The 118,084-nt window shown below is 46.9% G+C and overlaps 1 protein-coding gene across 1 annotated transcript; it reads right to left on the minus strand.

Annotated features, from left to right (window-relative positions):
• Positions 1-3,388: 3,388 nt before the first annotated feature.
• On the minus strand, positions 3,389-79,590 carry LOC119174161 (glutamate receptor ionotropic, kainate 2). Its single transcript, XM_037424983.2, has 15 exons — positions 79,435-79,590; positions 74,344-74,505; positions 40,297-40,545; positions 36,412-36,578; positions 29,618-29,671; positions 28,618-28,782; positions 26,986-27,141; positions 26,350-26,454; positions 23,757-23,900; positions 17,600-17,803; positions 15,942-16,282; positions 13,231-13,429; positions 10,321-10,546; positions 7,462-7,736; positions 3,389-6,299 (listed from the first exon to the last, which is right to left on the minus strand). Exons 1-15 carry the CDS (start codon positions 79,526-79,528, stop codon positions 6,135-6,137), a joined length of 2,706 nt encoding a protein of 901 aa, XP_037280880.2. The 5' UTR covers positions 79,529-79,590; the 3' UTR covers positions 3,389-6,134.
• Between the last annotated feature and the right edge of the window lie 38,494 nt (positions 79,591-118,084).

The raw sequence follows: 118,084 nt of genomic DNA on the forward strand, positions 1-118,084 counted from the left end.
CGCATATCATGATTATCATGTTTTGACATGTCATATACCTTCATAATCCATCGCCGTCACGTAACACCAAATTTGGTATATGTGGAGCTAGGGAAACGGTTGCGAACTCATCATGAAGGGCCCAATATACTCCAACAAACGTTGATGCGCGCGCGCGCTGAGCGCAGTGACATTACGCTAGCAAAACGCGAGCACTCTATCGTTTTATGCAAGGCGTGACCAGCGCGTCCAGCGTCTCTCGGCGCGGCCCGGCGGCAACTGGCACGAAATATGAAATGCTGCATTTCGCACCGATGACGTTACCCAGACAGCACTTCGAGGTGGCATTGGTCTGCCTCGCTTCGTGATGGATGGACGCTGGGAGCCCTGAAAAGCACGTGCGTCAAAGCGTGTCATCGGCTTGACGCGACGAAACGATTGCCAGTGTCATGTCGAAGTGTATTGGCGCCTTGAGTGGCGCCTTGAGTGAGGCTAATGTCATACATGTTCACCATCGTTTTTATTATCACAAACGTTTGTAATTTATTAACACCACACACCTTACACAGCATGGTCATAATATTATTACTTCTATGTTTTTACCCGCCTTAATGCGCGCAATTTTATGGCCCTTATACAGTCGCTTATCACAATCATTGTTCATATCTTTAGTAAGATGAACTGGCACTCTTTGGCCATGAAATGGCCCTTGCGCCACAAAACATCAAACATCATCATTATTTCTTTTTACACATTTATTAGATGAGTGAAGCCCCTTATGGTTGAGCTGAATCCGGTGTGCGTCGTCACCACTTTTACTGTGCATGCGCGACCTTCCCTCTCTCTCCTCCACTACGCTCCTCTTCTCTCACCTCGAAACGCTGACGCAGCTAGCGTCTGCTAGCCTACGTCATCTATGCTCGCTCCCCTCTCTCTCTCCTCCAGGCATCTCTCCCAGTGGCGTCTACACCACCGTTGAGCATGCGCCTTCTGATTAGTCCTCTGTGCCCCATGTGTCGGCGGAAAAATTGTTCTCGATGCATCCCAACATAGGCCTCCAGAGGGTCCCTCCCGTTTTGTCGAGTCCAAAGGATTTGCTTCACCATGGACAAATAAATGATAATGTAGTGTTAACATGCCTCTCGCGTGGCATGTTTTTTGTAAAGACTTTCCTCGAGTATAAATAGGATTGTTATCACGATGATAAATAAGGCTTTTTGGTGGTTGTTCGTGATTTCTTTTAGCTCTTCGTACTACGACGCAGGGGTGATACAGGGACTATGCAGCACAGGTGGTTCGCGAACACACAACTGGCTTATTTACCTCTTGTCGAGTGTCAAAGAAAAGAAAAGGAGGTGGAAAAGAAGAATAAAAGGGCGTTGAAGATCGCCAGTTCCCAGGTCGGCTGGCCACCCTGAGCTGTGAAGAGGGTAAGGAGAATAAGATCAATAAAAATGAGATGGGGCAAAAAGTAGAAAGAAAGACGAAGAAAAAAGCGCGCTTAATCTCCCCGTCATAAGAATCGGCATAGCACGAAAGTAAAACGTGTCCTCAGAAGTAGTTAAATTTTCGGTTCAAGCATTAAAGCTTTCAGTTGTGAATATGCACTTGCGGTGTACACTATATTGTCCGTGTCTTTTTTTGCGCTACATTTACGCCATAATAGTTGAATGTTTACTGTACTTTGATATAAAAAGCTTGCACAATTTGCATTTGGCAGCTATAGCACCATCAACATGAGCCCCTTGTCGCACATCTTCATCCCGACAGCAAACGCCCATAGTCAATGGTTAAAAAACTCTTGATATATTAATATTAGTGGTTTGGCCTTAACGTCCCAAAACTTCCGATAGTTATAGCGCGAGAGCAGATCGACGACAAACGGACAAGAAGGAGACGAGCACCTTTTGTCGTCGTTCTGCTCTCGCGCTATAACTACCGTAATGTCATACCAACTAGCCCAAACTGCCACACTTCCAAAACTGCCATATGATTATTAGAGACGCTGTAGTGGAAGGCTTCGCAGATTTCGACCATCTGATGCTCTTTAGCGTGCACTGACAGCACACAGTACACGGGCCTCCACCATTTCTCCCCCATTGAAATGCGACCACCGTGGCCTGGATCAAACGCAGGAGGATAACCACACTGAAGAGCCAGAAAACATACCTCCTGTTCCGCACGTCATCTGCATGTTCACGAAGAGGGATTTTGTAAACCACCCCACAAACACAATCCGCAAACCGCTTGCGAAGCTTCACCTTACATCGGAAGTTTCCTCTCGCCAAAGGGTGGCTGCCCTTCTGCGAAATTGAGATGAGCTGTGCGGCGCCGAAAGAAACAACATGTACACCCACATTCTGGCCGATCTTCTTTAATACCTTGCTAGAAAAGGAACAGGACATGGAACTTCTTCCAGTTGGTAAAAGAAGAACTCTGCCTGTTATTAGTCTCCCAATGAAAGTTAACAGTTCGTACCTTCCACTCTATGCACCTAGTGTCCATTTAGAGTTGGTGTGGACGATTGAACGGGTGAGGAAAATCGTCTGATGACAGCTTTGAGAGTGAAACGGTTACTTAAAAGGGCACTAAAGTGAACCAATTCCTTGGTTCACTCGTGTCCTCATCAATTGCGTCATGACATGTCGCTGATTATCATTTGTTGGTCGTGTGTGCATGCATGTACGTTCAGGTATATGCTAAGCTATATACTGAACTTAAATATGTCATGCATGTTCTGCCATTTATATTTGTCATTATTATGACATGACTGTTTAGAGAAACACAAAAAATTGGAAAAAATAGATGAGGACTACGCTTATTTAGTTGCACGTGTCAACAGGTGCACAAGCTGTGGGGCCCAGGATAAAACGGTGATGATTCTAAGATGTAGCGAACACAAGATTGCGTGTATCAGCTTAGAAGCCTGTCATATTAAGAAACTTGATAGCTAGTGTGCTAGCGCCCTGTCTCATGCACCCTTTTGGCCTAAATTTTATCTTCTAGATGCAACTGCATGTCGGGTCTTAGATCTCTTACAAAAACTTAGCGTTCACGTTTCGTTGCTGACTTTCCTTGGTTGACGTTTTTGCATTTTTAGCTTTGTGCGTCAAATCATGTTTATAATTCCTTCCTCTTTTGCCAATGACTTACCGCGACATATATAGAATGTGTAATTTTGCCATTAACTGCAGTTGTCAGTCAACGCCCGTGTATTCGGGTCATCTTAAGGGTGGTGTGGGAGTTGGCATTGTTACTCGCTTGCTGTGCAGATAGACGCAGTTTTCTGTCTTCATTTGAGTCCGAGTATGCAACAACTCACCCAAGTCAACGTAATATCAAAACAAAATTTCCTTCTGTGTCCCCTTGGGTTGGACATTTATAAAACTGCAGGAAAAAACAGCGGACAGCATTTTTTAACATTTTTATTGACAAACTAACTTTACACAACTCGCATTGAGTCATTCGAACACGAAGCATAATGCAAATAATAAAAACCATGTCATCGCCAAGATGCCGTGAGAAATTTTCATTCATTCTGTGGCTTGCATGTTGTGGTGTTCCTAGCGGCGATTCGGTGCAGTCTTGTACATGATAAGTTTTATATCCTCAAAAGTAGTCTAATTTCTCATGTACGCAGATGCCTAAGTCTGCCTATATATAGGGTTTGCAATAAAATGCTTGTAAAAAATAGACAACAATGAATGCCAAGATACCGACTATATTTGAACAAATAGAACTTTCTTATGTTGTTTGGTAGTCAACCTACCCCTTTAAATTGAAAGCATAAATTAGGATCTATGTCTGAGCATTTACGCTATTATGCATTAACAAAGCTGCACTAAACCCAGCAGGATTTACGAATAATTATCAAGATATTCAAAGAACCGAATAATCGTTATATTACAGGTTACGAGAACTGCATAGCTTGGTGTTTAAAATCCTACTAACATTTTTTCCCTTTTTTATACCACAAGAAAAGCAGCCGTTGGCAGTGTTATAAAATATGCAAATACTATTTGAAGCACACACACTGAATATTTTGTATATGCTTGAAGAACAGACTTGACCGCAAACTTCGTTTTTTTTTTCTTTGCAACATCGCACACTAAGAACGAAACAAAGAAAAACGAGATCCATCTTGTAACTATCTGTCCTCAAAAGCTTCCGGCACTGAAAAACATAACCAGGTTTTGTTGCGAATCAGCGGCTAACAAAAACGTTCTCTCGAACGAGGGTTGTGTCCCACTTTTCGTGCAATGGTACAGTCGCTAAGCTCGTTTTACGTTGACCATTTTACATTGACAGATTACCGAAGACATAATGTCACGAGTTCTGTAATACATTATAATTGTTAGTTGTAATGTCCCAAGACCACCATATGATTTATGAGAGGCTCCGGAATTTTCGACCACCTGGAGTTCTTTAGCGACGAACCAAATATGAGCGCACGGTCCTACAACATTTCTCCTTCATCGAAAATGTGGCCGTCGCAGCCGGGATTCGATCCCGCGACATGCGGGTCAGCAGCTAAGTGCCTTGGCCACTAGGCTACCGCAGTGGGTGTCATGAGATCTGCTTCAGCAGAGTATGTATCACAACGCTGCACGAGTTAACGAAGTTAATTTCAACGCGTTTATTAGTTGAAGGTACCATGTTTTCGATATGAATTAGCTTCAGGACACTTCGAATGACACCGCTAAAATACTTCCGCACAAATTGTACATTCTGTTTCTGCCCCTACTCACATCGTGACATCATTACAATCATTAATATTTTGTTTTGTTTCGAACGATAGCAAGTTGATTGATTGACTTTGCCAAGAGGAGGGGTTACCTCACCTCCCCAATTTCTTAAATTTTGTTTGCGCGATTATATAAACGCCCACATACAAACGCACATGAACATACATAATGGGTGGTGGAACTCCACCCTTTAAAAAAAGAACTCCAGCAATGTTTTTGGCAAGGCTAGAACATATCTGCCCAAGTAAATTGCACCGTAAGTGTTGTTACACCATATATATACATCTCAGGTTTCAATAATGGCCTGTAGAGCCACGAGAAACTGCAAAACAATATTTAAATTTCAAGCCACTTGCTACACATTTGTCTGTTACTGTCTCTCGAAAGTTCATCATTTTATAGTTTATGTCCCGATGTTGGCATCTGTCCTTTTTTCTTCCTGCTTTGCAGCAATAACGTATATTCATACATCGCCTGTGACATAATGAGCACTCTTTATTCAGCAGCGTGGACGCCGCATTCCTTTAGGAAAGTTGAAAACCTCATTATCCTCACGAATGTCCTCGTCCCCTCTTTATTCAGTGTTTGCTATTTTCCCGTAGTCTAAGTCGTTTCCGCTTTATACCCATGTTTATATGGCCTCAGAACCTATGTTTCTGAAGTCTGCTACCTGCTCACCGTATAGAGTGCCTATCCTATCACCACATACACCTATGAACTTGTCCATAACAAAAGAATCACATAAGCACTGCTCCACATCGCCTCTCTTCTCTTTCCGCAGACGTTAAATAAATCCTAACGCTCCATTGAACCATTCTTCATAGCCATAACAAGTTTACTTTCAAAAAAGCCAATTGAACTCATTTTCACGTAACTACAGTATTTTGTAAGTGTTTAATGGCCCACATTTTCTAAGAGAGTATGATAAGCACAAGCCAACGTAGCGATGCATTGAAGCGGGCTGCATAACTTCTCCATGTCTCGGTGTCGATACATGGCGCAGCCTACGCAGTGTTTTGTTTTCTTCTCCACACTGTCACGTCACTATTTACGATGGCGATGCGCACGCATATTCATCTGAAATTTTCATTTCACTCTACTGATACTTAAAGTCGCGTTCGTCTCATAACCAAAGAAACTTAACGCAACTGTTTCTCGTCAGCGTACAGGGCTGAATTGAAGACAGGATTGTGACACCTGCAGGCACCAGCAGTTGCAGAAATATAAACTCTGTCAAGCAGTGACCTCGATTTCGCGATTTGAGAAAAGGGCTGTTATGCGACAACGAATTTGGGTTCTGCGACGTGGGTGCGAAGGAGGCCGGCGAAAGTCTTAGGGGCGACCATCGATTCGCTGCGCCGCGCCGTGCGCCTGGAAGGCGCGAGCCCAGTGTCCGGCTGCTCGGAGGAATCACGGAGCGGTGTCGTTCGAAGTGGTGATGGTGGGCAGCTCCGTGGCGGCTGTCGCCGCTGCCTGGTCCTTGGCCTCGTCTTCTTCCTCCTTGGAGGGCTTCTTCTCCTTGCGGCACAGCATTGCTGCACGCAGCTCGTCCACCAGTGTGGTCCACACGGCACTCTGCGATGTGGGAAGAAAATTAGTTCAGCGTTGAATTTCCATTCAAACGGCCATAATTTTAGGCAACTTTCCCCGTACAAACGTGCAGTGATGCCAAAGGATGATCGGAAGAATATTAATTGAGTTAATTGAACTGAAACCAAACAAGGAAGATTGATGCGTCGATCTAGCATCAATGACCATTTCCAACATCACTGATCCAGTACCAGTGACAAATGGGCTTCATTTCACCAGTACCTCGATGATAACATTAATAGAAAACAGATTCTCCTTCGTAAGGAACACGGGAACTATACACCGCAGCGTTCGCTCATTAAGTGCACTGAGGTCACCTGATGACATTTGTGTACATCACCGATTTCCGACTTTGAAACCACTTTTGGATCGGGAAGCAACGTCTTAGAGCTGAAAAGCTCAAGAATTCTTGTTTTGGGGCACGTAAAAGAATCGCACAGAAGGAAATAGGCTGCCTGTATTTCCATTGAAAGCATCCCTCGTAGCGAATATCAACAGATCTGAAGTCTTCCGAGCACCGTATGAACAGTTCACGGAAATACTTTACCCTTTATCTTTTAACCTGGAAGGAAATATGGCCTATATATACTCTCATGACTGAATTGGTGCGCTGTTTGCACACTGACGTGCCTGAGCTTAGAATACTAATGTAAAACAGCGTATAACCCCTGCTGCACGCGCGGAATTCAAGTGTCCAGTTCTACGGAAAATGTGCCTGTTACTTTAACGTGCACCTGCTTTCTACTAGTGCACGAGCACACTTGCGCTAGATTCCTTCGCGCTTAAAGCGCATATGTGGCTTTATATCTATAAATATGCTTTTACTGCGGTTGGAAGTTTTGATGCAGACATACTACGGCAATACCAACAGTACGTACATGGTATCCTTGTGGTTTCCTACGTAACTCTATTTTAAGGTATTATCACTTTAAAGTAATATACGGCATTCTTTCATATAATAAGGCTTACCTCATATATATATATATATATATATATATATATATATATATATATATATATATATATATATATATATATATATATATGTATTTAGACTGTATTATGCCCACAAACCATCGTAGTAGTGCATGATTTCCATTTAGCCTTTGCGTTTACGCTACACGAGCAGAGAGTGTCCGTCACTGACCATGGACTCGGCGCTGAGGTTCTTCCTCGCGTGTCCTCGCACGAAGATGAAGAGCATGACGAGCATGGTGATGACGAGACCGAGGAGGAGGAACACGAAGACCAGGCTGAGGCGACCGAAGCGCACCGTGAACGGGGTGGGCCGGTACACGGGCTGCTCGCGCGGACAATTGACGGCGCCGTGCTCGTGCCACCAGTGCTGGCGCAGCAGCTGCAGGGTGCCCTCGCTCTTCAGCCGGATGATGGCCGCCGACAGCTCGGACCGGAAGGCGCTGCCTGCGCGACAGGCGGGGAAGTGATTTTAAATGAGGAATAAAATTAAAAGTGAACCTCACAACTGTCTGCAGCAAAGTGGGACACCTGAGCAGTGGTTCACGCCCCGCCGCGGTGGTCTAGTGGCTAAGGTACTGGGCTGCTGACCCGCAGGTCGCGGGTTCGCATCCCGGATGCGGCGGCTGCATTTCCGAATGAGGCGGAAATGTTGTAGGCCCGTGTGCTCAGATTTGGGTGCACGTTAAAGAATCCGAGGTGGTCAAAATTTCCAAAGCCCTCCTCTACAGCGTCTCTCATAATCATATGGTGGTTTAGGGACGTTAAACCCCACAAATCAATCAATCGAGCAGTGGTTCACAAAAGAAGGGATAAGGAGGGATTGAAAAAAGATAAAAAAGTAAAAGATTGGGAGATGGCTAGAGAAGGCCGCGGATGGGAGCCCAGTCGGCGAGCGATCGTCGAAGAGAGAACATTGTGGACGGTACAATGGTCCGCCACGAAATCCACCGAGCGTCTCACCGCCTGTGCGACACGCCGACTCACTCTCATTATTTGCTAGTAGGGTCAAATGGCACGACTGTTTTCAATCGAATCACATGCAAATATATGCGCAATGTGAATTGCGAACATTGGTCAAATGCGGAATTTTTCTACTTTATTCAAACCGATATATAAGCCTTCCGCTTGACGAAATCACCGGAATGAGTAAATATTTCGAGAAGAGTATAGTTATGGGCTTGTTAGTGCGAAACGCGAGTGCTATAGCGCACACTTTCACAGGGAGGGAGTTAGGCCAGTAGCAAAGGAGGAGGAATGTTGCCCTCGACCCTCTTCCTTGAAATTCGGATGGAGGGGCTGTTTACTGAGAATATGTAATGCAAATATGAGATTTTTATGACTCCCCCCTCACTCTCCACCACCGGAAAATTTTCTCACTTTGGGCATGGACAGAGGAAGCAAGAATTTGGCGCATCTGTTGTCTTGCTCTCTCCGTACCAGTCTAGCGTGCACTACTCCCCTCGCCGAGTAGTCATTTAGCCATTTCTAGAAAACATTAGTGAGCGATAGTCAACATATATCATAATTCAAATAAAACCAACCAATACCACTCGGTGTGGACAGGTGTTTGTGGTGTGCGAAGTAAATACAGTATCTGAAATCTCACATATTTTGTGAGATGCTGTATATTCGATTGCACAGCCTCAAACATGGCCGATATCTTCGCTCGAACTCCTACCCATTACAGAACGAAGGCGCTACGGGCAAGGGAGGTCATTGTATGAATAATTTGCATTATTATTTTGTACACATAGTTGCCACGAAAGCAATGAAGGCTCTGCATGAGAAGTAAATATGGATGTCTTATGTCATGGCACACCAAATTTTTAAACGAGAAAAAAAAAAAGGAAATCAGTAGGGTTATAGTGCATTCTCGTCCCGATACTCGTGGTCGAAAATGCAGTGCTTGGCGAATAAGCTGAGGGCAATGTGTCAGGGCCTTATAGCTTTAAAGAACCTCATGACTGATGGGCCAATTGTTTTACATATGCTGAAACGTAAGCTATAGAGGCCTATAAAGACATCCATGTTCATATAGCCTACGTTTCAGCAAGTGTGTTTGTCTTCGCTCTATTTACGAACGCAAGTTTTTTGGTGAAACGTTGGCTGCCGACACATTACTTCTTGAAATCATACTAGAACGTGTTGTTGGGCTAGTTGGTCTATTCTAATGAAAGATTAAGGACCCAACCTACGTAGACAAAAAACAAAGGGACAAGATAGAGCGGCGACTTGCAACTGACTGCATTGTAAATGCGCCTCTTTTCATAAGTATGCCGACATGTGCGCAATTGCACTTGCATAGGACATCTGTGAACAATCTCACGCTTATTACATCCCAATCGCAACTAATAGAAAAATTGCGCTTCTGCTTTATGCAGGGTGACAGAGTTGTCACTAATGCAGACATCTAGTTTAACATTGATAAAACACGCCTCCAATAATTCACGTGCCACAGTGTTCTTGCTGCTTCAAATTTGTGAGGTACGAACCTCACATGCACGACGCTCTATCCATTCGCCTTTCTTTTTTATGGTTTATGTGGGTTGCGTACTTCACCTTCCGTCAGAATCTCCTTTAGATAACTCCTGACGAGATGAACTTTTCATTTCTCTTCTCCCATCGCAGTAGCTTAGTGGCTAGGCTGTTGCGCAGTTGAGCCCGACGCGAACGTTCAATTCACGTCTATGTCTGACGCACATATAGGTGGCAAAAAAAAACAACAACAAACAAACGCAGAAACGCCCGTAGATCTAGAGTGAGGTCGCCGTTAACGACTCTAAAGCTGCGCAAATTCTTTCAAGATGCTTACTACAGTGTGCGTCTACATAAATATTGCGACACTAGTTCGCGAAATCGCAAACTTTAATTCCATCTTCCTTTCAACCCCTTTCTCATTATTACTTCTATGTATAGTGGAAGTTGGATGGTATAGACACTAGAATTCGAAAGTTGACAAAAGGGTTTTTTTATGCACATACGCTGGAATGATCGCTTGTCTAGCACATTCGAAGGCGTGCACACGCACCCTTGGGCAATGCGATGGCGTATCCCGAGGAGCCGATAACCTCGCCCACTTGCTCCACTTCGCAGTAGCGGCTCTCCAAATACTCGAGGGCGGGCGAGTCCATGAACAGGGCGTACGAGCCGCCCATGACGCGCTCCAGGCCCTCGGCGTAGCTGTCGACGAACGCCTCGTCGCCCTGGCTCTGGATGCCCTGCCAAAGCTTCATGTATTGCGGGAACGTCGAGCGCTGCGCAGTCAAGCAGAGGCACATCAATGCACCAAATCACATTGGGCCAAGTTCCCACCACCACTAAACAAGTTCGCTGACCAGCCTAGAGACTGAGCCGGCAAACACGGAGAAAAATATTGAAGACATCTTAAACGCCACTAAACAATCTAAAAAGGCCTACTGTGGCGGAAAAACAAAAACGTTCTGCGTTGTGCGTCTTTTTCAGTTAGCGGGCGTTGGTAGTGCCTCGACTTCTCTCGGTGTTTGCCAGATTTTTCAACATCAACCCCCACCAACTTGCTTGGCTCTCAACCATTCTAAGTACCGTATTACTTGTCCGTCGGACAGGCAGCAGAGGGAGCAAAAATACGACCATAGACACGTTCTGGATCCATGCGAAAGCAGCTCCACTGCATTGCACACCTCGAAAGCACTACCGACTTTCTTGCGGGTCAGAAGCCTCAATGAAGCTTAGTAAATAGAGTAGTCTACGTGTGTGACTCTATCGGTCACGTGTTTTTTGGCGTTTGTATCGTAATGATCACCCACCACCTGAAGCGGCATGTCAGACGAAAAGCCAAACAAAAACCTCCAGATTTTCATTAAATATTTCTCTATGTTTCTTTTTGAAATATTACTGTCAAGAATAATTTCAAAATCTGCGCGAAGTAGCAGTCAATAACCTCATAAGAAAGAAGGACACATACAGTTCATTGCTTCTTGGGCATTGATAGCGAAAAAGAATAGAAAACCCAAAAGAACAGGACTACGTGCGTTTACTTGCCCAAATAAATTTGATATTTAGGTTAAAACAGCTTTAGTGCACCATTCCCGTGTTTCCCCCTAAGGTCCGCAATAATATTGGAAGGCATAAAGCCCTGATCAGAATATTAGAGGAAGCCAATGAAACCGACCTTTTTTTAGTACCAAGACCAATAAAACGAGCAATTTTATTACCTCTTTATCCAGTTTTAGTATTAACACGGAAAAATTGTTACTGACAGCGAGCATTTCCAGGTTTGCAGTAATTCAGATTATTGAATATTTTTTAGCTCTATAGAAACTATTTTCAACTATCGCGGTGCCAGACGGACGCAAGGGCGAAACTTTTCTTTTTCAAACCAAACGTGCGGAATCGTCCAAATTGCTAACTCGCAGCTATGCTGCGCGCTCTCGCGATCACTGACAACAGGGCTTGATCGCTTGAGCGAGTGCAAACTCCGCTCGCGTTGGCTTCGAGAGGCGCGGCTTGGCGTAGTAAGACCACGAGCCAACACACCGCACTGCTCTTCAGCCTAGCATTGGGAAGGGGCAACGAAAGGTAAGCAATCGCCGCGGGCGCAAGACACCGTTGGTGAGTCTGAGCGAGCTCCAAGAACAAAGGGAGCCGATGGACCGAAAGAAAAGGCATGCTCACTCTTCGATGTCCACAGAGGACCTCTTCTACTCCCACCGACCACACGCGAAAACAACTCGGGAGACTACGGGAGACTCGAGCACAGCGCAGCCGTCGACATCCGGTACGATCCGGTGTTGAGGGAGAGGGGTCAACGTCACTCCTGCTCTCGCAGGACAGACGGACCGCGGAGAAGGGGAGTGTCATGTTAGGACATGAGAACTGTGGAAATAGGCGAAGAAGCCCACGCAATGGCGACCGGCTGGATTCATTCTCCTCAAGTCGTGCAGGACAACAACGACCACAGCTCATTTCTTGTCACCACAGTGTCACCTGATATCGAAGCTAATTGGTGCAGTGGTTCTGGTTGACATTGTTCTTGACAGAAGTGATGTGGTCGGACAGGAAAAGCATCATTCTCCGCGCATTTGCACCTGTCGAAGTCTGGCTGTAAAGTGATGCATGATCATACATCATTATGAATTTCGCGCGGTTGCAGAAAAAAAAAGGAATTTGATACAAACCTGTAATTACGAACTGCTCGCCCAAACAACGTCTATTGCCCTAAGCCTTTCTCTCCTCAGCTTACCTTTTCGTTATGCGTTGTATTTTCCTACTTTTATAGCACCATTCACATTTATGGAATATCTCATTTTCACTTGGCTTCTTTCTTTCTTCTTATGTGGTTCTTAAAGGAAAAGAAGTGAAAAGTGAGCCCCGTCACTGTATGCATCACAGTGCGACAGCTCAACATTAGCTCACAAGGGATGGGGGTAAGGAGGGATTAAGAGGATAGGATTAAAAGGTATATGTAGAGAGATGAAGGAGAGAGCGAGGCACAGGGAGAGCAAGCGACGGAAGAGAAGATAGAAAAGATGGACATGGTTGCAGGAATCCGAGGGTGGGGCACCACTCGACGAGAGTTCTTGTCAGCGACAGGAGATGGCGGAGGGCGAGTCCAGTCAGCCAGAGCTGCGCTGTCGTCGGAGATCGGCGTCACGAGATGGCGTAGGGCGAGCCCAGGCGGCCAGAGCTGCGCTGTCGTCGCAGATCACGAGGGCACAACCGGTCGGCACGAAATCCAGCGAGCATGCTCCCTTAGCAGTCGCTGCCTCAGTCTAATAGGCCGGCGGCTATCTCACATACCCCATTCCTAGTTTTATTAAAAAACTATGATTTCTTGGTCACATTCGCTTCAATTTGTCCTCTGCGCCTTTGTATCACTAGAGGAAGGTCTCAATGCCGTAATATATAAACGCCTTCAGGTATATGTATTCCTTTGTACAGAAGACCTCAAATTACGCACCTTGAAGAAGTCGTGCGTTGAGCCCTGACGCAGCGTTCCGTACTTGATCTCCTTCTGGCGCAGCAGGTCGTCGAGGCTGTCGAGCGTGGGCCGGTCCCGGTAGCGGATGATGAACTCCCCCAGCACCGACGCGTACGCCACCATCACGACCAGGGAGAAGAGCCACCAAGATACCATCGCCACAACGGTGGATGGCGCCCTGCACGCGTTGGTTTACAAACCACCATTGGCCCCAACACATCAGACGAAGCTTTGATTTCAGCTTTCATTTATTATAATTATTGTGGTTTTCGCGCCCACCAGCCTATTGCCAAATTGTGCTGAAACGCGTAAAATTAGGTGAGAACGCCGATGTTCGAAAGCTTGCTCAAAAAAAGGCTATGTTGAAGTTTCCGTAAATATCTCCAATTGAAGTCAGCGACGTTGTCTACCTTGCCGGGAAAAAAAATGAAGAAGACGTTGCTTTATTTGCATTGCTAACAAGGTATAGTGCATCAATGGTCATCAATTCAGTCTAGTGGCCGAGTCATTACTAATGTGCTGCAAATGTTTATATGTAATTGTACCCGACATAGACATGAAGCTGTTAAAAGATAACATATGCGCTTAATTTGCATGACGCGCTGTAAGTTTCACCAATTAGGACTGAAAAAAAAATTCGGCAGATTCCACGTACCTGGGAATCGACGTTATGCAAAACACGCAGAGGGAAGGTGACCGTATTTAAATCTTTTTATTGAGCGACACGTCATGAAATGATGCTAAACATATGTAGGAATGTTGCATTCTCACACATATGTTGAAGAGTTACAGATGTTCATAAAACCTGTCGTTGGCACTTGCGCAACGATGCTAACTAGAACATGCGCATTAGAAACACCAAAAGTTGATATGAAGCGCTCGTGCTCGCTAGTATGCTGGCCATGGGCACTGTTAAATTATTCAACTTCAGCGCGTGGCACATAACCACAATTGACGTTAACCTGACGTGGCGGCTGTATCAATGAATTGCATATGTAATGTTTTTAAAATTGGGTAGGCAGCACTGCATCCACTCTCGACGTTTCACGAAGATTAGTGTCTACTTAAAAAGTAGTTCCGAGACCTGGCGTAGCTTTGTGGTAAAATGCTTCATTGCCACGCAGAATGCTTGGGTTTGATTCCAACTGGGACCATGACTTTATTCTTTGAGTTGTCGGGTCGACGCTACCGAAGTCGGGTATTCCTTAACGCTCGCGCGTTAAATTGTCCATGTGTGTTCTCGTCGTTCCTGGGTAGATAATAAGTGTCAATCACCTGCGGCACATAACCGCATACCAGCGGGACGTACCTGCCCCTGGGTATGTGCCACTGTCTGGCGGGAAGTGTTTGATGACGTACGCGATGAGATTGTGACATTATTCATGTCTAGACCAGCGCGTCATATTCGTCAAATCTTGTTACTCTCCCATGCTAATTTTGGTTCACGCCAAGTTAAGGGGGCGACCACGAGAGCACCCAAATGTAAGCGGCTAGATAGATAGATAGATAGATAGATAGATAGATAGATAGATAGATAGATAGATAGATAGATCGATAGATACGCTTGAAGTCGCCGAAGCTCGCTAGAAAATGCTTCGCGTTTAAAAGTTCATAAAGAGGGGTTGTGTGCTCGAGCCCATGTTTCATCGAGTGGGCTTGTCTTCTTCGAGGCTAAAAATTATTTCCTTAGGGCTGGCATGTATACGGTTCCTACCCTCTCCTCCATCTTAACAAAGGATTGGGAGAGAGCAACTGTGGATACGTGTCTGCGAGAGAGGGGGTAGCGGGTGCATGAACTGTGTGAGCGAAAAGGAAAGAGATATGCCGGTATTAAAAAGAAATGAAAGAAGGAAGGGGAGGGTTTGGTAGAAGTTTATCCAGATCATGGTTGCCAGAACAGCTCTTCTGACAACCTTGATTCAGCAAAACAGCCCCGTCCCACATTCCCGCATCAACTATTGCTCTCTTCCCTTCCTGTGTTCCGACTGGAGGAGAGGATACGAAGCATATACACGCTAACGCTAAGAAAATCAGTTCCAGCCTTGATGAAAACAAGTGTCTTGTCGGAAAGTCAGCCCGAGCTTACAACCCTTGTCTAGTTTACAGATTTCTTCATCGTGAGCTTCCGTCAACCCTTTCCAGCCGTTTTCAGGACCTTGCGATTCGCCTCTTAGCAAACTTAGCAATCTGTAGTGGCGGGCGCTAGCGGCGATGGGCGCTCATGTTGCATCAAATCTGTTCCGATTGAGCCCCAGCTCAGCTTATACGCGTGAAAACAAAGTTCAGAGGGGGTGTGAAAGATGCAATGTATCACTGTGATAAATACAGGTGTTAATCATCAGCAAAGTCCACATCATGCAACGTATACTCAGCCAGAACTTTCGCAATGGGTACCTCCGTTGCCATTCAGATATTGTGATTACTTGTACACGATCAACTTGCTCCAACTAGACCAGCCATCTACTTTTTGCAAACGGTAAATCTATAGACTGTCTCACGAATACTTACACGTGTGACGCACCTGTGCGTTGAGAGATAATGCAAGACGAAAAGTGGAGTGTTTTAAAAAAACAAGAGCCGGGCTTCCCACCCAGAACCAGTACGTTGAAAAGTGCGTTAAGTTAGGGGATAGCTATCGAATTAAAAAAGAAAGAATTTGTCCGAACAAACGCAATAACGCGAATACGTACTTCGGCGTGAGCGTGACGCGTTGCAAGGTGAGGCCACTGAAGAGCATCCAGAAGCAGTTGCCCAGCGTGTAGTCCGTGTCGAGGCGGGAGTCACTGATGCGACGCCACTCGAGCGGAGACATGCGGCCCACCAGGCTGAGGAGCAGCATCGAGGCGAGCACTGTGGCCACCACGGCGCACCACAGCGCCGCGCTGAAGGGACTGAGGAAAGTGTGCGCCACGGTCTCGTCCGCGCGCGCGTTCAGCAGCCCGATGCCCAGCGTCATGAAGGGCGCCGTGAAGTCCACAGCGTTGCTTCGCCGGGAGGTCATGGTGAGCGGGGCCAGTGCCATGTCTGCTCTCTGCCAACAGGGAGCGGCAGCGATTCAAACTCGAGAAAATCGTACGTGATCGATCGTTTTCCTATATACACCGAAGCAATGTAGCTGTACCATCCACCTGTTAGGTCGTTTTCATTGTCAAACAGAGGAAGCGCTAGCAGGTACGCACCGCCTGCGCCTCCTGGCGCAAAAAAAAAAGATCAACAATAATCTCCTTTGCGCATAGCCTTTGCCAGGAGCGTCACCGCAGGTAAAGGCTCTAAAGTTTAATCAACTGTACTTTTTGGTGGTTGTCCTCTGTAGAATACGAAGTGTTGAGTTAAATAGGTACAATTTCGTAGAAAGCAAACATTTGTAAGAACCTGCTTAGGAAGTCAATATTGCTGCTGTCACAATGGCATGCTAGGGCCACGTGTAAGGAGGACTCCTGAACAGAGCCACAAAGATCTCTTCGTGCATATGGTGTTCGCCATAAGCGTTTGGCGAAAGTGGACTTAGGTGCATTTTATTTGTCTTGGAGTAATCTTGGTGTGTGTATGAAGTAGAGCCAGAATCAGTTGCCTTTGGCTAACAATTAGCTACAGGTTATGTGAATGCTGTCAAGTGATCACGTTAAAGCTACGTCAGCGTCGGTAGCCACTTCATAGGCGTTGGTCAAAGCTTCTCTGTTCCACCACTTTGACAGCGTAAGTTGGATATTTACGTGGTTTGCTGTTATCATTGGTGGTACCGTGATGTCCCGCTTAGAGCACAAATTGATAACGTGCACGCACGAGTCATGTGTTCCTTGCGTGAACGAAAGCAAGGGACAGCAGCCGAAAATCACGGTTCAAATGAAGAGAAAACATGCTAGCCTTCTTGTGCGAGTGAATATGCGTGTTATATTCACGTTTATAGTATCACTGCATCTGCTACAGTTAACATCCGACACCTAGAGAAGAAAGACTGGCGATTAACCAGGCTAACCTTCCCGGAGTGATCATTTGAAAATTGTTGTTTATCTTATCGCTTAGATTTCTGTCTATCAGAATGGCGTCTTTTCTGCTATGATAACTAACGGTATAAGAAGGTTAGAGTATGGACTTCAAAAGGTAAAAGATGTAGCGCTGTGCTTTAAGCGGCACAGGTCAACAGTACGGTATGTGCAGAAAGCGGCAACAATCATGTCACCACCTTACCGCACGCGTCGAGTAGCGCGCGAAGCTGAACTGTTTTCGGATCGCGGTACATTAAGACGGAACAGTTACACCGAAGCGCAAAAGGTGTACGGTCTTTTCGGCACAGCTAAAACGTTCCGATGAATGACGGTGAAAGACGACGGAAGTTAGGAAAAATCACCCCGGATTGTAGCTCTCCGATCATGCCGTTCCAACGGCCGGGCTCCTGCTCGACTCCGAAGCGGCCGTCCGCCACGATGTTCAGCCAGTAGTGGAAGCCCAGTAGGCGCGCCACCTTTTCGATCATCGTCACGCAGAAGCCCTCGAAGCGATCGTTGCCCTCCAGATTCTCGGCGCCTTCCTTGAGCATCACGAACGGCGGCGACTGCGAACAGTTGAGTGATGCATAACAGAAAGTTATGCTTAAAAGAAACGAAATAGGTGTTCAGAATGGTTTCATAAGAAGTGTGATACAAAGTGCTTGAGACAACCATTTTATTTTGAATAAACCATAGCACTGAAAAGGCAAGGATCAAAAAACAAATTCGGATTTACGGTTTTTCGTTCAAGGTGTAGCAAAAGGGCAAGCCTGAACCGTTCAGACACACGATTTTCTTCGTGCCCAATGCAAACGAGGAGAGCGCTGACACAGTCAGCAGTTTTTGTAGTAACCACACTGGCCTCGACAGTCTCTTGCGTATGTTTATCAAAGTCGGTATTCAAAACTACGCCCTAAATAAATACTATAGTGTGACGCTAGATGCGGGAGACGTGGCCTGGCTCATACCCCATGTTTATTCCGTTCTGACTTCTTCTTTCTCGGCTTTTATCTACCATCACTTCATACGTCACACGATTCCCCCTCCCCCCGAAAGAAGGCATGGATTACGAGCAAGAAAAAGTAATCAAAGGAAGGTTAAAAAGTCACAAATTTCGAAATTCACAATTGGTTCTCTGCTCCAGGGGAGTTCCGTAAACTTTCCGAGACTTCGGGGGAGAGTGCAGCAGTCCGGTTAACGCAGGAGTTCTGGTGGGCGAGGCTGGTGGTTGCGTCCAGGATAACACAAAAATGCTTTGGACGTGGAGATAGGGGTAATCACAGCTGGCATTATTGTGAAGAATGAACGAGGTTCGAACATCTTGCAGAATCGACAGTTCCGATATTGTAGGCATCGAATGCCTCGTCGTGGGTGATACACAGGCCGTGCAGGCAGCTCGCGTGCGCGTTGATCGAGGTTGATTGGGCGCTGCCTGTGTTCCTGCCGAGTACAAGGAATGCTTTTGAGGCTTTTGGAGATTTTTCTACAGCAATGTCGCAGATGTTCTGATCGAAGGCGCAATCTTGAACGCTGGTGCAGAAAAATGCCTTGACTTTTCTTTCTGTGAAGATGGCTGAAATGCGGAATCAGTCTTTTCTGTAGTGGTCGTTGTGGTGGTGATTGGGGTGGCCGTTGTTCACGACATTCTTTAAGCCGCAAGTACGCTTGCCATGTCGCTTTAGTTCTTCGTTGACCTTGTTTGTGTGGCCGTTTTAGCTGCTGGGCCTCTCCTTGTTGCTTTTGTTGGCATTGCTTATGTTGCACTATCTGACGAGGTGAACTTCTTTTAGAAACATGAGCCCGCTTTTCCTTATAGGTTGATGTGATCAGCAAATAGTCGATACTTGTTAGGGTGTCGCGATTCGTGTCAGGCAATGGAGATAGTGTGCCAGAATTGACAGAAAAATCTGCTGAGGCTTTTGCAACGACATTCTTAATGGACGTTCCTGGCTCAGGGAAGTGCTTGAAAGCTGATCCTTCCGAGCCTCCTGTGTTTATTGGGCTCTCATGTGGCTGGGAACTCGACGGCGACACTGCGAAAGGATTGGTTTGGTCAGATTTTACTTGAGGCTGTTTCTCTGTGTCCGCACCTTGGGAGATAAGCTGTTCTGATGCATGAATGAGGAGGGTTGGCCCTGGGCTTGGTTGAGTATATTCGGAGTTCCGCAGCTCTATCCCAACCGTAGTGGGCGAGTGAGGCGTGAGGTGAGCGTTGTGAGCGATGAAAGAGCGAAGTGATCTAAAACCAGGATTTTCACTCTTCGAGTAGTCATGGCGTTGCTCGGTATTTTCTCCATGCGTCAGCTGGTCTACCATGATCAAGGCGTCCTTATAAGGCAAGTGGAGAGCGTTAGGAGCGCTTGAAGAACCGCGTGACGAAAACCCAGGTGGTGGACTACGTATGCGAGACGAAGAGTGAAGGGCATCAGGTGGTTGAGCAACGTCTCGCGTCATATGCTGAAGCGATGACTTCGGAAATGCCGTCTTTCGCGCAGAAGGGAGGCGCGCTTGGTGGTTGGGTTTTTCCCAATATACGCATGGCCTTCTGTAAGTAAACTCATGTGCCACTTCGTCTTGAGGCAGTTGTAGATGCGCGCTGGGCTTTCGAATGGTTGAGGACTGCTTAGGAAATTGACGATAGTGTGCGGTTGTCTCTAGATGGTTGGCAGTGAGTAGGTCTTGGTCATAGTCGTTAAAACGAGTGATCATTTCTTCTTTTATCTTTCGCCATGACTCGTCGTTCTCGAATATTTGAATTAGGTAAAATTTAAATGCCTCACCGGTGACGTAGTCACTGAAGTTCGTAACCATCTCCCATTCCGACCACGATGCAGCGGTAGCGTGGAGCTCGAACAGGTCGAATCAGTCCTGTACAGGTCCATCGTCCGCTGCTCCGGTGTACTTGGGGATGGGAAGGTCTGTCGATGGTACTGCCATGATGCCGGTAACTGCAAGTGCCTGAGATCACCTCTTCTGTGGTCGATATTCAGTTGAGGCGTACTGCCGGTGGCTTCTTGAATGATGTGAGGTTGATGAGCGGTGGCCAGGTCTTCATCATGTCGACTCGTGTGACGCTAGATGCGGGAGACGTGGCCTGGCTCATACCCCATGTTTATTCCGTTCTGACTTCTTCTTTCTCGGCTTCTATCTACCATCACTTCATACGTCACAATAGCAATTACGCACTGTGTTGGGCCAGTTCGTGTATCGTTACTTGAAAGACGTGGCGCAAGCCTACAAGCGAGAAGAACGAAGAAGAGGCAGAGAGCGCGCCAATACGCCGTAGTGAGTACGAGTCAAACTTATATAGGCACAAGCAAGCGAGCAAGCAAGCAAGCGCTAGGATAGTTCCGTCTCTTCTTCGTTCTACTGGCTTCTAAGCTTGCGCCACGTCTTTCAAGTTAATACTGAGGCACAGGACTATGCGAACATCCTCACTAGCAACAATTGGCATAACTTCTGTGATCGACTCAACGGCTCACTAAGTACACCTCGAACGTGGCGTATACTCCGTGCCCTTTTAAATCCCACGCAGACAAAATCACACACTGCTAACGCAATCCGCACCATTCTCCACAAATCAGGGCTCGACGATAACACTCTGCTGCACACCTTAAAGCAACACTATGTATCCACGGGCCCCCGTCCCGCCTACCGTGATTATCCACACGCACACGATACGCCCCTAGATGAGGACATTACAGAAGCAGAGGTTAGGGCAGCTTTGCAAAGCATTAAGTGCAACACAGCACCCGGTACAGATGGGATTACGTGCACACTTCTGCGTAATTTAGATGACCAGTCCATCGAATATTTAACCGCTTTTTACAACGAACATTGGAAAAACGGCACGCTACCACAGGAGTGGCGACACGCAGAAATCATACTTATTCCAAAGCCTGGCAAGCCGCTATCCCTCCAGAATCTTCGCCCTATATCCTTAACATCATGTGTAGCTTAACTCTTTGAACGCGTTGTTCTTGCTCGATTACAACCATTTCTCGAAGACAATCACTTTTTTCTTGATACACTATTCGGCTACCGTCCTGGTATCTCTACACAGGACGTATTATTACAGCTTAGGGAGGACGTGTTGGATAGCCCCACTTCAAACCAGGTCCGAGCTATTCTGGCCCTGGATCTGAAGGGTGCTTTTGACAACGTCTCCCACGACCTTATTCTTGACAATCTCGCTTCATCTCAGTGCGGCTCACGTATCTACAATTACGTCAGGTCCTTTCTTTCTGACCGCACGGCCACTATTGGGATTGGAGACCTCCGTTCGGACGTCATTCGTCTCGCAGGCAGAGGAACACCACAGGGCTCGGTTCTCTCGCCCACTTTGTTCAACGTGGCTATGGCTAAACTCCCTTCCTTATTACAACAGGTTCCCAACATCCAGCCTGCCATCTATGCCGATGACATTACAATTTGGGTGACCAAAGGATCAGACGGAACCATTCAGGACGCCCTTCAGGAAGCTGTGTCTGTGGTACAAGACTATGCTACTGCCGGCAGCCTTACGTGCTCAGTGGATAAGTCGGACTTGTTATTGGTATATAAGCGGCGCCGCAAAACCACTGATTCTCCTGACATTTCGCTGTTTCTTGATGGCCATCCTATCTCTCTGGTACCACGAATTCGCATTTTAGGCCTCTAACTTCAGTCCGATGGCAAGGCCTCGTACACTACACACTTTCTGGCTCAGCAGATAACTCAAATTACACACATGATCCAACGCATCACCAATCGCAGGAGAGGCCTCTGTGAGAAGGATGTCCTCCGCTTAGTACAAGCACTCATAGTTAGTCGGCTCCCCTATCATCTTCCCTTTCACAATCTCACTCTAGCTCAAATAAAAAAGATGGACATCCTTCTACGGACAGCTGTGAAGGCGGCTATCGGCTCTCCTCCACACGCATCTACACAACGCCTCCTTCAATTAGGAGTCCACAACACCATAACCGAACTCATCGAGGCCCAGCACAACAGTCAGCTCCAACGGCTCAGGCAGACCCGTCAGGGCTGCGCCATCCTGTCTCGTCTTGGCTACCCGATTCCTCAAAAACCCGCACAAGTACCGCGACATAAACTTGCTTCTACTGTCCGCGCACTCATCAAAGTGCCTCCGATTCCACGCAATATGAATCCCTCCCGCCACGCCGGTCGTCGACGTGCCCGAGTTCAGGCTATGACACGCGTCTTTGGTGATGGTACATCAGACTTACAAGTACTTTACACTGATGCAGCATGCTACCCAGAGAAGTCCGCCACGTGTTTAGCCGTGACAGATGACACAGATGCCCTTGTGGCGTCCGCCACACTTCGCACTACAGACAGTGGTCTAGCAGAGGAGGGAGCTCTCGCTCTGGCAATTGTTCACGCTGCGACACTGTCACATGACTCCCCTGTCACTATTGTAACATACAATAGATTCACAAGCTGCTTGCCGTGCTTTCGCTCGAGGACTTGTGGCTGCACATACACACAATATCCTCTCTTCTGTCTCACCGTCCGCATTACGTCCTGTGCGTATCGTCTGGACTCCTGGACACGCCTCTCTCCATGGTAATGAACGCGTTCATGCGGTTGCCCGAGAGCTGACCAGCCGGGCTCCATTGGAAGAGCTGTCCAATCCAGACGACGCATCGACAGAACCACTAAACTACAACGCTACGCTGCAGTACTATCGACAGAGCCGTTATACGTATCCTCCCCCTCATCCTTCACTTAACAGAGCAGATGCTGTCGCTTGGCGGCAACTACAGACCAATTTATTTCCTTGCCTTTATATGCTAAATCGCTTTCATCCGACTCTCTACCCCTCCTACTGCCCCTTCTGTGGATCCGTACCGACGGTGTACCACTCCACGTGGGAATGCTCTGCCCCGCAGGGCGTGCCTCCCATTCCCAATCCCACCCCTTCCTCTTGGGAGTCTGCACTGCTCAGCTTACGCCGGCAGGAACAGCAGCAGCTGGTCCAGCGGGCTCGCAGGGTCGCGCAAGGCAATGGAGCCCTGGACTGAGGGCCCCACCCAAAGAAGGCTCAGTGTCCATTTGTTATTAATAAATGTTTATTCTCTCTCTCTCTCTCAAGTTAATACCTGTAGACAACCACTGCTGATTGTATTTCTGCATGCGAATCTGCGTCTTCATGAATTGCAGGTTTGCACATTTCACCCTCACGCTTTTTTGTGTGTTTTTTGTCATAATTTTTTCAGCCTCTCACTTTTTCCTGCGCGTGGGTGTATATATATGACGTGCATGGTTAGTAAATAAACAGATGCAAGTTTGCGCACATCTGTTTCATCTTTTTGTATTTTTGTCTCAATTCAGAGCAGCGAAACAGCCATCAAAAACTTACATGCCCCTGGACATATGTTATACTGACTAAAGATGGAACCGACTTGGTGCCCTCTTTAAATGATTAAAAGAGGGCTCTCCGCCTACCACCCGTGTAGTAGGTGTGCGCTTGCGGTCAAGCCCTTGCGTTCATGGCAAAGAGCGTTGTTGCCTTACCAGAATGGTGGTGACGATGACGGTCCGGTTCTCCAGCGAGTTCTCGTCGATGGAGTCGTCGATGCCTTCGCCTCCAGGCACACCATCGTCGTCGTACGGGTCGTGCACGAAGTCGAGGCCCTTCTCGGCACTCCACGTCGCCACCTGGACAGTGATAGTGCTTCAGCCCAAAGTTGCATTTGTTGAATCTCAAGACTGCTTTTGAATACGAAAAAAAAAATACGGGACGACACTTAATCTTCACCTTCAATAGTAGATCGCCTTAGCGCACTCGGGTCACGTGCGAATTGCCTTGAGTACTGCTTGCCTGCTTTGGTGTGTGCTTCAACCGTGCTGTAAGGAAACGAACGACTGTGCGCGCAACTTTGGTCATTTCCAAACTAAATGGTTATTGCAAGAACAGCAGTTAATTGCGCAATACTTCATGATTATTCGTTTTGTGAATCAGCGAAGGGCCTACCAAGCATCCGTAGGGCAACACGTGAACTGACGCCACTGGTGTGCTTTCTCGGTGGTTCTGCTGCTCATAATAATTAGAAATACTGAGAGCTTTACAAAGAGTGGGCCTTTAAAATACCTTCTCGTTGCTCAATTCACATCTTTTCAAACCTGGCTCAGTTCTACGCTTCTGCGAGCGAATCTATGATGTGTTAAGAAGACTCCTTGCAACACATGACATTCACATAGTGTTTTTTTTAAAGCGGTATCAGCGAATATTGTGGTTCTGTGGTATATCAACCACTTGCCACGCAGACGGCCCAAGTTCGATCATCACTCAGATCTAAATTATTTATTTATTTATTTCAATTGCATCTTTCTTGACTTTTCGGCACGAACAAGACGATGATTTTTCATTTCCACCTAATGAAGCTGATGATAAATACTAACAATTCTTTACTGAGTCTTCCTAGTCAAAAGATCTTCAGTCTCTGGGAGATTACACAAAATAGTGTAACTTAAAAGTACAAATATTCATAATTAACTTTACATAAAAAACCACCTCAAATTATTTTAGCTCTTACTAAATAATAATGATAAATCCAGTATGCATAATCCGCCCGACTCGTGGCCGATCCCCGAGAGTGGGTAGGTAACAATGATCCAAGCACCATGATCATCATCATCATCATTATCATCATCATCAGACGACGCCGGCACTTCTGCGAAACAAGCTCTTTAATGTTTTCGCGTCTAAAAAAATGAACAAACTGTGTGGCGAAGACAAAACCTAAGCAAAGGAACAACACTCATGAAAATCACTGAATGACAACTGACGGCTTTATTGCTTCAACGCAATGTGAAGGGAAAATGCGGTAAGACAACGGCACGTTTCATTCCAGCTGCTTTGAAAGCTCATTCTGTTAAATTTTTGTCGTGGTTTTCTCATGAAAGTATAGTGAATATGAATGCGGTTATTTTATTGTAATATTATTCAACTTTGCATTCTGCCAAAGGAAGCCTATTGCGGGAACAATGATGTAGCCTTGACCGATTTGAAGAAATTGGACCATCTCCCGCTACAGGGAACCATGTGCACATGTGAAGCAGCGGGCGCTAACGCTTACACTGGCGGCGACGTTGACGCTGGCGCTCATCAAACGAAAGCCAAGTAAAGCAGCCCGTGACTGAATTCTGAACGCGCGATCTAGTGTCTACATATACCAGGTGGCGAGCAAACGGTTTTTTTTTACTAGCAAATGATGCCTGCGTCAACCTTGTGAGGAGAGAGATGGGGAGGGGAGTGACAGTTTTGCCGGCGTCTTCCTGGGCCAGCACAAGACGCGAGCATGCGCAGGGGTGGTGTACGGAGGGACAGCGTTACACAGGCTAGTTTAAGAGCTGCTTCGCATCTAATAATCAGTTAGTTGCATAATCGTACATCTATGCAATTATTCAACCAATTTCATGTATTTAGCAGAAAATACTTAAGGCCGAATAGCGGCGTAGTATTGCATCATAAAAAGCACGAAAACAGAAAATTATATAAGATATCGCAATTATCAGTGAAAAGAAGTTATTCAAGGACAAGAATCAATGAGCTCTAGGATGTCTAAATTATAAGAGCAAGGTACATTGTTTTGTTACATTGCGGCCAATGGCGTTAGGTTTGCAAATTGTGTTCACATATAAAATGCTGATACTACGCAAATTAAGGTGAGGTGCGGCGAATGATACAGCTGACACTAAGTGTGTACACAAAAAAAAAACTTGGTTTCAAATACCATATGCTAGAAGTTACGAATGAGATGAAAGCAACTCGCATGTAATGTAGCAATAATGCAAAAGTACACTGCGCAATAGGTCAGCAAGCATATTTTCATAACTGAATATGCGTGAAACGTGAACCTGCAGTGTAAAGACGAAATATCTGCTTGCTCGAATATGCAGTCTTTTCCGTTTTTTCTTGTTTAGCTTTTTTCGCATATAGAAAAAAAACTAGGCTCTCTTCCAATAAAGTAATCCATAGATGGTCAACACTGTTTATTTTTCCTGCGTCGAACATGTCGCCAGTATTCCACAACAAAAATAAATGTCGAAATTATTGTGAAACAGGGCAATCTCGAGTGTAACACGTTGATAAAAAGCTTCTCACCTGTTCGCTGCGTCCTCGGTACCACTCAAACAGCCGCAGATCATCCACCTCCCGTTCCCCGTCTTCATCAAAATTGATTTCTCCCGTGAATCCTTCGTAGCTAACCTGAGAGTTTGAATAAAAGTCTGCGGTTAGACTAAGTCTGTGACGTGGTCTGTAAGCTTTTCGAGTTCGAAACATTATGCATGAAGCGAAGGTAGTGGTTTTTCGGAGTTAGCACGTGAATGGACGATGCGCAGAAACGTTTCTTGCGCATGGAGGTTGGTTAGAAACTGCGTAGAGCTGGCCACAGAACCTCTCACCACTTTATGAAGAAACAGCGCTTCCGTGTACGACGGTTAAAAATAAAAATAAAAACAAGGAGAAGCACTTAGAGAACAAAAACAAACAGTCATCCTTGTTCCATTTTTTTTTTCGTCCGCTGCCACACTGCTTCTTTGAAAATCGATTACCAATAAGCCCATTCTCAGAGCTTGCTTCTGGGTCTATGCTTCCCCAGTTCCTATAGTCGGTGGGCTTGATTATAAATGCGAAGAATATCCAACGAGCTTCCTTGATTGTTTTTTTTCTGTTAATTGTACTTCGCTCAACTGAAAGTGCCAACAGCAAAGGTATATAGAGAAGAAAGACACTGACACTCTTCAGGGTATCCAGAAGTTGCTGGCCGTCGTTGAGAAACGTGGCAGTGTCGCACTCCACAGGATTGGGCTCCAGGTTGCCCCCGGATATGGACAGGTTGTGAAGCGCAGCCGCAAACACGTGGACGGCGTCGTGCACAAGCGCCATCTGCGTCTGCAATCACTCGACCCAAGAAGAAGATCGGAATAGCGTGCGTTATTCTGGATAGCGTCGCTTATTATCAAACCTCCAATATTGTTAGTCCAAGGGTTGCATCACGCCAATGACGCTGAGCACATAGTGAAGACGGTTTGAACAACTGAACCATTTTCGGAATGAGGCCTGCCTGCCTGCCTGGTCCGTCCGTACGTCCGTCCGTTCCGTCTGTCTGTCTGTCTGTCTATCTATCTATCTATCTATCTATCTATCTATCTATCTATCTATCTATCTATCTATCTATCTATCTATCTATCTATCTATCTATCTATCTATCTATCTATCTATCTATCTATCTATCTATCTATCTATCTATCTATCTATCTATCTATCTATCTATCTATCTATCTATCTATATATATATATATATATATATATATATATATATATATATATATATATATATATGTCATTTTTTCGTTAGGTGAAGGTGAACATCGGCAGTATTCTCCAGCCAGTTTCCGGCCATGTGAACTCAAGACGAGTCTGCCTTATGGCTAATTGCATTCAGAGAACAGGAGCAGAGGAGTGGGACGCAAAGCACTGAGAGCAGGGTCACTCTATCTGCCACTGGAATGCGGCACGCTCTTGGAGAGCACGTGAGAGGGTGGCGAGTGGGAAGAGCATGTGATTGAAACATTCGAAGTCACAGAATTTTTGGTGGGCAGCATCAAAATTCGCATGATATCGGTCAGTCATACGTTCTCCATTACCCTGATACAACGTGCAACGACGCAATTTGCAGACATCCCACTGTCATTGTCGCGGCCAGTACGAAACGGTGGGGTCTACCTATACATGGTAGCTACCATTGCCGGCGCACTCGCTGGCTTAAGAATAATTTGGAGAGTGTGACTTTTAAAGGCCACGTGACTCGTTGACTGAGAGGGTGTTGGCCTACTCTACTTTTCAGGCGAGAGCACTACAGACGGCTCCTGGCTGCTCTCGTCGCAGCATGAGTACTCTCGCTCTACCAATGGATGACAGTTCTGATTGATTTGTGGCGTTTAACGTCCCAAAACCACCATTTGATTATGAGAGACGCCGTAGTGGAGGGCTCCGGAAATTTTGACCACCTGGGGTTCTTTAACGTGCAACCAAATCTGAGTACACGGGCCTACAACATTTCCGCCTCTATCGGAAATGCAGCCGCCGCAGCCGGGAATCGAACCCGCGACCTGCGGGTCAGCAGCCGAGAACCTTAGCCACTAGACCACCGCGGCGGGGCCTGGATGACAGTTCTCTGACTCTTGTTCAACCACTGAAACACGCCGGCTCGGAAGAGAGCACTTTCAGCGTGCTTTTGAGTTCTCCTGTTCTCCCAATGGAATTCGCCATTAGCTTGTGCGTGAGCAAAAGGTAGGCCAGCTTCTCTAAACCTGGCGACTTTTCCAGCTAAGTTATGACTTTCGTCTTAGTAAGTGTTCCTCTCACCTGCTTCTCTCTCCCGCCGGCAGTGAGGTCAGGATGGTAGCGCACCAGCCTTCGGCCCAGCAGGATAAAGTCGTCGTTATCAAGCTCCAGCATGCGAAAGCTGTACACCCGGGCTTCGGCCATCGCCTGACGAAGGGCAGGTCGGCTTCCTGGCACGTGGGCGTCCTGTGACCACCATCAATACCATCGGTGTGTTAGGCTCTTACAAAAATTAACGATAATGTTGTCAATCAGAGGACACTTGATGGACATTTTCGATAAAAAAACTTCACATAGTGTTTACAGAAGATTTCTCCGTGTGTCGAGCGACATGATTTGAAAATCTACTTCAATTGCGAGGGAGTAGTCATGGCTAGGAAACAGATTCATGCTGACGAGTAGTCACTGAATAAGCTCTCGAAAGAACCATAGTGCGTGATACCATTGAATTTTCTCCGCGGTGGCTGCGTGTTAACCGTTTGCCTGTGATGGTTTCTTTAAGTTAATCGAACGGCATTTATTAGTGAATGCGTCAGTCACGAGGTGCAGTCATCGAGCTTGGACTAAGAAGCGGAATGACGTAACGTGAGACAATATTTCAGGGGGCTTACCAGATCACGTGAAGGCTCGTGAAAGTATCCAGCTATTGAATGCTTGAAACTGCCATGAAAGTAAAATATTTGCGGGATTCTAGGAGGACTTGTTTTATTAAATCAATTCATTTAAAAGAGGATATGCTTGTGAATGTGCGCCGGCTGCTCCACTTACGTGAAGCTCGTGGTTATAAAATTTCAGCACACACATGACTAGAGTTTAAGCTCCTGAATGAACAATCATATACAAGGTAAGTTTTCCTAACCAGGGGAGGCATGAGGACCGGATATCGTGAAATGGAGTGAAGGAGAAAGAGAAATCCTTAAGCGTTATCGTGTGAGGTTGGGGCCTCTTTACCTCCACAGTCATTATCATTATCTCCACACGTACTGGCAAGCAAGCGAAGAATCATTGCTTCTTCTCTTACCAAGGACACGAGCAGGTAGCTGTGCAGCTCTGTCACCAAGCCCGCCTCGAGCGCCTGCGAAAAAGACACAACGGTGTCTTAGAAAAATCTGTGTAATGAGGCAGAGAGAAACGAGGCGCAGGACTGATGAATTTCATTGGTGCGCGCAGGGTTCTTCTTCAAATGAAGGGCGAAGGTTGGGTGCCTTGATGCGCGCTTTCATCACATTATGATGATGCTATCTGTGGCGTTTAGGGAATCGCGGCTGTCATAGTTGCGCCCGTGGTGTCTTACCGACGTCTCACCACTCTACGGCGGCTCCGCATATAGACGTGGGACTCGAGACAAAAACTGCTGAAGTGGCATCAGCCGCTTCAGAGAGTGGCAACACCCTCAGAAGGGCGTACACGTCGAGGCACATTAGGAGAAGATATGCCGAAGCGCCCTTCTCCCTATCAGTATACGAAGCTGACTTTGTGCGCCCCTGTTAGAGAACTAAGGGAAGAGGTGCTTCCCTTCCCCCCTCCCCATCCGTGCGCACACCTCTCGCCATTTCTACGTGTCACGTAATTTAATACGGGCTATTGCACACACACACACACGCACACACACACACACACACGCACACACACACACACACACACACACACACACACACACACACACACACACACACACACACACACACACACACACACACACACACACACACACACACATATATATATATATATATATATATATATATATATATATATATATATATATATATATATATATATATATATATATATATATATATATATATATATATATATATATATATATATATATATATATATATATATATATATATATATATATAGATGAAATAGATGATCAGTGTTTCTTCCGGCTACCGTAATAAAAGTTATAAACTTCGAGAATAGTGCAGTATAGGAAACAAAACAATAAAATATTTATTTAATCCTAACAGTTTTGGCTGGTGGACCAGCCTTCTTCGGAGGATGTAAGTGAAATGGTACAAGTTCCCGTGACCCTCTGCTACGGGGACTTGTATTATTTCACTTACATCCTCCGAAGAAGGCTGGTCCACCAGCCGAAACTGTTAGGATTAAATAAATATTTTATTGTTTTGTTTCCTATACTGCACTATTCTCGAAGTTTATACCTATATATATATATATATATATATATATATATATATATATATATATATATATATATATATATATATATATATATATATATATATATATATATATATATATATATATATATATATATATATATATATATATTATTTATTTAAAAATACCTTACAGGCCCTTGTTGCAGGGCATTCTGTAAGGGGGGTTACAAAGGGTGAGTGTCGCGACAAAACCGTAAGGAAACATCAAGCTTTGAAAGAACTCAACAAAAAATAACGCGTTATTTGTCACTAAAGAGAGAATGTACAAAAAGTCATTTGAAGTTACACATCGGAACATTGCTGGTGGGAGGAGAACAAATATCCGCAATACACTTACTAAAAAACACCTAGCACACACGTAGCCAAAAATATTTTAGAGCAGCGCGCAGAAAGCAATTTGTTCTTGTTTAGGAAATACAGGATAATAAAGGGCGATAAGAGAGTTTTTCTCGTGTGTATAAGAACATTATAAAGTAGGAAAATGCAGGCGGTCACAAAGTGTGAAGCGAAAAAGAAAAGCGCGTGCTCTTTACTGAACGAACACAAGGCCCTATATATATATATATATATATATATATATATATATATATATATATATATATATATATATATATATATATGAAAAAAAAGGAGACACACGTCGAAAAACGGAAAGGTTTCTTTACGTTTCGGCCGTGGGACCGGCCTTCGTCAGAATAACAAATGTAACAGCGGTGCAACACCGGTGTAGATGTTATTAGTGTTGCAACACCGGTGTTGCACCGCTGTTACATTTGTTATTCTGACGAAGGCCGGTCCCACGGCCGAAACGTAAAGAAACCTTTCCGTTTTTCGACGTGTGTCTCCTTTTTTTTCATACTATTTACCGGCGTCCAAGAATTTATTCCCTGCAATTATATATATATATATATATATATATATATATATATATATATATATATATATATATATATATATATATATATTAAAGTGTAATGGGTGAGAGTTTCTTGCTTTGCTGAAGTACCCTATCACAGAATACTAAAGAGAGATAACAGATAGCTTATCGATACTATTGTCAATTATAAGTGAGAAAAAGTACTCGTAAAAATACAAGTCTTTGAAGAAATGTTCCACTGATAAAACTTCGGACGCCGATATACATGTTGCTCGCACTATCTCCAACTTAGCTTACCACATAGTTGGACTTCCTTCGGAAGTGCCATCCGTTTGTTCTTAAGAATTCACTTAAGCAGCGTCGGAAATAGAACCTTGAGCTTTGTGCAATTCATCGCGTACGCTTTCTGTCTGTTTCAAATATTGTCTCTCCTCCATGGGCTACCGTGCATGTTTCCAACTTAGCGTGTAAATCGTTGCGCCGTGATGCCGTTTATGGTAACACGCGCTGCAGTGTGTTATATATTATTCTGCGGCAACCTTTAATATTCGTGATTTGCCTCGTAACATTCAGTGATTATATTGTGGCAGATCTGTGAAGTTCGTTACCAGCTCCACTCTATTGCCGAGTGAAAATGTAAATCGTGGGCACATGATTCTATAGATGTCTACACGACCACAGAAGGGTCTTCGCTGTTCCTATCAGGCTACAAAGCGAATACATACAGACAATTGTCTGCTATCGCTCAAAATGTAGTGACGCATTTGTGATCTTTCTCATGGGCGGTGAGTCATTAGAGCAAATATAATAAGAATATTAATGTAAATAATAATAAGATGTGGAGTTTAACGTCCCAGAATCACCATATGATCATGAGTGACGCCGTAGTAGAGGGCTCCGGAAATTTCACCTTACATAAAGTAGACACTCAAACAATTCTTGTGGTGCTTGAGTGGCACTGGTCCCGCACAAAGCTGTCCTATTCTGGACCAATAACACGTAAGCTTGGCTCCCTGTGTGCAGCTCGACCAATTCAGTGCCAATGCAACGAGTCCACGGCATTTGCACTGCCTTGAAGAGGATAACCATAGACTTAACGTAGCCAGCCTGACGTTCTCGCTCTCGGAAATCCTTAGCCTACCAGTTCCTCCTTTCCTGTAGAATGCGCATGCAATGATGTAAATCACTGGCTAGCTGAATAGTGCGTATTTTTAAACCCATAAGCACCTGAACCCCACAAGAGAATGCTCAAGACCAGCCTACTACAGAACTAACTGCTCTTGCACGATTGTTAGGAGGAGTTATTATCAATATGAAAAAAAAATGACCGCAGTTTCCCGAGGGGGAACACTGGTTAGCATGCAGAACATATATGTTGAACTGCGATAAATGTGGTTTTTAATTTGCGACGTGCGTGTGTGTTATGAGTGAACATGAGTGAACACGCACGCACGTATGCTGCGAAAGACAATGTTTATTGATGATGCGCTTTCGGTATTTTGAGCAAGATGGCTTTATGGTCCGTAAAGTGAAGGGTGAGTGGGTCTGGTTGCAGCGGTCAAAGGTCGAAATTTGCAAAGACGTGGTCGATGCACGTCCCGTGAACAATGGTCGGATGATGTTTTCCGTCGTGCGTTGCTCGTTTCAGCGAGTGCCGCGACTCCATGTAGTCGACCACTCAATCGTCCTTGATGACATCGACGTTGAAGTCGCTAAATATCACGAATGGTCGTCGTTACGGTCGTTGTTTCAGGTATTTTTCCACGGCTTCGTAGACGTACTTCTCCACGGCGGCACGCGATAGGTTGGGCGCGAGGTACATCGTCATGACGTAGACTCCGCAGACGCTAGCGACGCAGTGCTCGCCGTTGGTGCGTTGTTGAGCGCCGGGCTGCTGTTGGAGGTCTTCGACGGAGTCGACGTCGTCACGCTTGACGCAAATTCTCACGCCGCCCGCAGGTCGTTGGAACCCGTGCGTGCACGCGGCCGGAGCGTATCCCGCAACGTCGACGTCATTGGTGGCGTTCCATGTCTCAGTGAAGCAAAGCACGTCCACTCTGTGGAGTACGGGGTCTCGCACGACGTCAACCGCGTGAGTGCCTAGCGATCTGGTATTGAGCAGTGCCAGGGTGAAGTGGGACTCGGAGCCAACGTCTTCGAGCGCGCGAAAGCATCGTTGGGTGACGGTGTCCAGCCTGTGTTTCTGCAAACGTTCAAACTCGTCGGCAATGTTCTTGTCGACGTTTTCGCGTGCGTGATGAAAGTGGTGATTGCCGGCTTCGTTGAAGAGGTACAGGTTGTTGACGTCGGTGCAACGGCTCATGGCAACGTACACCAGCTTTTGCTGATGCGTCTTTGAGTATTCGAAGACGACTTCGGAGTAAGTGGCTCCCTGCCACTTGTGTACGGTAATGGCGCTGGCTTGCACGACCGGAAACTGGCACCGTTCGCAGGTAACGCTGGCCTTGCGGTCGATGGTCAGCGTGAGAGTCTGTCGATCGATGGGGATCCACACGTCGTCATCGACGTATCCCTTGCGCGTAGCTTCTAGTACGGCTCGTTTGGAACGTGGGCGCGCGAATGTTCCGACAGTGGACACTTCAAACTGCAGCCACAGGTGGTTGATGAAGACGTCGTCACTGTCGACGCGCTCGTAAAGTTTAGCGTGCCGACGGCGCCGTTTACGAGCCCGTCCACCACGTCGATGTTGTGCGTGATCATGTACGGTTGGCTGACCACCAGCCGTATCTCGTGGGGCAGGTTTCCAAGTTCGGCGGTGGACATCGTGATGACCTTGCGTCCAGCGTTGTCGACCACGGCTTGAGTCTTGCATCCCCGGAATGTGTCGTAAGCACATAAGCACACGACGTCTCCTCCCCACTCTTGTTCGTGTTGATCGGCAACGAACGGCCTGCGCATGCCGGCCTGCGCATACGCGTGTTAACATACAGCTGGCGCACGTAAAACTAAAGGTCGCGTGGCGCGCGGAGGGGAGAAGCGAGCGCAGCACGCGCTGTGTTGAGACGAGGAAGGGATGCACAGATGGCTGGCGGAAGAGGAGGGGAGGCTGCGGATGGTGACGGCGCATGACTAGCCCCTAGTATATCATGCTCCACATGTAAAAAGAAAAAAAAACGAGCCCTCCCCATATCGAGAAATTAGGGGAAAGCGTAGCTAGGATGCGTGCGTGCCGGACCTATTTCTTTTTTCTACCTATCGCATTCTTGATAAGATTATGAAATTCTCCCTTCTAACCTTTTTCCTACCTCGATGCCTAAATTGGACGTTCACCCACATTTATGGACTCACTCACTCACTCACTCACTCACTCACTCACTCACTCACTCACTCACTCAATCAATCAATCAATCAATCAATCACTGACGTGCTTAGAAGCGCAACACCACTGCCACTATTGAGGCGAAACCCATGGTATGCTCGAAACGACATGGCATGAATGCAAAAATGAAAAGCTATCGGTTGAAATGTGGCAACGTTAAATGACAATTGACCTCGATAAAATATCAGTTTTGTATATTGTATACCACTAACCACCCACAAATTTATGACGAAGAGAGCTATAATTATCGAAATAACGGATCATACTAATACGCCAGTAACCGGAACACCTTTGAGAGCCTATTTATGTGCAGGCACCCAATTCTTAAACAATCGTTCGCAATGTGTTTTCTTTTTTTGTGCGTCAGCGGCAAGTTCCAAAACATTAGAAAGATTTAGTTGTGCGTCCGTAGCAGTCGCACGGACGCAGCCTGCTGGCCATTTTCAATGACAGGCCAAGTTCGTATACGCCTTCTGCGGAAGCGCAACTAAATCTGTCTGTTGTTTAGTGGGTACCTGGTATATGGGCATTCGCTTGCCTTTACAATTTTTGGGAACTCAATAATTAAGCCATACATCGCAGTATCATACATATCTCACACCCAGGTAATGCTGCCTGCTACAGCATTGTGGATTTGCAAGCATTCTTGCATGATTGGACTATTGCTTTTCGCACACAGCTGCGGAAAGCTGCTAATTCGATGTTATCGACGTTTATCTAAAAACTATTGCTTAGCAAAAAGCACGTGCTAAAATCTCGTGTACATATCGACATCATTTTAAGCCAATTATTCACCTTCGCTGCTTGTCTTGCTTATTTCACGTTATAACTCTTGTCGACCTGATCATACAGATGAGCACTTGCGTGGTGTACAACTGAAGTTGACGTTCATATTTACCGTCTATTCAGAGTCTGCTTGACTGGCGTACTTATTACATGCAGATGCTCTTAAGCTTGCGGGATTTTATTCTCTCTCTTTCTCTCCCTCTCTGGGAAAGCACTCTGCGCGCACGGACGTTAAGGAGTAATTCTAACTTGCTGTTTATTAACAAGTCATCAAATGGGACAGTAATATGTGCCGTTTGCCATCGCGCCCTTGTTTCTCTTTGCACTCCATGCATTTATCGTGTGTTTCTAACTGCTTTTCAGCTGACCGGGAATATCACTATCAGCTCCTTCCACGAAGCCTTGATGCTCGTTGTCATGAACAAGAGCTGTTCCCGACATGGCCGTCGGCAGGGGAGGGGATGCAAAAGGGCTACTCGTCTCCCTCAAGCTACATCAGCAGTTGTCCCCCACCTAGGCTGAACCGACGCTCCACCCATTTCCCAGCAGCAATTCAAGACGAGTTTTGCACTCCAAAAACAAAATCCTGCCGACACTCACGGTTCCAGACGTCAACGTACCTGCATCATGACGTCCTCAATGCGGTTTTCGTCGACATCGATGATGATGTTGCGGTAGCCTGACTGGACCAGCTCTGACCACACGTCGTCCTCAGACAGGTCGAAAGCGAGCAACTTGCGCTCAGACATGTCCTCCTCTCTCTCGAGCTCCTGGAGTCGCTCGAGGCCTGCAGGCACAAACTTCATTCGCATGGCTAGGCCCCGCATTATGTTCTAAAGTGCGGAAAGTTGATGCAAAAGTAGGTAAGCATACAACTAAAAGGCGTAGTGAGCGTCTTACACTGTTTGCAACGACAACCGTTGTCCTATGAGTGCTCAGCTGCCACTTGGCTGATTTTCGAGCATGAAACATGATCGCCTGTAATGATAATCTACTGGCGCCCCTGCATAACACGAGTTTTACTGCAGTATAGCAGCGTAGTTGGTAAGCATATCGGCTACGCTGATCTATCGGCTGGGCTGTCAAGATTTCTGCACCAGCGCTTGCCATCTATATCGTATCAACCGGATTTCAAACGCTCCGGTAAATGTACCATGCCGCGAATTATATAACTTAATTATCTTAATTTTACCAAAATAAACAGTAGGCCCACTCCAATGGTCTCCTCACTATGTGAGAGGGAACTCTGGGTGCAGAAATTGGTATTGTTAATCATTAAAAATAAAGAAAGCACTCGAAAAACTGTCCAGCCGCCGTAGAGCGTGCAGGAAAGTCACAGCGAAAGCCGAAAGAGCGGCCTCTGTATGAAAAAGCAAAGTCGAGTAGAAGCTTGGGCATGGCACACAACCACGCTAGGGGATAGGTCATGAACCGGGTAGTTTTCAGAAGAAATTCTCATTTACTTGAATGTATGCCGCCCAGTTAAAGATTAAAAGCCTTTTTCAAACACCCTTGGGACAACGAGTACAAGCACACTTGCAGGTCACCCACTACGCCATAAATCATAACTCCTGTAGACTGAAGAGGCGTTAATTTTGCTTATTTGTTTGTTTGCTTGTGCGTTACGTAATATGGCAAATACCCATTCACTATGTCACCCTTTGTCCTTCTTCAGAGAAGCATGGTACCCACTACATACTTCGAAGAAATTTTATGCAATTTTTCGATGCTGTGGCTGACGACGATGAAGATTAATGCTTGAAGCTTTTATAATGGTTTGAAGAGTTCGACCTCCCACTCGTCACGCGATTCGGATTGTGTGACGCCTTGTCGTTCCTTTGCCGTTCTAACTCTTATTAACGTGATTCCTTTCACAACATGAGGCCTGCTTAGTGTCAGTTTGCAACGGAGTTTCAAGTACCGGCGTTGCTCAGTGGTATATTACCTGGGTTTTAATCCCACTTTGTCCTTGGTATTTCTCCCTTGAATAATCTTTTTTTTTTCTAATTTCACGCCATAGTGGTTTCGGACATCGCAGGCAGTGGACAACTACGGCGCCGAAAACGACCCTTGTTGTGATCTCATAAGAGCCTTTGCTGTAAAAATCTAGGGAATGTCTTCTAACGAAAGAGAAGATCATTATGAAATGTGTCAGTGAGAAAATAAAGTGACCTATTTTTTTTTCAGTTAAAGAAACACTGACCACCATTTTGTGCCTAAATTGTTTGAGGAAAGCATTATCGCTCGTTTTTGTAACCATATTATATAAGCATGTGCGCAAAGCAGAGAAGACCTCTTTAGCCACTACAATGCTCACCCGTAGCTATAAAACTGCTGGGTATGTAAATGATCCATGAACCATCGACAAGAGCGTTTAAACTAAGCGTTATCGGTCGCCTCGCAATTCATTCTGTCCGAGGCCTCGTTTGGAAGCAGGCATAAAAAACCTAACATAAAATAAAAAAAACAACCTTTCAATGCTAATATGCCGTTGCTGTACAAAAAGCGCAGCAACAATGAATCATTAGCTGAAAATAGGTAAACATTTTACGGGATCAGTGAAGTTTGTTGAAACAAAAAATAATATCGAAGAGATAATTATACTTTCGAATTGAGTTCTCCAATTACTAATTTATAAGATAAATAATTAACAACGATTAACTTAGGATAATAATTGACATGAATGCATTTCATCATGCTGAAAAAAATATTCAATTGTGAGCGAGATTTCCCAGTAAGAACTCTTTGCTCTCGGGACCTTTTTGTTGCTGATGAGCTAGCTTTCAGCAATTATTACCTTTTGAGACAAAAGTCTGAGTCCAAACAACACAAGTTCCTACCCCCTAAAACTACTTCTCCACTTTACTTCTGCGCCTCTGACACATGTTACAATTTCAGATTTTGAACAGGCACATTTCCTTGCTGTATGAAAAATAACAAAGTATAATTTGGTTCATGAAAAAAGTGTCAATACTAAGCTGGATGAGCGGCCCAAAAGAGAGCATCGTGAACACACTAACGTTAGTCCAGTGAAACATGGTTCGCACCAATTATGATGGGCTGGACTTGTAAGAATATGGTGACTTTACAAAAGCTAATAAAAGTTTCTAATTGGATTATTCAAATGGCTTGCAAGCTACCCTGCTGCTTCAGCATTTTTTATGGCATTCGCTGCAAGCGCCAAGGGTAGAAGGGGACTGTTTAACGTGCCCATTTATGAAGATACCTTCAATCCAAGAAGTACACCACCAAGGATATTTATTGAGAAAGTACAGACACACATTTATAAACACACGGTTCTCATGACACCATGGAACTACGGTGGCAAACAAGGATCATGGCAATTTTTTCTCTGTCCTCGAGGCACCGACTGAAATAGTTGGGCCATACAAAACGCCATTACTGGGACGACGTATCGTGGCGTAGTCTGTCACTGGTGTTCCACCTTTGAATTGATCATGTTAAATAGACTATAGAAACAACTATAGCACAGCTATTGTGTAAGAAAGGGGGCAAAGTGCTCTGATTGTTTGGAACAACAGTGGTCGCACTTCAGCGACACACTTATTACGCTATTAACATAGCTTAAACAAAAAAAAATAGGAAGCAATAACTTGATGCAGCTGCGCAAAGCAACACATCCACCCAGTGCACGATAGAACTGGAAAAGCTCATTTCGCCAGTCCCATCCGTGTGAACTGGAGTGACGTTTATGTTGTTACCTTCCACTATTCATTTATGTACCTAATTATACCTATTGATTTTCTATTGAACACATTTACCCGAAAATATAAATTATAGTCTTCATGTAATCGACTATTGCTGGATCAAAATAAGTATACAATGCGAAAAAAGTCTAACAAATAAATACAAAATAGGTACACAAAAGAAACAAAGAAACCAGTGTTCATACTGTTATGAGTATGGCTGATCAAGTATTGATCATGTATGAAAGAAGAAATGGTTAATGGAAGACGTCTCAATATAGTGATGCATGTGACCTGTCTGTAAAGAGAAGCCACGTGACTAGTGTGACAGCACCCATGACAAGGTGGTGTGTAGTCGCTTTAGACTCGCTTCGGTCTGGCAAGATCAGAGGAGCATTATTTCGGCTTAACCAGTTGTGTTTGTTGAATAAGTGTGAATAAAAAACAGCGAGAGCATTCGGGCTCATTTTAGAAGATATTTATCGTCAATGCAAATATGTCGACCGCGTTATATTTTAGAGATACGTATACACGCACCCATACAACTATTTGTGCGTCCGTGCGTAAGTTCTTCTGAAAGTGTGCTAAAACACTTAAAACAGATAAGTCCAAGAGTCTACATACGTTTCAGAACGCTGTATCAATTTAATGTGTTCCGTACGTTTTAGTATTATATACAAACAAAATATCAGTGTATGGATACTTTTCGGAGTGTATGTATTTTTATTAGCCTTTGAAGAGAACGCCACATATCCACCTAGAAAAAACAAAAGCGTGCGCATTTCAAGGCGCTCCCACCTTCGGCGTCCTCGTAGAGGTATGCGACGAACAGCCACCCCAAGCGTTCCAGCAGGTCAGCGCAGGCGTCGGCGAGCACGCGAGGCGACGGGGCCATGTCGAGGGTGAAGGCCCCCTCGGCGGCGTCTTCCTCGGTCTCCAGCTGCGGCACCCGCAGAGCGGCGCACACCGACGCAGCCAACGAGGACGCGTGGCCGCCACCCACGGGACCCACCAGGGCGATGGCGCCGCCTTCCAGGAGGCCGCACACTGTGCGCACAGTCGTGCACGAAAGGCTCTTAAACAGGGATTAAACGAAGCAAACGTGGGTTTCGAACACAAGAGAGAAAAGTGGGGCAATGCATTAAACGCGACAGGTGATCGATGCGCTAATACGGACCGGATTGAACCACCGCGGTGGTTCGGCGGCTATCGTTTGTGCAGAGGGATGCACGAGGGTCCGGGTTTGCTTCCCGGTGGTGGCAGCGGCATTTTTAGAGGTGGTGACATGTAACGCAACGCGTGTTATAAGACTTAGGGTGCAAGCACAAGTATCCCAGGCGAAGAAAATCAACCCGCAGTCCAATACCATGGTCTGTCTTATAATAATATCTTGCTTTAGGTACATACAAAAACAAAACCATATAGCTTTCGGTTACTTTCTTCGTTCTCAATGCCATATTTCCGCACCCAGAAGGTTTTAATATATATGCATTGTATTAGTACAGCTGTGGGCATACCTTCATGTATTTTGATTATGGGATACACACTAATATCTGCCCACCACTGTGAGACGATGCGAACACACACATAGGAAAAACAGTCGTTTTTTTCTTTTTTTCTTGTCACCCTTCCCGTCGTGGTCACACAGAAATGTGAGTTTATAGAAATGCTCATTCTAAAAGGCTCGTGTTAGGTATGCACAATTTCCAGTTTCATCCAGAGTGATCGGGGAAAATGGGCATCAAAAAAGTATGTGACGTCGTCTATACTGCAAGAAATGATGAAGTAATTACACGGCATCAATACTTTAGGGAAGAAATGTTGTATTCTCCGGCTTATCCACTCCTTCGTGCTCAGCCACATTACTTAAAAAGCTGCCTACCATCGATGGTTCGCGGCGGAAAGAGCTAAACTCAACGCACTCATCAGACGAGTTTACAAACAGGCGCTAGGGCTTCGGCACAGTACCAGCACGGAACACCTTCTTAAGCTAGGCCTTCGTAACACGGTTGAAGAAATAATTGAAGCGCAACGGATCTCGCAATACGAGCGCTTTAGCAATACGAAAGCAGGTCGCCAAATTCTCGACATTCTCGGCATTTCTTACCACACACAGCATGGTATGAAATGCGACATACCACGCGAAATCCGCACTAAACTCATCATACCACCATTGTCAAAGAACATGCACCCTGATCACAACAAAGGTAGAAGAATCAGTAGAGCCGAAATAATGCTCCGAACTTATGGAAGCAATAAGGAGGCGGTCTTTGTCGATGCAGCGCGCTATCAAAACTATCGCCGTTTTGTTTCTGCGGTTGTAGACCATACGCACAAATGCATAACCAGCGCTTCAATCAATACAAATCACGTGGATACAGCAGAGGAGGTCGCTATCGTGCTCGCCATAGCTCATACCAATGTCCAGTATATTATCAGTGATTCACAAACAGCAGTCCGAAATTTCGCAAATCGTAGGATTTCTCCAGTGGCGCTGAAAGTCCTTACAGCAGGCAAAACTCGCTCTGGCGACCAAATTGCATGCATTCTCTGGTTTCCCGCCCACACACCTGTCGACCACACGGAGGCGGAGGTCAATCTTAACGAGGTGGCGCACAACGTGGCTCGAGGTCTCACGTTCCGGGCAACGTCAGTGGTTGACACCACCCGTAAGGACTTTCTTGTGGAAGAGTGGGAGGGGGGGGAATAGACTTACCAAATTCAACGACATTATCTAACAATATGTACTTCAACGACGGGAATACTCCCTGCCACACCCCAAGCTCAACCGGGCCTAGTCCGTTCAATGGCGGCAATTACTAGCAGGCACCCACACAAATCTTGTAATTATGAAACACATTTACCCCGACTTGTATATGACCAATGCGTGCAAGTATTGTAGTAATAGGGCCACATTAGCGCATATTCTTTGGAAGTGACCAGCACTAATTGGCCAAACGAAAGACGCGGCCTCCAATGAGGACCTACGGGAGCGTCGGCGGACCGCGCTGCTCAGCTCAGGACTATATGATCAACTCTGGGAGATCCAGCAGGCCAAAGAAGCTGCTGAGAGACATGGTCTCTCAACCAGCTCCTAGGTGGGAACCCAGCCCGGTAACCTGCAGGAAGTGAATAAAGTTGTTCACTCACTCACTACTTTAGGAAGTCGGGGGTTATTCGTTCACCTTGTTGTAAATACTTTTGGCGCAGCAGCGAGGATACCACTTATTTAAACAAACACTATGGAATGCTGCAAATGGAAGTTTGGCAAGGGGATTGTTTGCACTAATTGTCCTAAAACCAAACGAGAGGCCACAAAAGCAGGAGTGGTGACTGATATTACAGGATAGCCAGGGGAAGGGCAGTTCGACGGGTTCAGTCCCCCCCTCTCCAATGCCTCTGGAATTTTTTTAATTTTACATGTGCATATTGTCATGGGGTCGTGACGTCGGCAAAGGCAGCAGGCAGTAGGTTGAAGATTGAACAGTTTATTGAACTGCACCTGTGGTCACGTAAAAGGAAAGTAAGATTACAGCAATACACTGGCACTGATTGCGGCGAACAGAGCGTCAGCCATCGATCAACTGCCAAGCGGCGAAGCGTGTCGGCATTTATACGCATGCCGTCGAATATTCTAGCGTTATCGCTGGTGGTGACGTATTTCCAGAATAATCTGTAATGTTCACGAAGTGTTACCCCACCGTGGTGGTCTAGTGATTATAAGGTACTAGGATGCTGACCCGCAGGTCGCGGAATCGAATCTCGGCTGCGGCGGCTGCATTTTCGATGCAGGCGAAAATGCTGTAGGCCCATGCGCTCAGGTTTGGGTGCACGTTAACGAACTCCAGGGGGCCGAAATTTCTGGAGCCTTCCACTACGCCGTCTCTCATAATCATATGGTGGTTTTGGGACGTTAAACCCTACATATCCTGCCCCGCCGCGGTGGTCTAGTGGCTAAGGTACTCGGCTGCTGATCCGCAGGGCGCGGGTTCGAATCCCGGCTGCGGCGGCTACATTTCCGATGGAGGCGGAAATGTTGTAGGCCCGTGTGCTCAGATTTGGGTGCACGTTAAAGAACCCCAGGTGGTCTAAATTTCCGGAGCCCTCCACTACGGCGTCTCTCATAATCATATAGTGGTTTTGGGACGTTAAACCCCACATATCAATCAATCAACCCTACATATCCATCAGTGTTCCCAAAGTGGGCGTAATCCAAACAAAACGATCTACTACAGCCTCGCAGCTTCTGGAACATCGTAGGCGCGGTTTTCGCTGAACGTAGTGTGACGAGGCAATAACCACACTTGAGGAAAGGAAGGTGGCAATATTATACTAATACGCGCACACGCGCGAACATGCGTATAGGTAGCACTATACATCGGCATTATAGGGAGTAGGAATACTGCAATGAACCTTCACCTCCTTTCAAGGCAAACCCTGCGCACGCCCGTGGAGCCCTTCCTCGACGAGTAAGTCTACGCAGAGCGTGTAGTCTCATGACACGTGCCATACTAGCGTGTATAAACAACCACTCTGGGGACTAGAAATCTCATCGAGAGATGGACAGAGAGGGACAGAATTAAAGTTAATTGTTAAATTACAAAAGGCAATAAATAATCTAGGCATGTTTATCCACCTCGTAACGGCAAACTGGACAGCGCCCAAGTGGTAGACTGAAGAAAAGTGTACAAACGCAGAGCTAAACTTTTCCATTACTATAAATGTATACATCTTCTAGCTTGTCTTACAATGAGATCTCGTCGACCAGTTGCCATTTTTCCCATTCTTTACGAAGAAAAGATAAAGACTTCCTGAAAATGTATTTTTTTATTTTATGCTAAAGAGCGCGGTCCTCCTACAACAGCTCAAGGTTGCCCTGAAGGCCCACGACACCGCGGTGAGGCTATGCCTCCCCGTCCCTACGTGGCAGCGGCTCGTGATCTTCTCCTGTTGAAGCGGGGGTGGAATTTTTCATGAGCACAATGAAGTTTTTCATGCATTCATTCATTACGAACTGACAGTTACATTTATGAAGCACCACTTTCATTTAAAAAACGAAAAAAAAGGCAGATCCCACGTCCATTGGCAATCGATGATATGCGAAGCACGAATGTCACTCTAAGTTCAGCACAATGTTACGAGGTGGAGGTAAACTATGCCGTACATGACTTACGTGTCATGATTATCATGTTTGCATGTGTCGTTTACCACCATCATTTATTCACGTCACTTGATACCAAATTTAGTACATGTGAAGCTGTCGAAACGGCCAGGAGCACGCTATGAGTGTCGTATGTTGTCATTTTTTAGGGGCGAAGCTCCTTATAGAGGCAACAGTTCGTCCCTTGTAGTAGTAGTAGTAGTAGTGTTTAACCAGTCTTACATTTTGACCTCCGAGGGGGTGCCAGTGGTAGATTTCTTCTGTGCGTTGTTGAACAACAACAACAAAAAAAAAATGGCAGCATATCCACGGAGTGAATGATAGAGACTGGGGCGAAGCATTCGTCCGTCCATTCGTTCTTGCTTCCGTCCGTCCATGCGTCCGTCTGTGTGACCGTCCATGCGTCCATCCGGCCGTCCGTGCGTGCGTCTGTTCGTGCGTCCATCCCTGCGTTCGTCCATGCATCCGCCCCTGCGTCCGTTCATGCGTTCATCCATGCATCTGTCTGTGTGTCCGTTCGTCCATCAATTCAACACTCCAAGTACCACCATCTCACATCTTTTCATCATATATTCCCCATATAGAAGCACCGCCATCCAGCGGACATTCCAAGGACTAAACGAGAGGAGGCCCACGCACACTTACTTACGTCTTGCGCTTCGGGTCTACTTCCCACCTTTAACCACCTCGAGTTCATGGTATATACTAGTTCACTGTATTCATGACACTGTGGCCCAATGCTCTCTAAACCTTTTTAAAACCAAGGAGGTTACGTCCAGCGAGTGTAACGTAGCAACAAGAGTGGCGATGTGGGCTTGTTGGTGTTGGTGTGGGCTTGTCGCTACATAAATTTCTTTCAAATGTTTCACCAACAAGCCCACATCGCCACTCTTGTCGACTACATTCCTCGTACAATGGGCCACTTTTTATTTGTTCCTCAAGACCCAAGCTGTATTGTAGGCTTCATCGTCAACGCGACATGCAGGGCGCGTACGCTCAGTTTCTGCATCCGCAAAGGTATTATTGTGGATGAAGTCCTCGCGCTTTGCGGGGGCTTTTCGCCTTCCCATGGCCATACAAGGAGGATTCTCAAGGTTTTACGCGCTGAATTGTATCGGCACGTTCACTTGCACAGGATTCGACTTCGTGCATATCTTCATACTTCCTTTTATTCATCTGTCGCTGGATCTCTGCTGAAAAGGTACCTGCAGTTGGCTGGGCAAGCTACCGAAGCTCATTGGATGCCTCAGCTGCACTATCTTCGTGAGCGGGTCACCAGTGTTCGACGGATGGCCAAGGGAAAGGTTCATGTACCTGAAGACCTCCAGCTTCCTGATGACGTCATTCAAGTCCTAGAGTTGGGGCCGAAGTTCGGGCTTCAAAGAGAAAGGACAAATTCTGAACTCCTGACTGTCGTTCGCCAGGTGGCACGTCGTGCGACTGAAGGTGAGGAAGAAACAATTACCTCTGAAGGAGTAGACGCCATTTCGCGTTGTAAACCTGTGTGTTCTCGCATTCCTGTTAAGCGTGTTTTGTCGTACCTGGACAATAATTCGCTGTGTGTTTTGCATGGAGATAAGGAAGGTGGCTTCGCAGTTTCATCGCGTTCATGCTTCTTGGAAAAAGCTAATAATGCTGTTTCTAGGGTGTTCCATGTAAAAGATGGCGTATCGTTGAACAAAGTAAAAGCAAAGGCTATCCAATTGTGCAAAAACATGAACGTAGTTGGAACTCTAAAAAGTATTCAAAAAAGTAAGAAGAATAGCCTCGATGTATTTTTTAATGCAAAAACTCACAAAGTAAACACTCCTTTTCGAGTAATAGTCTCGGAAATAGGTACTTGGCAGAAAGAACTCGCTGATTTTTTGTTAGACAAACTCAATCTTCTCGAAGTCCGAGATCCGTTTTTAGTCAAGAGTTTCGATAGTACTTTAAGGTTCATGGGCCTTCTCAATTGACGTGACAGACCTGTACTATTCCCTCCCCCATCCACAAATGCTAAAATGTGTTGGAAATAGCATTGATGAATTTGGTGCTGTTAAGTTTTCTTCTGAGTCAGGTATATCCACTGATAATTTTCTTACCCTGTTGGAATTTTATCTTACTTCGACGTTCATTAAATGAAACAATGATATTCTTTTGCAAAAGCAGGATATATGTATCGGCTCTTGCATCGCGCCTGTCTTGAGCAATCTGTTTCTGGCAGAACTTGATAGAATTATGGCATATCGTCTCGCAGAGACTACAGCTAAGAAAGTGTTCCGATATGTAGATGATTTCATTATTTTCATTTACAGCTCGGGGGAAAGTTTCCAAAGTGAGAGTACCAGTGTGTCGAATGTGTTTCGTGATGGTCTTAAGCCCCTTGAAGTGACAGTAGAATGGCCTAGCGACGGACGAATAAGGTTTTTAGATTTAAGTGTTCAGTGTTCTGACAACCAGCTATGCTGGTGCTATGATCCGCGTGCTCAGAAAGCTTTACTCCCATTTCATTCCGGTCATTCCAAACTAACCAAGAGAGCCATCGTGACGACTTGCCTCAAAAACGCATTGAACAAGTCATGTGCGCACCTTATGAAGCAGAGCTTCCGTAATCAGATCACACGTTTGTAAGGATCGGGCTATCCGGATCATGTTTTAGTTTCAGTTGCGGAAAAAGAGTTGAAAAGGATTCGTGCAAGGTCAAGCCAATCTATTGTTCATCTCGATTCACCGGCAAAATCAAGACGCATGGCCATAATTCCATATGTTCACCAGCTGTCACATAACCTTAAGAAAGTGGCACTTCGGGATAATATTAGGGTGCTATTTTCAGTACGTAATAAACTTGGGAAGTTGTGTGTGCTGACAAATCCGTCACGTGGGGAAAGGGTGTTTTGCACGAAAAGGCATACACACAAATTTGTGGAGTGCATTTCGTTCGTCATTTATCTTATTCTGTTCACATGTGGGAAAAAATATGTCGGCCAAACCAGTAGGTGTGTGAATGAGCGTTTGAGAGAACACATTTGCAAGGCGGATAAACTGCCGCCAGAAGGTTTTCGCGCTCTTCACATTCACGCGTGTGGGCGCCGGCCTTTGTTCCAGAGTACAATCATTGTTGGTCGGCATAAGGATGAGATGACTCGGTTGATCATAGATGCCGAACTTATTGATGCTCTTTGAGATGTATGTATTAGCAAGCCTTCAATTGCCTTGTCACCCAAGGAACTAGCGTTCCTGTGTACGCAGTGATACGTGATTTTATCTGTGCGGTTTTTGTTGTCCTATTTATCGTTTTTTCTTGTAGGTAGATGACATTGTCGTGCATTTATCTGAATACATGTGCTTATTTGCTTGCTCGCCTGACGATTATGGCTTAAAAACGGCTTGGAGGTCGAAAATAAACATGTCGTTAATAGTAGCGCTCTGTCCTCTCAGTCTATTCTTTCCTGTGTTCGTTTTTTCGCCTCGCGCTACATAAATTTCTTTCAAATGTAACGTAGCAACCTTTTACTGTCAGATGGTGCTCAATGTACATGCCAATGGCCGCTAATGGGAAATGAGAGACAGGAGAATTCGGCTTTTACTTTTTTACGGCTTGCGCTTCGTATCTACTTCCCACCTTTAACCACCTCTAGTTTATGGTATATACTAGTTCATTGCATTCATGGCACTGCGGCTCAACGCTCGCTAAACCTTTCTAAAACTAAGGAGGTTACATATACCCAGCGAGTATAACGTAGCAACCCTTCCTTGTCATATAGTGCTCAATGTACATGCCAATGGCTACTGATGGGGATTGCTGCGGGCGCGTTAAGTAAAAGCCGAGTGCTCCTGTCTCTCATTCCTTCTTAGCAACTATTGGCATGTACATTGAGCGCTATCTTTCATTGCTCAACAACGCACAGAAGAAATCTCTCACCGGCACCCCCTTGGAGGTCAAAATGTTATACCTGTTACACACTAACACGGCTACGAGGAACGAACAAATGCCGCTGTAAGAAGCTTTGCCCCTAAATAATCGCAGCGTGCGCGTTGACTGAAAGCCAAATTCTCCTGTCTCTCATTCCTCCTTAGCAGCCATTGGCATGTACATTGAGCACTATCTGACAAGAAAGGGTTGCTACGTTATACTCGCTGGGTGTAACCTCCTTGGTTTTAAAAAGGTTTAGCGAGCGTTGGGCCGCAGTGCCACGAATACAGTGAACTAGTATATACCACGAACTCGAGGTGGTTAAAGGTGGGAAATACACACGAAGCGCAAGCCGTAAGAAAGTGTGCCTGTGCCTCCTCTCGTTCAGTCCTTCGAATGTCCGCTGGATGATGGTGCTTCTATATGAGGAAGATATGATGAAAAGATGCGAGATGGTGGTACTTGGAGTGTTGAATAGGTGGACGAACGGACTCACAGACAGATGCATGGATGGACGCACGGATAGCTGCACGGACAGATAGACGCATGGACGGACGCAGAAGCGGATGCTTGGACGAACGCAGGGACGGACACACAGATGGACGTGCAGACGCACGAACAGATGCACGCACGGACGGGTGGATGGACGCACGGGCAGCCACACAGACGCACGCATGGACGGACGGAAGCAAGAACGAATGGGCGGACGGATGCTTCATCCCATTCTCCATCATTCACTCCGTGGATATGCTGCCATTTTTTTAATGAAACGCTTGGGAGCATTATTATGTTTGCACCAGTCATATACCTTTGTCATCCATTGACGTCACGTAACACCAAATTTGCTATATCTGGAATCAAAACAGCCGGCAGAACATCATGAAGGGCCCAATATACTCCGATATAGCGTTGACGCACGTCACTCTATAGTTTGACGCGAGCAATACGCGAGAATTCTATAGCCTGACGTCAGGCGCGACCGGCGTGACTAGCGTCCGTCGGTGTGGCCCGACGGCAACCGGTGCGAAATGCGACATGCTCGCGCCAATGCGTTACCCATACAACACTGCGTCTCTCTCTTTTCGTGGCAGAGGGACGCCGGGCGCGCTAAAACGCGCATGCATGCGTCAAAGCAACGCAGCGTGGCACGTGCCTGCTAGTATATGGCAAGACATGTGCCTTGCATGGCAACGCCGCGTGACGTGACGCGACTAAATTAACGCTCGCGAGCACGCGCTCCACGTCACGTCGAAATGTATTGGCGCTTTGACTGTGGTATGTAGTCATGTTCTCACATGACACACATCTCATGAGTATTATGTTTACCCTAGTCACATACCTTCGTCACCAATTGACGTCACGTAATACAAAATTTGGCATATGTGAAGCTAGAGAAACGACCGCGAGCGCATCATGAGTGTTGCATGTAGCCATGTTGTTACATGACACGCAAGTCATGCATATCATGTTTGGATATGTAATTTACCTATTTCGCCCATTCGCGTCGCGTAATACAGAGTTTGGTACATGTGAAGCTTGCGAAATGGCCGTGAGCGCATCATTAGCGTAGCATGTAGTCATGTTGACACATGACACGCATCTCATGTTTGTCATGTTTGCACCAGTATCGTACCTTCGTCATCCATTCACGTACCGTAATACCAATTATGGTATAAGTGAAGCCAGCAAAACGGTAGCCAGCAAATCATGAGCGTGGCAAGTGGTTATATTGTTACATGACACGCATCTCATGATTATCGTGTTTGCACCAGTCACATACCTTTGTCATCCATTTACATACTCTAATACTAAATTTGGTGCATGTGACGCTAGTGAAATGGCCGCGAGCGCATCATGAGCGTGGCATGTAGTCATGTTATTACATGACACACATGTCATAATTTTTATGTTAGGGTCGATCGCTTATGTTCGGCATGCAATCATGTCATACCATACCAGTTTTGCAACATGTCATGTGAGCGAAACTACCACAACATCTGCAGGACTATGAAATGTAAATCATAACATTCATGACATATATGTCATGATTTTCATGTTATCACTAGTCAAATATGTTCTTCATACAGTCATGTTATGCTATACCAAGTTTGGTATTGATACCCTTATCGAAACGGCCAGGAGAGCTATAATTCTTAGGCGGCTAGATATATAGATGGATAAGCTCAAAGTCACCGAAGTTCGCTAAGAAGTGCTTCGCATTTAAAAGTACTAGTTAAGAAACCCGTTTGAAGGCCAAAGCAGGACGATCTTGCTAACGTACATGCAGGCGAGGCAACCAATATTACCATTGTAGCTCAGCTGCTATGGTGGCAGTTTTTAGCGACACAGCGCTCTCTAACAGCTCTATGGAATAAACAAATGTTATGAGAAAGCAGCTAGCAGTGTAGAAAAATGTGTTCGAAAAACGAAGAGACAATACAGCACATGCCAGACATGCAGAATTTATTACAAATGCATGGCAGCAAGGCTAACGAAAAAATTCTTACGCGGCTCTGAAATGCTTCACGACAATTCATATGTCTTGCAGCGTTCTCAATTACTTGTGTCAGATTTATTATAAACCCAGTTGCGGACGTTGACAAGAACTTGATATGAGTCCATATATATATGTTTCTAAAACTTCGAAAGAAGTATATGACCTATATAGAGGGGATCGTACCATGCACCGTTAATTGCGTCCATTACTCGAAGAACAACAAACATTTTTCTGTGAAAGTGATTGTGGTACAATTTGACGACATCTTGCCGTGAAGTTGTTGACCCAGTCTTCCAGATGTTGCGACATTCACAAAGGCACTTGCAGCTAAAAAAGTTCAAAAATTGTTTCAGGACAATGACTATCGTGGCCGTAGCTTATTGCTCCATTGGACCGGAACTCTTGGAGCCGCATTCACGTCGGAAAGGTACCGGAGACCTCAAGCAGAACACCCACATGCCTTTTATAAGGCAGCAGAGAGCCTCAAGCGTTCGGTTGACGGCGATGCCACCGAAGAATACTTTGCAAAGCTCGCACCCGCACGCATTAGCGAAATGTTAATCAGTCGCTCTATTACTGACGAGGAAAAGCAGAGATGGAGGCCCAGCAAGTGGAAGAAATGGCGGAACAACCACGTACCGGAAATAGTTATAGAGAATTTGATTGGCTGCGGCGATGGGACGCGTTGCCCGTGCACTCGTCAGAGACTGTCTAAGTGGGGCGTCGTTCCAAAAGACCACTGCCCCAACTGCGGGAAACGAGAAACGATCCGCCACATGATGTTTGAATGCGTAGCGGCCAAAGGCGTGTGGCGCGTCGGGCGTCGTCAATTCGGAGTGTCAATTCCTTCGAGCCGACAGCGCAGAAGGGGCTTATTAGAACAACTCGTATTGTACGTCACAATGTTCGTCTTGTGGCGTCACCGCTGTATGGCCGAAGCACGGCGACGACCCCAACGAGCTGCATGCATACTCAGCGTTACAGATTAGAATGATGATGGTTCGGTACCTTACTGAACAGATTGAAACTCAGGGTGAAGAAGCCTTCATCAGAAGGTGGCATACACGTTTTTTTTTTTTGGAGTTCGGAATGGGAAGATAGAATTTCCTTTACTGCCGTTCTAACTCGGAAAAGTGGAAAGAAAAAAATTGCTTCTTGTCGCACGTAATATGTGAATCTGTATCAACTTAGTGCTTTTTGCGTTACCATTTCTCTTTGTTTTCTTGAGTGATTCGTAATCAGTGACAATATTGAAGTGCTGTGTGTTACATCCTGTCTAGAGTCTCTAGTTTGTACACGCCAATGAAGTGATTTTGTTACACCAGACAGCTGTACTCACCTGAAGTGTTGTGACCGGTTTGCAATAACCTTCTCTGTCTTAACCGTGCTCCAGCGTCCATTGTTTGCTATTTTAGTCGCATGTCACAGCTCCTTCACAATACAGCGCGCAGCACCTTAAATTTAAGTTAGGGAGCGCTGCTCGAACCGTTCCTCCGTTTAGCGGTGGCGTTCCGAGTGAACGAACACAGTGAAATGTGAAAAGGTGGGGAGAAACTTCTCGCATGCCACATTCACCAGAGTTTAGAAGGCAATCAGGTGCCGAGGATTTTCAAAGTGAAAACCTTAGGTGCCTCATCGAACGCTGGAATTGATCGACGGCATCGGCGGCGCTGTGGCGCCAGGGTTGCGGTGGACCCAGACTTTGTATGGTAGCGCGAGGGTTTTCCGTTTGAAGAACTGATGGTCGAGAATCGGGTAAACTGAAACAAACAAATAAACAAACAGGTTTAATGGTACCTTTAACAACCTTAATTTACACAGCGAAGAGGTAAGGTTAAAGAGAGTTCAGTGATGAGCCAACTGGTTGAATTATTAACCCAGAGTGCCTTCCGTGACGGAGAACCGTCGTTGTGGCACCTCAGAAAGGCTCCTGCATGCCGCTTGTATTCTATCGAACACATGAAACCACCAATAACACAACACTGCTGCAAATGGGTCGTTGGTTTCGTCGGTTAAGCTCACTTGGGGGTCGGGCAGAGAGGACAGGAGACCGGGCGAGTTCCTCCGCCTTCCCCCAGAACGATGCGAAATGTTTATGGTGGCCTATGTTGATCTGGTTGGAGCACACAAGCCTGCTCGGCATCCAAGCAACTTCAGTAAGCCTCAGTGGTCCATGGCGAAAATGCACCAGCTTTGACATCACCGCAGCAATTGTGAAACAATTCGATCCAGTCATGGTGCCTGCCCACAGCGCAGCCGTGGTGAGTGTGACCGACTCGGCCAGACGATTTTATTTATTTATTTATCTATTTATTTATTTATTTATTTTACCCTCAGGGTTTTCACGTTACAGAGGGGAGGGACATGTTACGGATCAAAAATATGGGAAACAACACTTGATAAATTTATACAAGAAACAAAAGTTCAACAATTATCAGAATTATACGAAAATAGATTACATTTCCAATACGTCAACAAAAAGAATGTTGCAATAGCAATAATGCAGCTAGTACATGTTAATCAGTAATAAAACAGCACCAAAAATGTAAAAAAAATCTTAAAACGTGTTGTGTCAGTGATAGTGGTACCTGATTGTGGGAATAGATTTCATTTGGATGTGGTTTTTGGAATGAAAGCACACGAATAAGAAAAGCTTCTTTCGATGTTCCCATGCCGCTGCAGCTTTGCGGGTTACAACGCGTTCACGTTCGTTTTCATCCATGGCAGAAAGTGAATGTGTTGTCTGTAAAGCGCTTATTATTTATTGTCATCAGCCACAGCACACATTACACACAATGCCTTACATATGGTAGCGGTTACCTTGCTTATCAGCAGAATAACGAATAGCATAGTGGCCTAGTGGAAGATGATAATGATGGTGATGAAGATGATGATTATGCCTCGAAATATGGTTCAAACAGCTTCATCGCCTTGCCCCGCCATGGTGGTCTAGTGACTAAGGTACTCGGCTATTGACCCGCAGGTCGCGGGTTCGAATCCCGGCTGCGGCGGCTGCATTTCCGACAGAGGCGGATATGTTGTAGGCCCGTGTGCTCAGATTTGGCTGCACGTTGAAGAACCCCAGGTGGTCGAATTTTCTGGAGCCCTCCACTACGGCGTCTCTCATAATCATATGGTAGTTTTGGGACGTTAAACCCCAAATATCAATCAATCAGCTTCATCGCCTTCGTCATTGTCATGATGTATTTTGGGTGCCTGTCATGTGCTGTGTTGTGATGGCAGAAAGAAAATGTGTGTTCTGGAACATGCTTGTTCTTCATCGTCATCATCGTCATCGAAGGGCGACGGCACACATGGCTCGACACTAAGGTGTTCAGCCCCTTAAAAAGCTTGAGAAGTGACATTACGTGTGCAATAGGTTTCCGAACTTGTTCTGCGCTAGAAAAGTAAGCTACTTGCTCATTGACTCACTTTTGTTGCACAATTAATATTGTCAGGAACTTACTCTTTGCGACACCCTTGAAAACTGGCAGGCCGCCAGATTTTGATGGTTTACAGTAGGAGCTAATTTTTTCTGAGATCCCGTCCATCTCGGTGCATGGAACGGTGGTTGCGGTGCTCGGCTGCTCACCCGAAGGTCACAGGTTCGATCTCGGTCATCTTGGTCGCATTTCCATGGAGACAAAATGACAGAAGCCCGTGTACTGTGTGATGTCAGTGCACGTCAAGGAACACCAGATGGTTAAAATTTCTGGAGTTTTCTAGTGCGACGTCTCTCATAACCACATATTGGTTCTGGGACCCCATATATTAAATTGATTGATATGTAGGGTTTAACGTCCCAAAACTACCATATGATTATGAGAGACGCCGTAGTGGAGGGCTCCGGAAATTTCGACCACCTGGGGTTCTTTAACGTGCACCCAAATTTGAGCACACGGGCATACAGCATCTCCGCCTCCATCAGAATTGCAGCCTATGCAGCCGGGATTTGATCCCGCGACCTGCGGGTCAGCAGCCGAGTACCTCAGCCACTAGACTACCGCGGCGGAGCCCCATTTATTAAATAATTTCTCAGTTCCGCCAAGCTTACTCTACCGGTTACTGTAGGAAAATTCTTTCGGCGTTGCGCCCATGCAGTTAGTCCTGAAACATGACACTCATTTATTTGGTCTGAGAGAAATGATGCGTTTGAGGCACCCATCGTATGACCCTTGTTCATGTCAAGAGAACTCAATATGAAACCAAAGTGTTATACTCTGTACTTGAAACACAAAAAAATTAATCATTTGAAGATATTTTTCCTATTTTTTTTAGCGCACGAAGATTGTCAATCGCATTATAAATTAAATACAGTACTATCAAATAAGACAACGGACGATAACCCTTTTTATGAAAAGCCGTTAAACGCACTGATATGCACAGATAACTCCAGCACACAGAGAATCTTATAACGAAAATGATACCAGAGTTCTTGGGATATTTAAACAAGACCAGGCACTTGAAGCCGATTTATTCACCTGAAAACCTGCTTTTATAGCGAGTTCATTCTGCGACGCATCCTTATAGTTTGGAATGGCCTCTCGTAAGTTCCTCAGAATGTGCGAATAAAATAAAACAAATTGAATCAAACACATCATTGGAAATCGATACAAATGCACGGAGCAGTCGTCGAGTGAGTCATGAACACTGATCTTTTCGGGCGTGCATTCTGCGAAGGCTTGTTTGTCGACTAGCGATAAGCTCCAAGGAACCATGGCTTTCTCTTGGTTAATGAAAAGTAACTGTCTCGATGTCACCGAAACGTGAGTAGGAACAACACTGAGACGATCGTACTCGTCACCTTTGGACTCAAGAGGGCAGAATGCGCCAAAGCGCGCGAAGACCACCAGGGCGTCCCTGCGAGCTTCAGCCTGCGGTCGGGGCCCACATGTGCCGGTCTATCTCTTCCGCCGACTCGTCCACGTCCCCGATGATGTCCTTGTCGACCAACGAGGGGGAGTAGGCCGCCTTGGTGTCGTTGCTGTCTGGACTCCTGGGCGGCAGAATCCAGATGGCCGTGTCGGGGTGCAGACCCTCAGGTCTCATCCACAGCGCGCTTGCCATGCAGAGCGACACGATTAGCACGGTGACGCCTAGCGCTATGGCCACGTACAACAGCTCAGAGGGCCGGTTTTCGGTACGGTGCGGCGTGCGCATCTTGTTTTTGATGTTGTTGTTGTTGTTGTTGTTGATGATGATGAAGATGATGATGATGATTATAATGATGATAGAATAAATGCAAGGCTCATACCCACTCTGGGGGATTTGGGCTAGACACGAGCAACTAGATAGAGGGGATCACTTATCACTTGTAAATCTATTGAACTGATCTATGCGGCCGCTACGTGTATAAAATGCACACGACCACTTCGGAGGTATAGGCAAAGAGTGATACACTACAAAAAAGTATAACACGGCATAACCCATTACAGATATTACACGAAAACTGAGAATTGGGGAACTAAAAAATAAGAGAACTGAAATTTCGTCTTTCTACACATTGAATTAGTCAACAACGAAATCAATAAAGGAATTATTCTATATGTGCAGACAATTGCCCTGCCGCGGTGGTCTAGTGGCTAAGGTACTCGGCTGCTGACCCGCAGGTCGCGGGTTCAAATCCCGGCTGCGGCGGCTGCATTTCCGATGGAGGCGAAAATGTTGCAGGCCCTTGTGCTCAGATTTGGGCCCACGTTAAAGAACCCCAGGTGGTCGAAATTTCCGGAGCCCTCCACTACGGCATCTCTCATAATCATACGGTGGTTTCGGGACGTTAAACCCCACAAATCAAATATGTGCAGACAAATACAGGGCAAGTCAAACTTATATTTGCCTAAACAAGAAACACATTTAAACCAGAATTGAGCTACGAATCTTCATGATAATAATACCTAAATAAATTAATGCAACAGCAACCATATACACACCGTTGATGATAATGATGAAAGCTTTATTGGGGTCAAAAGAAAACACCTAAACCCTCTGTGACATCTTTGCAGCTTAATCTACGTACAACTATGCATCCGATTGTAGTGCTAAATTGCTTATTGACTTACTTTTGTTGCACAATCAGTAATGTCAGGAATGTCATGAAGCAATAAAAAGTCAGTTTCTTAGACGTTCTTATTCCATAAATATGATGAAACTTATACCCACTACATATAGATGCTCATCGACCTTCGCTAAGCCAGAGAGAGAGAGATAAAGATGAAAGGAAAGGCAGGGAGGTTAACCACATCCGGTTTGCTACCCTGCACTGGGGAAGGGATAAAGGAGAGAAAAGAGGTTGCAGAGAGATGAGAAGGTACACACAATCACGAGCACACTCGGGGAGCACACACAGTCTACAGGCGGTCGCTCAGGTTTGTTGACTTTAGGTAAAGTAGCAGTGCTTTAGTTGCTTTCTGCGCAACTTATACCCCCGTCAGCCGGGCACCCGCGAACGCCGTTTAGCTCCTTCATCCTTACGACAAGGGAGATGCGGTGCATGTCACACGACAACCCTTAAGCAAACGAAGGCAAACGGAGCATTTCGCAAAGGACGTTCGACGATCTCCCTTTGCAGTGAAACGAGGTACTCTCGTTCCCAGTATCGGCAGGTCAGAAAAAAATGTCGAGCCCTAAATTGCTGCAGTGACAACAATAAATACATTTTGCCCATATTAAACGTTCTTTTTATGCACTACTCATTCATAACGTGTGTTTCTTTGGCGTGGTGTGTATGGCATCGTCCATGCGGGGGTTCTTGTCACCGTGTTTGCGTGTGCCCGGGAGAGGAATGACTGACAGCGCTGCTATATTGTCACCTGCTTCGACGACTGCCGAAATCGGTAATGGGACCAGACATAATTCAAGGGTAACTTGGGATGCGCTCAGGAGGGAAGGAAACACAACAACTTTGGTGCACGGGCTACAAAACCAACAAGTCGCCGAGAACAGCGCAACTGTAAACAAATATAGCGTTAGACACAAGGTGGCCAGCGTCGCTGCCAGCATTGCCACAATTAGCGAATGTGTTTCCATTTGAAATAATTTTTAATGCATTGTTGCATTCAGACATCCTTAATATTGTGTTTTCGTAAAAACCGCATAACGGAGATTCATAAAAAGGCAGTTAGAGATGTGATTGGAATACTTCTGTGAAACTGAAACAGTGCCGGCTGAGCCCCCTCGCGGCAACTATAGTAACCTTGTCATTGCCGTGTGACACTGATACAACTCCATCTCCGTCGAATTACCTAGCGGAGCCTTACTTCGACGGAGTTTAACAGAGTTCGGTGGTGGCCGTGTGACAGGGGTATGAGGCAGATGCCCAAGGTCTATCTTCTGCACACAAAATGGTCCGGGGTCAAGTTGATTCAAAATCATCCGGAGCTGGCATCGCTGTGTGTCGTAGCAAGAGCAGCTGCACAGGACGTGCGCGATGGTCTCTTCAGCTCCGCAGTAATCGCATGTATGAGTGTCTGCCATACCAATGCGAAAGGAGTACACCTTTGTAAATGCAACACCCAACCAAAGACGGCATAACAGTGTCCCATCGGAGCGGGAAAGTTGTGATGGTAGCTTTAGCTTGAGCGAAGGATCCAGTTCATGAAATTGACACCTTTGGAAGCTTGTAGACGACCAGAACGTGCGTGTGAGATCTCGAGCCAGCAGGTAAAGTTGTCTTGCTGCATCATTCCTTGATAGAGGAATCGGGACTTCACGAATTCCTTCATGGGCTGAGCGGGCTGCATCATCAGCTAATTGATTTCCGGTAATACCGATATGTCCAGGCATCCATTCAAATATAATATCATGCCCTCGTGCTAGAGCTTCATGATGGCAATGTCTTATTTCTTGTACCAATTGGTCATGACTCCTCCTACGCATGGAAGACTGCAAACTCTGATGCGCTGCCTTCGAATCACAGAATATGACCCATTTTCCTGGACGTTCTTGAACGAGATATAGCTTCATACTGGTCTTTCAGGCTGCAATAAAGGCCACTTACCCCACCACCGCTATAGAAATGGTCCAAAGCATTGTTTTTTTTTTCAGATGCTGCCTAATGAGGTAAACAGACACGGAATCCAAGAAAATATAAGGGTCAGTACAAATACCAATACTAATATAGGGCCTTTTAATGGTTAAACGATGTGAAATGGAGGGTGAAAAAATAACTGAGTTTACAAAAAAAAGTCTTACGCTGCACAAAGAAAAAGGAAATGTCTATGAAAAGAGCGAAACAGAAAGAAGTGTAACGAAAATCTACGCACATTAAGTGGCATTATTTTTTGGTGTTAGATGGCCATGGTTTCACACCCCGCAAATTATATTTGTACAACGTTTACTGGACCCGCTGAATGTACAATATCGGCGAGATAAGGCCGACTAGCAATAATTCATCCCATGTGGATACACAGTTTGAAGATATTTTTCCTTATAGTGCAAAGTTGCTCCCCCATCACACTCTAAATGGTTTATTGCAAGAACAATGACAGAGCATCAAAACAAGTGTAATTATTGCTACAAATGCACCACAGAGTGACGAAAAGTCAGCGCTTGGTATATTCAGTCCGAACTTGGATTGGTCCTATTCGCTCCGACTACTTGATTTCATACCTGTTTTTGTGGGTGAGTTTCTGGCAGTGGTACTCACCTTACGAAAATTAAACGCGGAAATTTCATCGGCTGTTGTAACTACAGATTCTCTGTCTCTTTGCGCTGCACTTTCGGTTGGTGCTGAATCGCATATAATAAAGGCGTTTCGTGCATTATTACTTCCCCCCCCCCCCCCATTTGAGAAATGTTAGATTTGTTTGGGTGCCGGGCCATAGAGGGTTGCGCCTAAACGAAATGGCCGATTCTTTAGCGAAGTCAGCATTAAGTGGGCCAATTTTACCGTGTTTTCCACCATCCGCTTATGTAACGGCTGCGCGATTTCGAATGCGTGCTGCTATGGAAAGCTCCACAGGTACATCACTCACAAATTCGACTGAATATTGGCACTTATTATATCCCTGGTGCCTATCCTCTTGTGACACACGTAAACTAGAAGTCGCAATTACGAGGCTGCGCTGTAGGGTGCCCTAACTAAATTTATACGAACACAGGTCTTGTCAGGCTCTTTCTCCAATGTGCGCTTTTTGTGGCGAGCCAGAAACTATGTATCATTACTTATTGACATGTAGACAATCTGCTACAGTTCGTAGATCCAACTTAGGAAATCCTTTACGTGCTATTGGAATGAATGTATCCATGCCCGTGATTCTGTCCATTTGGAGCCTTTATTTCTGGGTTTGCCAGTGCGAAAGTTTGCAAGGCAGTGTGGAATTATCTGAATGAAACGAAAAGACAAACAAATTAATATTATTCTTCTGTGTCGACATAGAGATAACTTTTTCTTTTGTTTTTTAAGTTGTTTTGATCTAGGTTATTATAGATTAGGTCGTTTGGGTTGAGACAGCGTTTATTCATCCCAATGGCTCAGCAGTAAATGGGCAGCCTGAGACCAAGCGTGCACAGACCCGTTGATGATTGTGGTGACATCCAGTGAATATGAGGACAGAGACGCAGACGAATGATGATGATTATCATAATGCATATATGAGAAGAAGCGCATGACGAATGCCCACATAAATGCTTAATTGATGACTTTTTGATCTTGCTATCGCGCTTCCGTGTTGATGCGAGTACGATCGTGATACCAGGCTAGCCTTGAAATGTATTCCTCGCTGGAAGACGGAGACAAGTTGACATCACTGTTGAAAAAGGAAACGCCGAGGAAGAAAGTAGGGGAACGTCTATAAACGAGGTAGAATGGTGAATATCCGGTGGTGCGCTTAACGGCCGTGTTGTAGGCGAAGGGGAGGAATGGCAGAAGAGTATTTCAGTTTTTGTGGTCTTGACTGACGCAGACGGCTATCATACCAGTTAGAGTAAGGTGAAACCTCTCAGTGAGACCATTGGTCGGAGGGTGGTAGCTTGAAGCTGTCTTGTGTGTTATTCCAGAGGTGCGCATTACTTCATTTAGCACTTCTGACAGGATCACCCTTCCATGGTCACTCAGCGATATACGAGGGGCGTCATGGCGCAGAATGATGGCGTGCAGAATGAAGTTGGCAACTTCCGAAACAGAGGCAGTGTATAAAGACGTTGTCTCTGCGTAGCGGGTCAAGTGGTCTACGGTGGTCACTACCCATCGTTTGTCAGTAGATATCACGGGAAGAGGGCCGTAAAGGTCGATACCTACAACCTCAAATGGCCTTGTGGGGCACGAAATTGGCTGCAGAGGCCCGGCCGGTGCAGTCGAACTTTGACCGACGCTGAGCTGGGTATTTGCTAGCGGGCTGCGCGAAAGGGCGTCGGCGTCTTGGTGTTTTTCACCTGACTTGTAAACGATATCGAAATCATACTCCTGTAAACGTGCAATCCACCGACCCAAGCGTCCCGACAAGTTCTTCAGCGTGGAAAGACAGCATAGGGCGTGGTGGTCCGTAACGATCGTGAAATGACGGCCGTGGAGATAGGGACGGAACTTTTGCACTGACTAGACCACAGCCAAGCACTCCTGCTCAGTAATGGTATAGTTCTTCTCGGTCGCCGTTAGCATTCTGCTGGCATATGCAACTACTCTCTCTTGTGAAGAGGTGTCGCGGTGGAGCGGAACAGCACCTATACCATGGCCGCTAGCGTCCGTATGTAGGATGGTTGGTGAAGCCTCATCAAAGTGGCGGAGTACAGGTTTGTACGTGAGGGCACACTTTAACAGGTCGAATGCCGTTTGACATTCATTCGACCACAAAAAGGGCACGTCGGAAGCAAGAAGCTGGTGCAGTGGAGCCGCTATTGATGCGAAGTTCCGTATGAAACGGCGAAAATATGAGGCGAGACCAAGAAAACTTCGCAACTCCCTCGACCTTTCGGGGCGTGGAAAGCGAAGCACCGCAGCAATTTTGTCCGGATCCGGCCGAATTCTGTCTTCGCTCATGACGTGGCCCGAAACCTTGATAGCTTTTGTGGCGAAACAGCATTTTTTCGTGTTGAGACCAGCGGCGGCAAGGCACGTCAGAACATCATCCAAACGTTGTAGGTGCAAAGAAAACATTGACAAAAAATGACGCTGTCGTCCGAGTAGCCGAGGCAGGTCTTCCATTTGAAGCCGCGCGGCACGGTATCGACGATGCGCTACAATGTAGTAGGCGCGTTGCACAGCCCGAAAGGCATAACGTTGAATTCGTATAGCCTGTCAGGGGCTGCGAATGTGATGATAGAATGTTTTATCTTCGTCCTGTTTGTGCATAGGAATTTGCCAGTATATGAAATGCAGGTCAAGGCTGGAAAATTATTTCGCGCCTTGTAGAGAATCAAGGGCGTCGTCAATGCGAGGCATTGGACACAGATCCTTGTGAGTGATCTTGTTCGGCACCCTGTAAGAGACGCAAAAGCGCACGGAGCCATGTTTCTTACGAACCAGAACCACAGGCGACGACCAAGGGCTGGATGAGGGGTGAATTATTTGTGGTTTGAGCATGTCAGCTACGTTTTCTTGGATATTTTTTCTTTGAGCAGGAGACACCCGGTGTACAACAGATGTTCCGACTGTGCGGATTCAATGCGTTGTAGTAGTAGTGCGACCCAACGTCGAGGAGTAAACATCGAACGAACTTGCGTGTTTCTTTAACAAAGCAAGCAGCTGTTGCGTCTGTGAAGGTACATGTCAAGTCGTCGCTAATGGCTGCAGTAAAGGCGGAAGAAGAAGCAGGCTCACCACTAAGGCTGTCGTAGGAGAAGACGGCATGAAGTGGCTCGACGCACGCAGGCTCGGGATCTTTCGCGCAGGCCACCGTGGTGTTCTGAGGAAGTAGAGTTTTTCGCATGTTGTATTCATGGCGGTGACAAGTGTGGAACCATTGAGAAAACGAACTACACCGGAAGCGATAATGATGCCTTTACCGACGCAACTAAATGATGGTGAGACCATGGTGAGACCAAGACGGCGCCATGGTCGATGTCCTTGGAGGTAATAGCTACAATCTGCTCCCGACCTGGTGGTAATTCGACATCTTCCGCAGCTGTCAAACGAAGTGGCCTCTGGGGGTCGTCGTTGAGCGTGCAGTCCGTGTCGGGGAGGTGGACGACGCGTTGGCCACAGCAAATAGCCGCGGAGGCAGAAGAAAGAAAATCCTACCCTAAAATTAATTGGTGAGGGCAGTCAGTCAGGATGGCGAACAGAATGTGATGCTGGATACCATCAATAAAAACGCGGGCTGTACACAAAGCAAAAGGGTGAATGGTATACCCCTGTGCAGGAACCAACGTGGGTCCATCGTAGGGGGTCATCACTTTTTTCAGACGTTGGCCTAAATCGACGCGCATAACAGAAAATGCCGCACCCGTGTCCACCTGAGCATTCACGTACCCTCCTTCCGCTACCACAGAACTCATGTTGCACGGGCGTGCTGGAGGAATATCAGTCCTGATTCAGAATGCCGTTTTTCCCCCCCGAAACTGCATCACTTAGTTTTCCGAATGACTAGTAGTGACGAATGAGGCAGGCCGAAGTGGGGAGGAGGAGCGGCGAAAGGTTGATGGTGAACGGCGTCTGGAGTTCCAGCTGTTCGAGGTGCACTCGATGCGGGCGGAGATGGAGACTGGTGTGGAGGTGATGAATGGCGTTGACCTTGATAGCACGAACTATCTGGTTCACACATGTCGCAACCGCGGCGCTCGGCTTGCTGGCGCTTGCAGCAGAAGCGAGAAATGTGGCCGCGATACCGACAGTAATAGGAAATTGGGCGAGATGAGCGCCAAGGGGAAGGGTAGAAACCATGTGGAGTACCTGAAGAGAGTGCCGTAAAGTGTGCAGAGGAAGGGTCAGGCAGGAACAAACGAAGGTTGAGGGGGAAAGGGGCAGCGACCGACGCGTACGATGGTAGCGGCAACGTCGTGTTTACTTCGCTGGGAGGTGTAGCAGCGACATGCGCGTAGGTTCGTATGGGTCGAGACAAGGGTGACTGGACGTGAGCCGGAGAGTTCAGAGATGTCAGTTCCCACCTGATAATGTAGCGTAATGCCGCTCTAGTGTACTGTGGAGAACACAGTGGCGAAAGTGAGAAACCCACGTTCGGCAACTCTTCACGTAATATGTCTCTTATGAGGTCACGGAGAGGTCTGTTTGTCGTGGAATAATGCTTGCCAATATTTGGTTGTAGATGAACCGAGTCCAGAGTATCGAGGCGCTGACATGTCGTGATGATGTCGGCTATGGTAGCCGGGTTCTGAGCAACCAGGGCATTGAAGGCAACAGGGCCTGTACCGTTCAAAATGTTGCGTACTTTCTCGGACTCCGGCATAGATGAATTGGCACGCCGGCAGAGCGCAAGAACGTCCTCGATGTACGACGTGTACGACTCACCGGATTGTTGTTGGCGAGTGTCGAGGGTTCTCTTTGCGACCGCGGACCGAATGGCCGGTGTGCCGAAAACGTGACGGAGCTGCTTCTCGTAGGTCACCCAGTCGGGTATGCCGATGATGTGGTTAGAGCACCATGTCTTCGCCACACCGGTCAAGTAGAAAGAGACTAAATGGAGCTTGACGCTACCATCCCAGCGATTAGCAGCACTCACGCGGCTGTGCTCATCGAGCCAATCCTCCACGTCTTCCCGCGAAGACCGGCGAAGAGAGGGGGATCACGCTGGTGGTTGTGTACGTAAACAGGAGGTGCGGCTGGAGACGGCGGGGGAGAGATAACAGCAGCGCCGGCAGGCTCGTTCTGTGACATGCTGCCAGGCAGTGGGGGCAATCAGCGGCCTGAACGCAGCTCCAGGGAGTCGAGTGAGGTGGGAGAGGACCGAGTACTGAAAATCCACCTCCACTACGTATGGCGTCTGGGTTGAGACAGCGTTTATTCAGCCCAAGGGCTCAGCAGTGAACGGGCACTCTGAGACCGAGTGCGCACACACCCAATGATGATTGTGGTGACACCCAGTAAAGATGAGGACAGAGACCCCGACGGATGATGATGATTGTGATAATGCATATATGAAAAGGAGCGCATGACGAATGCCCACAATATTACTAATACAAAAACTTTATAGTAAGTAGATGCCAGTGATCATCAAAATTTCATTATAAAATTTGTAACGTTTGCAATTTGTAAGTTCCTTTACTCTAAAATAGAATAATACTTTATAAGACCACTCAACTATTGGCCGATCCCCCCCCCCCCCGTGGTTATGAGCCACAAGTGAAGGGCAGCAAGCAAGCAAGCAAGCAATCAATCAAGCAAGCAAGCAAGCAAGATGGCGTATGAACCAGTGAGACTATGTCTATAGGCCGTTTGTTCACTTTTACAACTATCCTTGTAGTTTGTGGAGCAAGGAGACACCTCTTATTGAACTTCTTACAATAAACTTATGCTTATGTTATCAAATATTATGGACTACAGTGGGCAAACGTCGGAACGGTCAACCCCTTATAATATTTTTCAAGCCCAATCTACGCACAACTGCAAGCTTCAATTATCTATTTTATGCTATTCGAAAGACGGCTGGTGGTTCACCCTCTCCAGCTCTTTGCACAGAAACCCGCCATTCATGAAGTCCTTCAGCAGTGAACTCCACTGGCACCGTGCTATTGTTATTGCGTAGTCGTGCTTCATTTTCCGCTATTCATTAACGCTGACGGATTCATTGGCTCGAATAGTAAACGCACATATGGCTCAAGTCTTGATTAATGTTGACCATTCAGATGCAACCTCACTCGACTAAGGAGGTAAAAACAAGCTCACTAGAATCAGGGCCTCCTAAATCCAGTCACACGATAACAGCACCAAGAGCCGGCCAGTCGGGCAGTGGCCGTAGAATAATTCATGTTGAACGTTTGAACTGGAGCTCTGATTCAGGTTCTAATGACTCACAAATCGAATTCGAATCAATAAATATGAAACGTTGAGCGTCGCCTGGAAAGCAAGGGTCCGCAGTGAGTCGTAAATGTAAATGTAAATAGTATTTAAAAAATTCGCATAAAAAGGATTTTTTGGAATATAGCTTATAGGAGAAAGCAGTCAATGCTGCCGGTATATATATCTTCAAGATAGGTGGATTAACAATTTTACTGTGGAATTGCCGGTCAATTTTGTCTGAAGCTAGTGATTTATTTTTCTTGTGTAATCAGCCTTCCCTCGATGTTAAACTGTTGTAAAAAACTTGGTTCTAAAGAAAAATAGCTTTCATTTTAAATTACCACATATTTTGATAATACCGCCCCTCTTGAGGTGGTGGTTTAGTAGTGTTTATATCTCTACAAATTGCGTTTTGCTTAAAAATTGCAGGTCAAGTAAAAAATTTACATAGTGAAATTTTAACGTTAGACATATCTCTTTCGGGATGCTTATTTCCTATCTGGTGTTCAAAATTCTAGTGTTTTATATAATGTACTTTTGTCTAGGAGGAAAGACATAATACTAGTAAAAGACTCTAATTCTCATCACACCTCGTGGGATGTCAGAACACACATGAGTGGTAAGTGTTTGTGGGATTTTGTTACAAAGAATAATTTATCATTCAACAGCCATTGAACCCCCAGTTTTGTGCACAATCAATCTGATTCTGCGATTGGTCTTCCTTTCCATAGTCCAAGCCTGTCTATTTCTGCATCATCTACTTGGAGGTAGTGTTCAAACAGCGATCATTTTCCCGTACTGTTTGAGCTGGTATGTCTCGTGATTTCAGTAAACAGTCGATTTCTCACATCCCCAGGTGGTCAAAATTTCCGGAGCCCTCCACTACGGCGTCTCTCATAATCAAATGGTGGTTTTGGGACGTTAAACCCCACATATCAATCGATTTCTCACATCAAGTTTAATGATTTTATTACATTTGAAAAGACACTATGCGCGGCTTTGTTAAAACGAACAGATGAAAATTAAGAGCGGAATGTTACAAACCTTAGTGATGTCATAAAACAATCTTAAAAAAAAAGCTAAATTCAGAGTGCAGGTCTTTAAACAAGGCCCTTCGAATCATTTGTGGAACTCTGGTCGTTCACATCATTACAGACTAAGAAAAACGGTGTGGCAAAAGTGGCTCTATAACCAATGTCCTAGAAACTGGAACGATTATAATTACGTGCCTGCAGTTTTTAAGCGAACAGTTGCTGCTGCGAAGCATAGCTACGATAGTAAACATACCGAGTTCCTTTCAAAGGCTGACAACAGGAACTCGCTCTTTAACTTCCTTGACATAAAAAAGTACTTACTTCACCAATAAACATTGAACGAATAGTGTCAACGTTGAACGAATTGCCTAGTTTTCTGAAAATATTGCTAAAGGACTTAAGGACACTTCACGGCTGCTTGCTTACACCACTCACAGTCTCCTGTTAAAAGCGATGACCTTGAAGAGGTTACAGCGGCGGAAATAGCACAAGTAGTGGAAATCTTGCCCAATTATGCTCCTGCTTCTGATGGCATAACTGCATCGGTAATAAAAATAATACATAAAGTATCACTCCAGGATCTACTTGCAACAGTTAACCACCCTATTGGAAATTTGGGGATTCTGCCTGAGTGGAAGTGGTATACCACTTCTTAAATCAGGAAAATCACCATTGGACTTGACAGCGTATCGCCCTATTGCCCTTGTAAGCTGCTTCGGAAAAGTGAAGGAAAGAATGGTTCTATTTCGTCTCGAGTGGTACTTGGAACAATACACTAAATACCCTTCTTGCATGGCAGGTTTTCGTCGGGGCCGCTCCTCCATTGACTGTGTCCTTGATTTATCGACATTTGTTCAACAAGAAAAAAGTCGCAAGCGCATATCAGTGGCACTCTTTCTTGACGTGAAGGGTGTATATGATAATGTAGCTCACGATGCCATCCTCACTTCTCTCGCAGCAATGGGCATTGGTGGACGAATGTTTCAATGGATAAAAGATTGTATAACTGGCAGGGGTTTCTTTGTGCAAACATATGAGGGTACAACTGCCCAACATTACACCTACTGCGGAGTGCCTCAGGGAGGTGTTTTAAGCCCCACATTGTTCAATGTGGTCCTCATTGGTCTGGTGAAGGTTCTGCCAAAGTCGGTGTGCCTATTCATATACACCGATGATATTTGCCTCTGGAGTGCTGCAGTTACTCGCCCTCAGGTGCGTGCACGAATACAGCGGGCGGCAACAGGCACAACATCCTACCTTTAGAAACAGGGCCTGACTATATCAACTGTGAAGTACGTGTTGATCGCGTTTACACACAAACCAATGACGCCATACTATGTTTACATCAATGGGCAGAGTGTCAAATATGCATGGACGCATCGTTTCCTGGGCATAATTATCGACAGAATTCTTTCGTGGATCCCGCATTGTGCGTACTTGAAGAAGAGACTGCTATCTATTGTGCATATAATGAAATTCATGTGCGTAAAAGCGTGGAGAACGTTTGTGGCCTCCATGCTACAGTTGTACAAGGCCCTATTTCTGGGTCTATTGCGCTACAGCTGGCCGGTATTGACGAACACTTGCAAATCCAATACTCATTCATTGGAGAGTTAGCAGGGTCAGGCGCTGCGTATCTGCCTAGGATTGCCCCGACGCACTTCTACGTATGACCATCCTACTACGTATGGCCTTCTACAAATGACCATCTACGTAGGACCATCCAGTCAGGACATATAGAGTTGTGGATTGCCTCAGAGAGCACATTCGACATGCTAGCCATCTCCCCGACCACCACTGGGCCCTTCTACCCTCCGAAAGACCACTTGCTACGTTTTCAGACGTCAAAGCCAAGCACCTAAACAGCATTCCATCAGGATATACGCCAGCTACGAAAATTGCATGTCCCTTGTGTTGCCTCGACCAGCCGCAGGTACGTCTAGAAATTCCGTGAATCAAAAAAGAAAAGCAATCACTCCAGAGTAGCATTGAAGCAAGCAACACGGCTATTATTATATGAGTCGTACTTGGACCGAACGCAGATATGCCCTGACAGGTCAGTCTTGTCCAGCAGCTCATCAGGTGCCGTTGTAATTCCGGTTGCAGCAATGACAATCAAACTTAAGTTGTCGCATACGACTGCGTCTACGGCATTAGAGCTTGCTGGTATAAGAGCCGTTTTACAATATCTTGTTCAAGAGCATCCAGGAAAATGGGTCATATTCTGTGATTCGAAGACAGCACTTCAGAGTTTGCAGTTTGCCATGCGTAAGAGGAATCATGAACAATTGGTACATGAAATAATGCATTGCCACCATCAAGCTCTAGCACGAGGTCATCATATTATATATCAATGGCTGCCTGGACATATCGGTATTACTGGAAATCAATTAGCTGTTGATGCAGCCCGCTCAGCCCATGAAGGAGCACGTGTGGTCCCGATTCCTCTATCAAGGACTGATTCAGCAATATCACTTCACTTGCTGGCTCGATATCTTACACGCATGTTCTGGTCGGGTACTAGCTTCCGAAGGTGTCACTTATATGAATTGGATCCTTCGCTCAAGATACAGCTACCATGACAACTTTCCTGCTCCGATGCGGCACTCTTATGCCACCTTTGGTTAGGTGTTGCTTTCACAAAGGTGTACTTCTTTCGCGTCAGTATGGCAGACACCTCTACATGCGACTCCTGTGGAACTGAAGAAACCATCAAACACGTCTTGTGCAGCTGCGCTTGCTACGACACGCAGCGGTGCCTGCTCCGGATAGTTTTGCACCAACTGGACTCTAGACCATTCTGTGTGCAGAAGATTCTAGGACCTTGAGCATCTGCCTCCATTGCACAGAAAGCGACTAAAGCACTACTACATTACTTGAAGACAACAAACCTGAGCGACCGCCTGTAGACTGAGTGTGCTCCCCCAAGTGTGCTCGTGATTGTGTGTGCCTTATTTTTCTGCAACCTCGTCTCTCCTATTCATCCCTTCCCCAATGCAGGGTAGCAAACCAAATGTGCGTCTGGTTAACCTCCCTGCCTTTCCTTGCATCTTCATGTGTTTCTCCGCCTGAGTGGAGAACCGCGAAAATAAATCCTTTCTTGATGAACCTTGAAGCTGGGTTTACTTTAGATAACAAGACCTACTTCACTCTCATCTATATTGTTTAATCTAGTTGAATCAATTACACTTTAGGATATACAACTTGTTGAACGAAAGCATGATTTTAAGCCCATGTTCCTCAGGCGTGGCTGCTCCATTTGGTGTGCCCACACTCTAAAAAGAAAAGGGGTATCGAAGTTGCTCCTTTAGAGGAGTAACTAACCAGCCAGACCCATTAGAATATTTTCATAGTAACTGTGAAGGAGTAACCACACTCTCGTGATTACTCCTCAAGGGAGCAACAGTTAGAAAAAAAAAAGATGTACAATCTACTTGTAAGCAACACATTCAGAAATAAACTTCGGAAATTCGCAGGGAAGACACGGGAGTCAAACTCCCGACCCCTCCGTAAGCAAGCGCGTACACAAACTAATACACTTCATCTCGCTGCACCACCGGCTGAAAGGAAACAAGCTTGTGTGGGCACCGATGGGTCGTTTGCAGACGGCACGAAAATTCTGCAGTTACTCCAAAAAAAAAAAAAACGGGTGCTTTACTCCACAAGGTGGAAAGTGTACCTCCTTGCCTTCCCATGAGCAATATCTGGCGTACATTTAATCTTTTAGAGGAGCAAGAGCTGTTTGCGGGCTAACGGCGCCGTTCTTCCAGAGTGCATGTTGATTTGGAAAGCAGTATACAACTAGCTCGTTCTAAAAAACAGGTTGCCGCCTTAATAACTCTACATTGTATCAGAAACTACAGTTTTACATGAATGCTCTGGACACGTGGTTGAACGACATTAATCTGTCAATTAACATCAGGAAAAGCGCAATTTCAGTTTTCCCACTAAGTGTTCTTGTGAAGATTTCGACTCTTTATTGCGCATTCACACGCGAGGAAAAAATCCCGCTTCATTGAGGACCGATCAGTCACGTGATCAGTTCCATCCGACAAAATCGCGGAAGCGTCGCTTGCACGCCGCCGGAGCGCAGCTCACGGAATACGCGTGCACGCTCTCGAATCATACGATTACGCAAGGCTTCTCTAGCTAGAGCACCAGGTACATGCAAGGAGGTTTAAAAAACAATTGCTGGAGTGGAAATTCTTGCCCACGAGTGAAGCCGTGCCAACCGTAAGATGGCGACTGCGGCTGCTATCTTACTAAGGGCATGATGAGCTGTTGGCATTCGGCGATCGAGAAGGGGCGTTTTCCTCGCACGCCCAACCTTTTCGGGTCAGATAGTGCTCAAATGCGTCATTGTGTTACTAGTTTCTTTTAGTAAGCCTCTATTTCAAAGCACATTTTATTGCATATTAAGTCATCTATAATTGTTTCTGTGGGTTATTTCATCGGAAACTACAATCTCATTATTTCTAGCTAGAGAGAGAGACAGATTCATTTACAGAAAGGCAGAGAAGTCGACCCGAGTGATAGCTTGCTCTAGCCTGCTACTCTACACTGTAAGAGGGGAAAGGGGAGAACAAAGACTAATAGATGACGATGGTGAGACAGAGAGGTGAGTATATAGAATTCTTTCCAGCTGGGAAAGATGTTATAGCCACGAATATAGTCCAGTAGCATCCAAAAGGTTATAATCACTCTTATGACTACAGTTGCACTGTTGGTGTCTGGCCGAGGGCCCAACACGTTCTCATTAGTTAATGACCTACTGCGATATCGTTCAGTAGAAGAAATCAGTATTTGTCGTTCACGTGCGTATGCTGGGCACCGACAAAATATGTGCTCAAGTGTTTCTGGCACATCTCAGTGCTCACAATTAGGACTGGCGTCACTGCGACCGATGATATCTGCGTAACGTCTGGTGTACGCCACACGAAGACGAATACGGTGGATCGTACTTCCGAGTTGCCATTTCAAGTTAGGGGGCATGTGGAACCTCATTTCAGGGTCCCAATTCTGAAGTCGCCGGTGTCACCCGCTATGATTTGGTCCAGTGCTGAAGTGTGTAGCTGCGCATCACGCCACGAAGCAGGGCGTTCATGTCAGCTCGTGAAAATGCAATGCGTACTTCAGGGGCACTGCTTAAGGCATTTTTAGATTGAGCGTCTGCCTCTTCGTTTCCCATTATTGCTAGTTAAACTAGCCTTTAGACTAATAGACCAAAGCCACTTGATGTCTAAGTGGGCGCAACCAGAAAATAGCATGTTCCTAAGATCTTCGTAGGACCAAATCTGGCTTCGCTATTGCTGGCGAATCATTGCGCGGGCTTCCGCTTCAGGGTACATGAGTGTATTTCAAGGTGGAACGCTGTTTGAAACAACGTTTGTGTGTGGGCATGTGCGCGAGGTATTTCGATCCCTGGCGCGGGCGGAGGATGCTGGACGGGGTGAAGATCGGGAGTTCTCATAACGTGTGCGTCGTGTGATGCGCTGTCCACTGCGAAAATTTCTTCTCCATCCATTCGTGTGAATCCAGCTTTACAAGCAGGACGTTATCCCGCAGGTGGAATCGATTAAGAATTTAGGAGCGGCTTATTCAGAAAAGCTAAATTGGAGTATGCATATAGAAAATATGGCAGTTAACGGAGCACGGGTGGCAGGGATGCTTCATAGGCTCAGCGATAAACGCTGTGGTTACCTCGTGATGTGCATGCTCGTCCTGACATATTGTTTGTATATTCGCCCTATATTAGAGTTTGGCTGCGTCTTGTTTTCTGGAGCTCCCGCCTATACAAACTTCGACCAATGGTACTTCTGCGCGAAGCATGACGATTATATCTTCGCCAACCTAAATTTGTCGCTAATAATAGTTTACATAAAAATGCGCACCTGCCTTCTCTTCTTACAAGGCTCGAAATACTAACATAGGTACATTTCTGAAAATAAATGCATACCCAAAGAGGAGGTCGCAGTATCTTTTCAATAATGCGCCGACGGCCTTTTTTGAACAATAGTGGTCTAGATTAAGGTGCCCACAAGTTATTGTCGTACGGAAGTTCTTCGAAGCATTGCAAGTAAACATTTGTTAAGTACTGGTACTAAGGAGACCTATTTAAAGAATTAAAATAAATTTAACAGTATATTTTCTAAGAATGGCGAAGAGCTTTCCAGTAGATACCTGAATGCCAGACTACCTGGCAAGATTGAAATAAAATATTGTAATAGCGGCTGGTGCTTCAGTTTGTGAAAAAAGGCAACAGTGGGAATTGCATCTTCAGTGTTGGAATGGTCTTTTTCACTTCGTTTACCTAATTTCACCAATTTATAGAGCGGAATGACTTGCAATTGTCTCTGCATTACGAGAATTTTCTTATATTACATATGCTGTCATTCTTGCAGACTGCAGGTATGTCTGTTCTTCATTAACCGCACCGAATATGCCGAATGCTTTAGAAGTGTTTTATGCCCTTGCCCCGAGACATTCACGTCTCATTCAATTGGTATGAGTACCAGGTCACAAAGGTTTAACCCTCAAAATATATGCAGATATACTTGCAGTGGCCTCACATAATGGTCCCATAATTTCTATATAGCCGTTGCTAGCATACATTGTTGGGGCACGATTTGAAAGATTTGTCACATCGTATAACTTTGAAAAGTCTCGCTTGGCAACGTCTCAGTTTTCTCATCTTAAGTACCTTGAAAAATAAATAAATAATGGTGCTCCTCTAGAAGGGCGGAAATATCATTTACGAGACTACGATGCCGAGTCTCTCGACTGCATCTTTACTCACAGAGGTCCGGTCTGTTACAGTCACCCTTGTGCCTCCAGTGCAACGAGAGTTAATCTCTGCATCATTTCCTCTTAACATGCACGCTGTTTGCATATCAAAGGCAAAGACTGCTTTAGAAGAACCTCTCCGTAGGTTGACTTTAGGTGTGTCCCTTCCGGTTGTCTTTTCCTTTGGAGCAACTGAAAAGGGCTTCGGGCACAGGAACGTTTGGGAAGCTGTGCGCGATTTTCTAAAAGAAAAGAAACAGAATGTTAAGCTTCAGCATAAATTTACTTTTTTTCAACCCTATAGCTTGTTGGGCTTTCTTTTTTACTCTATTTTTTATTTTTTTATTAATCCGTGTTTTACACATTTCTTCTTTAAAAGACATCCCTAACTAAACGTATTCGGCTGGTAAAGCAATTGGCACCGCCCAGATCATGGCCCATCCCCCGTGGTGGGTTGAGCCACCGTTGCTAGTTTACTCTAGTAACGTTGTGTTGAGCGGGTTGAGCGAGTCATCCAAGGGCCAACGAACTAACTAACTATACATTTCACATATCTGGTGTGTCGCGCTATAACTGCGCGCTTACCTTTGCGGTACGCTTGCAACGTGCCAGCGTGCTCGTCCAGCCGCTCCACTTGCAACGACAGCTTGGCCTCGGGCAGAAGCACGGGGTCCGTGTTGACGCGGTCCACGGCGTAGCGCAGAGCGCTCTCCGCAAGCGCATCGTCATCGCCTGTGAGCAGAGCACCTGTGGGGCAGAACGTTACAGTGTTGAGCATGTCCGTTCTGAGCACCTGTTATATTTCACGCCTGTTTTCTCTTACTGAGAGAGCAAACATATGAATAGCCTAGGTGCACTTTTGCCATCGCTGTCACCGTCCTACTCCGTATAAAGTCCAAATAATTAACGTCGTCTATAACGTAAGCTCTTAAAGCTGCCTTGTTTGTTTGCAATTATTGCCCCGCCGTGGTGGTCTAGTGGCTAAGGTACTCGGCTGCTGACCCGCAGGTCGCGGGCTCAAATCCCGGCTGCGGCGGCTGCATTTCCGATGGAGACGGAAATGTTGTAGGCCCTTGTGCTCAGATTTGGGTGCACGTTAAAGAACCCCAGGTGGTCGAAATTTCCGGAGCCCTCCACTACGGCGTCTGTCATAATCATATGGTGGTTTTGGGACGTTAAACCCCACATCTCAATCAATGTTTGCAATTATTAAAGTTCTAATCTGAACATTCAGTATTATCCTTTTTACTTCTAACACTTTAAAAAAAAAGAACGCTCTTGTTACTTCTTGTTCGCACCTAAATTTTTCCTTTGTACTAACTTAGGTGGTCCTGCCTGCGAGTTGTTACCATGGGACCTCCACCTGCATATTTACCTGCTATGTACTACATTTTCGATGACCACAAAGAAAGAAAAAAAAACGTTTGATTGATTGCTTGATTGATTGATTGAATGATTGAAAGACTGAATGTTTGATCCCTAATAATGCTGGGCCTGCCATGTCTTCTATGCACGAGTAAAAGATCGTCATCCTTGCCGACGAACGCCGATCAAGAAAAGATTAAACAAACCGGACTGTCTCAGTTTCTGGAAAGGCGTTCCGGAAGGGTACTGCGTGGCTCCGACAGGAGGACATACGTGTTTCACCTCAGTTATAGAGTTCAGCGGACAACTCGTCCCTTCACACGCGTTGTGTTCCTATCCTACAGCTTGCGGTGAAGCGTTACACAGTGCGACTGTTAATTCACTTGCCGCAGCAACTTCATTTTGTCATGCCACTCTTTTGATTGAGTTAAGCCAGGTTTTGTGATAGAGGAGCGAGCTGCCAGCATTTCTTTGAACAACATTCCGATTTGTCAATATCGCGTTGCAGGCCTGTAGCCCGTAATATTTTTTTCATGAGGGGGAGGGCGGCACTTTTAGAAGGCCTCGAAAAACACATATTCTAATCATATATTGTTCTGAGTAAAACGCCCCCTCTATACGAATTTTGAGTGCAGGGGGGGGGGGGCGCTTGGGCACTTTTCTTCTGACTAAATGGCTATAGGCCTGCCACATTGATTGCTGTAGCCTAGCGGTGAGTGTCCCCCTTTTTTATCGCTTTTTCTTTCTATGTCGAATTTATCGTGACCTCTCTGAACCTGTAGACTATAAGGTGTGTGTTGCGCCACATAAATTTCATCGCGCTGTCACCTAAGGCAGGTAACTCACGCCTTTTCTTTTTAGCAGTAGAGGGCCTTTCTGAACGTTGTAGCTGCAAATAGAGGCTATTGCAGCAAAGGTGGTCCTCGCGCAACCACTCTGAACGTAGAATCTGGCAAATGCGATAGCCGTGTCCAATCGAGGGAGTGAAGCCAGCACAAAGGAACGCCACCTCAGCAGCCACATTTTATTTGGCACCCATTTTGGGTGACATATTTCTCGCGCATAAAGACCGCCACAATAAAAAACTACCTCGACTTGTCTCTTGTTGTAAAGGTCTGTAGGTCTGTAGATGATTTCATAGTATTTGTTGATTGTTCAGATGCCGATTTTGAAGTTGTTGTCACCAGTCTTCTAGGTTTTTTCATGGATCACTTACATCCTCTGGAACTTACGCATGAGCTACCGTCTGGTAATTCAATTAGGTTCTTGGACCCAACCCTCTGTCTCCGGAGCACTCGTTTGTGCTGAACGTTCCCACCAAAAAGTGGTAAACCCATTTTACTTTTCCACTCAGCTCACTCAATGCTGATGAAAAGGGTAGTCATTATTGTTTACCTTAATGCTCTTAGGTGGTCACGCCCGCACTCAATGCAACACAGTTTCAAAACAGAGGTCGAGCGAGTCTTAAGCGCTGGTTACTCGAACTGATTTCTGCTGTTGCGGAAAAGTTTTTGAAACAAATAAAGAATCAGGAAGGGCAATCTCAGCCTCAAAATGCGTCAGTTCCTAAAAACTGTGTTGCAGTCCTTTATTTGCACAACGTTTCGCCTAGACTGAAAAAAAAACAACAACTGGGAAAAGCCCCAGAAAAGCTATCAAAGCTTTGTGTGTTGGTGAATCATCCAGCTGAAAACAAAGCAAGATTATCCGTGAAACACAGAACGCACCTTGTTCCTTGTGCTATATGTGTCGTCTATCTTCTTCCGCTATCCTGCGGTAAGATATACATAAGGCAAATCGAAAGGTGCTTCAATAACCATTTAAGAAAGCATTATAATAATTTGCACAATGCCATTCAAGGACATCTCGGCATCCACTACCATTACTGCGGCTGCGTGCCCCTCTTTGAGCGTTGCGAGGTAATAGGCAAGCACCACTCGCAGGCCATGCGTGATGAGATAATTGAAGCATATTATCACATAAGTGAGTTCGCCATCAGTTGCGCTGTTGCAGAAAGAGATCGCGTATCTCGATCATTTTTATGCTGGGTATTTTTTGTTTCCAGCTCAATCAACAAGTGTCAAGAGTTTTGTTGACATTGTATCACAGTGGTTGTTAGCTGCACCCTTCTACGCATGTCCAATCCTTTTTTATTTCCCCTATATATATTCACACCACGCCGCTATTAAATCATTCTTGAAAGTCAGCGCTCCTTTCTATCCTTGTTCATTGCTTGCGTAGTTACGCTGTATGTGACTCCATATATAGGTAGCGCTGTTCGTATATTCAGTTCTCTCCGCACTCGTTCTGTCGACTTTATTCTATTTCTGCCTTTCTTCCTTTCTCATCTCCTTCTCTCTTTCATTTTATTTATTTCTTTCTCTTTGGGCACTCGTTCTCTCACCTATCAGGGTCATTGCATTCCACGCCGGACAAATCGGCACCCGTGCTTTGAGAGCCGAGCAGAAGACGAAGAAGATGACAAAGAGAGCGCATTCTGGTTCGTGACAGTTTTCCGGTGTCGCCACAAGCATAAATAAAATGCTTAACATCTCCGTTCTAAGACCCGATGACCGCCAATAAATAAAGTTCAGTTACATGCCCAGTGCTTGTTTTTTGCTGTTCCTGGTGTTTTTTTTTTCGCATTGAAGTTCACATACATTCCACTCACTTATAATAATCGTCTGGCTGTGTTTTTTTTCTTTTTCATAACTTTTTCACGGAGCGCCTGTTACAAGATTTTTTCTTCTTTTTTTTTTCGCTCGTGCTTCCCATTAACGTTCTAATGCAGCTGTCGTGGCTGTGAATCGAGACTGCGTCCTCGGGCTCGGTCGGTCTAACCGCTGAAGCAGTACCGCAGGTACAAATAGGCAGCACAAAACAAATATCGCTCCCTTATTTCTGAAAGTAGCACCGCGGTCCTGATGTTCTCAGCACGAGCAAAGGGCCCACTTGAATTGGTGACAAATTCCAGCAGATATGATTGAAATCAAGACGAGCTGTTTGGGCGGTTACCTTACCAAGAATAGGTTAGTCTGGCGACTGCAGTTAAGCTTTCCGCGTGAAACGAAACCACAAAATACAGTGTTTCAGTGTCAATTCAGAGATGTCCCGTTCCAATCTTAAAAATGCAAAAACGTTGGTGTCCTTCTGCCTAGATGAAAACTGGATGAAAAATAAGTAGCGCAGCCAAAATGTTTTCTGGGAGGGTTCAACTATACGCTACGTGTGTTAGTGCATGTATTTGTATGTGTACTTGTATATACACACATGCCCAGCTCAAAAACTTCGCGAGAAGAGACAGTTTGAACAGCCTCCCCTCGTTCCTGTCTAGGGCAGTGGGAAGAATGGTATACAAATCACGTTTGTTTCATTAAACGGTAAACAGTAAAGATTCTGTCACATCATGCATTTTTTTTTTAATTTTCAAGTACTCGCACCGAAATACTACATACAGGCCACCACTCGTGTTCCTCATGACAGCACTCTATAAATTGCCCTTCCAGTGGTCGGTGGACGTAAACTCTTGCCCGAAGTGACAACTAATTATCAATGGCTTGTTGAACTGAAAATGTGCTAGCATTGAAATGCTCCACTCCGTGAAAATGCACATTCCTAGGTCGTTGAAGCACTTGAACAGCCGGCTGTCGATCACTCTGAACACTGACCCGGTCTACCTTCACCACATATGGTAGAACAAAGTCATTCACAAATTTTACTGCTATTTCGATTGAAGAAGTTTAAAAACTGACGCCGCAAGAAAGATGTGACAAAGTAACCAATCAATTTTCAAGTTCTCTCTCCATCAAACTGTTATACACAGTCCACGATTATGACATCAACACTTTAATCATTGTGCAAGCTGCTGCGCTGACCCAAGTGAGCAAACAAATCGTTCTTGTAGGACTAGATTCAGGGAAAACGTTACGTCCAGGACCTTGCAGGTCTCGGATCAATTGTGCACTGCGAAATAGGGATGGGTACGACAAGCTTTGTTGGCCGTCACAAGTTTTCGAGGTCAGCCATGGCTGGTAAATAAGTAGCTGCGAAAAAGAAATTCCCGGGATCCTTATTATGGAGAAGACGAAACATTGCCGACTCTTTCTGGATGGTATGATTCACCGTTAACAAGCAGAAACCACGGGAACATTCTTTTTCCTTCTCTTAAACGAGCTTATTTCCGTTTCACACGTGGTGGATGTAGTAGTGCACGCAGGCAAGATCGAGTATCGAATTGCTTTCAAGGTTCAGCGCTGGCCACGTCTGGAGAGGCCAGAGGACACAACCATGCAAGAACGCATGCACACTCACCGATCTTGATCACCTCTGGCAGCGCTGCCTCCGAGTCACCAGCCGCCAGCAGGACGGCCAGCAGCAGCAGCAGCACCGAATTCACCGGCGCCATGCTTCTTCTCCCCCTTCCGCTCAACGCTGTCCCTCTGGCTGCCGGGGTGCTGGTGCGGCTATTCGCGTCCGCCGTCTAAACTCGGCTCTTACGCTCGCCGCGCCACGGGCCGGACAAGGATCGCGACTGCAAGGCCGTCGCGTCTCGAGCCCTGTCACGGGCACAGGGCCCGTCGTTCCGGCCAGATTTCTCGGGGGTCAGGCCGGCCACGATCTAGCACGCGCAGCCCTCTCCCTTGGGTTGCAGTCCATCCACGATGCCGGTAAGTTAAATGGAGTGACTGTCTCGACGGTAAGCAAGTGCGTAAAAGTCTGGCAGGTTTTCTAAAGCACTACAGGGTACATCTCGACTCTTGTACCTCAGTAAAGTGATTGAGTGCGATAGTATAATTAACTACCACTCCTCGAATACCAGAATATGCGAAACGCAGGGCTCAAAGGAATACTGCATTCGCAAAATGCACTTTAGCCTTTGTTTCGTTAATATAATAAGTTTATTGGTATTTTGTTTTCCATGAGGCCATGCGTGTTTTCCAGTATTGTCGATGTAGAATTTCGTAACGTCGCACTTCTTTCTCCAACACGTTCTACATGGGGGTTGCCTTGGGGATTATGCCAACACACTCCCCCCTTTCCACCCCCCGAAATTTCACGACTTTGCATTATTACATAAATAAGCACCCCCACAAACACTTCTCTGCAGCTGTTTCATACATAATGTTGGCGATAAAATACGTATGGTTCATGATGATTATAAAGAACTAAGAAAGTTTCATAAAATGCAGAAGGTTCATGATGTGCATGAACAACTGAAGCAGGCTCGCAGTCTCAGCCTACTCACTTTTTACTAACACGCGAAGATGAGACAGACATTTCGTAAAAACAGCTTTCGCGGCCGCTTCACCACACTAAACTTTATTTAACCAACACATTTCACACCAGCTAGGTAAAAAGCCAAGCCCTGCATTTTTTTTTTCGACAATACTGGCTCAGTTCCATGGTGCACATTTTGCTACATCACTCGTTTGCGAACCACAAACGCCGGAGGCGGCTTCAAGTTATTCTACCTTTGAGTACCCTTTACCCTGCGAATGCTTCTTGGCACGACCGGCGTGTGTCCCGCGAGCTAACCAGCTAAAGAGCGGTGAAAGGCAAGAAGTGGTTAGCTTCAGCAGCTATAATGGGCACAACTGTCTCGGCAATTCCGCGGGTTCTTGCGGTCTCACGCATCTGTTATAAGGTGTAAGCCGAGTTCACGTTGGCGTCGCACGAATGGTCATGCATGAGCGAGTTCAAATGCACCTGATGCCTTGGTTCTTTCTAACTTATATTTTCATTCCGTTCATTCAAGGTGTTCCTTTAGTCCGTTTAAGCTATATAAATGAGCTTTCTTCGGAGGCAAGAGTCAGGTACCACGAGGCCAAGGCTGCCGGCAGCGTTTTGTAAAACAGCGGTGACAGAAACAGAAGGAAGCAAGGAACGGAACTGGCTTATTCTGTGAATGGTCTGGTCTTATGTGAACCTTTTAGCTATGTGCATGTTCGTTCACGTGTTGTTTCTTGCGAATTTTTTGCATCATGTATAAAATGTGCTCCTTTTTTTTTTCGCAAAGCTGAAGGCATGAAAGGGAGAGCTTAGGAGAGCATTACTAGTATTCTCACCTTGTTACGATTCAGCGTCACGCGCGGAAGTACACACATATTGACCAAATGATCAAAATGACAACATTCATTATAAGCGCATACAGTCTCCAAAAACCAAAACTTACATTACTATCTATCTATCTATCTATCTATCTATCTATCTATCTATCTATCTATCTATCTATCTATCTATCTATCTATCTATCTATCTATCTATCTATCTATCTATCTATCTATCTATCTATCTATCTATCTATCTATCTATCTATCTATCTATCTATCTATCTATCTATCTATCTATCTATCTATCTATCTATCTATCTATCTCTCTGTCTATCTGTCTATCTATCTATCTATCTATCTATCTATCTATCTATCTATCTATCTATCTATCTATCTATCTATCTATCTATCTATCTATCTATCTATCTATCTATCTATCTATCTATCTATCTATCTATTTGCCGTATATGCCAATCCGCAGCCTGCAGTTGCTTCTACGTGTTCAGCCAGCGCGTTCGATAAAACCTTCTTTCTCAAATCGTCTGTGTGCAGCTTGAGGGTTTGCTAAAAGTTGGCTGTATCACCGACGTAACGTACGAAAATGCTATCACAACAAACAACGTTGACATATTAACAATTTTAGCCTAACAAATCATGTACCCATGCATTATATAATGTACGCCGTGTCGTTCTCTTGGTTCACATCTTCAAGTGCGTAGTAACTTCTGAGTTACCTCGACGCACTTAAACGCAATTTCTTTAAACCGGAATAAATATTGGAAAAAGGGTTAATTAATCAATGTTTTACCGCTCCTAGATGAATGTGTCATGATTGTCGGTACGTGGACAGGGTGTTCATCGTTTTGAGCAGCTTTTTTTTTCTAGTTCTGATTTGTTTTTTGTGTGATGGTACTAAGATGATGTTTCGCTCTTTTTATTATTCACATAAAATATTAGCAAAAAAAGATTCCCGCTGTTCTTAACTTTGTACAAACATTACATATATTTTCCACTGCATGATCTCGGCTGTTTGTATATTGTCACGGTAATAAAATCAGTGCAAGTAACACTATAGCAAACAGTGGAACAGCTTCGATCGAGCAGCGCAAGTTCGTCGTCGTCTTGCAGGCGGGAAGGTGTTAATCCTGTAGTTTCTTGCAAGGCGGTGTTATATGCGAAAGTTACGAAAGGGAGGACACTGTTCCAGTTAATATAGTTCACGTCGACATGCATGAAAATCATGTCTGTGATGGTGTTATTGAGCCGTTCTGTTAATTCGTTAGCTTGTGGATGGTAAGCTGTCATTCGGCAATCTACGGTGCCGCTGAGTGTCATCACTTCTTCCAGCAGTTGGGCAGTGAAGGCCGTGCCTCTGTCTGTTAGAACCCCGGCTGGTGCACCATGGCGGAGGACGACAGCATGAATGAAGAAATCCGCGACATCGCTTGCCGTACCGCGCTGGAGTGCTCGTGTTTCACAGTAACAGGTTAAATGGTCAGTCCCAATTATTATCCAGCAATTCCCCGCTGAAGATTTTGGAAATAGACCTAACAGGTCCATGCCAACTTGTTCGGTTCTCGGGGTGGTTTCACAGGGTGTAAAAGACCAGCAGGTTTCACGGGCGCAGCCTTGCGATGCAAGCAGTCTCGCCAGGTTTTGGCGTAGCGATTGAGAGTACGGGACAGTTTGGGCCAGTAGTACGTGTGGCGGATATGAGCCCGAGTACGCGTGAACCAAAAATGCCCGAAAGATGGTTCGTCATGGCACGTCTTAAGTATGTCGTCTCGCTTCACAGATGGTACGACCAAGAGGGCGGTTCGGGCGTTGGGATCAAAGCTCCCCTTGTACAGGACGTTGTCACGAAGGAAAAATGATGAAATCGTGCGCCTGAATGTTCGTGGTGGCTGTTCAAGCTTGTCCTCGAGATAGTCGATGACCGGGCGAAGTTCTGTGTCATCATGCTGTTTTTGAGCCAAGTCGGAGGCTGTGATGGCTATGAGGAAACTTTCGTCGTCAGTTCGGTCAGGAAGAATCGACTCGACTGGGGCACGCGACAGGCAGTCAGCATCGGTGTGCTTGTGTCCTGACTTGCAAACCACCATATTGTCAAATTCTTGTAAGCGAAGACTCCATTGAGCTAGGCGGCCTGAGGGGCCTTTAAGGCCTGCAAGCCAGCACAAGGAATGGTGGTTGGTGACTATTTTGAACGGTCGCCCGTAAAAATACGGTCTGAGCTTGGCTATGGCCCACACGACAGCTAGGCATCCTTTTTCTGTGGTGGAATAGTTCGTTTCAGCCGATGATAACGCATACGACTAGCGTAGGCGATCACTTCCTCGATACCTTCCTGCCATTTCACAAGGACGGCTCCGAGGCCAACATTGTTTGCATCTGTATGCACTTCAGTGTCGGCATTTTCGTCGAAATGACCCAAGATTGGAGTAGTCTCGAGGCGTCGTCGTAGCTCGCAAAAAGCTTCTTGTTGTTCTGAGGCCTACACAAAAGCAATGTTGTCTCTCGTGAGTTGATTTAAGGATTCTGCTATTCTTGAAAAGTTCAGAACGAAGCGAAGATAATATGCACAAAGGCCAAGAAAACGGCGTACGTCCTGTTTGTTCGTCAGAGTTGGTAAGGCAGCGACAGACAGTGTTTTCTCGGGGTCTGCACGAATCCCTTCACTGTTGAGGACATGGCCGAGAAACTTGAGCTCCTCGTAGCCGAAGTGGCGTTTTTCAGGCTTGAGCGACAGGCCAGCTGTTTGTAGCGCCTCAAGTACTGCACGAAGACGCTGAAGGTGCTGCTCGAAAGTCGATGAAAAAACGACGTGGTTATCTAAATAGACAAGACACGATTGCCACTTGAGACCGGGCAGAACTGTGTCCATCATTCGTTGAAAAGTCGCGGGAGCAGAGCACAGTCCACAAGGAAGCACCTTGCTTTCGAAGAGCCCGTCAGGAGTAATGGAGACGGTCTTTTCCCCGTCATGGTCATCGACCTCAATTTGCCAATAATCACTGCGTAGATCCATGGGTGAAAACTATCGGGTGTTTCTAAGGTGGTCGAGTGAGTCGTCAGTGCGAGGAAGCGGATAAACGTCTCTTTGTCACGGTGTTCACTTTGCAATAATCAACACAGAAACGCAATGTGCCGTCTTTCTTTTTCACCAACACAACCGGTGATGCCCATGGGCTTGTAGATGGCTGAATGATGTCGTCAGCAAGCATTTGTTGTACTTGGTCGTGGATGGCGTCTTGTTCTCTGCAGGAAACTCGATAGCCATGTTGTCGAATAGTCCTTTCGCTGGGCTCTGTTATGATTCTGTGCTTTGCGACGGGTGTCTGACTTTGGACGTCGTGGCAAAGCAATCACTGAAGGAAATCAGGAGGCTGCGAAGACTCTCTTGCTATGAAGTCGACAATGCGCTGTTCACATCAAGCTTAACCGGAGACTGTTTGTCGCCGCGAGGTCCGGAAGAGAGTTGCGCGAGTGATAAGCTGGCTTTAGAGTCTCCGATTTCTTCGAAATAAGCGATGACACACTGCCTCATGAAGTGCTGGTATTCATGACTGAAATTTGTTAGTAGAATTTTCTCCGGCTCTTGTGTCAGTTCTATGAGACCACGGGCGACGCACACTTGACGAGAAAAGAGCACGGACACATAGCCTTCCGCAACTCTGAGAGCCGTTCGGTTGATCTCACTCAGCACGTTACCCAGAACACTGGAACGGGGCGGTGCTGTCAAAGGATCGTCGGATACACGCAACGCCATCATACACGATTCACAATCCTGAGAATGGCCGTTACGTGAAAACGTCACCAGCGATTCTCGGAGACTTATGATAGCCCCATATTCTTGAAGGAAGTCTAATCCCAAGATGACCTGTCTGGAGTATTCCCGCAGTACGACGAAAGTCCCGATGAAGGTCGAAGCGCCAATATATACTCGGACAGTGCACATCCTAACCGGCGTCAATATGACTACCCGCGGTATGAAGCTGCGGACCGTTCTATGATGCCCCACTTTTTGAAGAGCAGCTGCGAAGTCACCACTCAAAACGGCCGAGTGATTGTCGATGGTTATAAAAATATCAACCGAAATTGCTCTGTCGATTTCAGAAAACTTTGTGACAGATATCGGCGGTGTCAACGTGTCGAGGCGGAGGATGTTTGTCAGTTTGGTGGTCACACTGTAAAGAGCTTTGCTGAAGTGCCTGTTCTATGGTAGTAGCTTCCGCGATGAATTCATCGACAGTGGTTGGGGGCTTGCGTATGAGTCCAGCAAAAAGTTGCTCCTTGACACCCCGCAGGAGGAGTTGAACTTTTTTTGTTTCATCCATCTCTGGGTTAACGCACTTAAACAAGCGTGACATGTCTTCGACAAACATAGCCACGTTTTCATTTGGCTTCTGAACCCGGCTCTGCAGAGCCTGCTCGGCTTTTTCTTTACTTTCGGGATTTCTGAATGCCTGGCATAGCTGTCGCTGAAATTCCTGCCAGCTGGTGATAGACGGCTCATGGTTTTCATACCAAATGTGAGCATAGTCTTCAAGTGCGAAATAGACGTAGCGAAGCTTCTTGGTGTCATTCTATTCGTTGGCGGCTGCGATCCGATCGAAGTGGTCTAGCCAGTCATCTACGTCCTCAAATATATAACCATGAAACGGCTTCGGGGTGCGTGCTGTGTAGACTACGCTTGGGGTGAATTTGAATTGGTCTATGTTGCTCTCTTGCGTTTGACTTGCCGTTATGGTGGTCATTCTTACCAAGCTCAAGGAACCGAATTCAGGTGGTAGTCCTAGCAAGTGGCGGCTAAGGCGAAGTGCCAGGTTTTCCTCCGGAACTGTTGAAATTGTGGCAGAAGCTTGAAGCGGCTTGAGTTAAAATTAGCGAATTGGTATTGTACCCAGCACCTCCACCAGTTTGTCATGGTAATAAAATCAGTGCAAGTAACACTGTAGCACACAGCGGAACAACTTCAATCAAGCAGTGCGAGTTCGTCGTCGTCTTTCTGCACACCAAATCCTTCATCACGTACAAGGAATGATCACACTAGCCACGCAACATCCAGAAACCCACTAAATGCTCGTGTCAATATTCTATTGCACCTATAAAACTTGTAAAATTAATTCTTAGGTGACGCCTCAAGGACGTGGAGCACAATGAGGTTATTCTAATATTGCTGTATTCGGCATTTACCCTTGCGTCCACTCGGTCCTTATGTATTTGGAAGAGAGAAATAAAGATTCCATTTTGATTCAACTTGCACCACAGAGTGCCTCCCCTTTCCGCTCCGCCGCGGTGGTCTAGTGGCTAAGGTACTCGGCTTCTGACCCGCAGGTAGCGGGATCGAATCCCGGCTGCGGCGGTTGCATTTTCGATAGAGACGAAAATGCTGTGGGCCCGTGTGCTCCGATTTGGGGACACGCTAAAGAACCCCAAGTGGTCGAAATCGCAGGAGCCCTCCACTACGGTGTCTCTCATAATCATATGGTGGCTTTGGGACGTTGAACCTACATATTGCTACCTGTAGGCTGCCACAAACCATAGTGCGAATGCGCGTGTGCGCCCGACGAGGAAGATGAGGCTCGCTGGCTGCTCGAGCTCGGAGCCAGACTGGCCAGTGCTGCAACCGCTCTTGCAAATATATTTTTCGAATATATTCGCAATACTTTGTCTCGTTACTCACGTAACATATTTGGTGGAGGTGGAACGATCCCCGTCCTCACCACGCAGCTCCGCAGTGGCCGCATCCTCCAGCTTTCCGCCATGGCTTCCAGTGACAACGCGTCCGCTTCATCATCTGCGGCTTCTCCGACAACCTTTGTCGCCGTCCAAACACCACGTGATCCCGGGACATTTTCTGCGCAACCTGGCCTCGACGTCGACAAATGGCTTCGCCTTTATGAACGGGTCAGTCAAACTCACCGTTGGGACCCTACCATGATGCTCGCTAACGTTCTCTTCTACTTGGACGGAACCCCGCGTGTCTGGTACGAGACAAATGAGTCCGAACTCACCAGCTGGGACACGTTCAAGGAGAAGCTACGTGACATCTTTGGGGACCCGACCGGTCGCCACGCAGCTGCACGACAGGAGCTGGCTACCCGTGTCCAGTCGCCAACTGAATCGTATGTGTCATACATCCAAGAAGTTCTCGCTCTTTGCCGAAAAGTGGACGAGGCGATGTCTGAGGCTGAAAAGGTTGGACACGTTTTGAAGGGGATCGCGGACGACGCCTTCAATTTGCTGGTGTACACTAACGTCTCGACCATCGACCGTGTAATTCAAGAATGCCGCCGTTTCGAAACAGCAAAAAGCCGTCGGGTGCGCCCTCCTTTTTCTCGGTTGCCAAACATGGCGGCTACGTCCACCTGCTCCGATTCTACCGTCACACCGCCCTTTGAGCAGAGTGTAACGCGTATCGTTCGACGGGAACTTGAAGCAGCAAGTCCAGCGCCGCTTCAGCCCACTTCTTTCGAACATACGATACCGACAACCCCCGCGATCTCCGTTATTCAGGCGGTCGTACGACAAGAATTCGCCAACCGCGGGTTCCCTGATGCTTGCCCCATCTCTTGCCCCTCCTCCAGACCAATTCCCACTAATGCACCTCGACGTGACCCATTTGTTGCTCCACGATCTCGCAACCCGGCGGAATGGCGAACTCCTGACGACAAACCGATCTGCTTCCGGTGCCACCGCGTTGGACATGTCTCCCGCTACTGCCGTGCCTCCTGGACGCCGCCACATAGGAGCCAGTTTTTCGCACCTTATAGCCCATATGAAGATCTTCGCCGGTATTCGTCCAGCCGTACCGCCCCTGCTTTCGACACGTCTAACAGCCGCCTTCCTGCTCGTTCTCCGTCCCCTCAACGCCGTCGTTCCCCGTCGCCCCAGCCACGCCGCCATCACTCGCCGCCTAACTTTTCATCGTACCCGACGGAAAACTAGACAGTGCAGCCCCTGGAGGTAGTGCTGCATCATCCCTGTCTGAACCAAACCCTCCATTGACGCTTCATACGAACAAAAATCTTGTCGATGTACACGTGGACGGTATTTCTCTGTCGGCACTAGTCGATACTGGCGCTCATGTGTCCATCATCAGCGTTCATCTTTGTCGCCGCTTAAGAAAAGTACTCACGCCCCCTGCTACCGAAGCTGTACGTGTGGCCGATGGCGGCACTGTTCCTGTCATTGGCATGTGTACGGCTCGCATACGCATCGCCGACCGTTACATCCCTGTTCTATTCACGGTGCTCCAGAACTGTCCTCATGACCTCATCTTAGGGATGGACTTCCTGTCGACCCATTCTGCTCTCATCGACTGTTCCGCTGGTACTCTTTGCTTAGACCTTCCTCTTCAGCCGGATATTCACCCTGAACCTCAACACGGCCTTTCTGCCACAGACTTCCTCCGCTTACCGCCTAAAGCCCTCACATTCACCGAATTTGCCACGACCTCACCCGTATTGGATGGGAATTACATCGTCACGCCGATTCCTGATGTCCTACTGGCACGTGACGTCACCGTCCCTCACTGCATCGTAACTGTAGCCTCCAACCGGACCCGTCTACCCGTCATAAATTTCGGCTTCACAAAGCAAGTCCTCCCTGAAGGCATCCTAATTGCCACGTTGCGGTCCTTAGCCGATGATCACGTCACCACTTTCGCAGCCGACGCATGCCCCAATTTTCCTTGTCGCCCACTCGATGCCACATGCCTCGACATGTCAATACGTCCCATGATCGACCCTGACCTTCCCCCACCGCAATCAGCCGCTCTCGCACGCCTTCTAGCTTCCTACCGTGACATCTTCGACCTTGACGACCGCCCACTCGGCCAAACTTCTCTTGTAAAGCACCGCATCAACACCGGTGATGCTGCTCCCATTCACCGTCGACCGTATCGCGTGTCCGCGTCGGAGCGCCAGATTATTCAAGCTGAAGTGAATAAGATGTTAACTAAAGGCATTATTGAGCCCTCATCAAGCCCATGGGCGTCACCCGTCGTCCTGGTTAAAAAGAAGGACAACACATGGCGTTTTTGCATCGATTACCGGCATCTAAATCGAATCACCAAAAAGGACGTGTATCCTTTACCACGTATTGATGACGCCCTCGATTGTCTCCACGGCGCACGCTACTTTTCATCCATCGACCTTCGTTCTGGTTATTGGCAGATTGCCGTAGACGAGAAAGACCAAGAAAAGACCGCCTTCATCACTCCAGATGGCCTATACCAATTCAAGGTTATGCCCTTCGGTCTATGCAATGCCCCCGCCACGTTCGAACGTATGATGGACTCTCTGCTACACGGGTTCAAATGGTCAACATGCCTGTGTTACCTAGACGACGTCCTCGTATTTGCACCTACGTTTGAGACCCACCTTGAGCGTCTGTCGGCCATTCTCGACGTCTTCCGCAAAGCTGGCCTCCAGTTGAACTCCTCGAAGTGTCACTTCGGCCGCCGACAGATTACCGTGCTGGGCCACCTTGTCGATGCTTCTGGTGTGAGACCGGACCCTGAGAAAATTCGTGCCGTCACGAGTTTCCCAGTACCCCAATCCGCCAAAGATGTCCGGAGCTTTGTGGGACTTTGCTCCTACTTTAGGCGGTTCGTGAAAGATTTTGCGGCAATCGCCCAACCACTTACCGATCTTTTGAAGAAAGGCGTTCCATTTTCGTGGGGGTCCACTCAAGCTGCCGCCTTCTCTCACCTCATAACACTTTTGACGACGCCCCCTATCCTCGCCCACTTTGACCCATCTGCCCGAACTGAGGTCCGAACTGAAGCCAGTGGTCACGGTATCGGAGCCGTTCTCGCCCAATGCCAACAGGGACACGACCGCGTTATCGCGTATGCTAGCCGCCTCCTTACACCTGCAGAGCGTAACTATTCGATCACGGAGCGAGAATGCCTTGCTCTTGTCTGGGCGGTCTCAAAATTCCGTCCATATTTATATGGCACTCACTTTTCCGTCGTCACCGACCACCACGCGCTCTGCTGGCTTTCATCCTTAAGAGATCCTACAGGTCGACTTGGTCGCTGGGCTCTGCGACTGCAAGAATACACCTTTTCTGTGATATACAAGTCTGGACGCCTGCACCAGGACGCCGATTGCCTTTCTCGCTATCCAGTTGACCCATCGGCCACCATACCTGACAACGACGCCTGCGTGTGCTCCGTTTCTCAACTGAACCACATAGCCGACGAGCAACGCCGTGATGCAGCCCTACGAGCTATCATTGAGCGCCTCGACTCCTCCCCATCGAACCGATCCTATCGCTCGTTCGTACTCCAGAATGGCACATTATACCGGCATAACTTCCATCCAGACGGCCCATCTCTGCTGCTTGCCATACCCAAACACCTCCGCTTGGCTGTACTCCACGAACTTCATGACGTTCCTACTGCCGGTCACCTGGGTGTGTCCCGCACATACGACCGGATTCGCCGTCGCTTCTATTGGCCAGGTCTGGCACGGTCCGTCAGAAGATACGTCGCGGCGTGTGAGGAATGTCAGCGCCGCAAAACACCATCGACGCTTCCGGCTGGGCGCCTTCAACCACTCGATATTTCTACGGAACCTTTCTTTCGCGTCGGCTTGGACTTACTCGGCCCTTTTCCTCTGTCTTCTGCTGGCAACAGGTGGATAGCTGTGGCCACAGACTACGCCACACGCTACGCAATCACACGCGCCCTTCCAACAAGTTGCGCCACTGACGTCGCCGATTTTCTTCTACACGACGTGATCTTGCAACATGGTGCTCCACGCCAGCTGCTCACGGACCGAGGCCGCACATTTCTATCGAAAGTCATAGCGGACATCCTACGCTCTTGTGCAACACGCCACAAGCTCACTACGTCGTACCATCCGCAAACAAATGGCCTCACAGAACGCCTGAACCGAACCCTAACTGACATGCTTGCAAAGTACGTTTCCTCAGATCACTCTGACTGGGACATCGCTTTACCATACGTGACATTTGCCTACAATTCTTCGCGCCACGACACGGCTGGTTACTCCCCTTTTTTCTTGCTGTTCGGCCGCGAACCCACATTACCCCTCGATACGACGATTCCGTTACCAGCAGCTCCAACTTCACAATATGCTCTGGACGCCATCAGCCGGGCCGCCCACGCACGCGAAACCGCTCGTGCTCGCCTTCTGACCTCCCAAGCAAACCAACGGCGTCGGTACGACCAACGACACCGCGATGTGCACTTTTCGCCCGGTTCGTTGGTTCTGCTGTGGTCTCCGACCAGGCACGTTGGCCTGTCTGACAAGCTGCTCTCTCGGTACACAGGGCCCTACAGAGTGCTTCGTGAGGTGACTCCCGTCACTTATGAAATCACTCCTGCTGCCTCGCCGTCTTCATCCACCCCTAGGGCCACCGACATCGTACACGTCGCACGCCTGAAGCAGTACCACTCGCCCAATGATCTTGACATCTAGATGCGCCGAGACGGCGCCTTTGCCGACGGGGGTTATGCTACCTGTAGGCTGCCACAAACCATAGTGCGAATGCGCGTGTGCGCCCGACGAGGAAGATGAGGCTCGCTGGCTGCTCGAGCTCGGAGCCAGACTGGCCAGTGCTGCAACCGCTCTTGCAAATATATTTTTCGAATATATTCGCAATACTTTGTCTCGTTACTCACGTAACAATATCTATTTGCCTCCCCTTTCCCTGTTCTCATATTTAAACGCTCATTCACCTTCTAACAGCAGCCGTTAAATGTCAAGCTGCATATCAACGCCGTAAATGCTGGATGCTATTATCACATAAAACTTCCGTTTAGACCCCGGTAAGCCACAGCCGGATTTGTGCTAGTCCTTACATTATGGTCGTTGTTGTCCCGGCTACTGTATAATCTCTGTAAAACTCCTCCGCTATTTTAACTGTCCTGCCAAAATTGGTAGTTATTTTGCTTTCCTTGTCCTTAGTGTATACATCTAATTTTTGCTTATCCAAAGTTTCCTCTTCACCACCTTGACGTCTCCTCCGTTCTTTAGAGTGTTGGGGTGAGTGACATCCCACCAGTAATGACAGAAGTCAGGAAAGCCTTGGAGGGAATGCAAAGAGGCGAAGCTGCTGGTCACGATCAGGAATACCATCAGATCTGCTCAAAGACCAAGGACAAATTGCATTACAAAAAAATCAGAGCATATCCACGGATTGAATGACGATGAGGGAGGTGAAGTGTCCATTCGTCCGTCCGCGTCTCTGTCCGCTTGTCCATCCGTTTGATTGGACGAACGAATAGAGGCGCGGACGGATGGACGGGGGGGGGGAGAAGGGGGATTGGGGGCGTTTCAACCCCCCCCCCCTCCGCGAGATTTTTCGATCAACAACCCCCGCTGCCACTTACCCAACTTATTTTATTTTTTTGTTGGTTCGCGCTGACATGATTTAGAAACTATGTGCTGCTGATCGCAATCTCAATCCTGGGCACTTTAACGATGAATAATGTCTGCATAAAAAAAAGGGTGTCGCGGTGTTTCTCAAGGCTTTGGCACTATGTGAGTTTTTGGGCAGGAATCTTAGCCGCGAGTGTTTTAACTTGGCTCGGCTACGGGTTTAATGCTTAAGCGGTGGTCATACTTGTGGCCGCCGGAACAGATGTCACCAGAGTTGATCACCACGATAATTTTCAGTAGGCTGAGATTCGTTTTAACGAAAAAGCCGGACACAGTTCCAAGGTATGATAGGCCACGTTAAAGCATTTACAGGGTGACTCTTCGTATACGTGTGCCATAATATACTCAGGCCAGTAACGAATGTTTTTATTGAACCTTCGCATGCTCTGCTAGCATTAAACACACACACACACACACACACACACACACACACACACACACACACACACACACACACACACACACACACACGCACGCACGCACGCACGCACACGCACACGCACGCACGCACGCGCGCACACACACGCGCGCGCGCGATAGAATATTTGGTTTGTACACCTAACTTGGCTTGTCGAGTGTACAATATATTTATACATATTTTTACTATGCCTTAATGCCTTAATGGCTAAAGACACTCCGAAGTGTTGTCTAGTGACGAATGTGCAACACAGGCAAACGTGCAGGCAAATCACAGCCTTAGAAAGGCCTACTAAAATACTCATCATGTAACTTAGGGTGATTAAAAAGAGATGGTGATCATAAACCTAAAGCAGCGTAATAAGAAATGTGGTGTGGGCAGCTGTAGTGAAAACAAGCTTTATTTTTTGGCACTGTGGCAAACAGCGCAATAATAAGAAACATAAAGCTGAAAAATATACGACAAATTATACATATTGAATCGCTTCATATCTTCGAACTTGATTCCTTACAGCTGGATGAAGAGTAGTGCATACTGATTTTACCAAACTGGTCTTTTTTACTACCCGCCAGGGTGGTCCAGGAGTTATGGTGCTCTATTGCTGACCCGCAGGTAGCAGGATCGAATCCTTGTCGTATTTTCGATGTATACATATAGGCGAAAATACTTGAGGCCCGCGCACTTTGATTTAAGTGCATGATAAAAAACGAAAGTAGCGAAATTTTCGGAGTGCCCCACTACGGCGTCTCTCGTAATCATATCGTGGTTTTGTGATGTTAAACCCCATCAATTGATCATTAAAAATTATGCTTTTACTTTTGTTTAGAAAATATCAATCCAAGAATAACTTCAGTTGACTTTTTTCCTTGATTTTTACAGTCGCCTATGGTTGATAATGTACACACATTCAGCTGAAGCCGTCTACAATCCTGGTAAAGAACTGAGAGAATGTCTTCCGGGCATACTTGTATTTCACGGTGAATGTTCAGAGAGCGATGCCAAACAACTTTTAATTTGTTGCTGTAGCTCTCAAGCACAATTTTATACGTCTCAGCAATGACAAAGAGCGCTCTGCTTCACCGGCACAGTTGCCAGAATCTTTAGAAGATGGTGCACGTTTGGGAGGAATACCTCTGGGAAATTGCGAACGACTAGCATCGCATACATGCTCAGTGTTTCTCGCTTCACCCGCTCTATTTCGCAGCCCATACTGCTAACTTTCCTTGCAATGCCGAAGTTCGGATAATGATCGACTACACGTCAGCAAACTTCTCGGCAGTGGAAAGAGTGGCAGATTCGAGAATATTCTTTGGCAGAAGGGAAGAAAGGATCTTCAAGGTGTGACAACGCCTTTTAAAGCACTCATTAAACTGGTCTATTAAATAGGCCAGAGAAGGCCTGCAATACTGAAAGCCTAAAGTGTTCTTTAACGCTAGCCACTGGCACGTTACTTCGATGAAGCTGCCTAGCTGTGACAAGCGGCATCCTCATTTTCACCAGTTGTCAAGTGTGCTCTGGGAACAGCGTCGCCTTTCGAGAAACAATCATCCAACGTTATACCACAAGGCGTTTCGGCGCGACCATCGAGTCTCATAGAAGGGTGCTGATCAACCCAGCACACGAACTACTCAGCAATACGTGTAGGCAGCGTATCAGTGGGGTGACTTCATAAGACAGATGCTTGGGCTAGTTGGTGATTTGGAATCAAGATATAGCGCTCTTTCTGTCCTTGTTCCTTCTTCTGTAGTCACATCATAAGTACTCGTAGTCTTGCGCTGTGGAAATAAGATTGGGTGACTTCGCATTGCTAGGAAGCAACGTGCTCAGCAAAGTTCGGGCAGTGACCCTTACTGCAAAAAACGAGAACTTTAGCGACGATACATGTCGGCTGGTAAAGTTACGCCTTAACGCTCATTTTTCGCCTGGCGGAAAGATTCTCGGGTATACATTTTCTTTGCTTTCCTTCAGGTGCCCGTAAGGCCGCGCTCGCCCATTATCTTACTCTGCGCGCGAAACGTCTCGCGTTTGTGATTGCGCCCATATATAAGGCTGGCTGTTTCTGTCGCGTTTTGATGAAACACCACAAACGTGAATGAACGCGAAAGAGTTGATGGCAGGAGCGAAATTCCAGCGACTCGGATCAGAATGCTTGACACAAAAAACCGACAGGCATGGATGGCGCACAGTACAGCATCAGTAAACTCATGTTGCATGCGCTGGCAGTTCTAGATCGGAGTTCACGCACTGTGAGGAATGTATTGTCCTGCATTATACTCTGGACAACTCCGGAGTTCATTCCTTCATCACTGGTAAACTCATCACTGAAGATATCGCGTGGTTCGAGGCTGCTCCTGTTCGCGCCGAAGTGCTGGAAACATGATTGCACGTATGCTGCGCGGGGAAACATTCTGTACAGCTCTGAATCTGTTGACGTAAAGGAAAATGTCGGCTGCACGCTTGCAAACAACGGAAGACACCTTGCCCCAACGCTATACTACAGGGAGTCGAGTGACGAAAGCTACGATAAAAAAAAAACGAAAACATACTGTGTTATTTGAGTGTTCTGGCGCATATACGCAGCGAACAAGCTAGTTTTATGTACGTAGGTATAGTCCGGTCGCACACGCACTTTCGGTTGGGACCAAGTAAACATTTCTCATCTGTTGATTACCTTGCCCTCACAGATTGCGCGATAAAACCTTTATGATTAGAGTATTTCATTGCTATCAAAAGTCATAATGCAACTGAAAGTCTGCCCGGAAAATGGCGTGTGCAAAATTGTGGTGCCAACGTGCAGCATATTGTTACGGAAAAGAATAGACGCCGTATCGACAAGGCTGTGAATCAGAGGTATTTGAAGCCAGCGGTAAATGACGTGACCAGTTGACCAGCGATCGAGCGGAGACAACCCTTCGTATTCCTCGTCGACACACATGCGCGTCGCCCCCTATAATATCATAACGCATGCATGTAGCAATATCTCGCAAAAAATTACCTATTGAATATCAAAAGAACGCTGCCCCGCCGCGGTGCTATAGTGGCTATAAGGTATATACTCGTGCTGACCCGCAGGTCGCGGGATTGAATCGCGGCTGCGGCGGCTGCATTTCCGATGGAGGCGGAAATGTTGTAGGCCCGTGTGCTCAGATTTGGGTGCACTTTAAAGAACCCCAAGTGGTCGAAACTTCCGGAGTTCTCCACTACGGCGTCTCTCATTATCATATGATGGTTTTGGGACGTTAAACCCGATATATCAATCATCGCAAGCATGCTTGGATGCGCACAGTAAAGTAAAAAAATGTTGACTAGAAGTTACCACTTCATCAGGGCTGGTTTACATATAGAGATTAACATAAAAATATTTCCCAATGACATGCAGTCACAGCCATCGACAGTAATAAATTGGCTCAGTAAAGTAGCAAAAACTGAAATTTAATTATGAATTTACAAAAACATGTCGCGTATACCTCTCATTCCTCGTTGTAAGCGGGACCGTCCTTGACCTGTGAAACGCACTTCGCCCCGATGAGGACTACGCCATCAACGTTTAACAGAGATTAACAATTAACGATATCTTCTCCTATTTGGTGCATGGGTAATCGTAATACAGCGTTTTCGAAGTCCCTTCAATGGTGCGACGAGAGACCGTTGCTCCAACGGTCACTGTACCTGTCGTTTACTGTATTTTACAGTACTTCTTACAGTACTGCCCCGTCACCGTGGTACAGTGCCTAAGGTACTCGGCTGCTGACCCGCAGGTCTCGGGATCGAATCCCGGTTGCGGCGGCTGCTTTTTCGATGCTGTAAGCCCGTGTACTCAAATTTGGGTGCACGTTAAAGAACGCCAGATTGTCTAAATTTCCAGAGCCCTTCACTATACGGCGTCTCTCAATCATACGGTGGTTTTGGGACGTTACACCCCACATATCAGACATTCTTACAGTACTTTTACTTACTCTTTTCACAACCTTACAGATGGAGAGAGGGGGAATCTCATGACTTGACATACATGTACACCATTTGTTTAAACCATCACCAATAGTGACGTCATGCAGAGTGAAAACCTGATGTCTGTGCTCCCCTCCCCCAACAGAGTCAATGTAAACTTCCCCCACCCACCCCTATTAAAGAAAAATTTTAGCTACGCCCCTGGGGGAAGGTACCTTAACCTTGGAGGAATGCTAACATCATCTTTACCCATAAGAAAGGGGATAACAAGGACTTGAAGAATTTCTGGCTGATCAGTTTTGCTCTTCGTCATATACAAGCTATTTACAAAGGCAATTGATATCAGAATAAGATAACATCAAAATTCAAGCGAATGAGCTGGTCAACAATCGATCACTTTCATACTATCAATCAGGTCATAGGGAAATGCTCAGAATACGCCCAACCATATCCTTCACAGATTACGAGAAAGCATTTGAGTCAATAGAGATATCAACAGTCATGCAGACACTGAAGAATCAGGACGTCGACGAAGAATATATAAACAACCTAGAAAAAATCAGCAGGTGATCACCTGCCCCCATAGTGCTTCATAAAAAGCGACAAAATACCGATAAAGAACGGTGTAAAACAGGGGGATTGTAGGAAGAAACCGCAACTGAAAGTGCGAACAAAAGTGTTGACGCAAATGAAGACGAGGAAGCGGGGTCAGACGAACGTGAGCGCGTGAGCTTCGGAACAGCGACGGCCAGAGGAAGAGCGCGGCCAGCTAGCAAGACCGATTGGCGTTGGGCCTCAAGGGGCCGAACGGACGAGCCGGTGTCACCAACCCAACCGGGACGAGCGTGGCGTGTTCCTGATGTGAGTGGCCGTTCCGCGCCGAGCCTGACATGCTGTACCTGTGGCGGACGAGCGCGCGGGCCAGGGCAATTAAGTGGCTGATCCTGTCCAGACTCGGGTGCGGCACAACCAGTCCCGAGATCGTGACCACGGTGCCCGGTGCCACGTGGGTGCCGGTCCGGCACAACCGCCAATTGAAGGTGCAACCTCGATGTTGCGACGGCCGCAGCGTGGGGCCGCCTGGTCCAGAACGAGCAGCTGATGGTCTGCTCGTGAGCCCCCGCGCACTTGGCAACCTTCCCATGGCGAGGTTGCGTCGTCGACGCCATTGTTTTCAGCAGGAGCATGAGTGGAACTCGACGGAATTAGACTTCCGAGTAGTGAGAACGCGCGTGTTACTCGCGTGCGCGTAGACAAAGGGACTGTATGACTGAGTTATGGAGACAGTGTGTTGTACATATAGCCACAGTGTTGTGATTGTTTTGTGTTTGAAGTCGATAAATGTTTTTCTTGTCCTTGTCTTGGGTATCTGTGTCTGAGGGCCCAAGAACCACGACAGGGATACGATCTCCCATTGCTATTTACCGCGTGCTTACAGGAGGTTCTCAGAGCCCTAGAATGGCAAGTGTAAGGGATAAGAGTTAATGCAGGGTACTTTAGTAACCTGCGCTTCGCCGATGACATTGCATTGCTGAGTAAGTCAGGGAACGAATTGCACTTCATCCTTACTGAATTAGACAAGAAGAGCAGAAAGGTAGGTCTCAAATTTAATCTGCAAAAAGCTAAAATAATGTACAACAACCTCGGAAGAGAACAGAGCTTCGAGATAGATAATAGTGTACTTGAGGTTGTAAAAGTACGGCTACTAAGGACAGGTAATGACCACGGAGCCGAACCACGAGATTGAGGTAACTATAGAAGCATAAGAATAGGGTAGAACACATTCGGCAAACATTCTCAAATCATGATTGGTAGACTGCCACTAAGCCTCAAGAGGAAGGTATATAACAGAGGCATCTTGTCGGTACTTACCTCCCGCACAGAAACCTGGAGGCTTACAAGGAGTACAGTGGCTACAAAGAGGGCTCAACTTAATTAGGTTGAGGACGACACAGCGAGCAATAGAATGAAAACGACAGGTGTAACCTTAAGGTACAGAAGAGAGCATAGTGGGTCAGGGAACAAACCGGTGTTAAGGATATCGTAGCTGAAATCAAGAAGAAGAAATGGACATAGGCCGGGCAAGTTGCGCGTATAGGTAGGATGATCACTGGTTATCCACTGGATAATGAGTTATTAAGCATGATATCCACTGGACAACCAGTAGATATCCAGTGGTTACCAGTGGATAACAACTGGTAACTGACTGGATTCCACGAGAAGGCAAGCGGGTGAGGGGGAGACAGATCGTTAGGTGTGCAGAGGAGATTAGGAAGTTTGCAGGTGTAAAGGGGTGGCAGCAAGCACAGGAGCGGGTTGACTGATGGAACATGGGAGAGGTCTTTGCTCTGCAGTGGGCGTAGTCAGGCTGATGATGGTATATGGAGCATACCTATAGCGGCAGCAAACCGACTGCCTCTGCAGCCACTTGCTTTCCGCGTTTTTGCTCATTTCTCATGATGCTACTCTTTCAATGCCTTATTTTCTGGCAGGTCGTGAAAAAAAATGGGCAGATCCCACGTACAGTGAGAATCGCTGATATGCGAAGCACGAATGAGGAAGCCCAATATGTAACTTTAAAATGAGCACAAGAATACAGTGTGGAGGTAAATGATGTCATACGTGACTTTCATGTCATGATTATCACGTTTGGGCGTGTGATTTACCTTCATGATCTATTCACGTCACCTGATAACGAATTTGGTATATGTGCAGCTAGTGAAACGGCCGCGAGCACGCTATGAGCGTAGCATGTAGTAATGTTTTACATAACACGAATATTATCATTGTCATGTTTGGACTTGTCACAAACCTTCGTTGTCCATTGACGTCCCGTAATACCAAACTTGGTGTATGCGAAGCTAGCGAAACGGCGGTGAGCGCCACGTAACGTTGACGCGCGCCTACGCTGGGCACAGCGACGCTACGCTAGCAAAACACAAGCACTCTATTACCTGACACTAGGCGCAACCAGCGTTTGTCGGCAAGGCGCGGCGGCCACCGGGTCGAAATGGGACATGCTGCATTTTGCGCCCACGATGTCACCTAGACAGCACCGCGTCTGCTTATCTTCGTGACGGAAGGACGCTAGGCGCTCTCAAACGCGCATGTGTCAAAGCAATGCACCGCAGCGTGCGCCTGCGAGTATATGCCAGGCAGATCGGCGCCTGGCGTGGCATCACCAGTGTGATGCGACGAAACGAGCACCGGAGCGCCCGCCTGCCGGGTCACGTCGAAGTGTTTTGGCGCCTTGAGTGTGACACGTAGTCATGTAAGAACATGACACGCATCTGATGATTACCATGTTTGCACCGGTCACATGCCTTCGCCACCATGAGCGCATCATGAGTGTGGCATGTAGTCTTGTTCTTACATGACGCGCATGTCAAGATTATCATGTTTGGACATGTCATTTACATATGTCATCCGCTTGCGTCACGTAATACTGAATTTAGTGTATGTGAAGCTAGCGAAGTAACCGCGAGTGCATCATGAGTGTGGCATGCAGTCATGTTGTTACATGACACGCGTGTCATGATTATCATGTTTGACCCAGTCACACACCTTCGTCATGCATTCACGTGCCGTAATACCAAATTTGGTGTATGTGAAGCTAGTGAAACAGCCGTGAGCGCATCATGAGCGTGCCATGTAGCCATGTTGTCACATGGCACGCGTCTCATGATTATCATTTTTGCACCAGTCGCATACCTTCGTCAACCATTTACAACCCAAAACATCAATTTGGTATATGTGAAGCTAGCGAAACGACTGCGAGCGTACCATGAGCGTGGCGCGTAGTCATGAATCATGACTTACATGACATGCATGTCATGATTTCCACATTATGGTCTGTCACTTGTGCTCGCCATGCAGTCATGTCATACCACGCCAAGTTTGCAACATGTCATGTAAACGAAACCACCACAAGAGCAGCAAGACCTTGAAATATAAATCATGACATTCATGGCATACTTGTCAAAATATTCGTGTTAAGACTAGTTATTTATGTCGTCATACAGTCATGTTATGCCATACCAAATTTGGTATTGATACCAATTAACGAAACGGCCAGGAGAGATAAAAGTCGTAGACGACTAGATGGATAGATAGATAGATAGATAGATAGATAGATAGATAGATAGATAGATAGACAGATAGATAGATAGAATCAAAGTCGCCGAAGCTCGCTAAGAAATGTTTCGCATTTAATACAAAAATTTACGAGCGTGCCCGCTTAGCGTCCCCAAGCCAACCTCCTCGAAAGCCCTTGCCCTTCGTTCTCCATATGCTCAGATCAATTCCCAGCATGCTCCTGTTTTAAATGCCAAGCATTTCTTAGTGAACCTCGGCGACTTTGAGCGTATCTATTGTTACGAAGGCGCGACGTCAACCCGGTCCCGAAGGCACCACTGCTCCGAACTCCGCTGACACCGTGGTCACCAGCCGTTTGGTAGAGTGTGTTACTCAGCTCTCGACTGCTTCTGCGCAGAGCTGATAGACGAGCGGACGAGACAACGGTGAGTTAAGGCAAGGTTTATGTACAGCATAGAAATAGAGGCGTTACAAATTCGGCGCTGGGGCTGACAGCTTAGGGACTCGAAGAGCCGAGATGTCTTCTCTCGCAGCTGTCAAGCAGTGTTACGAAGCGCACCACCAACGAGGTTACAAAGGGCGCCACAAAACTCGCCTCTGCCAAGGACACCGGCCGCTCCGACAGCGAGGCTTCACTGACGCATAGATCTACTGGTGTCGACGCGCCGCGGGGCTTTTTTTATAGGCACCGGGTGGATCATTTGAGTCACCAACGTCCAACCAGAAGCGCCGCTGGCCGTGATATCAGAATCCTCCAATGGGGTCCACTGCTGGGCCACGTCATGCTAATCAAATCCGGAGCCATTGAGCGTGGTTGCACCCAAGGACAAGTGACGTTGCCATGCATTGCGTAAGACTGGCCAGACTGGAAGGCGCCGATTGCTTCAACGGGCTCTTGGGCTGAGGGAGCCCGCTGTGCTTTGCCTGACAGAACGGCGCCGCCGCTTGATGACGTCGCTGAGTTGATCGCGTCAGGCGGGCTAGACCGCTGGCCTTGACACAGTTTGCCTTTGCAGAGGCATAGACGTTCGGTGTGGACTCCCGGGCGTAACAACACCCCCGCCGCCACACAATGCGTCGGAAAGACGAGCTACTTCCACAAGGCTCGAATGTCGGGCGTGCTCCCTTCCCAGGTCCCTCCAGGTTTGCCTCCAGGGCCATGGGGAGAATGTAGCTCTAGGCTCAGTTCCATGAACAATACCATTCCTTGAGGACGGACCCCAGCTCCACTGGCTTGTTGCCACAACTTGTCGGCCAGGTTCACTCGTCTCTTCTGGCGATTTTTAGTTTCAGCACTTGTCGATGGTTCTGCAACTTGTCTAGAACGATTCGACAACAGACAACACACGACAAAAGCAAGTGCCCTCGGTCACCTGACAGAACATCAAACAAAGTATGGTACAACATATACCTGTCTATCGGATTTTCGCTCCCTCTACATCAAGAGGCACATGTGGGACAGAAGACATTTAAATGAGAACACAAATTTTTACACGCACAACAACGTAACGAAATAGAATACAACATAAAGTTGGCCCCTTGAGATCACTTTGGACGAGATCACTCAGCTATGGCCGTGATGAGGACAAAATTTTGCTCCGAATAGCCAGCGAGAAACTGAAAGGTGGAGAAGGTACTAACTAAAACGCACGGCTCAATGCGTCTGCATTAGTGTTTAGCTTTCTTTTTTTGTAGCGAACGTCAAAGTTGTGCAGTTGGAGTATCAAGCTCCACCTCAGTAACCAGCCACTTTTAGGCGACATGTTATTCAACCAGGTTAGAGGACAGCTGTCCATTTTGACCACAGACCTCGAACCGGAGACATAACACGCTAGCTTTTGAACGGCCCACACGAGGCAAGCGCATTCTTTTTCAGAGGTACTGTATGCCTTTTCCCTGTAGCTGAGTTTTCGACTTAAATACAAAACGGGCCTTTCGTTACCAGCACCGTCTTCCTTCTGGACTTCACTTAACATAGGCTCTAGGTTCAACTGCTCTAAGATTACCTCCGATCCCCTTTCTATTACATCACTAAGGTCAAATTTTCTGCTACCTCTTCCTCTGATGCACTCAAAAGCAGATTTACGACCACTTGACGTTGAACGTATGGTTTCATCAAGTTACTGTGGTAAATTTTGTTCGGCCACCTTCCTAATTTCACTTCAGAATTGGTATCAGAAAGCTTCGATATTACTTTGGTGGGCCCTTCCCAATGAACTTCAAGCTTGTTCTTTTTCGACGGCCACGGCAGCATTAACTGACTACATACTTCAAAGGCGCGCTTCTTCACTGAATGGTCGTAGTATTCCGTCGACAACTCTTGTGCAGCCTTCATGTGGCATTCCACAAGATCTTTCGTTTTTCCAAGAATCTGAAGGAGGCCTAGAACATACGCAACTACATTATGGCCCTCATCGAATCCCTCCCAGGACTTGCGTAGCATTCGCAATGGTGTTCTCAAACTCCTGTCATACACAAGCTCTGCAGGGCAAAAACCAGTTCTCTCATGAGGAGCTGATGGCAAAGCGAACATAGCGGGAGGAATACACGCTTCCCAGTCGCATTTTTGGCTCGTAGCAAAGAGCTCTCAGTGTCCGTTTCAGAACGGAATGCATACGCTCTACCGGACTAGATTGCGAGTGATTGATCGAGCTGTACACTACTTTTATTCCGCATTTATCCAAAAAGGTAGAGGTATAAGGCAGCTGGTGAAGACACTTCGATTGTCGCATTGGATTTCAGAAGGAAATTTGACGCGTGCAAATATATAGAGCAGTGCATCCACGACATGAGGTAATTGAGCTCCATGAGTGGTATCGCTTCCGGAAATTTTGTGGCTACACGGAGGGCCGTCAGGATTTACCGACAACCTTGCCTTGACTCTGGCAATAGCCCGACAATATCAATTACTAGGCACCGAAAGGGTTCTGTGATAATGGGCCCAAACTTCATGGGTGCCTTCCACTTTTCCGTGGATTTCCCCACTCTCTGACAAGTGTCGCATGAGTGTACAAAGTCTTTGATATCCTTCCAGCATTTCGGCCAATAAAACTCAAGAAAAACTCTAGCTTTGGTCTTTTTTTTATGCCGAGATGCCCTGCCCACGCGTTTTCATGCGCCCGTTACAATAGTTGGCGACGATACTTTTGTGGCACAAAGAGCTGCTCATAACTGCTACCTTGCACATTTGTGTAGCTCCAATACAGGAGCCCTGCCTTCTCAATGAAGGAAACATTCTTTTAGGGGCGAAGCTCTTTATAGCAACACCCGTTCGTCCCTCGTAGTCGTTGTAGTGTGTAACAAGTATAAAATTTTGACCTCCAAGGTGGTGCCGGTGAGAGATTTCTTCTGTGCGTTGTTGAACAATAAAAGATATGCTCAATGTACATGCCAATGGCTACTAAGGAGGAATGAGAGACAGGAACATTCGGCTTTTAGTTAACGCGCATGCTGCAATCCCCACTAGCAGCCATTGGCATGTACATTGAGCACTATCTGACAAAAAAGGGTTGCTACGTTATACTCGTTGGTGTAACCTCCTTAGTTTTAGAAAGGTTTAGCGAGCGTTGAGCTGCAGTGCCATGAATACAGTGAACAAGTTTACAGCACGAACTCGAGGTGGTTAAATATGGGAAGTAGATTCGAAGCGCAAGCCGTAAGAAAGTTAAAGCCGAATTCTCCTGTCTCTCATTTCCCATTAGCAGCCATTGGCATGTAAATTGAGCACTATCTGACAGAAAAAGGTTGCTACGTTACACTTGCTGGGCGTAACCTCCTCGGTTTTAGAAAGGTTTAGCGAGCGTTAAACCGCAGTGCCATGAATACAGTGAGCTAGTATATACCATGAACTCGGGGTGGTTAAAGGTGGGAAGTAGACCCGAAGCGCAAGCCGTAAGAAAGTGTGCGTGTGCCAGGTGTTGTTTAGTCCTTGGAATGTCCGCTGGATGGCGGTGCTTCTATATGGGGAATATATGATGAAAAGATGTGAGATGGTGGTACTTGGAGTGTTGAATAGATGGACGAACGGACACACAGACAGATGCATGGATGGACGCATGAACGGACGCAGGGGCGGATGCATGGACGAACGCAGGGACGGACGCACGATTAGACGCACGCACGGATGTACGCATGGACGGTCACACAGACAGACGCATGGACGGACCGAAGCAAGAACGAATGGACGGACGAATGCTTCGGCCCACTCTCCATCATTCACTCCGTTGATATGCTGCCAATTTTTTCTTATAGATGGGCTTTAAAATTCTCACGTGATTCTCCCTGACGCATTTTTTCCTCCGTAACTTCAACCCCCAGTTAACACTGAAGCATCCGCTCACTAAAGTGGCCGGTATTCCCCTGCGACCGAAACGCAGTGTCGTTCGCACTGGACGCCCCCCTCGCCGCCGTATATGAAGTGAAGTGAAATGAACTTTATTTGGTCCTAGAAAACTGGTCAGACACCCCCCCCCCCTCCAAGAGGTGTCTGCCGCAGTTGCTGTTTGCGTCCACGCCGGGACTGGAAGACTGTGGTTCTGCGCCCGTTCGCAGGCCTCCTGGACTGCCGAGTATTGGACTGAGAGTTCAGAGCTTTAAGAGCCCTCTCTCAGTCTTCTTCTTCAGTGCTGAACTTTGCGCCATGTAACGCCGGGCACTGCCAGAGCATGTGAGCGAGTGTGCAGTTATGCGCCTCACAACTAGGGCATCCTGGAGTTATGCCATTAGCAAAGTGGCTGAATGTGCTACGAGATGGGAATGAACCTGCCTGTAGCATCTGAAGAACCGACGACTGTGGCCGAGTGAGCTTGGAATGCAGAGGCGGGTACCTCCGCATAGACAACTGATAACGGGACGTCACTTCGTTAAAGGTGCCAAGTGGATCTTTAAAGTTATCCGCGAACCCCCCTCCGTACCCGCCCGGACCACCGCGGCACTTGATTTCTCGCGCACGGTTATGGGCAAGTTCATTGGCGTTGGGAAGAGCCGGATGCACCTCTGAGCCCATGTGGGCCGGAAACCAGGTGATTGTGAGGTGGCGTACTACACCCCTGGAATTTCGAGAAGCGGCAGCCTTCCTAGAGATTACCCCCGAGGCAAAGACCCGGGCGGCAGCCCTGGAGTCAGTAAATATCTCTGGACGCAAAGGGTCCATCATCGCCAAGGCTATCGCTACCTGCTCTGCTACGGAGGCAGACGCTTTCCTCACGGAAGCTGAGTTGAGTACGCGACCGCGATGATCAACGACCACAGCTGCAAAACGATCGGAGCGGCCGTACTGCGCCGCATCGACGAAAGCTACACTGCCCGTGGACTTAGCTGCGAAATCAAGGAGAGACTTGGCCCGTGCCTTTAGCCGGCCAACATTGTACTGTAGATGAACGTTACGCGGGAAGGGTGCCACCTCGTCCGTGCCCTTCATTGTTTGTGATAAGATCTTCTGTTCCTCCCCTGCCGTATGATGATATCCTAGCGACTATAGGAGACGCTGCCCAGCTTTCGTGGAGGAGAGTCGCGCGACCTGAGCAAGTGTTTGTGCCTCGGTCACCCCCGTGAGGATGTTGTGCATGCCCAGACTCATGAGCCGGTCCATGCTGGTGCTCATAGGTAGGCCTAGTACACTTTTGATGCTTTTACGCAATAAAGTGTCGCGTTTATCCTTCTCGCGTTTAGACCAAGTTAGCGAGGATGCCACGTAATTAATGTGGCTTATCAGGAATGAATGGAAGAGCCGAAGGAGATTGCTCCCCCTCAGCCCTCCCCTGCGGCTTGAAACCCTCAATATTATTGTGAGCATGTTCTCCGTTTTGGAAGTGATGCGAGCCAAAACTTGCGAATTTCTGCCGTTAGATTCAAGAAGGAAGCCTAGCACCCAAATACAATTGACTCTTGGAATCGACTGTCCAACCCGTGTGTTATAGCAATCTGCCCCTGATCAAGCGGTGACTCGTTCCTTCTTCCGGGTCGAACTGGTCGATATAGAAGCGACTCCGATTTAGAGTCTGATAGCTGGAGCCCTGTACCCTGCAGAAAACGTTCTGTGACTGACAAAGGAGATTGGAGCGCCTGCTCCACTTCAGCATCCTAACCGCCCATGCACCAGACTGTAATGTCGTCGGCATGTAAGATATGGTTGGTATTGGCTACAGTGGAGAGGCACTCCGAGAGGCCTTTCATGGCTATGCTGATCAAAAGGGGTGAAATTACTGCTCCCTGCGGCATGCCCCTCGCACCCAGGGTGAAGGCCTCCGATTTTAATTTGCCAATCTTTATGGGGGATTTGCGGTCCCTAAGGAAGGTGCAAACATAGGTGTGGAACTTGGGATCTAATCCCATGCGCTCTACCTGCTCCAGTATAAACTGAAGTGAAATCGTATCGAACGCCTTGGCGAGATCAACGGCCAATATTCCTCGAACATCTCGGGTGTCTCGATCGATAATTTGCCTCTTTATCAGCAGTATCACATCCTGGGTAGAGAGACCCGGCCGGAAACCTACCACGTTGTACGGAAAGAACTCTTTATCCTCAATATACCGATATACTCTGTTGTGTACCGCATGCTCCATCACCTTCCCCACGCAAGATGTGATGGAAATGGGACGGAGGTTCTCCATGGCGACTACCTTGCCCGGCTTGGGAATGAGTATTACCGAGGCGGTACGCCAGGCCTCAGGTACGCGACCTTCTGCCCAGAGGACATTGACCTCCTCGGTTAACTTAGTGATTGACTTTCTGTCGAGATTGCGTAGCAACCTGTTTGTAACGCCGTCTGGACCAGGGGCTGAGCGGCTAATAAGCACATGAAGCACCTCTTAGATGTCAAGGTTTGTAAAGGGCGAGTCGATTTCTTCGAGCGGCCTTCCCTGGTAGACCGGGTAATCCCAGTCCCCGGAGGGGACAAGCGGAAGGTATCGCTCTGCCAAACTTTTTAGTAAAGTGGTGTCAGTAACTCTACTGCTCCGCTGTGCTTGAACTAAGCGGTCGATTGCCAACCTCTAATTACTTTTGGAGTTTGTCTTATCGAGTAGTACCTTCAACAGGTTCCATTTACCTCCGGTGCGCATCTGCCCATTTACTTTTGAGCAAACCTCGTTTCACTGCTGCCGAGAAAGCTCCTGACAATATTCTTCAATATCTTTACTGAGGAGAGCTATGCGTTTGCGGAGCCTCCTATTTAGCTTTTGTGTGCGCCATCTCACAACCAGCGATTTTTTAGCCTCCAATAAATGCGCAAGACGCGAGTCTATCGTATCCACCTGTAAGTCGGTTTCGACAGCCTTTGTGGCAAGGAGCTCATCCTCCGCGAGTCGAGAAAAGAGTTCCTCTAACGTGGTATATTCGGTCTCATCAGCTTTCCGGCACTTCCTGAACTCGTCCCAGTCCATCACCCTGTACTCTTTAGGTGGAGCCGCCCGGGTTTCTTGCGTGACTGCGAGGATGAAGTGTCACTTCCCAGGCTTTTCTGCAAGCTAAACCACCGAACTTTCCCCACATTTCTGATGAATGCCAGATCTGGAGTGGTGTCTCTTGAAATGGAGTCACCCAACCGGGTTGGGAACTGAGGGTCCGTGACCAGCTCCAAGGAACAGCCCGTCATAGCTTTAACAAGGTTTTTCCCTTTTCCAGTGGTCTTTGGATAACCCGAGGCTGGGTGAGGTGCGTCAAAGTCACTGATAGCTACGAGCGGTGACTTGCCTGCAAGGGTAGCCGCCTTTGTGACCACCGAGGAAAACCCCTGCTTGTGATTTCGAGGGCTGCTGTAAACATTCAGTACAAATATGCCGCACTTAAGCGAATTATTTGGAATAATTTCAACCAGTTGAGCCTCCAAAGTAGAGTTGCTGAGCGCAAGCATGTACTCTAAAAACGCACATTTTTTCGAAACCAAGACAGCCAGACCACGTTGACCCTTTCCCCTAAACGATATAGATCAATAGCCGGGTTTCTTGTAAAGCAATCACATGCGGCTGAACTGCCAATGAAGCAATGTACTGCTGGAGTGAGGCCTTACGCTTCCTGAACCCCGCGCAGCTCCACTGCCAAATGACGAATTCAGTTGCGTTCGGAGCCATGGGTGCTGCTACTGGTTAGCCAACTTAACGGCACGTCCATATCGACGGGAGCCTGATCCATTGGCGTACCGGGGTGCGCAGAGGGAAAACAGGCGTCACCTGTACAAAAGAGTTCCCGCCTAGAGCGAGTCTGTTTTCAATCATGGCAACTTTACATGCTACGAGGTTAAAGCATTCCGCCTGCCGTGCTACCGCCTTTTGTAAATATTTGATTGCTCCCAAGACGTCCAAGTCGGATGCCACCGCTACCTGTCCTTCCGCACCTATATTTCTCTTAGCCGGACGCGGCTCTACTGACGAAGACCGCACCGGGGCCTGTGCTGTATTTTTCAGAGCTTCAAACTCGACCCTCATCTGCTGAATCTGCGCTTTTAAGCTAGCATTTTCTTGAAGTAAGAATGGAATCCGAGGGTCTTCTTTTTGCAATGGCAGTGCCGCGTGCGTTACCTGTGCTGGCTGCTGCGCCGGACTTGGCTTGGCACGATCCACCCAGGTCTTGGAAGCTTCTTGGAAGCGTAGCCTACAGTGGAAGCGTCCCTTGGAGTGAGAGCGCCCCTTGGTGTGGGCGCGCCTCTTGGAGTGAGAGCGTGCTCTTGAGCGGCTGCGACTCTTCTTAACAGCTGGCGAGGGAGAGTGCATCCTCGAGGTTGGTGCCACGCTTGAATCCCGTGATGTCAGACCCTCTTGGTGCTGCCTGCGTTTCTTGGCGGCTTTTCTACGCCGTCTTCGCCGCCTTACCAAGTAGGGGACTTGGAATCGATGCTGGCAGGAATTGTCGGCCGTTAAATGTGCCCCCCCCCCGTACAAGGCACATGTCAGCTGGCATTGGTGATCGTTCGCGGGATCGTTGACAGCACACCCGCGGCACACTTTCTTTGTTGGTGTCGGGCAGACATCAGCACAATGGCCGAGGGCTCCACATCCATAACAAACGTCAGTCTGTCTCCTGTACAAAGTGCACCGTAGCATGCTCGAACCACACATAACATAGATTGGTACCTATAGAGATTACTGAACAGAACGACGGCGGTAGTCGTTTCCTTGATGCGATGCACCTCCATTGCTTTAGGGTTGCGCTGGTTTATCGACGCCGCCAACTGTCGCTCATCGATGTCCCCATCCACGCCTCGGATGACACCTTTGCAGGTATCGTCAGAAGCGGCCGTGTAGGCCGAAACGTGATACTCAGTCGAGCCAAGGCGGGTGAGTCGCAGCGCCGCGTAGGTGCCCGCGTTGCGGGACGCTGGCGTAGAGACCACAACGTTATTCTGAGTTATGTTCGGGCAGACGATATCCTCCAGTGTTTCTTCCGGAACAGTTTTGCTGCCGTCTCCAGGGCTTGGGCTAGACGAATCAGGCTAACCTTTTTGAAATCCAGACCTCCTTTCGGTCAGACTATGACTCGAATATGGCTCCTCGGCAATCGGGGAAGCCTCGATGCGGCTAAGACGCTAAACGACGCCACGCACGGTGGCCGTGCTATGGCCAGCTATTCCTCCACTTTGAGAAAAAGCAGACGCTTGTTGTCGGGGAGAACGCTTATTCTTGCCTAAAGCAGTCTGCCACCCAGGCGCGTTAGCGTCTTCTTGAGAAATAACTTCCCCGTCCACCACCATCACTTCCGGCATGATGCCGTTCTGTCTGACGGGTTAATGCCCGGTCGAAGAAAATTCTTTAAAAGGGGCGAAAAATGGGCCTACCAGGTCAAATTGGGCTCGGTAGAATCATCTCGATGACATCCGTCGAGAAGTGTGCAATTCCGGAGGATTGAAGCAATACTCTGACAGCAATCATTCGAAGACGACAAAGACGCCGCAGCGTCTCTCGCCGACGCAGAGCTCAGAAAAAACACGTCCGTTCGCACTGGACGCTCGAAAGAGACCTGCCACCGCCGTATATGCCATGTATCACGGGGTAAACGCGGAATGGGTGCGCTGTCACCCTGTTGATGTCGCGGCTCGGAAACGTTACTAGGCTATCCGGTGGCCTAGTCTTCAATGATTCTCGTACGCAGGAAGCAAGAAAAAACAGTACTGCTTACTTTGCTGGCAAGTAGTTGTCTTGTTATGCACGAAGAGCAGAAAAAACCACCGACTCTAGCCGCATTGGTGGGTTCGTCTTGCTTTGCAAGACCGCGACAAGCTTGGTCACGCCAACGGCAAACTCGGTCGGCACAGAGTGTAGGCACAGAAAAGTAGGCATTGAGCTCTCGTTGGTTAAAGTTGAACTCCCGTTGGTTACGAAATTCAGTTACGTGCACAGCGGCATAACAAGTGAGTAGGGCTTGGGCGCCATCTTTCAAAATTTCTTGACTATAGTGCTCCTACTTGTCCGCGGCGACCGATCCGGCGGCAGACTCCGCAAAAATTGGTCCGAGAGCGATTAGCGCGGAAAGGGTCCTTTCGTCGAATCTGGCCGGCACTGAATCAGATTCGGCGCACGTTCGGGGACCAGAATGCTCAGTGTAAACGCACGCCTACAGCGAAGCTGAACACGGTGAAACCAAAACTCGCCAATCCTACATGCGGGAAAATTCTGAGTCCGTTGTTGCCGCAAAAATCTTGGGAATTCCACGAGACAGCACTGGTCTACTAAAAGGGAAGAAGTGAAGAGCCAGACAACCAGCCCCAATTATGACTTCTGGACAGGCGCACCAAAAATCGAGAAAGACTAAGATGAATCGTCGCGATAAAGCTAGTAATAAATACCCAGGCCACATGTTTCAGGTTCCCTGGCTAACCACCTGTACGGACGTGATATACTGAAATTACCGTTTTTTTGCATCTTAATAATTTTGTCTCCTGTTCTATTTGCCCTCAGCCTTGAGCCATTTTTGTGCGCTCTAGAAGCAGATTCGCATGTCCGGGGTCTTGCGCTTCCCGGCAGCAGTACCGTAAAAGTCACAGCTTTTGCTGACGACATAACCCTGTACCTTTCAGATGAAGACAGTCTTTCTCATAGCCCGCGTTTATTCTCCCAGTATGGGGACATTTCAGGTGCCACGCTAAGCCTCTCTAAATCCCGGTATTTGTTCATCGGCTATCGCAACTCCACACTTAGGTCCACATCTCTTCTTCAGCCGGCTGCGTCTCCTCGCATTTTAGGAATTCTATACAACCGCTACGGCATTTGTAACTCCGTTTGGTCAAACGCCCTCGATGAAGTAAAACAAGAAATTGAGAACGCTCGGGAATTCGACTTCCCGCTTCTTGAGCGGAGGTATCTTGCGCAGACTGTGTTCTGCGGTCGCATTTCGTACCTTTCTCACGTGGAACAGCCGCCTTTACGCATCGTGAGGTCATTGCAGTCTGCCTTGTGTTCCTTCTTTTGGTCTGGCGGCACTGAGTTGGTTTCTCGTGCGGCGTTAGGACAGCAGCGTTCCCAGGGATGTTTTGCTTTCCCTTCAGTATCAATACTCTGCCGGCTATTGGCCCTGCGCTTCCTGTTGCGCCTCGTACAAGGAGAGGAATCCCCCGCGCGAACTCTGGCATACTATTTTCTAGGCACTCACCTTCGGTATTTATTGCCTAATGTGCGCCTTAATCAGGGCCCACAATCATTAGTACTTCCTTCTTTTTATGCAACAGCTGTCGCGTTTTTTCGTCATATCCAGTCGACTTGCCCTGATTTAGATGTGTTAGACAATTCTATCGTTGACACAACAGCCGCGTTGTTGCTCCCGTTAGTTCCTACAGCACGCCGCACTCGCTCTAGTCGTGTGTCTTGGAGCACGCTGACGGCATCATTTCTACCTGGCCACCTCCAGGACTTCATGTGGCGGCTTGGGTGGGGCGTTCTTCCTACCCTTGACCAACTAGAAAGGTGGAGAATAGTCCAGTCATCAACATGTCCGAACTGCTCCCTACGGGAAACAAATCAGCATGTGTTAAGGCAATGTGTCGTTGCTCGTGTTTTCTGGAGGGCTGTGCATGCAGGATTTCGTGGCCTCGGAGTAAACCGCTTTGTTTCTTCTGGACGTTGTTCTCGAGGCCGCTTTGCCTGCCTTCTCATTGTTGCTGGTGCCTACTGTCTTTGGCGTAACCGTTGTGAAGCTGTTGCAGCAGGTCATCGCTGCCGTGCTCTCTTCCCGATTTTGGAGCGACTGTACAAAGAAATAATATCTGTGTTGTCGGAGGAACTCTTCTTTCTGGGTGAGGAGGAATTCATTCGACACTGGTCCTGCCGTTTTGTGTTCATCTGTGAGAGACGTGTAAGGCTTGTTTTCAGGCCTGCCTGGGATTGGTAGGTTAATCTTTGTTTAGTACTCATACAAATACCTTGTAAATGCTATGTAAATATCTGACATATTGATCTCTACATTTCATTTGTGTGTTCTTCGTTTACCATGTATTGTGCATATGTAGACAGTGTTTTTGTAACAATTCCTGTTTAGTTAGGTAAGTTGTGTATGTTGTATTCTGTTTACATATGTACACATATCTTTTTGTAACAACTTTTGGTGTGTCTGTGGATGTTGTGTTCTGTCGCAATGTTCTGTTGGATTGTTATTGATGTTCACTGTCTGTGAGAATAAATTTCTCTAAACAGATAATTAGAAAGGACGCTCACTGCTCTCCCGTAGTTGAGTACGAAATATTCGAAATCGTTAACCCCTTTCTCTATACATACAGAACGTCTGTTTTTAGCGGGGTGGCTCAGTGCTCTCCCTTAGTTGAGTACGAAGTACTCGAAATCGTTAAACATTTTTTCTGAAAATACGTAAATTGCTAGCTAACTCACGATTGGTGACGTATCGGCAAGGGGTTGCAGAACATGCCATACTGCACAGGATAAACAAGTACTTGGAAGATAACGACATATATACACACAATATGGTTGGATTCAGGGCATGGCTATCCACACAAGATGCATGGAAGCTTATCAAACACCAGGTCATCGACAACAAAACCAGAGACGTGAGAGCCATTCTGTGCCTAGATCTAGAAAAAGCGTTTCACAACATCCACCACTCATTCATACTCGAAGCAATTTCCAAGCTTGTTCTGGGGAAAGCCTTCTATGACTACGTATGGTCCTTTCTTACAGATCGGAAAGCCGTGATGAAGATTGCAGATATAGAGACCACAGCAATCGAACTAGAAGCAAGGGGCATGCCGCAAGGGGCAGTGATTTCACCAATGCTGTTCAACATTGCCATGATTGGACTGTCAAAGATATTATCGAGCATTGAAGGATTGAAGCACAGCATCTACGCAGATGACATTACCATCTGGTGCACAGGTGGAAGCGAGGGGCAGATTTAGAGCGCCCTGCAAGAGGCGATTGTTACCGTAGAAGAGTACCTTCGTCCTTCTGGGCTCAAGTGCTCCTCGAGTAAGTCAGAACTTTTACTCTATCAGACTGCACGCCGGGGACCGAAGCCCAGGGGATGGAAGCCGCTAAACCAGATAAACATCCACCTCAGTACAAATCAAGCGGATGCCATCCAGAGGGTCGACTCCATCAAAGTCCTGGGCATGCTGATGGAGTCTAGCGGCGCCAACAGCAAATCTATAGCCAAGTTAACTTGGAAAACAAACAGTGCGGTGCAGCTCATACGCAGAGTGGCCAACAAAAGAAATGGGATCAAGGAGACAACCTCATCAGGTTGATGCATGCGTTTGTTCTAAGCCACTTTACGTACGAGGCAGCAATGCACAACTGGTCAAGAGCAGAGTCCGATACACTGAATGTGCTCTTCAGGAAAGTTATCAAGAAGGTCCTGGGCCTACTCATACATACCAGCACCGAGCGTCTGCTTGAGCTTGGCATTCACAACACGCTCGAAGAAATAGCAGAAGCTTAAGAGAGAGCACAGTTTGCAAGGTTATCTACAACAAGGTCGGGGAGAATGATCCTGCAGGAGCTGGGCCAACACCCAATGGCAATCAGACGCAATTACAATGATATCCCCGACAACATCAGGGAGAATATCGCGGTGTCTCCTATACCAAGAAACATGTATCCAGAACACAACGTCGGAAGAAGAGTAGCGAGGGCCAGGACTATACTTCGTCAAGTCTCAAACGAGGAATGAGGGTTCGTATTTGTTGACGCGGCTTCCTACGCCAATGGGAAAGCGTTTGTGGCAGTGGTGGTCGATGGGGCTGGCCATGTCGTCAACTCAGCGATGGTCAGGACGAAAGACCCAATTATTGCGGAACAGGTGGCCATAGCCTTAGCACTCAAGGTGGATAACATTGAAGTCGTCTACAGTGATTCCATGGCAGCACTACGGGCGTTCGCCAAGGGGACGGTCTCTGAAGAAACGCTGAGAATACTGCAAGGCAAGAACATAACGCATCATCTTCTGAGTTTGTTCCCAGCTCACCTTGGGCAAATCAACGATTCCCCTCCCAATCTCAATGAAGCAGCACACGAGGCGGCGCGAGAACTCTCCAACCGCGCCTCCCCGGGGATGCGTTCTACCGATGAAGGGGATAACCAGGAAATTCTTACAACATATAACGAGCTCACTAAACATTTCTACCTGTCTAGAAGGATTTTACCTCCACCTCACAAAAATCTAACCCGGCCCCAAGCACTTACATTAAGGCTTTTGCAAACGCGGATGTACCCTACTTTGAAAATGTTACACATCATGTACCCTGACCTATACCCAAGTAATCTTTGTCAACATTGTGGGGAAATAGCTTCATTAGAACACATGCTCTGGCAGTGCGCCAAATTCGCTCATATATCGAACATCACCTCTGCCATATGGGAGGCGGCAATCCGCAGCTCGTCCTTGGCGGATCAGCTCTGGGCTGTTCACGAAGCCCGCGAGGTGGCTGAGGAGCTTGACATCTCAGTCCCCACGTGGGAGCTGCCCGCAACACAGTGATCTTTGTTTTGGAGGACCAAATAAAAGTTTATCCAATCCAATCACGATTGGTGACGCCCAAGGAATGGCTTTCAGCTCTCCCATAGTAGAGTACCGAGTGCTCTAAATCGTTAAGCACATTTTTTTTTTAAACATACAGAATACGCTCTCATAAATTAAGCTGTGGTTCTGTACCCCTTAGCCCAAGGGACGGCTTACTGCTCTCCCATAGTTGAGTACCAAATAAGTACTCAAAATCATTAAACATTTTTTCCAAACACAGAATACGCTCTCCCATAGTGGAGCACCAAGTGCTCTAAATCGTTAACTACTTTTTCTAAACACACGCTTTTCATTTGAGACGGCTTTTTTGCTCTCCCATAGTGGAGTACCAAGTACTCAAAAGCGTTAAAGCACTCTTCACTAACACATTTCCTGTTTGCTCACTTGCGTGGGCCGAACACTCACGCGATAATTTTTTGTCAACAGGACCTCATTAGGTGGGAGGTCCACGGGACGGTTTTATGCTCTCCCATAATAAAGCACCAAGTACTCAAAATTGTTAACCACTTTTCCTGAACAAATTTCTTGTAAGTACTGTCGGACTTTTGACGGCCTGTTGGGATGGAAACGTTAAGTGCAATAAAAATAATCAAAAAGAGCTTCGACTATCTTCCCGAAAAGAACCCTGAGGGATTCAAAGCAGCCACTTTGCGCACAGGTGGCGTCACGGGTGCTGCGGTAAGCGCTTGAAGATTCGTTTGAAGCGATGGCTGGCGTAGGTCTTCAGGGTGACACGTAGAGACAGGTTTCAACACATGCGTTAGGCGCGCGTCGCGTTTATCGCGCGTGAAGCGACGAGTCGTCGGTGCAGCGAGCGGTGGTCGCGTAAAGTGTCGTGGGAGAAAGGATAAGGTGGCAGCTGCGGGCGCCGCGGTGAGCGTGCGGCCAGAGAGGGTGATGCCACGCGCACTGCGAGGGGAGTGAAACGTCAACGCAAACCAGCGGCGCAAACCAGCGGCCAACACCTGCGGCACAGGGCGCTTTCATACGGAGGGACAGCGTTATACTTATCGGCTAGTCAGAGATGCTTTGAATCTAAAAAGAGATTTGCGGCCGGTTGAGTTTTTGTCGATATAACACGCAACAAAGAAGGACACGGTCGTTAAAATGAGAAAAAAAAAAAGAACTAACTCGCCTTCTTCAGGGTCCTTTAGAGCGAATCTCTTAAGAGCACGTTCTTTAGTTGAGCGGAGTCGCCGTTGGCTGGCGTCGGTGTAACCGCCGTTAGCACAAACGAGGGTGAAAAGGAGCGTACACGGAGTCTGTCGATGACATGAGCCACGGGCCTCCAACCTCCCTTTCCAGGCTCCATCACGTGCGCTGGACTCTGGGTTTAGGCTCATGCGCATGAAGGGCTGGCAAGTGCCCTGCGCTTGGCTTCACTTATTGTGACCGAACTGTCGAGTTTCGCCTAGATCACAGCATTTGCAACGCACACAGCGTACGTAAAAACGGTGGTGGCGTAGCATTAGAGCGCAAGCCCTTTCTGCGACATGTATTGAATGTTGCATTGCTCTAATTATAGGCCAAATGATCAAATGCACTTGGTGTTGCACACAAAGGGAGCATTAGGCAGTCATCGTACTCCTCGGTGAATTTTTGTTTCTTCAGGTTACACCTCGCGCATACAAGCACTTGCGTGCTAATGCAGTGTTGGCCGGTCGCTGGCACAATCTATACGTAAAACACTTCTACAATAAGTGACTCACCTTTGATTGCAGTTATTCCCGATTGTCGTTAATAGATGCATGACAGAAGTTTATCCCATCTGCAATTGCAAATATTTCATTGAAGAAACTTCATGCTCTCCTATTTACTGCAACTGGCATGTACTTCCGCTTTTATTCAGTTTTTTTTTTTTCACTGCCGTTTTTACAAGACATGGCGCTTGATACAGCACTAGCTAACGTGGAAGCAAGTGCAGTCTTATGGGTCCGGGAGCACATTCATGCAGAACCTGAACTTTCGTGGCGCCATCAGTATATCCGTGGCCACAGAAACAATCGCCTTCATTTCCATAATTATATTATCAGTTATACTCGGCGCGATATTCACTTCTGTCTCATTAATAAGC

Source organism: Rhipicephalus microplus, chromosome 5 (assembly GCF_043290135.1).
Source record: "Rhipicephalus microplus isolate Deutch F79 chromosome 5, USDA_Rmic, whole genome shotgun sequence".
Classification (NCBI taxonomy): Eukaryota; Metazoa; Arthropoda; class Arachnida; order Ixodida; family Ixodidae; genus Rhipicephalus; species Rhipicephalus microplus.

Excerpts from the sequence above, each read along its gene's own strand:
- LOC119174161 (XM_037424983.2), bottom strand. The coding sequence starts at position 79,528 with ATGGCGCCGGTGAATTCGGTGCTGCTGCTGCTGCTGGCCGTCCTGCTG. Across the intron at positions 23,901-26,349 it reads ACCGAGGACGCAGCGAACAG|GTGGCGACGTGGAGTGCCGA; the intron begins GTGAGAAGCTTT and ends ATCACTGTCCAG. Across the intron at positions 7,737-10,320 it reads CGCCATCGCATTGCCCAAGG|GCAGCGCCTTCCGGTCCGAG; the intron begins GTGCGTGTGCAC and ends CCTGTCGCGCAG.